The sequence below is a fragment of the Haliotis cracherodii genome, unplaced genomic scaffold (assembly GCF_022045235.1).
Source record: "Haliotis cracherodii isolate W230 unplaced genomic scaffold, xgHalCrac1.p SCAF_6, whole genome shotgun sequence".
NCBI classification, from domain to species: Eukaryota; Metazoa; Mollusca; class Gastropoda; order Lepetellida; family Haliotidae; genus Haliotis; species Haliotis cracherodii.
In genome coordinates this window covers 53,901,021-54,014,324 of record NW_027266319.1, presented here as the reverse complement: position 1 = coordinate 54,014,324, position 113,304 = coordinate 53,901,021, and the positions used below count along the sequence as shown (strand labels likewise).

Genomic DNA, 113,304 nt, shown 5'->3' with positions numbered 1-113,304 from the left:
GTGGTTAAAGCATTGGTTGAGATGCGAATGTCCGGGTTCTACATGAATCAAACGTGTGAATTAAGCCCATTCTTTATGACCCCCGCCGTGATATGGTGGAACTATTGAGGGTGCCATTCCCCTCTTCCCCTGAATCCTCAACAACATCAAATTATCATTGCTCACCCCTGAATCACGAATACTACTTAACACAAATCTCAAAAGCATTAAGAAAAAGGTGCAATTTGAAGTTAAAATAACTGAAAAAAGTATTGAAGAAAAATATTACACACGATACTTGTAAGCAAACTATTGCTTTTAAATGTTGAATCTAAGTAGGAAGTACGATATTATTTGCGTCCAGCGTACCACACTACCGAGTCCCGAATACCACCTGAATAGGACCTGTGAAGATCCGGGGTAGAATAGGTCTTCAGCAGCCCATGCTTGCCGTAAATGGCGACAATGCTTGTCGTAAGAGGCGACTAACGGGATTGGGTGGTCAGGCTCGCTGACTTGGATGATGCACGTCATCGTTTCCCAATTGCGTGGATTGATACTCATGATATCAATCACTGGATTATGTGGTCCCAGACTCGATTATTTATAGACCGCCGTCATATAGCTAGAATATTGCTGAGTGTGGCGTTAAACAACTAACAAAACAAAAACAAAACTCAATAGACCCCAGAATCCCGCGTACCAAAAGAGGGTTGCCTCACTATTGCCACGAGCAACGCAAACCTTATTCACTCACTCGGTGACTTTGGAGTCATGGACGTGCATGGGGGCATTGTGCTTTTCGTGTATTAACAATTTAAACATTCAGAAGGGAGACAAGATCTGGTCAAACTTGCATTCCTTGCAGGTTTTGTTCAAGTATTTCACCAGATTGTTTACTTGATCAAATTTGAATGTAGCCTATATCTATCTAAAAGTTAATGAGTACCATAATTAATACAAGGCTCTAATTACTACGAGGGGGCACGGGTGGCGCCGCGATTCGCTGTGCAGAGTTGCGTCCCTTTGGCACGCCAGAAACCTATGATTGTGGGTTCGAATCCCGGTTCGACCCAATTATGTTTCTAGGTTTGTCAGCACCATACCCGTGCTCGTGGGTTTCATCGAAGTGGTAAACGTCTGAAACCTGAATCACTTCGGGCTCTCCTCCCACATTAAGCTGACACGCCGCGATATGACTGGAATAATGTTAGAAGCGGCGTTAAACCCAACTCACTCACTCACTCTAATTACTACGTCTGTGCCACAAAGAGCAACGGGAGACTACTCTCGATCCTTCAAGTGGGCATGTAACCTACAGTAAGTGAAGTGTCGTAAAATATCCAGTATTCCCACATACGCTTCGTTGCTATGGCTACCCAATATCCAGTATTCCGACATACGCTTCGTTGCTATGGCTCCCCAAGTGTGTATTAGTCTTTGGGTTCAGCTTGTAAAAAACTGGCTAGAAGCCAGCAACACAGTGGGATTGGATAAATGGCCCCTGAATATCTTCATTTGTTCATTAGTTTATTCTGTATAACAACTTCAAGGTATCTTTAGCCCAGACTCGGTTCAGCTGCCTCTCCTGCTGTGTTGCTGTCATCTTGTCGTTATTAGATCCAAGGAAGGAAGGAAAGCAGACTCGTGTGTATACCATTCATCAATATTTATTTAGATGTAATCAAGAAATAGAATGGCGTGTGTCTAAAGAAAGTATCTGAATCAGGGCCAAAAAGAAAGAACAGTCCTCTGATTAGAAGACAAATAAACTAAAACATGTCAGCCAAAGGGTATGCCAAAACATACTTGATCGAAAGAGTGTGTCCAAAAATGAGGCAAAATGATGTAGCCAAAAAGACCAAAAGTGGGAAATGGTTTATCAGACGGACAACGAGGCACATCCTCTCACACATAAAACATTTACACCAAACCACTCAGGCAAAACGCATCCTCTCACACATACACCCAATCACACATACAAAGACGGTCCTGTCATATGTAAAATACTGCCCCTCACACTTACATGCAAAACGCATCCTCTCACATGCACACCTAAGCACATGCACACCCAATAACACATGCAAAACGCATCCTCTCACATGCACACCCAATCACACATGCAAAACGCATCCTCTCACATGCACTTCTAATCACACATGCAAAACGCATTCTCTCACATGCACACCTAATCATATATGCAAAACGCATACTCTCACATGCACACCTAACCACATGCACACCCAATCACACATGTAAAACGCATCCTCTCAAATGCACACCCAATCACACATGCAAAACACATCCTCTCACATACACATCCAATCACACATGCAAAACACATCTTCTCACATGCACATCCAATCACACATGCAAAACACATCCTCTCATATGCACATCCAATCACACATGCAAAACACATCTTCTCACATGCACATCCAATTACACATGCAAAACACATCCTCTCATATGCACATCTAATCACACATGCAAAACACATCCTCTCACATACACATCCAATCACACATGCAAAACACATCTTCTCACATTCACATCCAATCACACATGCAAAACACATCCTCTCACATGTACATCCAATCACACATGCAAAACGCATCCTCTCACATGCAAAACAGATGGCATCTCAAACATATCTCTCTCTCTCTCTCTCTCTCTCTCTCTCTCTCTCTCACACACACACACACACGCACACACACACACACACACACACACTGGATGAGAAATCTACGAGAAGATTCTCCTCCAGAAGGCAGCCACTCTCCTCAGCGCCTTCCTCAGAGGATGAACCTCTCGGTCCTCCACGAAGCTGTCGTCGTCCTCATCCTCATAGACCCAGTAGTCACTGTCGTCGTCACTAGGGGCGGGGTAGTAATCGACGTATGTGATGGTGACTGGGGCCGGGAGAATCTCACCATGGTCAGGGCGGGCCCAGAATGGGGTGAAAACACTCAAGGGGTCAGGAGAGGTGGTCGGGGATGCAGCTTGCGGACGCTACATCGGGTAGTTGGGAGGGGGAGGGAGAAAGGAGGGTCATTTGGCGAGGTTTTATTGGAGGTTTTTAAAGAATAATGCAAAAGAAAGTCCACAGCCACAGATTACACATGCTATGAGACAACTTCACACGACAAACATGCAGATAGACTGTAAGAAAGAAATCTTAGTGTGTAAATGGGAGAGGGGTACCCTGAGACTGATTTTCAGCACACCATAAGTTCCTTACATAATATATAGGCCAATCAAATGTTACTAGTATGCGAAATTGGGAAACAAAACAAACATTTCGGCCGAAGATGAAGGCGTTGTAGATAAAATACATACACAGTTGGATTCCTCATCCAACGACGGCCATAAACTCGCAGCAGGAGTGACATGATACCGGATCATATCTTCCCGTGCTGAAAATAAACAAAACAACACATTTAGGCCAATGCACATAAAATGTTTTAGGTGCCGCCAAAAGGATAGTGAGACAAGCGGACTGCCGATAATATAGACCATAGGGCCAACAGAGGCTTTTTGAGACAAGTGTAGGCCACGAAAATGCGTAAGAGAAGTTTAATTTTAATCGTTGTGCAGATATACAATGGGTCTTTTAGGCTAGTTCTTCATTACAAACCGTACATTTTAAAGAGAAGTTTGCAGATAAAAATACACCAAAGCTTCATCTGATATAACATCTATAATAATTTAACAACCGCGTCCGTCTTATATAAATACCGAAAGCTCTCATTTCACTGGCAGAAAAGACTTTGAATAGATACATATTTCTGAAGGTTTACAAATTGCAAATGGCGGCCAGTGTCACGCCCACCGATGCCGCTCTCAAACTACGGTCAATTTCAGTACTAATCTACATGCTAAACACTTTAAAATACACTAACTGTCTTCTTAAATACCTTGAATATGCAGCCTAGTAAACATCTTGTCAGTAGGAGACCTTGAAACGATGATGTAGTCAACGAAAAGCAGAGTGATAGCGAGCAAGAGCGATAGTGAGTCTGTTAAAAACAGAGGGGGGCGTTGGCAACGACAACGGTAACTATGTTATCGAGACGAAGTCAAAACGAGGCGTCATCGTCCACTTCCGGCAACGTCAAACAGCAGCTCAAATATCATCAATATCAGATCTTAGTGCTCGCTCTCACACTACACCGAGTGGCGGTGGCGATCACAAGAGTAGATCGGACGAGAAACAACGGCAAAGAACGAAGGGAGATCACTCTCGATCATGTGATCTCGTGCATGTTACCCATAGTGAGTGAAGTGGTCGTAAAATATCCAGTGTACCGACAATGCGTCTAGCGGTATCAACATTGGGTGACACATGCTTTCATCATTTATCGAGTTAATCAATGTAATTGTTTTGGCATAATTATCGTAACCTCTGTTAATTAACGATTGTTACATGCTCAACAATATTAATTTATATGGAAAATGTGAAGAACATACGAAATCAACATCAAATGTCATTAGGTGTCTGACAAATGGAGTATGATCGGGACTAATCCATTTTACCACTTGGGTAACTAGGTTTGGGTAGAGGGAGAACAGTGGCTCTTGTGATTTTGAGGTACATGACAAATGGGATGAGACCGAAAAGGCAGCAGCGAATAGGGAGCTATATGCGCGTGGTCAGCTGGTAATATCAAGAGACGGGGCCCAGTTTACAGTGAATAGTAGATATTGTATTGCAGAGAACCAAACCTGTCGAAGTTTTCTAGTTCTCAGCCATTCGTCGATTTCAAAACAATGACTATGTCTCAGTTTAAAAATAAAACGTCTTCATTATTTGTCGGCTAAAAGATACCCATCTTAACAGCAGGGGAATTTCTAGCCTTGCTGCAAAGCCATACTGAAAGATAAGTTCATGGACTTGCAGTAATTCTATCCTTATAATAGGCAAGTTTGGATAAGTGGACAGCACACGCCGGTCTTTCATTGGGACAACTTGATCTTATTAATGATATAGTCTAGAAATTATGATTTAAACTAATAATTATTGCCTTAGAAACCTGTGCAAGTCTAGGGAATTGCGAAAATTAACAATTTATACCGATATAAATTCCTATGCCGAAAGAGATGATATGTGTTTTCAGTCGTTTTCCAACTCCCAAATATGTTTATATTGGCGCCAGACGATGTCACTGATTTCGAATCGTTGTCAACAGTTTTGTTTGTTAATGATTAAATAATTAAGTAACCAGTGAAGTTCTTATTGTTCACTTGGTTTTTTTATAAGACTTCAATATTATTTTTGCTGTTTTTGTTTGTTTTGTTTTTTTGTTTGGGTTTGTTGTTTTCTGGTTTTGGTTTTTTTTCTTGGTGTGTGTGTGTGTGTGGGGGGGGGGGGGGGGGTTGTTTGTTGTAGTTGGGGGGCTTTGGGTTTTTTTTGGGGGAAGGGGCCGTTTATTAGAGGTAAAAACGTAAAATATGGGGTTCACACTTTGCGTAAATCCACTATGCCGATTCATAGTCATTCGCATTTATCGGTAGCAAACAATGTTCTTCATTCGGCTTGTCCCAGAATGTCACGAGTTCGTCAAGGACGTTTCTGCAATGTGCAAGCCTTTTAATACGCAGATTAACACTGGGTTTTACGTTGAAACCTCCGTAAACCCCAATACTGAACCAAATATTGAAAATACTTATGCTTGTAAACAGAGTTGTTTTCGAGACTTTTGATCATTTTGGTCTCTACTTCTACGTATTTGAAATATATAGTATATGAATGATTTCCTTTCGTCCAGGAAAATATTTCTGGTGACAAATTAATTTTGTACTTGACAAGAAAACACATTTAAACAATATTACAAATTGGAAATCATAAACACAATGACATATACACATGTTCTGGAAATAGACATCGTCCTGATCATCAGCTTATGGAAGTTCGTATTCCCAAGACAAGAGTGTCTCCTTGCCTCTATCACACTCTTGCGTCAGTGAGACAACAGGTCTTTGACAAGGGCATCACATAATGCTGACTTTACACTGTATATAAACAAAAATCCCCTCGATATATTACGGCCGCTTCGTTCACCTTTACCAGCATACAGATGATCGTTCTGATGTATATAGAGTGATCGCCCTTTATTCAATTGGTTTCAATATATCTTTAACCTGTATCAGCGTAGTTTATTGCCAATACAATTTCAGTACACACTTAAATGAAAATCAATAAATCATCCTTTTTCACTGTTCGGTAATTTTATAGCGTTCTCCACATGGATCAATGAATATTGATATTCACCAGAGCATGCTAACAAACAGCTGTCACAGTTGCAACACAATCGTCGAAGGTTAAAAAAATGATTTATTTGTTTTCCACCATCGAACATGATGAAATGGATAATTATTTACTGATATGTATTTCCAAACAATGACCAACCCTTTACATTTGCTGTTCGATCAATATTTGCAATTAACAGCCTTTCCAGAATTCCAATTGAATATAAACATATCTCGGTAAATCACAGTCGCAAATGACAAGCCTTTTACGATGTGTGGTTTTTTCTCTCTACAGATAAGAATCAAGACACCTTGTTTTAGATCTATTATTTACTATTTCTTTTTATGTTTTAAAGCAACTGTTATTATTTAGCATTTGTGTGTGTGTGTGTGTGTGTGTGTGTGTGTGTGTGTGTGTGTGGTGTTGTTGTTGTTGTTGTTTATTTATTTGGGTTTTTGGGGGGTTGTGTTTTTGTATTGTTGTTGTTTCTTGTATTTGGAATAGGAATTGATTTAGTTTGCTTTCTTTCTGTCATTTTGTTTGTATTATTATTTTTGTAACAGTTGGGGGGGGGGGGGGGGGGGGGGGGGCGGTGAGGTAGCTTAGTGGTTAAAGCGTTTGCTTGTTACGCTGAAGATTTGTTATCAGGCTTGGATTGTGAGTCATCCTATCAACTACCTGTTTACTATTGTACTTATTTGGATCTGTGAGCAGTTTAAATGCATTTTATATTTATAAGACAAATCATGGCATTTGACACACCGTTCATTGCCCAGTAGGCATTCCGGGTCAGAATATAAGACCCTACTGCCAGTACTTCCAGACTGAAATGGGAATCGGGCGGGACGGTCCTCCAAAGGCGTGATTGTCTGTTTGTTGTTTAACGCCGCACTCGGCAATATCCTAGCTGCATGACGGCGCTCTGTAAATAATCTGTACCACACAATCTAGTGATTGGTATCATGAGTATCGATCCACGCAATTGGGAGACGATGACATGCGTCAATTAATTCTCCGAGTCTGATCACCCGATCCCGTTAGTCGCCTCTTACGACCAGCAAAGGTTGCTCGGGACCTATATTTCTTACCCGGAATCACGACGGGTGCCCACCGCTATAAAATGATTATTTACAATGTGTTTATGTAAATGTTTTCAAATACAAGGTGTGTGTTAGGCCCTGTAAGGCCCGGTTGTTTGTTTTATATTTAGGCAAATAAGCAAGACACTGTAATAAAATGTTGTTGTTGTTGTTATTGTTGTTGTTGTTATTATTATTATTATTATTATTTACAGGACGTCTTGGTACAGCTGGGAAATTGCTAAACGTGGTGTAAAACAAAACAAAACCAAACCCCAAAAGACACGGGTCAACAAAACAAACCGAGATCAACAGAAATAAACAGTTAACAGAATAGAGTGTGTGTATTCAGATGTTGCACATTGGTGTACAGTTAGTTCTGTAATTCATTTGGCGACCTGATGCCTGAAGATAAGCAAATACACATCACAGAGCAATTAACAGGAAAACCTGCAGCCATGAAACTCGCGGATCACAAACCACCGCTAATGGTCTGTCTATGTACACACGTTATTGGTAATAAATCGAATTAGCATTTGGCATATTACCGTTATTGAATATAAGAGAGAATATCAGAAACAGGGCTTGTGGTTGGGATATATGATATTTGAGGCTGGGGGGTGGTGGGTGGTGGGTGGGGGTGGGGTTAGTGAACGACACTAATGTACACTTACTGCTGTACTTTTTCTCACGATACGTATCATCAATGCAGTGTTCTAGTTTCCATATAACAAAAGTTGATTTGTATTCCTTAATTCATATTATATGTCAAATAAGCTCACATTTTCACGTTGTTTGAGACAAGGCCTATATATAAGTACAGACATCCCATGGCATTATAGGCGTTAAAGGATAACTCTAAAATGTCAACAGTTTGATGGTAATTGGGTGGTTAGACATTACATTAAAGTTAAAACGATATGTGTCGATGAAGGTGAAGCGCGTCGTTTATGTTATACTGTGTATCGTCCAGTTTGATACTGTGTCGATGTCGATGCATAGTGTATAGCCAACCCGTGAAGATCCGGGGTAGAATAAGTCTTCAGCAACCCATGCTTGCCGTAAAAGGCGACTAACGGGATCGGCTGGTCAGGCTCGCTGACTTAGTTGATGCATGTCATCGACCCAGATTGCGTTGATCGATGTTCATGATGTAAATCGCTAGATTGTCTGGTCCAGACTCGATTATTTACAGACCGCCGTCATATAGCTGGAATATTGGAATAATAACGCTACTATATTTTTGTGGAACGGACGCCTGAATTCTAAAGGTGGGCCGTTGTATGGTATTAAATTCATAAGTTTCAACTTTTGACGTGTTTGAAGTATTGTTGTGTTAAACTCAATTGGATTATGCTGTGGATCGTGTAGGTGTCAGCCTATTCACACTCAACAGTATAATTCTAAAAACGTTATAAATGGCAAGTAATAAATAAAATACTAAACTCGCTCCCGTGTAAAACCAATTTTATGAAACGAGTGAATATTTGTGGTATGTGACGAGCGAAAGTTCTAAATTGGTATTACACGGGAGCTCGTTTAGTATTCTATATTTCCGACATACGCTTCGTTGCTATGGCTTCCCACGTGTGTATTAAGACTTTGGGTTCAGCTTGTAAAACACTGGCTAGAAGCCAGCAACACAGTGGGATTGGATAAATGGCCCCTGAATATCTTCATTTGTTCATTAGTTTATTCTGTATAACAACTTCAAGATATCTTTAGCCCAGACTCGGTTCAGCTGCCTCTCCTGCTGTGTTGCTGTCATCTTGTCGTTATTAGATCCAAGGAAGGAAGGAAAACAGACTCGTGTGTATACCATTCATTAATATTTATTTGAATGTAATCAAGAAATAGAATGGCGTGTGTCTAAAGAAAGTATCTGAATCAGGGCCAAAAAGAAAGAACAGTCCTCTGATTAGAAGACAAATAAACTAAAACATGTCAGCCAAAAGGTATGCCAAAACATACTTGATCGAAAGAGTGTGTCCAAAAATGAGGCAAAATGATGTAGCCAAAAAGACCAAAAGTGGGAAATGGTTTATCAGACGGACAACGAGGTACATCCTCTCACACATAAAATATTTACACCAAACCACACAGGCAAAACGCATCCTCTCACACATACACCCAATCACACATACAAAGACGGTCCTGTCATATGTAAAATACTGCCCCTCACACTAACATGCTAAACGCATCCTCTCACATGCACACCTAACAACATGCACACCCAATCACACATGCAAAACGCATCCTCTCACATGCACACCTAATAACACATGCAAAACGCATCCTCTCACATGCACTTCCAATCACACATGCAAAACGCATTCTCTCACATGCACTTCCAATCACACATGCAAAACGCATCCTCTCACATGCACACCTAATCACTCATGCAAAAGGCATCCTCTCACATGCACACCCAATCACACATGCAAAACACATCTTCTCACATGCACATCCAATCACACATGCAAAACACATCCTCTCACATACACATCCAATCACACATGCAAAACACATCTTTTCACATGCACATCCAATTACACATGCAAAACGCATCCTCTCAAATGCACATCCAATCACACATGCAAAACACATCTTCTCACATACACATCCAATCACACATGCAAAACGCATCCTCTCATTTGCAAAACAGATTCTCTCTCTCTCTGTCTCTCTCTCACACACACACACACACACACACTGGATGAGAAATCTACGAGAAGATTCTCCTCCAGAAGGCAGCCACTCTCCTCAGCGCCTTCCTCAGAGGATGAACCTCTCGGTCCTCCACGAAGCTGTCGTCGTCCTCGTCCTCGTAGACCCAGTAGTCACTGTCGTCGTCACTAGGGGCGGGGTAGTAATCCACGTATGTGATGGTGACTGGGGCCGGGAGAGTCTCACCATGGTCAGGGCGGGCCCAGAATGGGGTGAAAACACTCAAGGGGTCAGGAGAGGTGGTCGGGGATGCAGCCTGCGGACGCTAAATCGGGTAGTTGGGAGGGGGGAGGGAGAAAGGAGGGTCATTCGGCGAGGTTTTATTGGAGGTTTTTAAAGAATAATGCAAAAGAAAGTCCATAGCCACAGATTACACATGCTATGAGACAGCTTCACACGACAAACATGCTGATAGACTGTTAGAAAGAAATCTTAGTGTGTAAATGGGAGAGGGGTACCCTGAGACTGATTTTCAGCACACCATAAGTTCCTTACATAATATATAGGCCAATCAAATGTTACTAGTATGCGAAATTGGGAAACAAAGCAAGCATTTCAGCCGAAGATGAAGGCGTTGTAGATAAAATACATACACAGTTGGATTCCTCATCCAACGACGGCCATAAACTCGCAGCAGGAGTGACATGATACCGGATCATATCTTCCCGTGCTGAAAATAAACAAAGCAACACATCTAGGCCAATGCACATAAAATGTTTTAGGTGCCGCCAAAAACATAGTGAGACAAGCGGACTGCCGATAATATAGACCACAGGGCCAACAGAGGCTTTTTGAGACAAGTATAGGCCACGAAAATGCGTAAGAGAAGTTTAAATTTAATCGTTGTGCAGATATACAATGTGTCTTTTAGGCTAGTTTTTCATTACAAACCGTACATTTTAAAGAGAAGTTTGCAGATAAAAATACACCAAAGCTTCATCTGATATAACATCTATAATAATTTAACAACCGCGTCCGTCTTATATAAATACCGAAAGCTCTCATTTCACTGGCAGAAAAGACTTTGAATAGATACATATTTCTGAAGGTTTACAAATTGCAAATGGCGGCCAGTGTCACGCCCACCGATGCCGCTCTCAAACTACGGTCAATTTCAGTACTAATCTACATGCTAAACACTTTAAAATACAATAACTGTCTTCTCAAATACCTTGAATATGCAGCCTAGTAAACATCTTGTTAGTAGAAGTCCTCGAAACCATGTTGTAGTCAACGAAAAGCAGAGCGATAGCAAGCAAGAGCCATAGTGAATCTGTTAAAAACAGAGGGGGTCGTTGGCAACGACAACGGTAACTATGTTATCGAGACGAAGTCAAAACGAGGCGTCATCGTCCACTTCCGGCAACGTTAAACAGCAGCTCAAATATCATCAATATCAGATCTTAGTGCTCGCTCACACACTACACCGAGTAGCGGTGGCGATCACAAGGGTAGATCGGACGAGAAACAACGGCAAAGAACGAAGGGAGATCACTCTCGATCATGTGATCTCGTGCATGTTACCCATAGTGAGTGAAGTGGTCGTAAAATATCCAGTGTACCGACAACGCGTGTAGCGGTATCAAGACTGGGTGATTCTACCAAAAGTTGCAATAATGACACATGCTTTCATCATAAATCGAGTTAATCAATGTATTTGTTTGGGCATTATTATCGTAACCTCAGTTAATTAACGATTATAACATGCTCTGCAGCGAAGCTTGCACGATATTTATATATACACGAAATCAACATCAAATGTCATTAGGTGTCTGACAAATGGGGTATGATCGGGACTAATCCATTTTACCACTTGGGTAACAAGGTTTGGGTAGTGGGAGAACAGCGGCTCTTGTGATTTTGAGGTACATGACAAATGGGATGAGACCGAAAAGGCAGCAGCGAATAGGGAGCTATATGCGCGTGGTCAGCTGGTAATATCAAGAGACGGGGCCCAGTTTACAGTGAATAGTAGATATTGTATTGCAGAGGACCAAACCTGTCGAAATTTTCTAGTTCTCAGCCATTCGTCGATTTCAAAACAACGACTATGTCTCAGTTTAAAAATAAATCGTCTTCATTTTTTGTCAGCTAAAAGATAACCCATCTTAACAGAAGGGGAATTGCTAGCCTTGCTACAAAGCCGTACTGAAAGATAAGTTCATGGACGTGTAGTAATTCTATTATTATAATAGGCAAGTTTGGATAAGTGGACCGGAGCACACGCCGGTCTTTCTTTGGGACAACTTGATCTTATTAATGATATAGAAATCATGATTTAAACTAATAATTATTGCCTTAGAAACCTGTGCAAGTCTAGGGAATTGCGAAAATTAACAATACATACCGATATAAATTCCTATGCCGACAGAGATGATGTGTTTTCAGTCGTTTCCAACTGCCCAATATGTTGATGTCACTGATTTCGAATCGTTGTCAACAGTTTTGTGTGTTAATGATTAAATAATTAAGTAACCCGTGAAGTTCTTATTGTTCACTTTTTATTTTTAAGATTTCAATATTATTTTTGCTGTTTTTTGTTTGTTTGTTTTTGTTTGTTTGGGTTTGTTGTTTTTTTATTTTGGGGTTGTTGTTGTTGTTGTTGTTGTTTGGGGTGTGTGTTTGTTTGTTTGTTGTTGTTGGGGGTTTTTTTTGGTGTGTTTTGTTTGTTTGTTTGTTTCTGTTTTTTTTTTGTTGTTATTTGTTTTTTGTTTTGTTTTGTTTTGTTGTTGTTGGTTGTTTTTTTTTGGGGGGGGGGGGGCGTTTAATAGAGGTAAAAACGTAATTATGGGGTGCACACTTTGCGTAAATCCACTATGCCGATTCATAGTCATTCGTCCCAATTCTCATCTATTGGTAGCAAACAATGTTCTTCATTCAGTTTGTCCCAGAATGTCACGAGTTGGTCACGGACGTTTACGCAATGTGCACGCCTTTTAATACGCAGATTAACACAGGGTTTTACGTTGAGACCTCCAAAAAGCCCCTCGATATATTACGGCCGCTTCGTTCACCTTTACCAGCATACAGATGATCATTCTGATGTATATAGAGTGATCGCCCTTTATTCAATTGGTTTCAATATATCTTTAACCTGTATCAGCGTATTTTATTGCCAATACAATTTCAGTACACACTTATATGAAAATCAATAAATCATCCTTTTTCACTGTTCGGTAATTTTATAGCGTTCTCCACATGGATCAATGAATATTGATATTCACCAGAGCATGCTAACAAACAGCTGTCACAGTTGCAACACAATCGTCGAAGGTAAAAAAAATGATTTATTTGTTTTCCACCATCGAACATGATGAAATGGATAATTATTTACTGATATGTATTCTCAAACAATGACCAACCCTTTACATTTGCTGTTCGATCAATATTTGCAATTAACAGCCTTTCCAGAATTCCAATTGAATATTAACATATCTCGGTAAATCACACTCGCAAATGACAAGCCTTTTACAATGTGTGTTTTTTCTCTCTACAGTTAAGAATCAAGACCGATCTTGTTTTAGATCTATAATTTATTTTCTATTAGTTCTTTTTATGTTTTTAAAGCAACTGTTATTATTTAGCATTTTGTGTTTGTGTGTGTTGTTGTTTATTTATTTGTTTTTGGGGGGTTGTGTTTTTGTATTGTTGTTGTTTCTTGTATTTGGAATAGGAATTGAATTAGTTTGCTTTCTTTCTGTCATTTTGTTTGTATTATTATTTCCATAACAGCTCCGGGGGCGGTGAGGTAGCCTAGTGGTTAAAGCGTTTGCTTGTTACGCCGAAGACCCGGGTTCGATTCACCACATGGGAAAAATGTGAGGACCAGATTGTGTTATCTGGCTTGGACTGTGAGTCATCCTATCAACCACCTGTTTACTATTGTAATTATTTGGATCTGTGAGCAGTTTAAATGCGTTTTATATTTATAAGACAAATCATGGCATTTGACACACCGTTCATTGCCCAGTAGGCATTCCGGGTCAGAATATAAGACCCCACTGCCAGTACTTCCAGGCTGAAATAGGAATCGGGCGGGACGGTCCTCCAAAGGCGTGATTGTCTGTTTGTTGTTTAACGCCGCACTCGGCAATATCCGAGCTGCATGACGGCGCTCTGTAAATAATCTGTACCACACAATCTAGTGATTGGTATCATGAGTATCGATCCACGCAATAGGGAGACGATGACATGCGTCAATTAATTCTCCGAGCCTGATCACCCGTTCCCGTTAGTCGCCTCTTACGACCAGCAAAGGTTGCTCGGGACCTATATTTCTTACCCGGAATCACGACGGGTGCCCACCGTTTTAAAACGATCATTTACAATGTGTTTATGTAAATGTTTTCAAATACAAAGTGTCTGTTAGGCCCTGTAAGGCCCGGTTATTTGTTTTATATTTAGGTACATACGCAAGACACTGTAATAAAATGTGGTTGTTGTTGTTGTTATTATTATTGTTGTTGTTGTTGTTGTTATTATTTACAGGACGTCTTGGTACAGCTGGGAAATTGCTAAACGTGGTGTAAAACAAAACAAAACAAAACAAAACAAAACAAAACCAAACCCCAAAAGACACGGGTCAACAAAACAAACCGAGATCATCAGAAATAAACAGTTAACAGAATAGAGTGTGTGTATTCAGATGTTGCACATTGTTGTACAGTTAGTTCTGTAATTCATTTGGCGACCTGATGTCTGAAGATAAGCAATACACATCACAGAGCAATTAACAGGAAAACCTGCAGCCATGAGACTCGCGGATCACAAACCACCGCTAATGGTCTGTCTATGTACACACACGTTATTAGTAATAAATCGAATTTGCATTTGGCATATTACCGGGAGAGGGGGGGGGGGGGGGGGGGGGGGGGGGGCGGGTGTTAGTGAATGACACTAATGTACACTTACTGCTGTACTTTTTCTCACGATACGTATCATCAATACAGTGTTCTAGTTTCCATATAACAAAAGTTGATTTGTATTCCTTAATTCATATTATATGTCAAATAAGCTCACATTTTCATGTTGTTTGAGACAAGGCCTATATAAGTACAGACATCCCATGGCATTATAGGCGTTTAAGGATAACTCTAAAATGTCAACAGTTTGAGGGTAATTGGGTGGTTAGACATTACAATAAAGTTAAAACGATATGTGTCGATGAAGGTGAAGCGCGTCGTTTATGTTATACTGTGTATCGTCCAGTTTCATACTGTGTCGATGTCGATGCATAGTGTATAGCCAACCCGTGAAGATCCGGGGTAGAATAGGTCTTCAGCAACCCATGCTTGCCGTAAAATGCGACTATGCTTGTCGTAAAAGGTGACTAACGGGATCGGGTGGTCAGGCTCGCTGACTTGGTTGATGCATGTCATCGACCCATATTGCGTGGATCGATGTTCATGATGTAAATCGCTAGATTGTCTGGTCCAGACTCGATTATTTACAGACCGCCGTCATATAGCTGGAATATTGCTAAGTGCGACGTTACAGAGCAAACAAACAAATAATTTCAAACATTGGTAGTTGTTTCCCTTTCGCACGGTCGTTTTTATGTCCACATTTGAACGTCTTGGTATATAGGTGTTAGCCCATAGAGTTACGTGGGATATGATTTCAACAAACCAAACCAAACCAGCATAGTGTATAGCCACTGGCACGAAATGTATGAATTTCAACGTCTCAATTCTATACACACGATGTATATAGCCTGTACCCATTGTCCCTACTTCAACTAGACAAGACTTTATTATCTTTTGTTTAACGCCGCAATAGTCCATCTCTATGACGGCGGTCTGTTGAAAACATATCCCTCGTAACTCTATGGGCTAACGCCTATATACCAAGACGTTCAAATGTGGACATAAAAACGACCGTGCGAAAGGAAAACATCTACCAATGTTTGAAATTATTTGTTTGTTTGCTTTTAACGCCGCATTCAGCAATATTCCAGTTATATGACGGCGGGCTGTAAATAATCGAGTCTGGTCCAGACAATCCAGTGATTGACACCATGAGCATCGATCTACACAACTGGGATACGATGACAGGCATCAACCAAGTCAGCGAGCCTGACCATCCGATCCTGTCAGTCGCCTCTAACAACAAGCATAGTCGCCTCTTATGACAAGTATGTTGCTGAAGACCTATTCTACTCCGGATCTTCACAGGTGTGTTTGAAATTAAACAAACAAGAAACGGTTATTCCATGGTGATCAATTTGGTACGGGTATCATAGTTGTGTTTTGCAGTGTTTCGGCGACTATTTTCAGCCTAGTTACGTTTTGATAACTTTTGAAAGTTTTTGGTCAATTGCAATTTTCAAGTGCACTTTATAACCATTGTATTTGAATAAACATATAGAAAGGAAGGGTGGTAAAAACATAGAATTACATTGTTTTAATCAAAACGTCTGATTCTTGTCGTATAAACATCATAAATGGTATATAATTTTGCATAAAGACCTATTTGACTGACACTTTGACTCTGAAAATATATAATACTGATAGAAACAAATAATTTCACTTAAATTGGAAAATAGCGCAAGTGAGATGGAAGAATCGCGACGTGAACCTGAGGGAAATCTAGACTTGCTTCATTTAGAGCTCTTGGATTACAGTAAGGCTGGGCGGAAGGGAAAATATCATGGTTCAGGGACTGTGAGACAGACTAAAAGACTGATGTGTGAATATATTGTAGATAATAATTCATCGTGTTGATATTTTAGCCTTTTTGTTCTCCACATAAACAATTCATGTCGAGAGTACGCGTTGTCACTTTAGACCGCATCATGTATAATTGTTGGAAATGATACACCTGATATTACTGTGACGATATCACCAGCTGCTCAGCCCCACTGGTATCATATGTCTATACACATCTTCATTTATGTATATCTTTTGGCGATATTGTATCGTTAGTCCACATGAACAATTGTTAAGTTTCACATCAGATTCGTCTCAAACCTCCGACGAATTGAGTGTTTTGTATAATTTATTATCCTATATCTGCATCCGAGTTCGTAATGTGATCCTTACATTCTATCATTATCATTGTTCACAAGCATGTGTTGTAGCAAATTTGTAAGTTACATTTCGCCAATGTATGTTAAAGAGCGGTATAAAGGGGAGAGGGGCATTAAACCAGTTACGATGTTTTAATTATCAAAAACATGTGTACCGGGACATTTTTGGGACCTAGGCCCAGTGGCTAGAATTCAGCAATGCATCTTTGTGAACCTTGGCCAAAATGGGTACTTAAAAGAACACAATGTTCCACAGAACAGACCCGTCTCAGATCTTGAACTATAGACCATACGCGGATCCAGATGGGGAGGGGATGGGGTAGGTGGGAGGGGATGGGGGGAGGTGTTGTAGAGGTGCGCACACACTTTTTTCTTCTTTCTTTTTTTCTTTCTGTCAGTCAGTTAGTCTTATTTCTTTTTTCTCTCGTTTATCTGTATCTTGCTATCATTATGGCGATGCCACATTTAGTGGCTTTTATATATTATCAGGGTAACATTTGGCAATATATTTTATTGTATTTTAATATTTTGATGCAATTTGTGTCTCATAGGCCGGGTATTGTACACCACATGCCTACCTTCTGTAATATTTAGTGTACAACACGTGATACTCTTCTTCTTTATTCATACTTATATCTTGACATATAAAAATCGTATAATTACATGTGTTAAATAAGTATAGCAATTATTTGACTGAAGTTTGGCTAACAAACGCAAATGTTCTTTGTTGTTCTAAGTGCACAGCCACTCCCCATCACTCATTTTCTTATCAAAGAGCTGTGCCAGTGTATACTGAGAGGACCTAACACTCGATAGGGATGTGGTCCTGTGGGTAACGCATAGTTGTCTTCATTTTCTTTCTTAAAACAACAATAAATAAGATATAGAATGAGTTTTTCGAAGCTCGACGAAAGATCACACCGTTCATTCAATCGGGAAAGATAATCTGTAATTGGTTATTCTTCTTATCATCATCATCATCATCATCATCATCATCATCAACGTCATCATCACCCGTGGTGATGCGAGTAAGAAGCTAGCTCTATTCCACAAATTATGTGTTATTCTTTTAGAGGAGAGATGTGTATTGCGTAATATAAGGTTTCATGGACAATATGTTTGTCTAGGGGTCGGGTGGTCAGGCTCGCTGACTTGGTTGATGCATATCATCGTATCCCCATTGCGTAGATCATTGCTCATGATATCAATCACTGGATTGTCTGTTCCAGACTCAATTATTTACAGACTGCCGTCATATATATAGCTGGACTGTCGCTGTGTTCGGGGCGTTAAACAACAAACGAACAGTATCGTTATTGTTTGCAATATTGTTGTTGTTGTGTCATCCTGGACAAATCACTGAACATTATCTATATAAACAAAACTACAAAACATCCGCACAAACGAGTTTCCTGATAAACAAGGCAAATATTGAATACAATGAAAGGCGTTTGTTCTTATCTGTATCGCGTGTAATCGCGTTTTCAGCAAAGCGGTAGCGAGAACTAAGATCTGATTTTAATGAGATTGCTTTTTCAGCAACAAAAAGGTTTTCGTTGAATGAGGTTCCACATATACTGCTTATATTATTTTCAACGTAAGTTTATTCATCTAATAAGGATATAGGTGAACGGTCACAAATAAACAGCCGCTGCATGTGTTCTATGAAGCGTGACGCGTGGTTTACATGCCGTGTTGATTGGCCGCGGTACTTATCGCACAGATATCAACATGGTGCTTAATTAGGATATTCTGGCATTTATATGGCAAAATCTACAACATGCACCTGCTCCTCTCAATCTCGATGTAGAGAGCGTGGCTTTAACGTGGATGTGCCGTGGAGGGTTTTGATCAGCTGAAAATCCGAGAAAAAAAGATAATGCTACGGGCTTGTGTGTTTTTGTGGGTGTTAGATAGGATTGCGGTTTGAAGTGTTTATATTTAGAGAAGAGCTCACAGCGTTTACTCATGGTCGTATGAATTATCATGGATGTTTAATTACATATTTTATGGTGAAAAAACCGTATTGGATTATAGTTTTTTGGGGGGTTGGGTTGTTTAACGCCGTACAGCACTATTCCAGCTCCAAATGTATATGACGGCGGTCTGTAAATAATCGAGTCTGGACCAGACAATCCAGTGATTAATATCATGAGTATCGATCCACGCAATTGGGATCGATGACATGCATCAACCAAGTCAGCGAGCCTGACCATGCACCCGATCCCGTTAGTCGCTTTTTACGACAAGCATGGTCGCCATTTACGGCAAGCATTATAGTTATTAATGGTATTAAGTTGACATCATATTTCTTTCACTTGTACAATTCAGTCCAGAATTCAAAACAATAAAACTTGTTATTTTGTGTGTGTTTATGATGGTGATCTGTATGTAATCAGAGACCATATAATATTATTATATGGTCTCTGATGTAATCGAGTCTGAACCAGTGTTTGACATCATGAGCATCGGTCCACGCATTTGGAATACGATGACATGCATCAACCAAGTCAGCGAGCCTGACCACCCGATCCCGTCAGTCGCCTCATACGGCAAGCATAGTTGCCTGTTACCACAAGCATGAGTTGGTGAAGACCTATTCTAACCTGTCTTCACAGGGCAATAACACATGTAAAGTACTTGTTGGCCTATATTAGTTAAATTGTATACATGAACTTGTACATTAAATACTTATTTGTTACATTATCTAAAAATCTTCTACTTAAATGCAATGTGTATCTGTCTGTCTGAGAGAGAGAGAGAGAGAGAGAGAGAGAGAGAGAGAGAGAGAAAATGTGTTTAATATTTGTACGCAACTGCGGAATAGACTATTCGGTAGCTCCGTGCTTGATTCAGTCTTCTTGTTTATGCAGCCTAAAGTAACACATCTTGAAAAAAGAGGCTTTCCGATTAAAACATGTACATTTCACAAACATTAGCGTCACTTTATGAATGCCTGCAGTTCATTCCATTGTTTCGAATTTAATGCATCAATATTGGTCACGTGACCAATGATGGACGAGAGATCTTGTGGCAGAACAATAATGTGATACCATTTACGGGCTCCGTGCTTTCCCTGCCATGTGTTTTTGGCGTCGTGCAATAACTGTGGCGGTCATTGAAGTCATTTAAGTAACCATGAAGAAGAAATGTGGTGATTTTCACTGGTGATCAAAAAAGATCCATTTCTTTGACAAGCTTATTGTTCCAAGATGGCGTCTCGAAACGTCAACCCGATTTCTGGGCTTGATCCTTCAGACAAACTTCAGTCTAATACGTTAAAGGTAGGATATAGAAAGTCTTTCTGCTGTTTTGTTTTATGAATAGACACACACGCTTGCCACTTCAACAATTTTACGTAGTTCCTATACCGTATTGGTTGGAAGTGGAATCGTTGCAGGTGCTGGACCCGAGAGTGAGACGTGAGGTTGGAAGTTCGTCGTTTGACAAAAAAAAATAAAACGCGGATTTACATTTGAGACAGTGACTGGCAATGTTCTAAATGACATTAAAGATGCTCTTTATATTGTAATATGTGAAGTATTATAATCTTCAGTTGATGTTAGACGCCCCTCCTCATCTGTAGATTGAACGTGGTGAAGCATGCATTGTTAAAATTTGTGTGAAGTTGAACTTTCATCATCATCGACAGAAATCAAATGCAGAGCTGTGATGTAAACATATTTGGAAATGGAGAAAAAATCTGTGATATTTTAACTTTTCAAAGTAGATTTCATGTTGTGATCGTTTAGATGATGATAACTGGAGTGATCACTTTCAGGGAATAACAAATGAAATATATCCACAGGAATTGGAAGTTATAAGGGTCCAAATGTTCAGCACACAAGATATTTGAACAGTAGACCCACCCTACTTGCAAAATTGTACCTATAACAACAGCATTAAAAATTGGCACTAGTTCTGTAGTCCTTGCCAAACTACCCAATAGTTAAGGTATCCTGTGGACAAGTAGAAATTTGCCAGTCCCATTACAAGGGATTTTGCTTTTGTTATCATTATAAGGACTAGTTGACTGAACATGGTAGTTTCTTTTGCTGTATAAATACTGTTCACTTTCCTCTGACTTCCACTGGTCACAAATACACAGCTAAGATTCCATCCTCCATTTTAGTAGACACAAATATCAATACAACATTGTCAAAGTCATGATTTAAGAAATTTCTGGTTGAACGTTCTTCTAGATAAGTACCAATATTTAACAATATCTCTGGACATTTTCGATGACAATCTGTCGGTGGCCTAGAAAATGAACTGATATGAAACACTGCATTCCGCCAAAGCAATTTTGCACCAGCCTTGATGAACTCAACAGAGTGCAAATTATGTAGTATAAAGGATTTTGTTTTATTTCCCCTTGTTCCCAAACCATTTACTTTTAAATATAGCCAGAAAAAGAATCCATGATATACTTTGATTTGACAATGCTTGTGAAAGCTGGTGCAAAATCAACTGGAGTCGAATGTTATGAAGGCACAAATCATTGCGATGTATTGCCAACTACTGATGTTGGATGGAAAAAAGTAGAGCAGTATATAGCGATGATTTCAGAGCCTGTATTTAACATAGGAGATGGAAATGTATTGCAATACATATAACAAAACAGACCTAATCATGCTAATTATTGCAATATATTGCACTACAAAATTCCAGGAAATACACAGTCCTCAATGACAACACAGAATTGGAAAAACAAAATGTATTAAATGGAATATTTGGAAACATCTATGCATTCACAAGAGTCTGCTGTGTGTCGTTTCACTATTTTCTTTCATTGCAATCTTTGCTGTAAATTTGTATGATGGCTGTTCCATGAATTTATTATTTGTTTGGCTCTAAGGTTACAAGAGTCTGTGATGTTAGCCATTGTTCAAATGAACAAGTCCAGTAATACCCTGTTCGGTCTTGCAAACTCAGCTAAAAATAGTCCATTTATATGATAAAACGTAACTCTACAGCCAAGTTTAAGTAGAAAATACATTTTGTTACAGACTGTTACTCATTTGCTGTAGTGTTTATGAAACTATGAAAAATTATGATTGTCACATTCTGACGTATTCATAGTAATATAGTATGTAATTGTTTGTTGTTTTCATAGTAAAATAGTTTGTAAATGTTTGTTGTAAACGCCTCACTCAGCAATATTACAGCTATACTAGGGCTGTCTGTAAATAATTGAGTCTGGGCCAGACAATCCATTGATTGACATCAACCAAGTCAGCAAGCCTGACCACCCAAAACCGTTAGTTGCCTCTTACAACATGCATAGTCACTTTTTACTGCAGGTATAGGTTGGTGAGGACCTATTCTAACTCGGATCTTCATGGGTTACCATAAAATATTGATAAAAAGAGACTGAATCCACAGTTTGAAATAGTTCATGAGTGATGTAACAAAACATTAGTCGATGTGAAACAGGAAATAATTCTTGTGAATGTCAGTAATGAGTGCAGTACAGTGGAGTAAATTGTTCTATTTACATGATTTAGACAGTTGTATCTTGCACCAATGTTTTGAATATTTTTATTTAAAGAAAAAGGTTAACTGGACACAAAACGCTTTCAGGAAGACGAACAGATTCATGCTTTATCAAACCAAGATGTCCCTAGTTTTGCTCATGGGGTTCACCAAAGTTGTAAACTTCTGAGACTTGCTTTACTTTGAAATTTCATCCAAAGCATTGCTAACACAATTGTAGTGAGTAAAATACTATTTAAAGCAGTTTTAAACTTAATACCTTACATTTAACAAAGACAGGAACTCTCTCAGAACTCTCCGTTATATTAGGGGGGGTCGGGTAGCCTAGTGGTTAAAACGGGTTATCACGCTGAAGACCTTGTTTGATTCCCGACATGGGTAGAATGTGTGAAGCCCATTTCTGGTTTCCCCCAACCCGATATTGCTGGAATGTTGCTAAAAGCGGCATAAAACCATACTCACTCACTCATTCCTTTGTATTAACAACATTTTGACACATTATTTTATGGCCTTATGATATACAACAACGGCCCATATTTACCATAACTTGCATAACATGCCATAACTGTTATCAATTTGCACATGCTCAACATGATGAATGTCTTGATATGTATAATCAATTATGTTTCTATTAGCGATGTCTTTTTTCTGCTTCCTGAAGTAGACCACAACCCTGGTTTGCGTAGTTTGTCAAAATATGATTTTGAAAGCCTATTCCATCAACATCGATTAGCCTTGGTTAACATCATTTGAAACTTGACCTACTATCATGATTCTAACCAGATCTATGTCATGTGACATTTGCCAGTCATGCATTTCGACTCGGTAAATTATCCCAGAATACGTCATGACAATTAACAATAACTAGAACTTTTTTATATTAAATGATGAAGGCACTAGAAGTAGCCATGAGAATCAGCCATTACAAATAACAAAGAAGTTGTTGTCAGTAAAAGTTTTGTCTTTGTGTTCTTTTAACAATGACTTGATTTTTTATATGCTCAAAGCAGGTCAAGGGGGATGCTGACTTTTACATAGTTTGTATCACTGCTTAAATGTCTGACAGAGCTTGATATGGCTCATTTCATTGTTTTACCCTGTTGATCAATGTTAATCAAAATAATAAAAGTCATTAGCCTGATGGGTAGGAAAAAATGAACTGGTTCTGCAGTCTGTCATTTGAGTGAGTGAGTGAGTATGGTCTTATGCTGCTTTTAGCAATATTCCAGCAATAACACGGTGTGACGAGTGAACGCTTTTACAACTAGGTTACCCCACCGTCCCGTGTCAATAGACTCTGCTAGCTGGGACTTGTCACTTGACATCATTTCCAGTAAATTTTAGGTTATAAATAAATATTTATTTATTAATATATACAAGATATTTATGTATGCACTTTATTAGCTTTCAAGATAATACATTTTGCAAGAGACAAATGGCATTAGGCCATTTTTCATAATTTTATGAACTTAATGGGACATGTAGGCCATTCTTCTAAATGGATATGTTTACGAAATTGTTAGATATCTTCATGAAATTTTGGATGCTAATAAGTCAGTGTCCTAGAAAATGAACCAATCTGTGACCCTGCTACACTGAAAGAATTTTGACAAGACCCGGGCTATGGGTTTGGTGGCTAAAGTCACAGTCAGTATGGCAATAACATTGTACAAAATGTCTTTACTAACTGTTAATATTATGATGGGCAAGCAGGTGGTTGAGAATAAACAATGGTAATGGTGTTCTTGTCCCCTTGTTTATTGACCGAAATGATGCAAGCACATACCCTGCTTGTCACTGTGTATGTGTGGCGGTCGGGTAGCCTAGTGGTTAAAGCGTTCGCTCGTCACGCCGAAGACCCGGGTTCGATTCCCGACATGGGTACAATATGTGAAGCCCATTTCTGGTGTCCCCCGCCGTGATATTGCTGGAATATTGCTAAAAGCGGCGTAAAACCATACTCACTCACTCACTCACTGTGTATGTGCTAAGCAAGCATGCATGAGTGAATATATACGATATGCGGCATCACTAGTTTTGGGGCTATTCTTGTTGAGCTTAATAGAAATTCAAGTGTAAAACATACGAGACATTGACAACAGGGAGCAATGGCATTAACAAAAAAAAGTTGCAATGTGGCCATTATAAGTGATTTTTTTTTTTTTTTTACAAACACCCTGCCTCACATCATGGACATCAGTTTGTTATCCCTATGTGTATAGTGAATATTACCATGTAGCACAGGTGTCAGCTTAGGCAAGTGACTGTTCAAAATGTTACTCTGTTCACCCTGGAGATGGAGCATCGATCCATGCAATTGGGATACGATGACATGCATCAACTAAGTCAGTGAACCTGACCACCCTATGCTGTTAGTTGGTCACCTCTTACGGCAAACATGAAGAAAATCACTGTGTTGCTTTCTTTCTTTTCTTGATGAAGTACACCATAAACAAAATACACAGTCCTACCAAACTTTCATGCTTTATGTGAATCTCATCCGTTGACAGTTAATGTATATACCATATTTGTCGTATTATGCACCCTGCTCCAATAAGCTCTCCCTGACCAATTTTTAGACAAACCTGGGCGTTGGGGTAGTCTAGTGGTAAAGTGTTCTCTCGTGATGCCGAAGCCCTGGGTTCAATTCCCACAAGGGAACAATGTGTGAAGCCTATTTCTGGTGTCCCCTACCAAAATATTGCTGGAATATTGCTTAAAGGCTTAAAACACTCCTTCACTCACTCAGCTAACACATGATAGATGAATCTGAAGATGACAAAATGAACAAACACAAACTTATTTTACATCCAAGTTAATTATCAACATGAACAATATTTCAATATTTTTGTTAATCTTGCCTGAGACATGCTTTGTTGCTCTTGATTTACTTAGAAGGTCGTATTGTCTGACCAACAGCACTTGGCCATGTTGGCAGGAGTGAAAGATTTACTGCCTTCTCATGGATGTCAATAGTAAATATTTACTATCCCTTTCCAGAGACAACCCAATCCTGACTGGAGTAAAAATGATTTGTTGCGGCTATTGAGCTACTTCGAAGGGGAACTTCAGGCTCGAGATGTTACCATTGCAGCTCTGAGGGTAAGTGTTTTTTTTAACCATACCTCCAGAATTCCTCCAGAATTCATCTGAATATCGAAGTTGTTTTTGGGTAGTTTTGCTGTTAGTTGCGTTTCTGTGACTATGAGATAACATAACTATGAGCACACAATGCCATTTAGAAAGTGGTCAGATGTAACAAATGTTATATTTGGGATGACAGTTTCTTAGTAAAGTACAGGTTTTCGTACTTATTGGGTTGAGTCCCATCTGGGATTCGAAGCCATACTGACAGAGGGAGGCACCTAATAGTAAGCACAAAGTCAGTGATCTAACCCACTCAGCCACCAAGGCTTCCACAAAATGAAAGTGACAACTGGCAGTCTAGGTCACGTACTTTGTGTACCCCTCTGACATGTGTAAATTGGCAGGGCTCCCATGGCCGAAAGCTATGAACACATAATGCCATTTTGGGGGTTAGATCGCTGACTTTGTGTGCTGTCGATTAGGTGCCTAACTCTGGCAGTGTGGGTTCGAATCCCGGATGTGACTCCACCCCGAAAGTACGAAAACCTGTACTTAATAAGAGAGTGTCCAGAATGTGTTACCCCAAATGTAACGTTTGTTACAACATAAGTCAAGGATAAAGTACATGATCAGGATGTTGTATGAGTAACCTGAAGTACTGAAGTACTTGAGGGAGGAGCAGGTTGAAATTAATATCTGTAGTGTTTTAGACATGTAAAGTGATCTGCAACTTCTTGATTAGCTGTAATCATGACAGAGGATGGAATAAGTGTTGAAAATTGTGAATACAAATCACAGGGTCTTTGTCACGACCCGATGCAAATTATAAGGAAATTAAGTAAAAGGGAATTATATATAAGAGGTCCTTAATTCAAATACTATAGCAGCAAACTTTCGAGGTCGCATCGGGTGAACTATCTAATCAGCCAATCAGCAAAGCAGCATGGATGCTCCTAAATTTTTGTTACAAGTGAGTGAAGTGTCCTACCATGTGGGTTTTCTTTCTTATGCCGCATTGTCTGTACTGGCACTTAAAAAATTGATGTGTGTATTGTCATTGAAGGGTCTACAGGCAGGCGCTAATTAAAATCATTGGATGAAACTAAAACCTTTTCGATAATATAGTTATGAGCGTCTTCTATGGTGCTCTTTTCTATAAAAAGTAAATCTTGTCATTCGTGCAAGAGAATATGGATTGTCATGCAAATTTTCGGTATAAGTAAGGGATGATTTTAAAGATTGTATACAGATAGGTCTAGAAGTTTGTCAGGGGAGCTTATAGGGACAGGATACTTAACACTTACGGTAGTCAAAATGTCTGAATCAAGGTGAGAGAAATTAAGCCAAATTGTTTTAGAAGGCACCCATCTCGTTGGTTCCAGAACCCATACACATTTCACTGTCTGTGCTAAAATCACAAATCTCAGTCTACGAGCCCAAACTTGGCTCTTACATGTACATTAGCAATAGTAATAATCAAAAGAAACAATATCTGCCAGTCAGTTAATATGGTAAATTTTTTATATGTTTTTCAATTGAAATAATAAGTCAGAGCTACAGATAAGCAGCGTATTTGCATTAAATACCCCCAAAACTATTCAAAACCCATTTACTTTAAATCAACTTGCATAAACATATTTGTCAAAAGACTTCATCCATGGATGTAGTACATGCCGATGACACAGGTATTTCTGATTTGATACGATCAGAATGACAAGGCTTTTTTTTTTATTACGCCAACACTAAACATGGCTTTGACAAAAAAAGCAATTGAACATATTCTTATCTGACTAAACCAAATTTTCAAACGCTACATCGTCATTTGTATTTAATCAATAACATTACGCCTAAGTCCCTATAGTACAGGGCCAGTAACGCTGTAGGCCCATGCAGTTGAGTTACAAACAAACACAACTAAACCAACTCATTACAACAGCTTTCATGATGTATTCTATTTTGTGTTCACTTTTCTATTATGTGGCATGAGATGAAAAGATAAATCCTAATGGCTTGAATGAGAACAGTTGACATATAGAAACATGCTGGACTGGTTGCTCTCAGATTGATGTTAGCAAATCTCCCACAGTCAGTGTTGATCATAATGATGCAACAAAGCCCAACCATCTGTTTGCATTTCCCTCACTTGCCAACAGTTTTTCCAGCCAGGCTCACCAATTATCCCCAATCAATTTCCATCCCGCTGTCAATAGTCTGTTGAGGGTTATAATGACGCATAACTATTCTCCTGCCAGGCTCTGTTTACCCCAGTGCCATTTTGGTATTTCCATAGGCAGAGTTTGTTGTTGGGAAGCATGGTGTCGGAGTCTCCTTGTGGGACTTGTGAACCCTTGCTCTTCATTGCTCCAGGCAGTTGCATGTATTTGCTGATAAAACTCTTCATAGTGTCTGATAATCCTCCTCTAAATACACGCAATATTTTTTTAGGTTTCCAAATGAGTCTTTGAACAGGATATTAGTTTGTTCTGATAGTATATGAGGTTTCCTTTGGTTATTATATAGAACAGAGCACTCTGATGTTCCTTGATAACAGGAAGTTTGTGTTTTGTGTTGAATTCGGCAGGCAAAACTTGGTTTCCAAACTTGAAGCTAATGGACGTAAGATAATTAAATCTGATCTATTTCCAAAACTGATAAAATCGCACGCATATCCTGAACTACTAGCATGGATTTGTACAATGTCCCAAGATGCATGACTCCAGGAGGCAAATGAATATTGATAAAAATGCTCTGGATGTTGCCAGTAATTACAAATATTAAAAACTTTGAAATTGATAACACAAGAATTTTGACATGGATACAAGCTGGTGTTCATGTTCAAGTGGAATTATACATCTTGTTGTGATGCCTAAGGCCCAAAAATGGAAGAAGAAACCTTTCTCAATGACGTGCAGGTCATTTAAACCTAGCAGGCCAATGTTTTTTTTCCCAGTTCCGAATCCAGCCATTCCTAAGTTTACACATTCTTCAGTTAGAGTTATCTTTCCTTTACTGTATGCATCGTGTTGTATACACAGACCAGGGATCATGTAGGTTTTAATGTACTTTTAACACCTTCCTGGTTTGATATAAAAACTCGCGTTTATTTTAGTGTTTCTGGTTGCTGAGCATTTTTTTCCTGTTCGCTAATGAAATCATGTTTTTTCTCGTCAACCCCACCTGATTAATAACAGCCCTTACCCTCCCAAAAATATATATCTTGCATCTCATTACATAAAATGTATTCAGTTAAACTAAAAATGGGGAGACAACTCAGTTTACGCACAGTCAAAGAATAGTCTTTGACAGTCAGTGGGGGCATGGGTTGCCCAGTTGTCTCAAACGCTGCAAGTCACTGTGCAGTACTGTGTCCCTTTGGTGTGCCAGAAACCTTTAATCATATGTTCAAATCCTGGTAGGCCCTGATCATGTTTGTAGGCACCATACTGTATACATGACAGCTACAGTGTTATCTAGCTATTCATAATAGCTATTACCGTATTTGGCGTAATACGCTCTCAAAATTAGAAATAGGGGGCTCTTATTAGAATATTATTCTGGTGAAAAAAACAGAGTTGAAAGATAAATTTTGTGGTTTATGCTGACACACTGAAATGTTTATATGCGACAGATATATATTTCCAGAATTTAATTCCCCATAATTAATAGTGCATATGAGACACGAGTGCAAATTTTACGCGAATAAATAAGTCTTGTGTACATTGATCAGTCTGAAGGGGTGCTAATTGGGATTGTTCACTAGCCAATATATTAGCAAATATCGCCGTGGGCGCTTATTATCATGATTTTGTCGAATATGGTATGTATTGATACATGACCTCACAATTACAACATTTGTATTATTGCATAAAGTATTATGATGCACATGAACATGTGTCGGCCTAATTATTATGCTTAGTGCGTATTGTATTCTTACAGCATTTGGCATGTTTCGGTATACATACTGTGACCTAATAGCTATCGATGATAAATAAACCTATCCCAGTGATAACATTTGGAGCATGACTTAGTACAATGCAGAAAGAAACTCTGAATGTTCAATGAATTACTTATTTTAGAACTGGAATGGACTCATTAATAACACCATATAAAAAACCAAAGGGCTAGACTGGTACTGCCAGATTGAAATATAGGTGTGTACAGAGCTTTTGGTGTTGTGGGTATTTTACCCATGCATTTGAAAATCACTGCGTATCAGCTATTCTATCTGGATATTCAAATTTCTGTTACCCACTAGTTTTTACACATGTGGGTATTTAAGTTAAATATTTAAAAACACTATTCATCTAGTCCCTGCAAACTGGTGTTGTGTTGGTTTGAGAGCTTTATAGGACTCAAAAATACCACGATACTTCCACAAGAAAGTGTGATGGCAAATGATCATGATGTAACTGTCATCGTGGAGTTTGGCAAGGTTGACGGAATGCCCGTTTATAATTTCAAAATAAGTTGCTGATTTGCCAATCGAATACGCAGGGTTACTTCACAATATTTTGAATATACGCACAAGTTTTATTTTTGTAGTGTATCTGTAATGTTCGTTGCGTATTTGATACGCTTGGATATTATTTTACTGCGTATTTCTGCATTTCTGATGCATATTTTATGCAGACACGCAGCTTATCGGGTTCTCTGGTGTAGGACTTATAAACTGTGTGCAATGGGTGCATATACTAAATCAGTGATTGGGAAGGAAATCAAGTCAACAGCTTATTGGAAATTATTTTTACTGGCCATATTTGAAAAATATACTCCATTTGTCTGTGCAAGTGAGTACAAATAACTTTTTTCAGTTTCTGTCTGAATAATACATTTAAATAGATAAGACATGATTGGGTCTTTTTATCTTCTTAAACTCTGCTACTTACCGAGTCACATTTACTGTTTGATACATACATCTGAGTGATGTTTTGTCCTATTGTCTTGCAGGGGTAGAAACTAACATATTTAGTCCACTCGTCCTTATAATGATAACATATAGCAAAACCCTTAAAAATGGCAAATTTCTACAAGTCCTTATGATACCTTAACTATTGGGCAGTTTAGCAAGAACTATAGGACTAGTGCCAATTTCTAACGCTGTTCTTGTGTATAATGCAAGCTTTATTAAAAAAATTCAGCAATGTGCATTTGGTAGGCATAGGTACAGACAATGAGTTTAGATTTTTTGGTCGTCCTCATGTGTGAATGATTAGTTCACGAACAGTTGACAATCATAAAAAATGAGTTTCCTTCTGTAGTCATTGGTGATTTTGATCTGCTCTATATGGTCTGTGTGCCTCATCACACCCTGTAAATTACCATATCACTCACTTCCTGTCAACATGCTCAGCTGACATTTGTAGTTCATAAAAATATTGTTTTGGACAAGTGCTGACTGATATTATCATATGTTGTTGGTTTTGCTCTTGATATTTATAGGTCCTTTAACAGGGGTAGACACCATGCACTACATTGAACTTGTCTTCCATTGTTTTTGGACTTCTTTTTATTTAACAGCAGTCTGTGCCAAAAACCTGGCAACTAGCCCCAACTTGGCTCTTAGTATCAATTTTCGTACTCTTTTCTGTAATGTGGACTATTATTAGCTAAGTTTACTAGACTGAAAAGAATTTTACTAGACTCAGACTTCTGCCCAATGGCTAAAGTAACAGTACTTCATCTTGGGAGAAAAACTAATTGTACTGAAATCCATCATTCACCAACATGTGACTCTGAGATGGAAATGGGGGCAGTTGGGAAGCCTAGCGGTTAAAGCATTTGCTCGTCACGTTGAAGACCCGGGTTCGATTCCCGACATGGGTACAATGTGTTAAGCCCATTTCTGGTGTCCCACACCGTGATTTTGCTGGAATATTGCTCAAAGCGGGGTAAAACCAAATTCACTCACTCACGCATGGAAATGAGTTTTACTTCCAACAACAAGTGTTATTAAATTTGAATGAATTTGTAAATTCTCTTGTCTACAAAATGGATCTACTCCAGAGTTGCCATCTACCTCATCGTAAAAGCAGTAGTCCACAAGGAAATGTTATCAATCAGTCTTTCCTGAATTGTACTAGTCTCAGACTTGCAGACTTATGTTAAGTTTGAACCCAGATGATTTACCATGCGTACAATTTGGAGATATTAGAGGATGTCTATTCAGAAAAGATGTAAATAAGTTGAGTATTGTTTGATAATAGAGAATAAATTTATGAATTGTCTTAAAATTTGATAGTTAACTTTACCTGATTTGTGACCTGTGCACTGTACAAAGGACCATGTGACACCAATTATTTCCTAGAGAATTGTGATAGTAAGATAATGTTTCTCTATGCTTGTCTTCCACCACCTCTGGTAGAGCATCTGCCTGGAGAGCTGAATGTTCGGGGTTCGATCCCCGGCCACGTCATACCAAAAGTCAGTATACTGTGTCTGAGTGGGTTATTCATGTTAAAATATGGCATGGTATCTCAGGGGGCTAGCACTATAAATCAGCATCAGTCAGGACTAGTACAAGCAGCCACACACACACACAGATGTGCATGCACAGCGCTATATAAGCGCAATAATCTTGGACGCAATGTTAAACCCTATTTCACCTCACCTGACCTATGCTTGTCCTTACAGTGACACATCATTACAGGATTTTATTATACATGCCCCTTGCTTGCCATACAGGAAACCTTTAGTCTTTGTCCAACACATGGTGCTCGTACAACAAGAAGCTAATTGTAGATCATGTATTGATTCTCTTTCCTCTGACAGCATAGACGATGTCTTCAAGGTAGGGCGTCCATGACTCATACCACAACATGTCATGCGCTTGTAAAGTCTTTGTGTTCGTACATCACGCTCTTACCACCTCGTTAGGATTATCACAGTGACAGTTGGTTGTCAGTGACGTGCATGCCTCAACTCATTTACTGGGAAAAGTGTTAATGTTTTTCTCATCAGATGTGCTAACATGGTTCTCTTGTAGGTATCAGATGTGTAATTGAAGAGTGATGTAATGTATTGATTGAATGGCCAGTGTATAAGATACCGGTAGCATGAGAGGAGGGAGGGGTGATATATTGCGATTAATTGGCTGTTCTGCTGTTTAATGAACATGATAAATGTATAGTGTTAGACTGGGAACAAATTATTTGTAATTCTCAGGAGATGGTGTGTGAAGCATTGATACAGGTGGCTGAACTGGTTGACCACCTTTTATCCCCCCGGGTTGATATAGCAATCTCCATATCAGTCCATCTGTCTGTCCATCAAGTGTCTGTTTTCCGATTCCGGAAACTCCCAACACGTTGAATATTTGATGAATATATGAGAGAGAGTTGGACTTATGCGGAAAATGAAGTCTATGGGGCAGAGCTCCCAAACAGTTGAATATTTCTGAATGAAACTTGCTATACACTGTGAAAAATACTGAGCAGCATTATTTTTTCTTTTCACTGAATTGATAGGTATCCAATGGCAATGAACTAAAAGTGGGGCATAAGTAGCCAAACTGAATATGTCATCTCACTCTTGTTTCATATTCATGTATATTTTCATTAACTCATGACTTAAAATGTGTCAATCTGATTCATGATATTATCCATGCAAAACAGGAAATAATTCAATGAATGTCAGTCAGAAAATATTATGCCCTGTAGATGCTTTGAATATTTTTGAAATCATTAAAACGGTTATTGGATATGTTATGTTTTCATAAAGAAAATTTTCGCAAGGAACACCATTTTAAGCAGAATTGGTTTTAAGAAACGACTACTGATTGGTTAAGAATACCGAGTGGAATAGATCCATGAGAAGGAACAATTTTGTATACTATAAGCAAGGAAAGGGATCAGTATTCAACTGTGAATGATAAATTGTGAATATACACTCAGTGGCACAAAAAATAATCGCCAGCCCCGAAATACTGTTTAGAAAAGCATCCATATAATCAAACCCATCACTTAATCCTTCACCAAGTCTCAGGATCCTTGATGGCTGCTGCTGTGGTATTGCAGTCTAGTGACCCCTTAAATTTTACAGTTTTTGACAGGAATGTATTTAAGATTCCAAACAAAGTGCCCTTAGCAGGCAAACTGGGAATAAACAGTTTTAGGGAATGTTTTTTTTTTAAAGTTTGATTTTCTTCATTTCACAGATATTTGAACATTGTTATAAAAAAGCTTTCAGTGCAATTTTGTAAAATTAAACCATTAAAGTCTCTTCCTCTTTAGTGGTCCTTTATCGGTGAAATACCAGGCACCTCAGTCACGAACCATCACATTAGATACATGTATAGCTATATTAACATGAATGGGGACATTTTAGACCCCATTTGGGAATTTAATTGACATTTGCTTAACATTGGCCTCTGATCAGGTCTACATACATTCCTGGTTTTGACATTAGGGTGATCAGGTGATGACAATGGCCCTTTGACTTTCATGCTTAAATTTGAACCCTGTTGACCATCGTACTGAATTCATTGTTTTGTAAAGTTTGTGAATCATGTCAAGTTAAAATGTCAGCAATTTTTTTAGTAATAACTGATGGTGTCATTTGGTGTGTCAATGATGAAGACAACACCTACGAACCAAGACAATATTTTTTTATGTCTTTCAAATGACAATTTATTTAGGTATGCTTCAGAATCTGAGCCTATTTTAGACTGTTTGCCATGTTGATCTAAAGTCAAACTTGGGTAATTTAATAAATGTGACACTAATTTGTTTGAGACCAGACTCGCATGTTACATCTACAGAAGTGGTGTGGGGACTGAGGGTCTGTTGCAAACAAGACATGGATAGAAAGCGAAGGTGGCGTTGGTTTCATTGATCTTGTTGAGAATACAATTTCTAGGATATGTCTGAGGGAGACAAGACTTAACCCTGACAGTATCTGAGGCAAGAGGTCATGTTTAGTCCTATTACTTACATCTTTGAGTAATTCAGCATCACGATATCAGTCACTGATCTGCACTACCCTTTTAACCCTCTTGATTACAAAAACAGTTTGTGTACCTGGAGCTCAACACATCAGCAGGTATGATAGTCCGCATATCCATGCAGTTATATACACTTCCTTTTAGACTGCTATGTTTTCTGTAAAAAGTTTGGTAATACACACACACAAATATAGATTGTCATGTAAATTTTAGGCTTGTACAAGAATCTCATAAAAATTACTTACAGATTGATCAAGAAAGTAGTCATTAGGTGCTTACTGGATTGGTGTGCCTAATAGTGTGAATACAGTACATGCACTTCAAATTTGGCATTTGTAAAGTACAAGCAGAAACAAGAGATATGAATATCAAAAGATAATGTTTGAATTTCTTCTGATCCATTAGTAATTATCCTTAAAATGTGAAATGACCGAATAAAGTAGATATTTGCTTCCCAAAGAGCATTATGATATATTGACCAGGGTAGTGTTGAGGAGACTTGATACTGTGCGTGGGTGGTTCACTGATGGTGAAACTGACCACATTTTCTGCTATGTGGTCCCAGGATTCTGCAAGTCTTGGTTGATGGTGTTACTCATCTCAACCAATATTACACACAAGCATCCTACTGACAAACTCCTCCAGGCTTTAATTACCCTGATTGCATGTTGAGCTGTATTAGCAGAATCAATAAGTAATCCCACAAGGATGAAGAGGAGGCCAACAATCCAGTTTTTGTCCTACAGATATACATTGATTATTGAAACATCCCAAAATGTCAGTGCTATGGTTTCATAAGGTGTCAAAGCAAACCATTGATGTTGTAAAATGTGTATGTTCTCCTTCCTGGGATACTGAAACGTTTGTTGTAAGTTGTCATTGAATATGAATCCCGGCTCCCACAGATACCCATTGATCTTACTGGAACGTGTGTAGTAAGTTGTCATTGAATGCGAACCACAGCTGCACCAAATAGCCATTCATCTTGGCTGTATCAGTGTATGAAGATTCTGGTTTTCTACTTGTGATACTCACATCCTGGGCTATAGATAGACATGGTAAGAATTGAGGTCATGTTGGACGATTGAGTTGGTTGATCTGGATCATGAACGTGGTTTGTTTTGGCTTGTTTCCTCATTCGATGCTCCCTGGTGCTGGGAGATAAATGTTGGTTTATCATTGAGGTGCTCATTTTCTTGGTTCAGTGAAGTTCAAGTAGGTATTGATGAGGAGGCGGACTCATCACATTGATAAAAAACCCGAATCCATGAATGACAGTACTGTATGCTGGAACTGCTGATTGATTTTGAACAATCACTGTCTGCCATGATACGTTATTTCTGTCAGGATGATTATGTATCTGTGTCATGGTGTAATAATGTTGAGACACACCTCATCATGATTATGCCAAAAAGAGATGGTGTCCCATATTCATGCTTCCAGTGCCTGATGACATTTTCACCTAGCATAATCACTGACTTATATTTGCTAACGATACAGATCATAGAGATCTATAATTGTTAAATAAATATAGATCAATTATTGATGAATATTGAAAAAGTAGCTTTGGGCAAATATGAAAAAAAAATCTGAAAGAAATCCACACACTTCATGCCACTGGTGACTGGTGACACATGGATTACTCTTTGCCGTCTTCAGACATTTACGTTGTGACAAAAACAGTTGCTTTCTCTCTTTGGCAATTGACATGATTGATAATAAAAAATGTTCTGTAATGATTAAGGGTGTGAGGTATTGCCAGAATATTGGTAAATTAAGGTTCTTTCCTTCCATGATACGTATCACAATATCTTTTTGCATGTTTGATATCTCGGGTGATTTCAAGTTAAGATTTTAGCATGTGTTTAATGTCATATACTTGCCAAATACCTTCGCTGCCCAGTAGCGAGCATCCTTGGCCCCAAGATGGCTTTGTATTTTTTGTGAATGAGTAAACATCATGTTGTACCAGCATCTTGTTTTCTTCCATTTCTGAACATCAGTTCGTACCTTAATGTATCAGATTGCTTCTGAATTAAAATTTTAGAATTATACACTATATCGTGAAATGTATCGCAATACATCCTTGTGTGTTGCAAAATATTGTAATACACTTTAAACCTCCTATACCCATCCCTAGTAATGATCTTAAGTTATCTCAAAATGCTGTTTTCGCTTTGTAGACATCTTCTCTAAAATTTGCCAGGCTGAGGAAGGTGAACTTTGGCTTGTATTGTTTTCTTTTTCATGACATCATATTTTGTTGAAATGATTAGGAATTTACCAGGTTTTCAGTAAAATAATTGCATGCCGTACAGAATTTTTTTTTTTTCCCGTAAGGTTTGAGACTTAGAGATGAAACTTAGTTTGGTTGGGATCCTAATACAAGTCCATGTTCACAGAAATCAATGAACATGATGAAATTGTAGAAATGTTAAAATTGCCCCAAAAGAAAAGAAAATCAATATGATACTTAGTGATAGGAATTAAAAGTTAAACATGGTTTGTATGAAGATTTATTTCAACAATGTTGCATTAGCAAAGAATAAAATGAATCCTATAAAAAACACCTTCACAAGATTGTTGATCTCTCGAACAGGATCTCACAAATATATCCAATTCCTGAGCCCTGTTTTAAAGCAGTTCTTTGAATTCCCTGTCTTTTGAATTTGTTTGAAGTTGACATTTGATGTTTCCTCAAAGTAGAATCACTCCACAAGTCAGCAGTTGTAGATTGCTAACCGTATCAGTAGGAGCAAGATGAGCATCATGAAATGATTATTCCTTCGTCTTTCAGGCTGAGAAGGCTAAAAACCTTCTGTTTCAAGCCAAGTATGGTCGTTTTGGACTGGGTGATCCCTTCATTGCTCTGCAGCGGGACTCGGAGAACATGAAGGACAACAGTTTTGATGAACCAGCAATCAAATCAATGTATGACAATCAACTAGCTCAACTAGAAAACCTCATTGCTACACAACGCAAAGCTCAGCTGAAGATGAGGGAACAACTTGCATCAGCCGAGAAACGCTATCACAAGGTAATGTATTATCTAGGCAATGTTGAGTGTCATTCTTGCTAAAATGTTTTCTGAAAGTTTAAAAGCAATTGAAAAAGATCATATTAGATGAATGGGTCATTAAGCTAGATTGATAGAAATGGTATAGTGTGAATCATTTTGAAAAGAAATATGTTGAAATAAAGAAGTGAAATTAATATACTGCCGAATAGGTAAGGTATCATGGGGCCTTGTAGAAATTTGCCTCCTTTAACTTCAGGGTTTTTCTATGTGTTATCATTATAAGGACTAGTGGACTAAAACCTGTTAGATTCTATTGGTGAACAGTCTTTTGACATGTTGGAGTATGCTGTAGAAAATTTCTTCTGATTTTTATGGATGTTCTTCTTATTTGTCCCGTACCTTGTGTCAAACGCTGGAAAATGTCTGCACATATTGTGTGAACTATTTTGGGGCTTAACAAAACTTCATTACATGCCTATGTAACACATAGATCTATGTTGGACTCTGGTCCTTTTTTCACACGTATCGATGCTCATGATATCAATCACTGGATTGTCTGGCCCAGACTCGATTTTTCACAGACTCCCATCATATAGCTGGAATATTGCTGTGTGCGGTGTAAAACAACCAACCAACTAACCCTGTTTCACACAGCTATCATGACACCAGGACTGTCGTAACCCTATGATGTAAGATAGAATTACGACAGTCATAGCACTACAGTGATCCCTCGCTATAACGCTACTTTCGGGGTCCAAATAATTGATGAGCGTTGTAAATGATCAGCGGTTTAACGAAGGTCGAGTCGTAGGTGGTAGATGACCAACAAAACAGTACATGCTCTGCCTACCTAACATGAACTACTTTGCAGGTTCCAGAGTAGATTAGAATAGAAGAAGTATGAAAAAAGATTTATCGAGTATTAATATGCACTTTCGAAAAGAACATCGTATCCCTTCAGCGAATTCAGGTGAATAAACATTTATAACAAACTTAGTCAATAAAGTATGAAATTTGATATAAAACATCACTAGACATGATAATTTACCATTTAAAATGTATTTCCTGCTACCCAAGGCATTGCAGAGATTAAGATTACCGTGTGTATTTTCTCGTAAACTAAGCTAGAAATAGCAATCAAGTGCGCACACGTTTCCTCCCAATCAACCGGTGATTCAGTTAAAACGTATGCAATGACACAACTTCAAAGAATTTTGATGCAATGGTCGGAAGAAATTGTATTTGAAATTATTTTTTTATCAGGAATAATATATTCCAATATCGTGTTATTTAAGTTGGAGCTTCCACCATATATATACTTAAAATTATGCGAATCATAAGTGTAGCACTTTGGTACAGGTGGTATGCAGGATATTTTTTACGTATGGAACAATTTGACCAGTCACCGTAGGGACTTCCCGTGCCACATGTATTTCGATTGCGAAAACGTTATGTTGACATTTAGTAGTCAAACTGCCTCAAACTGGCATCAATAGCGGTAATCTGACCGTGGTTGCTGTGAATAACAGTGAGTTATGCAATCTACCGATCACTTCGCAGACGATTTCGCCGAAATTATTGTAAACATTATTATAATTATTAATGAAATTTTGAATATTATTAATAAAATATAATGCAAACATTACCCAGGTAAACAATGAACAATTTGTTTATAACCAGATATTATAATAATAGGATTAAATTACGTACTTCAGTTCGGATTTGTTGACTGGTATTTCCGGTGTTACGTTTTGCTGTGATCTGCTGGTAGTGTTTTCTGAGATGGGTGGCAAACATCGTGTCATTGGAAAACTTGAGTTTATGTTAGTAAATTTTGGGAGCCATGCTTTTCCGCGCTATAAACTCGTTAGCGCAATTATAGTGAGGGAACACTGTACAATCGCTTTGTGAAATGGGACCTAGATCTGTTGTAGGTGACAAGCCTATGGAAGGTTTTATAATGGCATTGCCACAATTGTATCAGTAATGAAGTAGTGGTAATGGTGTTATCCCCTTGCATGATGTGTTGTCACAGCGACAGGATGTCATAGTGGTAATGATGTTATCTCATGCATCACGTTTTGTCACAGTGACATGATGTCATGCTGGTAATGATGTTATCTAATGCATGACATGTAACAGCGACATGATGTCATGGCGATAATGATGTTATCTCATGCATCACATGTCACAGCGACATGATGTCATGGTGGTAATGATGTTATCTCATGCATAACGTTTTGTCACAGCGACATGTCATGGTGGTAATGATGTTATCTCATGCATCACATTTTTTTCACAGTGACATGATGTCATGGTGGTAATGATGTTATCTCATGCATGACATATCACAGGAACATTATGTCCTGATGGTAATTATGTTATATCTAGAGCTGTAACATTTCACTGATATCTATGATATCATTGATTTGATACTTAAGTACACATGTTGCTGTAATTGCCAGATTGTGAGATCGCAATGCTCTATAAATAGAACAGGAACTAATAGAGTTACCTTCCATAATGGCATGGGGGCACGGGTGGCCCGGTCGTCTAAGGCGCCGCGATTCGCTGTGCAGAGTTGCGTCCCTTGGGCACGCCAGAAACCTATGATTGTGGGTTCGAATCCAGGTTAGCCCCGATTATGTTTCTAGGTTTGTCAGCACCATACACGTGCTCGTGGGTTTCACCGAAGTGGTAAACGTCTGAGACCTGCATCACTTGGGGCTTTCCTCCCACATAAAGCTGACACGCCGTGATATAACTGAAATACTGTTAAAAGCGGTGTTAACCCCAACTCAGTCAGAAGTCCATAATGGCATAAGTAGCATATCGCCACCTGTAAACGTGGCAGAACACTAGGACGTAGCTGAGGATGCGCCAACAGACTATTACATATAATAACCAACCCTTCATTTAAAACTGTTCTGTTCTTGTGGTCTTGTGAACATTATGTTCATACCCTTTCCCACTGGTTGGAGACACATCATAGTGCTGAGTCCTATACATGTCTCATTGAAATGGAGGTTCCGAATAGAACACATTTGATTCAATATCTACAAAAAGAAGTTGTTTTATTTAGTTTGGTTTGCCATTAGAGGCATAGATTTAGTGAATCTGCTGATCACTTGACCCTGGTCATGTGTTGTGAGAAAGTAGCTTGTTTTGACCTTAAGCTCGACTGACATCCCGTCTCTAAAATGAACTTATCTTACAGAAAAATAAAAGTTGTTGAATTATAATAAAAAGGAGCCCAGACCCTCTCTTCATTTTCAGATACTGCAGTAATCTAGACTTGCCAAACTAGACTTGCATGGGCTGTATTGGATATATTTGTATCTGGGTCTGTGTGACAGACTTACCTTAAGCATAAGGGGTGGTTGGTTGTACATTGGGCTAGTGTAACTGTAGCTCATAGGCATGCTGAGGATTTATGTAAAGAACACATTGTAAGCAATGATATACTAATGTCTCCACTGACAATTCTCTGTGATAGGTTGTGGCTGAGCTTGAAGATGAGAAACGTAAGCATGCTCAAGACACAGCTCAAGGAGACGATGTCACTTACATGTTGGAGAAGGAGAGGGAACGCTTGAAACAGGAGGTGGGGTGACATGTAGTTGTATCTTTGATAACATGTGCTTTGTTACATACTGGAATGTAGGCATCTTGATATATACTCTGCAAAAAAAGGAAACGCAAAAGTGAGTTTAGATGTATATATATCACATAAATAATCAACAGATGGTAATCGATTGTTCAAAATTTCAACACATTCTCATTGAACCAGGTTCCATAAGGAATGCATGGAACAGTAGATTTCCAAGGTGAAGGTCATCTGTGCTCAATATCTTTTATGGCCACCATCGTTCCATGGAAGCAGTCAGTCCCTGAATTGCGGCCTGGTGAATGTTCGTCCACCTTTCATGCAGTGCTTATGCCAACTGTCGGAGGCTATGTGGTTGTTGCCGACATACTTGCAGTCGTTGATCCAGTGCATCCCATATATGTTTGATTGGGTTTAAATTTGGGCCATGGCAGGATCTGGGTGTTGTGATTCCTAAACAAAAGGCTATTGTCAGTCTTGCCGTGTGAGGTCAGGCATAGTCTTGTTAAAAAATAACATTCGCTTGTTGCAAAATGGGAAGGACATATGGCCGTAGATTCTCATCCATGTAACGTGCCGTTGAACTTGCACCAAGTCTGTTCTACCAGTGTAGGAGAAGGCTGCCCACATCATCACACTACCACAGCCAAATCTGTCCACTTCTTGTATGCAGTTTCAGGCATTTGTTCCCCATGAAGCCTGTAAACATGACCTCTCCCATCCGCACGGCGAAGCATGAAATGTGACTCATCACTGAACCAAACTTAGCAGTTTTGGCCATACTCTGTGACCTTGACACCATTGACATCACAGCAGACCATGCAGATCAAAATGACCACTCGAACTGGTCATCTAGCGCTAATACTTTCAGCGCTTAAACAGTTCCTAACTGTCTTGGTTCATTTGCTACGCAATCCATGCTGTAGTTGTATTGCTGTAGTTGTAGAGGTGGCTCTGGTGGTTCTTTCAAGTAAGAGACGTAGTTGTTTGAACCTGTCCTATGTTCTAGTAGTGATACATGGTCAACCGGATCTGGGAAGGTCACGTGCTGTCCTGTGTGTTTCATAACGGTTCCAGCCTTGTAATGGTGCTTGGTGCTACGAGGAAGAACCTGGCTACGGCCGAAGATGATTCGCCTGTATGCAGTCAGCCAATGGTGTGGTTACATTGAGCTTCCGTCAGTCATGGCATGTTTTCGCTGTTTTCTTGCTGTATAATTGTTGTGGCACGCAAATGAAAACACTTGGTTCTTTGGCCCAACAAGTGATGTTGCACGTGCATGTCATGTTGGAGTGTTTCGGCGCCAGGCTCTCACATGGTTTGTCTTTTGTGCCATTTTTCCATCTTTTTACCAAATTTCTGCAGTACCTCATTTTTTCATCACAAATCAATCCAAATCCATGCAGAAAAGACAAATTCATTTTTGGTATTTAATTTTTTTGGATATCGGCAACACTATATATTTACAATATTACTACTTTTGCGTTTCTTTTGTTTGCAGAGTATATATGCTACTCCACTTCTGATAGGGATATTTTTATCTTTCCATGATAAACGAAATTGACAAATTTGATCATCCCTATCAAACGTGGAGTGGTATATATGCATGTCCTCCTCAAACATAAATACAAGTGCAAAGTATGCGTGCAGGAACCCATTTAGTCTTGGACCCTTTCGTATGTAAGCTGTTCCCAGACAAGTACATATACTTTAGTTAACAGGAACTAATTTATAACTATAGTTTTCTTGATGACATGTTATGGTAAAAGACAGTTTCACTGTATGTGGAGGATGGTTACAGTTACTTATCTTCTGTACTGCAAGAAAGATTAGTTTAATACTGCCCCCTGGGGATTTTGGGTTAGACTAGGTCCTCACACATCTATACTGGTCGTAAGAGGTGACCAAAAGGATTGGGTGGTCAGACTCAGTGACCTGGTTGATTACATATCCCCCACAACGTGGGTCACTGCTCACAATATTGTTCAGTTGATTGTCAAGTCCAGACTCAATTATTTACAGGCTGCCATTTATTGTTGGTATACTGCAGAGTGTGGCGTTATACAATAAATGGGGGTTTACTCCTGGCTGTAATAGAACTGCCTATATCTAATTATTTTTTTATTCAACTTGTAGACTAATCCAGGGATAGAAATTAGCACTAGCCTGCTAGCCCTGATCAGTTTGGCTAATGTTCAAAGTATTCTCAGGGCTAGTGAATTCTAAACATTTTGGGGCTGTCATTACAATTCGGGCTAGTAGACTTTCTAGGGTAATTTCTATCCCTGTGTGCTTGTGTTTCCTATGCCTTATACAAGGTCTGATAAAAAGGCAAGAAAGCCAACTTGATACTTCAATAATTTCCCTCATTCTGGAACATTTATTTCAATTGTATTTGCAACTAATACCCATTGATGACAAGACAATACAGATTCTATATTGTTTGCTTAAGGAAAAGTATGTGTAATCTATTATATAACTGACTTCATTTGCAATCAAATCTGTTAACAGGTTGATTTTGAGAAAGGACAGACAAAACGCATGGAGAAAGATCTGAAGAAGACGTTGGCAAGCCTTGAAGAGGAGAGAGCTAACTCTGCCAAGCACAAACAGGTGGCGCTGATGTTGATAAAGGAACGTAAGCGTCTAATGGAGCGTGTGTTCAGTGAAAGGAGCAAGACGAGCCAATTTGAACAGATTCTTGGGGAGGAGAAAGACAGGGTGATGAATATGGCTGAGGGACTTGTGCAGGAGAGCAAGAAGAGTCTGAAGATGGAGGCTGCCATGGAGAAACAGCTCAGTGAGTTTGATGTGGAGAGGGAACAACTTCGCAGCAAGCTTGGGAGAGAGGAAAACCGTAATAAGGAGCTACAGGCCACAATAGACTCTCTCAGCCAGCAGATTGATAGCTCTCAGAAACAGATGCATGTGATGATGGAACGTTCCGCAGCCAGAGACACTGTACAGAGCATCGAGATCAAGTCCAGTGTGACCCCACCTAGTAGGGGAAGTAACTCTGGCACTGCCAGCCCCATTTTTGTGGCATCTCCGGGTCCGAAACCAGTTCCCAAAACTGCCAAAGCGGGGAGCATAGACAGTCGCGGTAATACCAGTTCGCCTGAGAGAGACTTTGTAGCTAGGCCTGATTCTGGTCCACGGAAACCTGTGGCCTATGGGAGCCCGAATGTGTCATCTACCTCTTTGGAGAGAATAGACTCTCGAGGCGAGCAGCGTTTAGCGCCAGTTGGTGCATCTGCAGCAGAAAGGGCAGCTGATGGCAGCCCAGTGCATCGTGTGAATATACCTCCAGGTTCTAGTGCTACAGTAGTGACTCCGTCTGGCGGCAAAATCTCACTCCATGTTGGAGGCGGAGGGTCGCCCAGGAAGGTAATGCCTACTGGCAGAGGTGCTCCTCCCCCCATCCCACCAAATAAACCAATTCTGAACCCGGGCACCCCAGGACCAAAACCTGCTCCCCCTCCCAAAGTGGGCTTATCTATGTCCAAGGACCGTGTTAGTGTTTCAGGGGCCGAAGTGGGAAGTGGGGAACATTCTAGTCGGATTACAGCATCGCAGAAAGCGGTGCAAATTCCAGTGAATGTAGTTGGTGGACAGAACGTGGCCCCTGGGTCTCGTACGACGTCCAGGGACAGCTCTCCCATGAGGAAAACTACCCAGGTTTGTGTCAATGCAAAATGAAGGGAGGGCATGGCAGTCTGTTGAGGGAGCGATCCGGTAGACATGTAATGCAATACAAATTTAGCTTGCAGGCCACCATTGTGAGCATTTGTCCATGTGCTGCCTTGACATTGTTCTGTAATAAAGAACAACCATCTATGTCCAGTCAGTTTAAATATATGTTAACGGAACTTACCCACTGCCCCTGTTGCTAATGTTAATTCAGTTATGCTTAATTCTGCCTTTCTCCCTTCATTTCTGTTTGAAATTTCTGGGTGACGGGTCTTGAAGTTTGTTTTGCTTACCTCAGCTTTGTTTTCTGCCAATTTGCACACATCTCCTTTCCAATATGTATTTTCAAGCATCTTTCAACCACAGTTCTCATCTTCTGTTTCTGCCTATATGGAAGCAGTTTCACTTAACAGTTTCACTCATAACATTGAGGGAAAGCTCAAGGCTATTTGAATGTTAAGAACCGATATAAATGCATAGTTTGTGTTTGTCTGTGTCCACTTGATAAGGATTAGACATTGGTTTCGGATTGTGCAATATGTTATGACTATTAACGGAATCTCATTGTGTTCAGTACATATTTTTAAACCAGCATTTACTCTTTAAAAAACGTATTATATTACTATTAATGATCATTTATTATAAATTTGTTATTGACGTAATGGCATAATATCATTAGTTGTAATGAATTGTGTTAGATGCAGCTCACACATGAGTAGAATTCTATGAATTCCATTACTTGTTTCTTATGTTAGTTTTATATGTTCAACATAAGTGATAGACATTAGAATTCAGTACATCATGACTCTGACAATCATTAGTTGCAGTGCTTTGCATGTGTAGAAGTCACCTGATTCTGTTGTATAGCAAGGCACAGGCTTTGCGTAAGACGTAACTTTGACCAATTTGTACACAAGTAATGAATAAACTAAAGATATCTTTGTATCTCTCTCTTCTTTCAAATCTGTACTGAACTGGAAGCAATCCCCCTTTTTCAATACTGTCCATGTTTCAAGTTGACTGTTCATGCCTGTGCTTGAATGTTCCTTGAGTGTCACAGCCTTTGCAGACACCCATCCATTTCTAGTTTCAGTATGTCTCTTATATTCCTGATTTCAGTTTGAGATATTTTGTTAGGAACATAGTCATGAAATCTGGCATTTCACCATGAACATTCATTGTGAATATGTGACAGTTCATTTGGATGTATCATGCAAATATGTATCATTTATGTTAGGTTCATGATGTATAGTTGCATGATTTCCTATCCTCTGATCAGTGTTGATTAAAATGATAGTACACACAAGCATCAGGTTATTGTCATCTTCATCTTGTCACTACATCACATGTGTCTGTTCAGGTCAACATCAGCATATCAATGCTATGCAAAGCTTTCTCTACCTTGTACATACTCTATATATACCTTGACTTGACCCACTTTCCGCAGGCCTTCACCCTATTTTTTGGTGCAGAAATTGACCTTGGTTTTTGATGTCCTTGACCATGTTGACAGTGACATTCCCGCTCAAAAAGTTACCTTGCTGAAAGTACATAAACCTATGGTCTGTTTGAACAGAAGATTTTTTAGAAATGAAATGGTTACGTAACTTAGCTCACTCATGCGAACTGACCTTTGGTTACATGACCTTGACCCTAATTTTCTCATCACCCTTAACATTTTCACTCACTTCCAGGTGTGAGAATCTTCCAAGGATCTGCAAATGTTAGTGTCCATAAATGTTGACCCCTGACCCCCTATAAACACCCACAATTATGGACCACACTGCATTGAAAAGAAGGTTCAGCTGAAAAGGAAAATATCCACTCTCATCCCTGCACTCCCTCATTTTTGAGTTATTAAAATTCTCAATTAAATTCTGCAATTATTAAACAGTGTGAAATATCAACAAGATCATAAAAAGCAACTGAAGGTTGTCTTGAAAGTTGCCATGACTTTTAGGCAGTTCAACACCAGGCCTGGCAATTCTATGCCATAATGTACCGGTAACTGTTTCCAATAAGACCAAACTTCACTTCGGTTCCATGTGGATGTCCATAGTTAATAGACGTCCTAAGGAACCTGAATCCTAGGAATAGATTCAGAATATGACCATGATTACAGGGACAATTCCACGGGGTTTGCAAGCCAGCCAGGTTGTGTCTGTGAAGTGTATATCCCATGGCCCCACACTGATCAGCAGAAACATCTATTATACCTACGAGTAGATTCAGAATATGACCATGATTACAGGGACAATTCCACGGGTTTGCAAGCCAGCCAGGTTGTGTCTGTGAAGTGTATATCCCATGGCCCCACACTGATCAGCAGAAACATCTATTACATCTATGTATACTGTTATTTATTGGTTGAAAAAAAATCCAATATTGGGCAATAGTCTTTTCCAATTTGCTTCCTATCAATCTTTTTCATTTTTTATGAGTCCTGGTTGTGGTAAATATAGAGTATGAAGACACATTTGGTAGACGGACAGTCACGAGGATCAATAAAAAGTTTCTCAGACACACATGTCAGTGATGCACCTCTCATGCATGTTTCATTTCGATTTCATTATCCACAAAACACATGTCACTTAGGCTATGAAATAGCTACCAGTGATAATGACATCAACTTTAACCTTTTTTCTGTCTTTATACGGCCATGATAAATGTATCACTAGATATTTATTGGATTATTTTTGCAAAAGTGAGTCATTTGGTTTTACATCAGTATTTTTTAAAACAAGTTAACACTCTGAAGAAAAGAGAATTTTTCACAAGGTCATGGTGGGTAACTTTATTGAATTTTTAATTTTTTATTAACATTAATTTTTTCCCATTAAAAAATATAACAAACATTACAGATTTACATGAGGTTGAGAATTCTGAATTGGGTCAGATAAGAATTTAATTGGAATTATTTATTTATTTTGGCCTATGCCTGTTTTGTCCCAAACACTGAATACACCTCAGCCAGTTCTTGGAAAAGTGAACATGGTCAGACAACTCATCCTATTTTGTGATAGATAGAGAGGGGTGGTCGGGTAGCCTAGTGGTTAAAGAGTTCGCTCGTCACGCCGAAGACCCGGGTGAGTTTCCCGACATGGGTACAATGTGTGAAGCCCATTTCTGGTGACCCCTGCCATGATATTGCTGGAATATTGCTAAAAGCGGTGTAAACCCATTTTCACTCACTCACTGTGATCGATAGATAAATGATAAGGGGAAGACACAGATCCGCTAGGTTTAATTTGACAGAGATACACTTCAAGAGTTTCCCTCTTTCTGGCCCGGCATGAGCTGCAATGCTACATGGAGCATGTTGCCTGTTCAATGGTGCAGTTTCATCATGATCAGGTTGCCATGTATGCATGGAATCCGGTCATGCATGATTCAGTAGACATTCTTTCTTGGCAAACATTTTATTGACTAATGGTTAGTGATGTTTTTACGACATAGGACAGCAAATAATAGTTCTTCATAAACATAAATAAATAACTGATTGACAAATAATACTAAGGAAAAGATATAGGGAAAAATGTCTTAAAGTATGATGATAATGATGATGATTGTTACAGGATGTGCATGGACAAGTCCATAAAAATCATAATTTTTGCTCTGAACGATACCTCTCTGTGTGAAGATCCGACTACACCTCAATGAAGGTGATATCAGCTGAGCCCTGAGCAAGCTTTGACCACCCACTCTAATTAAAGGATTGTGATTTCTTTAGCCAACCAGATCTCAGCTTTTTTAAATGATTTGGCTTCTTTTCTTTACCACTTTGATTCAGACATTTCTCCCTTGGCAAAAGAAAACTACCACAAAACACAAATATACCATTGATAGTCACCATTGTGGTGTAGATGCCATGACACTCAGAAAATACATGATGTATAAAATATGCAATGTAATAGTGTGGCTTGGATTTTGCATTCGGAACTGCCTGATTACATTTGTTTTCAATATTCCGAAATCAGATATGTCTGAATGTTTGGTTCCCTTGGATGAGAATTTAGAAGCCTTGATGCTGATTAGAAAGTCTGATGCGACCTACTGGGGTGTCCTCAGATCTTCGGATAGGTGTCACGTTGGAGTAAAAGATTTAAATGTAATGAAATTGTGCATGGACTGAATGAGAAATTTTTCATAGATATAGGAGAAAAGGTACTTGACGATGATGTTTAAATTTAACAATGACTAACTAAATGATCCTAATTATCATGTTTATGACCATGATGATTATTAAACGATATGCATGGGCTAAATAAAGTAGTATAAGACACAGAAAATGGAATGTGATCAATAACCATGTTAAACAGTTTGTTATAAATCATTGTGCACGAATTGTTAGTATTGAGAGCATGAGAATTTGTAGCTATATTTTCTGTTCTGCTTTAATTCTACTAATTTCACTATGGATATTATCATGGTTATAGGGCCTGAGACATTCTAGACGTTATTACAATAGAAGCTCTACAATTAGGCGCTTGGCTGCAGTATTTGAACGGCCATGGGGTTCATCAGGATCGTGGCAGTCGGAAAGGCCCAAGGTACTCGAGAATGCATTTCACGCATGGCCGAATCTCTCAACATTCCATAAGTCATGTATTTCATGTTCTGTAGATCCTTAGTCTGTCAAGGTTTTCAATTTGCAGTGAATGGCAGTTGATTTTTTTGCAGCTATATCCTCTTGATATTTGTCTTGTAGGTGCTTTTTTTTGCATCCCTACTTCTTAAAGTTTGACTGTTTCCAGAAAGAGTTTGATATAGATTGGTTTAGATACCTGTTTCAAGGTAGGTCATGCTTGATTGATAGTGTTCAGCAGTCTGTCGCAGTTGTTTGTTCTGGCTTGACTTCCTAAGTGTGTTCTTGAGGCAAGGGAGTTAACTGACTATGAACGTTCAGTTTCCACCCTTGCCAAACTAGGCTGGAATTTCTGGGCTTGATGGTAGTGCCAGCAGTGGCTATTATGAGTTATGCCCCTTCTAGGCCCCTCCTATTGACCAATCAGATTCTTGCATTTGCTTCAAACAAAATGGCAGCGCCCAGTCATGACCATCTGATCAATAATCAAGATGTGTATTGTAACAAAACGTACCTTACCTAGCAAAGTGCAAGAAATTACTTCAGCACCTTGATTAAAAACTTGAAAAGATTTCTGTTGACTGTACACATGCTTTTCAAGTTTTGCAATTGAACATATGTGCACGTCAGTTTACAAACCGGATGTTGATTTTGTTGCGCGATTTAGATTGGACTATGCATAGACACGTTAGTCCTGCCAAAAGATAACTCCGAAATTTCAGCCTAGTTCGGCAACTGTTGTCAGTCTGTTAACTCCCTTGCTTCAGGAAGATGTGCCCAAGTGGATAGGCTTGGGATGATGTATGTCATATTCACAGTTTGAAATGAAGTGATTTTGTGATTTTGGAAGAACTTGACGTTGTTGATTTTATGCCAAGTATCAATCTTGTAATATTATAGTTTCTGATTAATTATGGTAAACACTGAAAGTAGATGAAAATGTTCAGATGAGGCATGGAATGTTTTTCACACAAAAGTTGAATGTTAACTTTAACAGATTTAATTTCAGTGTTTTGGGGGCTGTTTATGTTTTCGTCTGGTAACCATAGTAATTTTGGTTATTGTTATAAGTTTCTAAACTGTGCTTCATAATCATGATAATATCCTGGTGCTAAATGCATTAAACTTGTTAAATTCATCTTTGAAGACTTATCCATACAGTTATGACATCTTTTCAGTTTGCAAGTTTTTGCATGACTACCTTTGTTGCCACATGCTCTTAGTTCTGCTAATAATTTTGAAAGACTTGATATTCACTGTAGGCAAAATAATTATTCTTGTTCAGGAACCTTAGAGTGTTGAAACTAATAGCTCATTTTCTCAAACTTGGAAGGGGCACGGGTGGACCAGTTGTCTAAGGCGCCGCGATTCGCTGTGCAGAGTTGCGTCCCTTGGACACGCCAGAAACCTATGATTGTGGGTTCGAATCCCGGTTCGCCCAAATTATGTTTCTAGGTTTGTCAGCACCAAACCCGGGCTCGTGGGTTTCACCGAAGTGGTAAACGTCTGAGACCTGCATCACTTCGGGCTTTCGGGCTTTCACATTAAGCTGACACGCCGCGATATAACTGGAATAATGTTAAAAGCGGCATTAAACCCAACTCACTCACTCACTCACTCACTCAAACTTTGATAGAAGTAATCATGAGAATATTAGAATGATGGGAAGGTAACTACAAACTTTGTATGTCTATGTTAACATGGTAAACATACTGAGCCTTATTTTAATATATCTGGCCGACCTGTAGCTCAACATAGATAAAGTTTTACTGGACAGATTTCATTGCACATCACTATACACCAAGACATTTATATGGCAGGGAAGAGCTCATTAAACATGCTTATTTATAGAAGTTAAGAGAAATACCTCCTACAAAAGACATTTTATGAAAACCCCTTTGTATTTAATTGAATCTGAAGTGGTTGTCAAACTCACCAGACCATGGCTAACCACTTGCGAGAAATGGACCATTATCCTCCTGTTAACATACACAAGTGTGTTGGGAAAAGACATACAATGAACTCTCTGTACTCTGGTTAAAAGTGTTCTGTCTCAGTTGGTATCAATAGTCATAGAAGACCGAGAGCCTTTCAATGAGGACATACAAATTTCAGGAGAATGCGCAGCAGATTCTGGGTAGGGTTTTCATGACAACTTAAGTTAGGTCTGAAGTTCGGCCATTTTGATTTCTCAATTTACAGGTTGTTCTTTTCCAAGACAGTTTAGTTTTGAGTCAAAATGAAAATTTAAAGGCTTTTTAAAGACTGCTCTCTTACAAGTACTGTTAGCGGAGTGAGATAAAGGAAAAAGGAAATTGAAGAAAAGGTATGTTAAGAGTTACTTCCCTTCTAGTGACATTGACCTCATAGTTTTTCCATCACTGAAATCAGTTGACTGACTTGTTTTTGACATTTGTAAAATGGTTGATGGATCCATATCTATTTATGAAATGCAGGTTACTGAATACTACTAGGAGATACACCCTTCAACAGAATTCAGTTTGATAAATAATTTGGTTTTATTTAGATCTTGATAAATTCAACATTACAATTCAATAATATATAACGTCCAAAAAAAGAAAGATTTAGGTACTTATATGAGATCTTACTTATTTATCATCCAAAATTGTCTTCCACAAGAGATATCGCTTGGGTGAGACCAAGTGATATCTCCAAGGATATCCTAGGCGATATCGCTCATGATGAAATTGTATCATAATGCATTGTAAACCATTGTCATCAGTTACCATGACATCACAATCAAATGATATCACTCTCTGCTACTGAAGCTGGTTTGCTGTACTTTTTATACTCAAGACATTGGTTATTACTGTTTACAAACTGAAAAAGTTGGAAGCATGAAATTGGATGATAAGGCGACTAACGGAACAGGTGGTCAGGCTCACTGACTTGGTTGATGAATGTCATCGAATTCCAATTGCCTGGATCGATGCTCATGATGTCATTCAGTGAATTTTCTGGTCTAGACTCGATTATTTACAGACCACCATCATATAGCTGTGATATTGCGAAAAAAATACCAAATTACCAAAAAATAAATAAAAACAAATTGGATGTTAAATAGAATCTCACCCTCATGTCTTTTGATATAAAATATATCAACACTCATGACAAAAAGTTTAAAACTCCCCAGCACGTCTCAGAGTTTTAAACTTTTATCAACTTGTAGATTTCATATCAAAAGACACTGATGTAGGTCAATTTCTGTAGTGTGACCGTAATTGCCATCACAACATCATTGACTATGAATAACAGTAAACCAGAGGTATGAGTTTGGTCCTTTGAATTAACATACGATTAATTGAGAACACCTTTATACTAGCGTTACTTCTATCAGGGCATTGATTCAACTTCATCCCAGTGCTGCGTTTAGTGGTTTTGTATCACAATTATAGTGTTGCCCCTTGCACTGACGAATGTCATGCACAATAAATAGATTTCTTAATTGTAATAGGATCATTGTTTAGTTATGGCTTTTAACATTGCCATGGAAACCAAATTTTGTGTAATGGATCAGAACTTGTGGAAAGTTTTGCTTCAAATTTCTTCTAGTCTGAAGTCATTTCACTGAATGGATTCATTTTGTTGAATAGTTAAAACCATACTGATGAATGTTGTAGCTCTCACACTCGTTCATTGATCAGTAGTACTTGAGTTTCATGTGCTTTTGTCTTCTTGTTGCACAAGCATGCTTCGCAGTCATTCACTTAAGTCACCAACTTAGATTTCTCAGATAATTAATTTCATGTGTGCAAATATTGTCACTAACAAAGATATGTTTTCATTAGAAATAGTACTTTTGTTTTTGTATTTGGTGTCTATTTTGATATTTCATGTGCTTGGTTGAAAAGATGTTCATTGTTGGGAAAATATTCAAGGGCCTACTTTCTTGTTTACACTGATGCAGGTTCTGATGAATTCAGATTGGTCTATTTTCTTGGACATTGACTGATTGTCATCCCAAGGTCTTGAAGATGTATTGAAATATGGTAATGACGTACCAGAATATCATTTCAAAAGTTGATCAACCCAGCAGACAGCATTATCTGTTTGGTGAATATTCCATTTTCATCCATGACATTAAGCATGCTTATTTTGACATCTATTGATCATAGAAGCAGAAGAAGTGATATGGCTAAAAAAAGAAAGTTACTTATATATTTGTCTGCGTCAGTGCAGTTTGACCTAGACAACACGTTAGGCCCATAAAATTTACAAACGAAATGGCGAAAGATGTTTTTAGAAGCCTGTCTTACTTCAGATCTGAATTTGATACCGACAAGTAGTTATTTCGAACAACACTTTCAGCCAAGCACATGTTAGTTAATGTTGTGTCTTTTATTTCACCTTTATTTGCATGATTTCAGTTTTGAGTGTGCATGTCTGCATGTGCTTCATTTCTTGCAGTTAATGCCCGGTCAGGCTTTCCAATCAGCCGGAATTGTCTCCCCTCCCACACCCGCGTTGGATTTTCTGGGGCCTGAAATGGCTGACTTGCAGCAATTGCTTGCCACAATGACCAAAGGTAAACGGGGCAACAGACAATATGCAAACAACAAACTAAAGCCTACAGTTAGTGTTCAAGCTCTGGCTGCTTACAAGCTGCATTGCTTTCCATATTAACCTGCGAAATCACATAGGCAAGGGCCAATCTCACACTGTTCCAAGAACCTGTTTGATTCATGCATTCATTAGAGACCGAGCTCAGTGTTGAATCTGGAAACGTGCATTCATACTGCTTTCATATTTCTGTGTGCAAAACACTTGGCAGATAGTGCTTAGCTTTAGTTGTTTGATGGAGTAGAGCTTTAAGTTGTTTTTAAAATATTTAACACTTTTCCAAGTTATGGAAAATCAATTTGAAGTTGTTAGATTATTTGCGCGATTATCGTTTATGAGCTCATTGAACTGCTGGACTTTGCAGTACATGTTCAGTGATTAAGCTGTCAAACTCATTTATTTGGAAGGGTCATATAAGTTAATTAGCCATGTTTTAGAGGATTTATTTGCCTTCCTAGATATAACACACTGTAGCATGATGGCTTCTTGAAAAATCTGCCAATTTGTAAGATGTAATTTTGCAGTAACACACGATAAGACACCTTCGACTCTTCAACATGTGTGATATCATATAATTCACATGAAGACACACGGCCCTTCTTCCAATGCTTAATCACCAATGAACCCAGATCTGATGCTTCTACAGTGGTTTTTGGCTATGCTTATTCCTTGCAGGCACCAGAGTTTGCAAATAACTCAATGCCAGTTGTTTGTGCAAAATTTTGTAGCATTGTGTACCATGGTTTACCTGGGTCTACCTTTCTATACATGGTATTTGATGGCCACGGTGTGTCCTGGTGTACAGTGTTGTATCGAGATGTATTCTGGTGTACAGTGTTGTATCGAGATGTATTCTGGTGTACAGTGTTGTATCGAGATGTATTCAGGTTTACAGTGTTGTATCTAGATGTATTCTGGTGTACAGTGTTGTATCTAGATGTATTCTGGTGTACAGTGTTGTATCAAGATGTATTCTGGTGTACAATGTTGTATTTAGGTGTGCACCATGTATCTAAGTGTAGCAAGGTGAACAATGTTGTATCTAGGTGTATCCTAGTGTACAGTATTGTATTCTGGTGTACAATGTTGTATTTAGGTGTATCCTGGTCTACAGCAGTGTATCTTGTTATTCAATGTTGTATCTAGGTGTATCCTGGTGTACAGTATTATATCCTGGTGTACAATGTTGGATTTAGGTGTATCGTGTTATGCAGTATTGTATCTAGATGTATCCTAGTGTACAGTTTTGTATCCTGGTATACAGTGTGATATTTAGGTGTATCCTGGTGTACAGTGTTGTATTTAGGTGTATCCTGGTATACAATGGTGTATTTAGGTGTATCCTGGTGTACAGTGTTGTATTTAGGTGTATCCTGGTGTACAATGGTGTATTTAGGTGTATCCTGGCATGTGTCATTGTTGTACCATGTAGGGATAGACATAGCATTTAGTTCAACATCACTGAAAGTCCAGACAACCCTTTCTCTAAGAATCGAGTTATTTCACCCATGCAACAAGTCTGAAATGAGCTGCAGACCAGTAGGACTTGACCAATGTCTACCCCTGCCATGGTGTACCTTCTCATGATGTCTGCTACCTTGTTAAAGGCAGATCCTTCTCATTTTCACACTACATGTCTGTGACTATTACTCATACACACCATCCTAAATCAAAACAATTTTCAAGACAACATCCAACCGGCCTCACTCACTAACTCACCCCCCCTATGAAACCACAACAGCCCCCAAGTAACCTCAGTATTCTTCCCCTAAAGAAATATCAATGTTTAAAACATTATGAAGATGACACCATAAAAAAGAAATTACATTGACATCACTGCAAGTCAAGTGTGTTCCAAGACAAGCAGCAATAACATACAAGAGCTACCACCACATTACCATATTGGCACTTTCATTCCTATTACAGCATGCTAAGTTGATGCAATCAATTATTCTGGTATGTGCATTGTTCTGTGTCCATAGCCTCCTGCCTCAGGCTCTGCAACTGACGTAAGCCATGCTTATTGATCACTGGTATATGCCTGAAACAAATATGCCAATCACTGTTAATCAGCCAGAATCATACAATATTCACATTAAGTCACACCATGCTTGTCTTATGGCCAACTGTAAAAAGCTTCTCCAGTGTATTTATAGCTGAAAAAAAGTAATTTGAAATGTAGCATCTTGATATTTAGAGCAGATTTGTGATGACTTGTGACAGGCACCACATCAATCAAAATGCTGCTGAGGCAATTTGATAATTGTACACCCATTACCAGTAATGTTGGTTCTCATTTACATTAATAAATTGCTGAATCTTGCGCACATCGAAGATTCTTTTACAAAATGGAACCTAATATTCCAAGTACAGGATTTGAGTTCAAGGATTTGTATAAATTATATGGATTTTTGGGGTGGGGAGTGTGTCAAAAATAGTATTTGTATCATGCAGAGATGAGAATTTTCTGCCGAATTCCACAAATTTTGTTACATCAAGTGCAGTTTTTGTTATACATGCCATTGCAATATACATAGAAATGATATGGTCCCCCAAAACCCTGTCTAATTTTTAGTGTGTTTTTTTTTAAAAGAAAGAAAAAACAAACACCCATTCTCATCCCAGATTGTCTGTGAAAACATTATCGATTACTAAAAATATAAGTTGAGAGGTTTCAAAAGGGGTGTCGAGGAGGGAAATTTGGCCTTTGTCAAAATGACCCTGTGCAGATGTTGGGGTGTTGAATAAATGAATGAATCAATAAATCATTCAATGAATGAGTAGGAGTAGGCTGGTTCAGATTACTTTCAATGTCTCTCCAACATGTTGACAAAATATTTCCTTTGTCCATATTGCAAAAAGCACAGGCCCTATAAACCTCATGTATCCTAGTGCTGCAGCATCTTTGATCTTCAACCTAAAAAGAAATTGTTTGGGCAAGTACAAAAATGTACAGTTCTCACTAGTTGACAAGCAAGACATTTAGACATGTTCCGGATGTTGTTCCAGCCGTCAAAGTATGTGGTGTCACGATGGCGGAGATGGATCTTGTGTCACATTGCACTGAGAGATTTATACACTTTTAAAAAATGAAACTTGAAAAGCAAGTACTTCAGCTACATTCTTGAAATACAGCATTTTCTGCTGTCAACCCCTTACATCATTCAGTGTACAAGTTTCAGTTTCAGACAAAAATAAAAAAAAGAAATCTAACTGCCACACAGGAAATAAATAGTTGTTGATCTGTAACGGTTTTCAGTTTACTCTTTGAAGTCTGTATCTTGGCCCTAAATTCTGAAAATTATGATATTGAATGTTGGATGAGGGAAAGTACTGTTATGATGGGAAGGTCATAATGCACTTACCGTATTCAACATAATAAGTGCCCAGGGCGCTCTCAAAGTAGAAATTGGGGGCTCTTATTAGAATATCATTTTGGAGAAAAAAAACAATAGTTGAAAAATCGTAAATTTTGTGGTTTATGCTGACAGCCTTAAATGTTTATATACGACAGATATATTTTTTCAGAATTTAATTTCCCGTAATTAAGAATGCATATAACATACGTATTATACACAAATAAATAAGTTCTGTGTACATTGATCAATCGGAAAGGGTGCTAATTGGGATAGCCAATATATTAGCAAATATAGCTGTGTGTTCTTATTAGAGCGGGGCGCTTATTATGTTGAATACGGTAGTCCCATTTGACACTCCTGATGGGCGGGATTGTAACTGGACAATAATCTAGTAATTTCATTCGAAGCTCAGTTTGCCATTGCAGTCTGACATTACAAAAGCAAAAACAGAAGACATACAGGAACTGCAGATGCAGGGATAATTCTAGGGTAGGCCTAAATTTGAAAAAAGGCCCACATTTTAAAATACAGTGGGGTATTTTTCCGTTGTGCTTTACGGGCATACCTCTGGAATATTTGAAAATTTCACATGAAAGGCCCATCTCAGAAAATTGCTAGAGTGAACCCTGCATGTGGTATTGGTTTGCATCATTTTAGGTTACTTGTATAGTATGAAATTGTACTATAGTATATTTTAGTTAGTTAAAACTAGTCACAAAAGTGTCCTGTGGCGTGCAGGAACTTGATACAGCGAAGAACTGTTCACTTGCCCTGGGGACCATGTATAGTAATCTCTGCCTAAACTTTATTCACTATAGAATGCACCTTGGGTCCTAAGAAAATTGGTCTTCTTAGGGGCACTTGTTAGCGATTACTTGTGGGCTCATCAGGGAGTACGAATTGAAGCAGGGTGCTTAAAATGGGAATTATGGTATAACAAGTGATTAATACTACAGTATTAGAAGCTTCTCAAAGCATTAAGCTATTTTGATTCATTATGGAAGAGTGGTTAATATTCTGAACAATGTACTTGGTCCATGTATCTGATTTGAGTAGACCTCGCAACCAGACTCCCAGGTAACATGGCAACATGGCACCATCAAGATCACATCACAGTCACCAGATTCTAGTTTTTTGTTACCAAGATGCTCAAGGATAGTAGCTATAGAATTTAACTGTCCACGACATTCTGACAGTATAAGGGGGCACAAGTGGCCCAGTCGTCTAAGTCGCAGCGATTTGCTGTGGCACGCCAGAAACCTATGATTGTGGGTTCGAATCCCAGTTTGCCCCGATTAAGTTTCTAGGTTTGTCAGCACCATACCCGTGGTCATGGGTTTCACCAAAGTGGAAAACGTCTGAGATCTGCATCACTTCGGGCTTTCCTCCCACATTAAGCTGACACGCTGTGATATAACTGGAATACTGTTAAAAGCGGCGTTACTCACTCACTCACTCTGACAGTATAAAAGCTTACCCATGTAACCCATACTACTGACAGAACGTTAGGAGACAGTCACATTTCACATTAGCTTATCTAGTCTCAGATCGCTGGTGAGATGACATACGATACAGAGGTGCAAGGTGAAGCTCTTGTTTTCAGACACCTGACATGTCAATCTGTCATATGTTTTTGTGACCCAAATTTTTCAAAATCCTGGATCTGCAGAGGTATGTTATGTGAATATTGCGGATGTATTTATTAATATATAATGCAGTGATACTATTGCCGAAATAAGGAATTGTCACCCTTGAATGAGCTTGACCAAAACTTGAGGGTAAGTTGTGGAGCAGAGTTATATTTCTTGGCTGCGCCAGGATCTGCAGATCAGTTCTTAGAATACTAATTTTGTCCCAACATTAATATTCTTGGTCTACTCCATTTGAGCTTCCCTCAGGAATCCAGCTGATATGACTTGATATGACAGAAATTCTGATAAAAACTGTTCTTGTATATCTTTCCATTGTATATTGTTTGACAGACATGACTAAAGGGAAACTGCCAAAGTAGCTCTACCCTGTCACATGATGCAGCCATGGTTGAAACAGATAACAAACCTGTGATATCATGTCACGACCCATATTTGGCAATTGTCTGATGACACATGCATGACACAAATTACCTTGTGATATATCATGAAATACACCACATAATGATATATCATGATATACATTACATTTATCATGAAATACACTGCATATATCATGATATACTTTACATATATCATGCTATACAACATATATATCATGAAATACACTGCATATATCATGATATGCAATACATATATTATGAAGTACACTGCATTTATCATGATATACTTTACATATATCATGATATACATTACATATATCATGAAATACACTAAATATATCATGATATACAATACTTATATCATGAAATTCACTGCATATATCATCATATACAATACATATATCATGAAGCACACTGCATATATTGTGATATACAATACACATATCATGAAGTACACCACATATATCATGATATACAGTACATTTATCATGAAATACACTGCATATATCATGATATACAATACACATATCATGAAATACACTGCATATATCATGATATACACAAAATGAAATTACTTGAAGACACATTTCGCCATCGTCATGCAGATTTCCTCTGAAGGTGACGTTGAATTACCATCACCAGAGAGGGACATTATTAACAGTTTGCAAAAATAGGATAAATTTCACATCAAGAATCACAATTCTTAGTCACTTAAATGAAGAAACTCATTTTAAATGAATGTCATACATTTACTAACAAAAATAATTCTTAAGAAATCCGAATTGATGTATGTAACTCAAGCTGAATGTTCCAAACACTGGTGTCAGTAGCAGTCAATCATGAAGTTCTGTGTTCTGTTCATGAATCCATCCAACATCTGTCGGTGCCCCATTATGCCTGTTCACTCTGCCAACTTGATCTCATACTGCTGAGTTCGGATGCCAGTTTACCCAAATTGTGTTTCTAGGTTTGGCATGAAACTGGCACGCTTCAATAAAAATGAAATACTGTTCATAGTGGCATTAACACAACTCATTCACTCACTCACTCACTCACTCACTCACTCACTCACTCACTCTACCTCCTCTGTGGTCTAGTGGTAGAGTCCGGTTAAAAGATGGTACTTGTTGTTACCCTGTCTGGCGCTCGGCATTAAGGGGCTAAAACAAGGACTGGTCGGCTCGGAGTCAGTATGCTGTATATCTGAGTGGGGTATTCATGTTTAACTGCTGCATGGTATCTCACTGGGCTACCACTTTAAATCGGCATCAGTCTGGACTAGTACAAGCAGCCACAGCCACACACACACGTACATGCACGTCGCCATGTAAGTGCAATAATCTTGGACGCGACGTTAAACCCAATTTCACCTCACTCACGCACTCACTCCCCCCAAATCGGACACGCCGTGAAAAAACTAGTGTTCACTTCAAAGAGTTGTTAAACCCAACTCACTAACTCACTCACTCATATTGTTCACTGTATATGGATATAAAATAGATATTGTAAATCACCAGTTGATCGTAATATCATGGATCGGATTGTCACTCATAGTAAAATCTGTATGTTCAGCCACTGGTCGAGGCACCGATTACCATGTGTAGTTGCATTGTCTTACCCTAGTTGCCTGTATATGTTGTATAAGTCTTAGCTATTTCACCTCATTTCATCAATTGTTTCACATCTTCTCATGCACACTTACCGTATTTGCCGTAAAAAGCACCCTGGATGCTATGGAAATTGACAAGGGGTGCTTATTTAAAACCATACACAACTAGTTCAATTTGTTTTCAGAGATCGAGCGGTTGTGAACAAATTTTGATCAAGGTAAAAGATTTTGATAACAGTTACAATTATGTAAACCATCCGGCTTTTGATTTTTATTGTAAAAATGTGTAATATACACCATAATATATGGACATGTAATGTTTTGGCCTTTTGGGGGGCGCTTATAAAGACCGATTCCAGATTGGTCTAGAAGTTGGTCGGGGCGCTTATTGGAGAAGGGTGCTTAATACAGTGAATACGGTAATCATTTTCACAGTTTGATTTTTGTTCATGTGTGTTATGTTGCACAAACTGTCTGCTTACTTCTTCCTCCTGATAGTAGTGCTTGGATATGCTTCTGCTAAATATGCTGAGAGATGATAACTTGTGCTACAGTGCTTCTGATGAATTATCTCCCTTGTTTGGACGGGCATTGAACTTAGTGTAACTGAATTGTCTTTTTGAAGTTATCCATTTGTTTAATACCAGATTTTATGTAATAAGCGCCCTCAAAACTAGAAGTAGGGGGCTCTTATTAGAATATTTTTTTGGTGAAAAAGTTGAGTTGAAAAATAAATTTCGTGGTTTTTGCTGACAGCATGAAATGTTTATGTATGACAGATATATTTTTCCAGAATTTAATTGCCCATAATTAAGGTTGCATATAACACACGAGTGCGAATTATACACAAATAAATAAGTCTTGTGTACATTGATCAATCGGAAGGGGTGCTAATTGGGATTGTTCATGAGTCAATATATTAGAAATTATCTTATTAGAGCGGGGTGATTATTACGTCGAATACGGTAGTTGAAATGGGCGATAGGGTAGCCTTGTGGTTAAAGCGTTCGCTCACGACGCCAAAGACCCGAGTTAGATTCCCCACATGGGGACAATGTGTGAAGCCCATTTTTGGTGTCCGCGCCGTGATGTTGCTGGAAAATTGCTAAAAGCAGCGTCAAGCCATACTTACTCACTAATAGGTGAAATATCAAGTCAGTAAGTTACCCTCACAGATTTGACAGGGTGGTCGGGTAGCCTCGTGGTTACAGTATTAACTTGTTGTGCCAAAGGCCTGGGTTCGATTCCCGACATGGTTACAATGTGTGAAGCCCATTTCTGTTGTTCCCTAGCTTTGTGGCGTAAAACCATCCTCACTGACTGATCACTGACAGGTCATTGTATCACAAATCATTTTTGTGACATATTTTGAGGGAATGGGAGTTGTGATGGTCATATTTAGCATGAAGAAAGCAGGACCATTCAGCAAAATGAAATGGGTATATAGTACACTACTTTGAAGGAATGAAGTTCCTCCATAGACTTAGAACTAAGAACATTGTCTTTGTAAAAGCTTTGGCGGTATGCCTATGCTCCTGGTAGTGGTGATCGCCAAAGCCCTATGACTATCATAAAGTATTAGAATAATGTTTAAGAATGTGTGTTATGTGTCTTAGAACTATGCCTAGCATAAGTCAATGTTCAAGAATAGGAGTAAGTAACAATCACAAGGAACAGGATGCAGTAATCCATGTTTTGCTTACCATGAACAAAACTTGGCTTTGATTCTTTTTTCGTGTCTCCATTGCTGCGAGATTGCTAAAAATTGTAAAACAGTACTCAATTTAAATACTGTGTTCTGAAGGCACTGAGTAATGTTAATGCTTTGAATATGCTTGCTGGCTGATAGATGTTCAACAGTGTCGTTGTGGTATCTTTCTGTGCTTGATCAGTTGTGTTTTCGGTGTTCAAAATTAAGCGTGTATGTCAAGGGGCCCTTGTCATGACCCTAATGTTAAAACATTTAATGTTGATTGAAAAATTTCAGGGGCAAAACCTCAATGACCCCAGGACCTTCTTAATTTGAACACTGGTTATCATGTTCAGCTTTGTGCCATGGTTGCTGTGTTGCATTCAAATAATCTACCTCTGCAAGTGAAGATAAGTCGATCCTGTCATGTCATCATGAAAGGTATTTCACATGTATCAGGCCTCAATTTGCTCTTCAGAGTTGCGTCCTTTGGGCACGCCAGAAACCTATGATTGTGGGTTTGAATCCCAGTTTGCCCCGATTATGTTTCTAGGTTTGTCAGCACCATACCTATGCTCATGGGTTTCACCGAAGTGGTAAATGTCTGATACCTGCATCACTTCGGGCTTTCCTCCCCCATTAAGCTGACACGCCGTGATATAACTGGAATACTGTTAAGAGCGGCGTTAAACCCAACTCACTCATATGTACCACCTTGAATGTCAAGGTCAAATCCTATCGATACCATAATCAGAAAGGAATTGTGTGGAGCTTTCGCACTGATGCCCATTAGTGACAATGTGTGCCATATCAACAATTTGAACTTCAGATTTGCTTCATCCCTAAAAATATTCTTGAACTACTAGACTTCGTTTGTTAAAAAATAATTATATTTTGCAGGTGAGCTACAGGATAATTTAAATACTTGATTGACCATTTCCAGTTCTAACCCTCTGTTGTCAGTCCTATGTAATGTGCAGTGTGTGTTGTGCAGTCGATGTTGTTGCTATTTCAGTTGTCTCCCCTTGTTTATAAGAGTTGCCTCCCTTTGGTTTACCTCTGTTTGGAAAATAATCATTTCAGTGTTTTCTGTTGTTATATTTTTGTCTCCATAGTGAAATTCTGTTTTTGTAATCTTTCAATGTGGCATGTGTAGATCATGTGGAATTTTATTTTTGCATGGATTAATATGCAAATCTTAGCATATGTGTAGGCATTTAAAACTAAACATTTCAGGTCCTCATTATACAGCCTGGTTATTGCAAACTGGTGTTACACCAGGTTATGAGTTCAGCATTAGAAATCAAGTCCAATACACGAGAAAACTCTTTCTGTACTGCCAAGTTATGGCATTTAAAAATTACACAACGTTATAACTTTGATGACATTTTTATTGATGGATGTCAGAGGCAATGAAATTTGCACCCTGAAAAAATCGTATGTCATGCTCTCTGCTTCAAACAAAGTTTTTAACTGTTTTTTGTTGGTTTGAGAAGAAAGTATGTACCATTATTACGAGTCTCTGAATTATAATAAATTATGTTTCCTCAATATTTATTATAATTCTTGAATTCAAAATTATTAAATTTGGACAAAATATTCTCAAATTACTTAACACTACACTGATGAAATCACATCAAGGCATTTCTTAACCAGTGTACACCTCTATAACCAGGCTTGCTTTGAATCGGCTCTGACCATTGGTCAGTGTCCTTCAGGAGTAAGAAATCGGACCAATCAAATTGCAGGAGAGAGCCAGTCTTGTGTAGCTGATACATGCGAGTATGGATGAGCCAAGGAATGGGTGAAAGGTACATCTTTGAAGCTTTGTTTACGGATAACTTTGATCACTTTTAGCCTTGAATTTCTATTTGGATGCATTATAGTTACTTTGGTTTGATTAATTTCAATAAAAGTTTTTGATCATTTTATTTTTTTAACAAGACTGCACAACACCGTCTGCCAATTAAATTATCTGTCTCTTCCTTTAAATTATTTGTACAAATGACATGTTTTTTGTTTCATGTTCTTAAGAAAAATGTTTATATAATGAGTTTGAATAAGGTGAGCTTCATATACATCTAGCTGCCAGGAGGCACCAGTTGATAAGACAGACATTGAACCATCAATGATTATTTTGGCTTTACACCAGTGATTGAATTGATAGTGTGAATTGAAGGAACTTAATCTTGACCAGTCCAAAAAACATCATCTGTGTTTTTGCCATCTACCTCATGGTGAAAGCGGTACATAAGAAAATGTCATTCCTGAATATTTTTAGTCTTGAACTAGCAGACCTACGTCAGTTTTGAACCCTGCAACCTAAATCAGTAGTGTCAGTTTCTTCTGCTGCCAGCATGAGATGTATCCATGATCCAGGGTCTTAACGTACAGAAGACTAAACTGTCTTTCCAATGCAAGAACCTGTTGATAATTATTGCTTGGAAACAACATTCTGGATCACAGACTGTTTCAAACCGGGTCATTTTTGCAGGACATTGACTATTGTTCCCAAAAAATTCGCAAAAGATATTTTTAAATTTTGGTGATGATATAGAAGACTGTCCTATCGTTATTTGCGAAAATCATTAAAAGTTTTTATGACATTTGTCTCCAGCAAATCCCTGCCAGTGTTCCAGATTTCTGGGTTACATTGTGGCAGACTTGGGAGGGCATGGGTGGCCCATAGGGCTCCACAATTCTCTCTGAGTTGTGTCCCTTGGCCATGCCAGTTGGGGGTTTGCATCCCACATTTACCCTGATTATGATCCTTGGTTTGTTGCAACCTCACCTGCTGGTGGGTCACCAAGGTATTAACTGTCTGTCTCCCCCTCCCCTCCTCCTCTAATCCCCAGAACATGTATGCGACGGCTTAAAGTTGGTTGAAAACATATCTTTATAAGCCAGGAATTGACCCTCACCAAACACAGCCTGATTATTAAAATAATTAATATTTTAACTTTTTCCTGTTAATTGATTTGTAACTTTATACATGTTTTGTTTGGTTACATTTTACAATGATTCACAGTGCAGGCCTCTGATGGCAATAAAGCCCAGCAAACCTTAGTCAATCATGAGATATGGGGAAACAGCATTTTTTCCCAAATGTCTGAATGGAGATTCCAAACAGACCCCCAAAATCCATCACCTGTTCCTGGGTTCAATGGTTGCATTAAGTTGCCATGGGTTGCACTGGGTTGCAGTCCCCAAGTTAGCATATTTATGTGAGCCTAACTTTGACCAGTATGCAAGCCGATTTTAACCAAGGAATTATAAATTAAGATTAAGAAAGTTGTTAATGTATTGTAAACAGGCCTCAAAGTACCGGTAATTTAAAACTGTTCCGCATACAATTAAGTCCATATCTTAGAGCCAAGACACCTATTTACTTGTGTGTGAGTGCAGGGTGATCTTTGGGCAGCTTGCCATGCTGTTATTCGGCTGCAAGTGAGTATGTCAGTAACAGTGGTATAGGGTTGTCAAGGACACTGCTCTCAGCACTGATAGTATAGAATACTGCACTCCATGCAAGTACTGACATCAGTATTTCATGACAGTGAAAATCAGGCCACACCATTACATTTCTTGTTCCAATTGGGCGGTCGGGTAGCCTAGAGGTTAAAGCATTCGCTCGTCACGCCAAAGACCCGGGTTCGATTCCCGACAAGGGTACGATGTGTGAAGCCCATTTCTGGTGTCCCCAGCCATGATATTGCTGAAATATTGCTAAAAGCGGCGTAAAACCATACTCACTCACTCACTCACTCTTGTTTCAGTTTTATCGTTGTCATGATAAAAATATATTATCAAGATGGAGCTGAAGTAGGGCTGAAGAAATTACCATATTTGACATAATCAGAGCCCAGGGCGCTCTCAAAATTTGAAATAGGGGGCTCTTTTTAGAATATTATTTTGGTGAAAAACAACAGAGTTGAAAGATCATAAATTACATGGTTTGTGCTGACAGCCTGAAATGTTTATATACGACAGATATATTTTTCCAGAATTTAATTTCCCATAATTAAGGATGCATATAACACACATATTATATACGAATACATAAGTCTTGTGTACATTGATCAATCGGAAGGGGTTCTAATTGGGATTGTTCACTAGCCAATTTAGCAAATACTGCCATGGGTGCTTATTAGAGCAGGGTGCTTATTATGTCGAATACGGTATGTGTTAAGATTATCTGAAAGTTTTGGATACTGTTTTGAAAATGGCTACTGTGAGGGTATTTCTTACTTTCCTAACTAATGCTAATGAAGTATCGGTATATTTTTCTCACATTATATTTCTTGGTTAACATATTTGTTTTGTCAAAATGAACATTGTCACGATTGACTCTAGATCACTTAGCATGAAGAACCCATGAAAATAAACCTAAGAATGTCGGATATCATTTTGGAAAATTGATCTATTTACCTTAAGAACAATATTAACAAAGATTTCTGAAACCTTAGGCCCTATTTAAGACAGAAGCACAAACACAGTATTTAAGTGTGATTAATACAATTGTTAATACAGTAGATAACCCAAATTTTTTATTCTGTTAATGGTGGTAGGGTAACCCAATGATTACCATATTCGATGTAAGAAGCGTCCAGGGCGCTCTCAAAATTAGAAAGAGGGGGCTCTTATTCGAATATGATTTTGGTGAAAGAGTTGAAAGATCGTAAATTTTGTGGTTTAGGCTGACAGCCTGAAATGATACCAAAGAAAAGTCTGTGTATATTAGACACGCCAGATATATTTTTCCAGAATTTAATTTCCCGTAATTAAGGGTGCATATAACACAAGAAGGGTGCTAATTGGGATTGTACACTAGGCAATATATTAGCAAATATCGCTGTGGGCGCTTATTTGAGCGGGGCGCTTATTACGTCGAATATGGTAAGTTAAAACATGGGCTTGTCACAAAGACCCAATTTGAATACAACAAGGTTCAATGTGTAATTCCATTGTTGATGTGACACTTTGTGAAACTGCTAAATGAGGCATAAAACTCAGTCTGTTGAATAAAACTGATACCAATGAAGTAAATTATATTCCATCTGAAAAGAAAACCCTTTGATATGCCAGCTTAATGAAAATATAAAAGCTTCTATTTCAATGCTCTGTGTAAGCATGTACCGCCAGATAAAAACTACTAAAAATCTTAAACCCAATCCTCGGTACACAATGCTGTGCATGTGAGTTAATCACCCTGTCTAGTGGTTGTGCAATACGACTGTGTCAGGGGCGGCATCAGTGACAGCGTTGGGTTACAACCACTGTGAGGATGTAACCCCCATAGCAAATGATAGCAGTGTCTGCAGCACCCGGGAGCATCAGGTCGCTGTGACCTCATTAGTGTTCATTACTGTAGGAGCATTAGCATCATGTCTGCCATTCAGTGCTGGTGTTGTCAGGGATCCTACACAAAGCCCTCCATGCAGAATAATGTACAGGAACCATTGCTCCAGAGATAGGAAAAGACACAATGTATATGCAAGCTCAGTATTATCCTTCATCACAGCTGTGACTGCCTGGAAACTTTTGATCTCTGAAATATTCACTTTATGTGGATTAAGGCTTCAAGCTATTTTGCGGCCTTCAAAGTACTTTTGAAAACTTCCCTACTTGATTTTGATTTAAATTTAAATTTAAATTTAAATTTAAATTTAAATTATATTATTATTTTATCATAATTTTATTTTGACCTACCTTAACTTATTGGTCATTAAATATCTGTACCCATAACGTAAGAAATATGTAACGGTAACAAACAAAAATCTGTAACCTTTACATAAAAAAACTGTAACTAAATTACATTATAAAAATAAAAAAATCTGTAAGCATATTACATTAAAAATCTGCAACTGAGACAAAAGTCTTCAGTAACCATGTCATAAAAAATCTGTAGCCATAACAAACAATCTGAAACTGTAACAAAAACATGTAACTGACATAAAAACAAATCTGTTAACATAATTTGCAACAAAAACAAAAATGTGTGTCCTATGATACTCCTATACATGGTTGTGCCATGGATGTTGCCATAAACATCAAGATTTGGGATCCTGATACATATGCAGACAGAGTACACGCAAAGATCAGGCAGCAGCAGCCAGAGGAATATATAGCCTGGCCATTTACCCAGAATTTGTGTTCCCCATTTAGTCTCTGCTAGACACATCAGGGCAAGTTCCAACCAGGAGAAGCATGTCCTCGGGGACTGCCAGAGTCGTTGGGTTCACTGGTGTTAGAAGGATGGGATGTACCAAGCGGTGGTTATGGATATTAGGTGGTATTAAACTACATGTTTATACAGTGCAACTCCTGCATGTAGATGCAGACAGGTTTATGTGCAGGCGTGAGCAGGAAGTGTTCATCACAGTCCTCGATGCATTACCATATTTATTTAAAAAGACCAACTTTGATATCAGACTGTTTTGTTTGTTAAACTGCGCTCACCAATATCCCGGCTGTGACAGTGGTCTGAATTCAGTCTGGATCAGACAATCCAATGATTGACTTGAGGATTCATCCTTCATGATGACATGCAATCTGCCAAGTCACCGAGGCTGACATTTATCCTTTTAATCGCCTCTTACGAAATTCTTACACAGAATCCTCACAGGTCCCTTGATATTTCATTAGATTTAAACTTTCATATTTAGTATCTTTTGCTTCAATAGAATCTTTGGTGGAGCAATTGTGAGAGATAAACGGCCATACTGTCAATGTGACTGTAAGCTTTGAGCTAAAGTCTCACTGAATATGATTTATTTCCCTGCAGATCAGTAAAACCGGTAATGGTTTGGCCTTCAATATTGATTTGAAAGATTTAGTAAATTGTTTTGCTTTTCACAAATAAATATGCCCTATCTTGTTGGTAGTGACTAAAATTACAGTTATTTTGAGATCCTTTTTATTCATTTTGATCATGTTGATAACGTGTAAACATAAAGCAAATATATTATTTTCAGTTCAATTTATTAGTAGTATTACAGTATTCATTTGCACTGAGAAACTGAATTGAGTAAAAATAAGATTTAAGTGTGTTAAAATTTTGTGTGATGACCCATACTTAATTATTTGCCAAAAAGATTTTTGAATGAATAAGTTAGGGAAATTGTAATCTAAAATTTAATTGTAAATGGTGCACTTGTAATGATTCCCGAAAAAAGTTTTCATAATGTCTGGGGAAGATGTACTTGCAAACTAATGTTCACTTGTATTAAGGGGGCAGGTAAACGTCTTAGACCTGCATCACTTTGGGCTTTCCTCCAACATTAAGCTGACACCCCCGATATAACTGGAATATTGTTAAAAGCGGCGTAAAACCCAACTCACTCGCTCACTTGTGTTCATTATTGATGGACATGATGAAATAATGTGGGAAATGTTGACAAGTTGGATCATCAAGATATTTCCGTTTGTGGCATTTTATGAATAAATCAGAACTACAGATAAGCAGCGTATTTGCGTAAAATACCCCCCAAAAATATTCAAATCCCAGTTACTTTCAATTAACTTGCGTATATAAACGCATGCATTAAATGAAAAACTCAAATGTATAAAAACAGCACGAGTATACCAGTATACCAAATGAAGATTTTTCAGCATGCATACAAAGGAGCTAATTGCCGAAACACAATTACGAGCTAATTTACTTTCCGAGTCAAGCCTATATATTTAGAACAGTTCTCATCGTTATATACATCTAAAACATAATTTCTTTTTTTTTAAATCTTAAAATGTTCACTCTTTTGGGGAAAAAACCAGAATAGAGTTCTGAATAGATGAGTGAAAAAATATTGTTGGTCTATGATGTTATAACCCAATTAAAATAGAAAACCTAGAGTAAAAACTCAATTGCTCAAAAAGTTATCCGGAGCTCTGTATATGTTTAAGGATTGTCGTCCATATTGCTGGACCCGGCAGAAGATGGGAGTCTTGCTATGCTGTTCGAATGCTAACTCTCTTTATTACTTGTTTCTTTGTTTGTTTACACATTTTGAATTTTGCGAAGTTCTGTTTTACATGTTTTGCATTGTTTTCATGGTTTGAGTTTTTCCATGCTCTTTTTCATGTTTTTTTGGCATAAATGTTAGCTCACCTGAACCCAAGGTTTATGTGTGCTTGTGGCGTTGTCTGTGCATCCATCTGGCTGTAATTTTACTACGAACTGATGGAACTAGGATGCTGAACTTTATATGTAATGGAGAAATCATAGCTGTGTCAGTTTTTCTTGTTAAAATGCACATTCAGAATAGCCAATAAATTCATGGCTTGTAATTAACTGAAACAAAAATATCAAGTCAGCATAATGGTTGAATATTACGATTCAATGTTAAACATGACTGTCATAGCAGCCATTTTGAAAATATCTTTTATTTAGTAAGTACGTCTATATTTTGGAAACATAATATTTTATAGTATATTTTGTGTTTTGACCCTTTCAAGGATTTTTTAATTTGATCTTTAATGATCCGAATATTTAAAGATACAAGTGAGCTACAGAGTCTTATGAATCTGATGTTCCATTTCTTTGAGACGATTTTATGAATATTATGATATATGCATAATATTGAATTAGTTGATAACTTGGAATGATATTTCTGAATTTAAAACAATTGTTTTCCATTCAAGTTATAATGTAAGACTTGATTTTAATTGATGACACAAGTTAATTTTTTTATGTTTACGTGATGACATTTTTTGGTCCTGTTCAAGGTCTAACAATTAAATATGAGAGCTACATACAGCTATGTACTGATAGCCGAGCCACCAGTGATATTTATGTTAGAATCTTGCATGTGTGTCAACCAAATCTCTAAACAAGTCGAGTCCAAGTTTTAATGTCATGTCACTTACTTACATAATTAACTCATGGCCTTTTGAGTAATACAATTATGAATTATATGACATGATACATGACAAATTTAATCTTGTGCATATAATTGTAAGTGGAATCTTATTTTCCCTAGGGGCATGGGTGTCCCAGTCGTCTAAGCCGCCACGATTCTCTGTGCAGAGTTGCGTCCCTTGGGCACGCCAGAAACCTATGATTGTGGGTTCGAATCCCGGTTCGCCCCGATTATGTTTCTAGGTTTGTCAGCACCATACCCGTGCTTGTGGGTTTCACTGAAGTGGTAAACGTCTGAGACCTGCATCACTTCGGGCTTTCCTCCCACATTAAGCTGACACGCCGGGATATAACTGGAATACTGTTAAAAGCGGCGTTAAACCCAACTCACTCACACTCACATATTGTCTCAAAACCTGTGGTACTCAAGGCAGAATAAATCTCCAGTATCCATGCTGTAGTAGTAGCTGAACAAATGGAGATCAGATGGTCACAATGGCTGCTGTCCTCATTCGTAAGTTCCCATGACAACCATAGTGCACTGGAGACTCATTCCTGAAATCCCACCAGGGTTCGAGGGCGGTTGGGTAGCCTAGTGGTTAAAGCGTTCGCTCGTCACGCCGAAGACCCGGGTTCGATTCCCGACATGGGTACAATGTGTGCAGCCCATTACTGGTGCCCCCCGCCGTGATATTGCTGGAATATTGCTTAAAGTGGCGTAAAACCATACTCACTCACTCACTCACTAGGGTTCAATATCCTGAAGCACCTCTCCAGTTTTGTCATCAACTAAGGCACCACAATTTGTCATGCAGAGTTAGGGCAGTAGGGTAGCCTAATGGTTAAAGCGTTCGCTTGTCATGCAGAAGACCTGGATTCTCATACCCACATGGGTACAATATGTAAAGCCATTTCTGTAGTCCCTGCCGTGATATTGCTGGAATATTGCTAAAAGCGGTATAAAATCATACTCAGAGTTGTGTCCCTTGGACATACCAAAAAAACTATGATTGGATGCATATCCCAGATTTTCCTTGATTATGTTTCTAGGTTTGTCAGCACAATGCTTGTGTTCGTAGGTTTCACTGAAGTGGTAAACGTCTTGGGCCTGAGTCACTTTGGGCTTTCCTCCCACATCTACATGCAATGACATAATTGTATATATTCGTGGCGGCAATCAAGTCAATAAATCACTAACGTTGTCCGTAGGATGTTTTGCCAGGATGTCTCATGATCTGTAATGTTTCTGTCTGCAGGTGAAGCAAGTCCGAGTGATTCATTTAGTCTAACGTTGCCAGTATCTGCCCCCTCCCCATCCTCCACCTGTACTGTCGACATCGTTAAAAACTCTCCTGTACACAAACATGCTGCATGTGGTGACCTTGACCTTCTCAAAACGCTTATAGTAGAACGAGATGCTGATGTGAATTTACCGATGAAGGACGGAACTACCCCCATTCACTGCACTGCCGAAGGGGGACATGAACGTAAGTACTTTGGTCATATGTTTTTGTTACCATGACACATTCCTTTTTTATCCGCCTGGTATATAATGCAGGGGCAGTGTTCCCGCTGGCTTTTGAAACTGCCAGTCCACCAGGACTGGCAACTCTAAAAATTACCAGTCCCCCCTAATTTTTGTCAGTCCCAACTTTCAACAAATGAAAATACGAATGAAAATTACCCGGTTTTATTTTTTTCAACTCTCTTTATTGGAATATTTCGAGACTAAATCGCTGCAAATATATATTTAACCTTGAAGCAAAGCGAAATCTTATTTAATAGCACTAAAAATAGACAAGGGGAAACCCAGATGGCAACTGACAAGCTGACTTTGTTCGAAAAATATACTGATATGAATATCGCCAATGTTTTGTTCAGCAACAAAGATTTATAAGGTACTTTATTTGCCGGTCCACAGGGACTGGCAGTAACATGAATTACCGGTCTAAGCCTAATTTTACTGGTAAAAAACTGGTAATTGCCGGTAAGCGGGAACACTGAGGGGTATATAGTCATTGTCTGGTTAGTCTGTCTGTCCGTCCATCCGTATGTCATTTCCGGAGTATGAATTGAAAACCGTGAAAGATTTTGCATCGAAACTTGGTACATGTAAAAACCAAGGCCTGAAGTGATGCCTTCTGCGATTGTGGGGGCCAGAGGGTTTGCACAATGTTCATACAGGAGGGCTCATTTGACGTGGGACCCATGAAGATCCGGGTAGACAATAGGTCTATAGCAACCCATGCTTGCCATAAGAGGCGACTATGTTTGTCGACTTACGGGATCGGTTGGTCAGGCTTGCTGACTTGGTTGATGCATGTCATCATATCCCGGTTGTGTAGATCGAAGCGCATGATGTCAGTCACTGGATTGTTTGGTCCAGACTCAATTACTTACAGACGGACGTCATATAGCTGGAATTTTGGTGAGTGCAGCATTAAACACCAAACAAACAAACATTTGACGACCATGCGTTACGATTTCATAAACATAGTATAAAAAGACACTGTCACTACTACACCAGATAGCAGCCTCATGTAATCCTGTATGGAGGAACATAGTGTATGTAAACCTGTATTTGTTTTGTTTGTTGTTTAACGTTGCACTCAGGAACATTCCATATAAACCTGTGAAGTATTGCCGATTTGTTACCTGATCAATGAGTGCTTATCTGTCAGTTTCAATATAAGAAACTATTGTTCCAGACTGTTTACAGTTTCTGTTGGACAAGGGAGGTAACCCAAACGCTCTCCGGGACGACCTCCTGAGTCCAGTACACCTAGCTGCTGCAAACGGTCATACAAGGTGAGTGGAGATCACCCAGACGGCAGCCTCACGATTCCCCTTACCCTCAACAAATGTGGAAAGATCAAACTTAGGTGTACAATAAGATTAGACTGTAGACATTGTCTGTCTCCCTGACCCGGACTGCTTCCGTGGTCTAGTGATGGAGCATTCTCCTGGAGAGCAGAAGGTCAGGGATTTGATCCCCTGTCGCGTAATGCCAAAAGACGTTAAAAGATGGTACTTGTTGTTATCCTGTCTGGCGCTCGGCATTAAGGGGCTGAAACAAGGACTGGACGGCTTTGAGTCGGTATACCGTGTCTGTGTGGGGTATTCATGTTAAACTGCGGCATGGTACCTAAGCGGGCTAGCACTGTTAAATTGGCATTAGTCCGGACTTGTACGTTTTACTCCATTTCACCTCACCTCCTTGACCAATTAACAAAGAAATGAATCCATCTCAAGTTTAGAATGATTTGGCAAGTCTAGATTGCCTCAGCTCTAACGCATTGTTCTGGGCTCAATTTGGATTTTATTTTGTATGTTGTAGATATCTGATTTAAAAACTGTCTTTCTTGAACTAAATGTTAGTCAGGTTAAAGAATGAGAGGCTTACCTAATGTTGAACTCTTTGGCAATATGTCAAAATGTTCAGCATGCTTGCTGTAAAAGGCGACTACGCTTGTCATAAAAGACGACTAACGGGATCAGGTGGTCAGGCTCGCTGACTTGGTTGATGCATGTCATCGATCCCAATTGCGTGGATCAATGCTCATGATATTAATCGGAGGATTGTCTGGTCCAGACTCAATTATTTACAGACCGCCGTCATATAGCTGGAATATTGTGCTGAGTGTGGCGTAAAACAACAAACCAACCAACCAACCAAATGTTCAGAATAATCTGATATATCCTTTTGTTTTATTTTCTTCCCACCTACCATGTCTACTGACCAGTATTTTGCACAAATATAACAGTAAACCAAGAACTCTGATGATGATGATGATGATGTTTTTTTCAGCTGCCTAAAACTTCTTCTGAACAAAGCTGCAGTGGTGAACATTGGCAATCAGACCAATGAGACACCACTTCACCTTGCTGCCACCAGGGGGCATGATGAATGTTGCCGTCTGCTGCTGGAACATGGAGCCCGGCCATTGGTCACAAACATGGTGGGTACTCAGTGGAGGAGGGCAATCACAAATACTGGTTGAAGTTGGACTGAAAGATGTTTGACATTCTCAGTGAAAAATAACAGCCAATTTCAGGATTTATTTTGGTACTGATTTTGGATGTTAAAAGATACCGTGTTCAACCCATTAAGCGCCCAGGGCGCTTAAAAAAAGACAGAAGGGGTGGGCGCTTATTGGGACCAATTCAGAGTCAAATTGGCGTAAATTCATCTGTAAGCCTTACCATATTTTCTTTAGAATAGTGTGCACTTTTATTTCCAAAAAACACAGCTGTGTAGAAGGGGGTGCGCATTATACACGAATTAATGAGTTTTCTTGATTGATTTCCCCCATGGAAAGACATTGCTGTGAGCACGTAACACCGGAAATACCATGTCAACAAATCCATACTGAAGTTCGCAAGTTATTCATGTAATTACACCGTCTGGCTATAAAAAGTGTTCTTTGTACATCTGGACTTTTGTTTGTAACTTATTTCATTAATTTTATTCAAAATTCCTTTCGGCAAAATCGTGTGTGAAGCGATTGGAAGATCGCACAACTCACCGTTATTAACAGCAACCACGGTAAGATTACCGCTATTGATGCCTTGAAACGAACTTAAGTTGACAGAAAATGGATACATATATCATAAATGCCATACTTTGATTCGTTAAAAGTCATATTTGTTTTTGTTGGACGATTCTATGTCAACACGTAAATCTCGCGATCACACGATCATGTGCACGGGAGCCTTGACGGTGACTGGTCAGACTGGTTCCATGTAAAAAATAATATCAGGCAATAGCGATCAGCTGCTTCGCTTAGGGTTATTATTATTTTAAATATGTTTAGTGAAAGCTGCATCTAAACTAACAAGATATTGGAATATATTATTCCTGAAAATAAAATAGTTTCAGATACAACTTTTGCCGATCCTTGCATTTAAAATCCTCTAAAGTTATATCATTGGGTGTGTCTTGACCGAATCACCGTTAGATTCCAAGAAAATGTGTGTACAGCTGATTGTTGTGTCCGGCTTAGTTTACGAGAAAATGTACAAGGTAATCTTAATCCCTGGATATAAAACAATGCCTAGCTGAACAAAAAATACAGTTTAAACAGTAGATCAACATGTCTGGTGAATTTTTTATCTCAAATTTCGAATTTGTACTGACGAAGTTTCTCATCACCCGTTCATTTGCCGGACTCCGCTGAAGGGGTACGGTGTAATTTTTCCTGCGCATAATATTCAAAGTCACAAATATCTAAAATAAACAGAATACAGTCATGCCTTGCTTATACGGACTTCAAATATCCGGAAACCTCGGTTCCCGGACGATTTTCATTTAAAACGAAATAATTACTATATAATTATTGGGGGAGGGGCGCTTAATGGGTCGAATACGGTATACCCTTTTTCCAATCTCATTAAAAGCAGATCTCAGAGCTCCCTACCACAACACTAATGGGACATTCTGAACTACATTTTTCTTTTTTTCAGTTTCAAATTTTGAATCGAGAACTTAGTCAAAATATTTTTTGAAAGCGTTGTCTGAAATGGAGGTCACCATTTTGATCTTGAGAAAGCTGCTTTCTGATTGGCTAATGTCAACTTCCTGTTCGTCATTTCATTGGTCAAAATTTGCAGTATGTCATTCTGACATGCCCTGACGACCTCAGATGTTTAGTGTAGTGGTGGCGAGCACTAAAATCTGCTTTTTATTGAAATCACTTTTTCACGAGAGAGAAATATATGCTATGGCCTTATCAATAGCTTTCTGCTGTTTAACAACCAGTAGGTTTATTGTTCATCCTTTCTGTAAATATATATTCCAGTTTTAAGAGAATAAACTTCGGTTGTATTGAGGAATTACTTGTAATTTGGCGCATGAACTGTTAGGAATGTAATTATATTTTTCAAAGGACAGCATCGATGATTTGTTATTCAGGATATTTGTTAATATAGCATCTTCCTGGGGCAAGGGAGTTAACTGACCATAAAAGTCCAGTTTTCACCCTTGCTGAACTAGGCTGGAATTATGGAGTTTTGGCTGGACTAACAAGTCATTGTATAGTTCAATCAAAATTGTGTAACAACATAGATTTCTGGTTCGTAAACAACATGGATTTCAACGTGCAGATTTCAGTTGACTGACAGATTTGCAAATGATGTGTACCGTAAATTAGGCATCAACAGATATTTCATGTTTTTGTAGAGGTGCTCAAGTGATTTGAGGCCCCTAACAACGGGTGAGACCCGTTTTATTTCAATATAGATCTTGATTATTGATCAGATCGTCTCGACTGGGCACCACCATTTTGTTTGAAGCAAATGCAAATAATATTATAGGTGAAATCTGATCGGTCAATAGGAGTGTCATAGAAGGGACATAACTCATAATAGCCACTGGTGGTGCTTTGGTCGAGCCTAGAAATTCCAGACTAGTTCGGCAAAGGTGGAAACTGGACTTTTACAGTCAGTTAACTCCCTTGCCTTGGGAAGATGTTGATGTAGATGACTTTCTGGTAACAGTACTATTCAGATGAAGGGGGTGCACTGTCGGTTCAGTTTGTACCCTACTGTTATGGCAAGGTACCCTCCACTATCCTCCTTGATTTGAGGTCTGCACATTGGCCCTGTATATAAATGCAGATATTTATCGTTGATGCGTTTGGTTGTTTGGCAGTCTGGACTGACCCCACTTCACACTGCTGTGATAGGCAGCCATATAGGCTGTCTCAGGCTCATCCTGCAACACAGTATTAAACGTCAGGGCGTCAGGGCCGACTCGGAGGATCAGACAGAATCTCTCCAGCATGTGGTCAGCGTGGCCGACAAGGGTGGCTGGACGCTGGCTCACATGGCGGCCTGTCTGGAGAAAGAGGTCAGTCACATGCTTGTCCACACCAATGTGTAGCGGAATGTGTTGTATTGTGTGTATCATGTATACTTAGGGGTTGGAGTGGGTTGTTTAATATGGTGAAATACCATATCTATCAAGGGAATCAACTCTGTAGCCGTAATTGGGGAATCCTGAAACTTCTGGTACTCTATGTGTGTTCCAGGACTGTCTGCAACTTGTAGGACTGTATGTGTTCTAGGACTGTCTGTGTGTTCAAAACTGCCTGTGTGTTCTAAGACTGTCTGCAACTTGTATGACTGCCTGTGTGTTCTAGGACTGTCTGCAACTTGTATGACTGCCTGTGTGTTCTAGGACTGTCTGCAACTTGTATGACTGTCTGTGTTCTAGGACTGTCTGCAACTTGTATGACTGTCTGTGTTCTAGGACTGTCTGCAACTTGTATGACTGCCTGTGTGTTTTAGGACTGTCTGCAACTTGTATGACTGTCTGTGTTCTAGGACTGTCTGCAACTTGTATGACTGTCTGTGTTCTAGGACTGTCTGCAACTTGTATGACTGCCTGTGTGTTCTAGGACTGTCTGCAACTTGTATGACTGTCTGTGTTCTAGGACTGTCTGCAACCTGTATGACTGTCTGTGTGTTCCAGGACTGTCTGCATTTTGTATGACTGCCTGTTTGTTTTAGGACTGTCTGCAACTTGTATGACTGCCTGTATGTTCTAGGACTGTCTGCAACTTGTATGACTGTCTGTGTGTTCTAGGACTGTCTGCAACTTGTATGACTGTCTGTGTGTTCTAGGACTGTCTGCAACTGCTGATGGAACATACTAACCTGGATCTGGATAAGAAGGACTGGCTCGGGAGGTCGGCCTTCAGTGTAGCCTCAAAGCTGTGCAAAGATTATCTCAACCAAACAGGTACAGTATGCTGGTTTACCTTGAGTCCAGTCCATCCTTGTGTCCTTTAAAGTCTACAATAGCAAGCATACTAGCATTTACTAGTCACGCCAAAGGCCTGGGTTCGATTCCCCACATGGGTACAATGTGTCAGCCCATTTCGGGTGTCCCCGCTGTGAACCTTCTGGGATATTGCAAAACGTGGCATAAAACCATACTTGCTCCTAACTCGCCCCATTTGTTTTGTCGTCCCAGGTTCCAACAACAACCACATAATCTCAGTAATTGTTGAGCTCCATGTCCCCAAGATGGCTCCATCAGTGAATGATCCTGACAGCCATCATCACTACATGATCGGGACAGTGGAGGTGACGCCATTCCTCAACTGGTGCACGCTGGAGGAGAAGTGTTGTAGTCTGCTGGAGTCCTACTATACCACGCTCGACACGGGGCTGCGCACTCGCAAGATTAACCGCCTGGAGCCCGAGTCTCCCACAGACAACTCGGGCTACACGCTGGGACTCGGCACATCCAGTATTAAACATTTCAAAATCAGTAAGTATTAAAGGAGTCGCTGGTGTTGTGTGTGGATGTGCACTGAAACACTAACAGATAATAGGGTCTAAGTGTCAAATCTTACTGTTCAAGTTGCATCCCTCTGCTGTGTCTTGATGTGTTTGAAATAAGTTAGAATTACCCCGATAAATTATTTTGATTTCTCAGTACCAGACTCAAATGTCTACAACCTTCATCTTCCTGAGGTAAGGGAGATAACTGACTACAAAAGTCCAGTCTCCACCCTAGCCGAACTTGGCTGGAATTATGGAGTTACATTTTGGCTGGACAAGCAAGTCAATGCATCGTCCAATCAAAACCCCATTAAGAAAACGACATCCGTTTTAAAAGCAAATTTCAGTCGATTGCAGGATTTACAGAGCTTGTTTACTGTCAACTGGGCGTCAACAGATATTTTCCAAATATTTCCATGTTTATAATCAAGGTGCTCAAGTGATCTGATGCACTTTCGTGAGGTAAATTATTACAATATAGATTTTGATTATCATTTTGTTTGAATCAAATGCAAAGTGATAGGTGGAATCTGATTGGTCAGTAGCGGTGATATAGATATTGCCACTGTTGGCGCTTTGTTCGAGCCCAGAAATTCTAGCCTCGTTTGGCCAACTTTAAAAGTCAGTTAACTCCCTTGCCTCAGGGAGATGACAGCCTTGGTCACTTGGATTGAGGTTGGCAAGTCCTGATTCAACAGAAATACTGATCAGAACGGTTTTAATCCCACCTCACAGTCATCAATGCATGTTAAGAATTAGCTCTTGGACGATCGACTTTGGGGGGGGCACGGGTGGCCCAGTCGTCTAAGGCGCCGCGATTTGCTGTGCAGAGTTGCGTCCCTTGGGAACGCCAGAAACCTATGATTGTGGGTTCGAATCCCGGTTCGCCCTGATTTTGTTTCTAGGTTTGTCAGCACCATACCCATGCTTGTGGGTTTCACCTAAGTGGTAAACGTCTGAGACCTGCATCACTTCGAGCTTTCCTCCCACATTAAGCTGACACGCCGCGATATAACTGGAATAATGTTAAAAGCAGTGTTAAATCTAACTCACTCACTCACTCACTATCAACTTTGGGACTACTCTTTGTAGTACTTATCCTTGTACCTTGGACTGCCCCTGTGGTCTAGTGGATAGAGCGTCTGCGCCGCGATTCGCTGTGCAGAGTTGCGTCCCTTGGGCACGCCAGAAACCTATGATTGTGGGTTCGAATCCCGGTTCGCCCTGATTTTGTTTCTAGGTTTGTCAGCACCATACCCATGCTTGTGGGTTTCACCGAAGTGGTAAACGTCTGAGACCTGCATCACTTCGAGCTTTCCTCCCACATTAAGCTGACACACCGCGATATAACTGGAATAATGTTAAAAGCACTCACTCACTCACTATTGACTTTGACACTACTCTTTGTAGTACTTATCCTTGTACCTTGGACTGCCCCTGTGGTCTAGTGGATAGAGCGTCTGCCAGAGAGTGGAAGGTTGGGGTTCGATCCCCGGCTGAGTCATACAAAAGATGGCACCCTTTGTTACCCTGCCTGGCGCTCGGCATTAATGGGTTAAAACAAGGACTGATTAGCTTGGAGTCAGTATACTGTGTCTTTGTGGGGTATTCATGTTAAACTGTAGCATGGTATCTCACTCGGATAGCATTATAAACTCGACATTTGACTGGACGAGCACACGCACACACGCACGCACTCGTTCCATTTTATGGTGTGGTAATGTAAAAAACAATTCTGCTACCATGGTTACCGACTTGTCCTGTGATGAAGTACATAATGTTTCAGGTTACTATGAGTGGAGTCCGGGCAGCCCCTGTGACAAGCTGCCGTTTGAGATTGTGTGCAACAACACTTCCAACACTCTCAGTATCACACTCAGCAGTAAGTACTCAGGTTCTCACCACTGGATGGCTTTCTGTTAATATACACCAAATTTGGGCACCTGGGAACATCTTCCCTCAGGCATGCCAGGATAAATCACACATTGGTTCAAATCTCAGAAACACTGATATACACAGTCATCAATGCATAAATTGGCGAAGGTTGCAAATTGGGTCAACTGCAGTATTTGGGTCCCCACTTCGGAGGTTTCCGTAAGCTTCGCTTATGTAAAAGCGCGCATGCGGAAGCGTGCCAAAATCCATTAGGAGGCATTTTTTAGCAAGAAGGACCCCCAAAATGAGCTGGACGTGAAAAGTAAGGTAAAAAACTCTGCCCCTGTGGGGGCCGAAAGTTTTACGATAGAAAGTGAAGTCGAATTATCGTTCTGTCGACTTCTTGTTGTTTGTGAGCGGGACATAAATGACGTAAGACCTCACGTGTCTGATTTTGTGACTTTCCTTATATGGACTCGTTACTACGAAAGCAACTTCGCTCTTAACTTAAAATTAATAAACTGTGGCTTGTACAAATAAAACAGAGTCGACTTGGAGTACAGTGAAGACATCTTTGCATAGGTATGGGGCGAATGCGGGAATGTATGACAATTATTTTGTTCAAAACATTATCAGAAAAGAAATATTTCAGTGGTTCAATTGATCAGTTTCTAAGTTCACCAGCCGTAATTACATTTATTAAACTTAGGAAGCAAAATGATCGTTTAAGAAAAAGATGAAAAAGAAGCAGAAAAATAAATTGAACTAGGTCTAGATGGATCCACAGACTTAGGTCCTAGAATCTATATGACAGTCAAAACGAATTCAACGTTTCGAATGATTTGTTTGAATGAGAAAGTATCTATCGATGATCATTTTCCTATGAAAATTCACATGCTTTCATGAATGAAGTTATACCATATTGCGATTTATTTGAAAAAGGGGATCCTCCCCTTCACCCCTCGTATTTTACTGTAAAAATGTCATAAAGGTGGGGTTGTACCTGCCTTGAACCCCGCTGTGTTGTCTGCCCAACAAAATATATTGTTCAAGTAACAGAATGAACTTACCTTCGTGTGATTTATTTATTTACCCCCCATTTTTACTTTAATATTTCGAACTGCAGACAGCGTTCAGTAGAAAAATGGCGGCCAACAAATCCTCTCGCTTCAACCGTAAATAACGAACTGCGCATGCATGGAACGTTTTTCATTCGACAACTTCCGTAAACACGTAAAAACGTTCCTTCCGAATTGGGGACCCAAATACTGCAGTCTACCCTGCAAATTTGCCAAACACAATATAATGCCATCATTCTTGTTTTCATTTTGATGGTGAGATTAAATCAGATTTACCGTATTAGACGTAATAAGCGCCAAGGGTGCTCTCAAAATTAGAAATAGGGGGCTCTTATTAGAATATCATTTTGGTGGAAAAAAAGAGTTGAAAGATATATGTTGTGGTTTATGCTGACAGCCTGAAATGTTTATGTACGACAAATATATATTTCCAGAATTTAATTGCCCATAATTCAGAGTGCATATAACACACAGGTGCATATCATACGCGAATAAATAAATGTTATAGTGTACATTGATCAATCAGAAAGGGTGCGAATGGGGATTGTTCACTTGCCAATATAATAGCAAATATCGCCGTGGGCACTTATTACGTCAAATACGGTAAATTTATATACATAGAAAAGTCTAAGTACTGTGAATAATCCAACTGACATGCATAATGAAGGGACCCAGAATTTAATATTCAGGGATTGGGTAGTATTTTGGGATGTGGGACTTTTGTTATAAGGACAGGATATTTTTTCAGTCCCTGCTTCCGAACAAGTTTTCTCCTCTGAAAGGAGGAGATGAGCAATGATGATGCGGGCAGCACCTGAGAATCAAGACTATTATTTTCTTAGCCCTATTGGTGGTAATGTGTTTGTGTTTGGTTTGACAGGTAGTGAAGACACCTCTGTATCAGTGGCGTTTGACACCCTGTACCCTCTCAGCACCATCAGGAACTATCTCCGACTGGTAAGTTTGTTGGGGTTTTGGTTTTTACGGGGTTTTCCTCAGTGATGTGCATGCATATGTGCATGTCGATTGGTTGACCCAATTTTATTTATTTTGATTGGATATCTGTGAACATGCTAGGTCACACATGAAAGGCCACGCTGGAAGTGTTTTGTTCACAATAACTACTGGACTTGATTCCATTACTAAACTTTAAGAGAGACTATGCTGAGGGGCGGTGGGGTAGCCTAGTGGTTAAAGCGTTCACTCGTCACACCGAAGGCCAGAGTACGATTCCGCACATGGGTGCATTGTATGAAGCCTATTTTTTGTGTTCCCAGCCATGATATTGTTGGAATATTGCTAAAAGTGGTGTAAAACCATGCTGAATCAATAATAGGAAATTGTGTAGAGCATTTTGTTTAAAAAGAACCCAAACATACATAACCATGTATGTCATATTAGAGGTGACACCAAACTTCCAAATAGATATATGAACCCCCCTCCTCCTCCTCTCTCTCTTTCTCTCTCTCTCTCTCTCACACACACACACACACACACACACACACACACACACACACACACACACGAGGGTAGAATAGGTCTTCAGAAACCCATGCTTGCCGTAAAAGCCGACTATACTGTTCGTAAGAGGCGATTAATGGGATCGGGTGGTCAGGCTCGTGGACTTGGTTGATGCATGTCATAGTTTCCCAATTGTGTGGATTGATAATCACTTGATTGTCAGTAATCTCCCCTGTTTCAGCTGGAACAATACAAGAGTGTGGTGTTCTATGGCCCAGCGGGCAGTGGCAAATCCTACCTCACAGAGAGACTGGCACAGTGCATAGCGGTAAGCTTACCCAAACTGACAGCCTTTGTAAGCCAGGGTTCCAATCTATGTGCCCTTGGTAGGTATCTTGAAGGGGGGAGAAAAGAAAAAGTTTTTTTTCAAATTTGAGATTAACTTAACAAATTAATTTACGGGTGGCCCAGTCTTCTGAGGCGCCACGATTCGCTGTGCAGAGTTGCGTCCCTTGGGCATGCCAGAAACCCATGATTTATGAGTTCGAATCCTGGTTCGCCCCGGTAATGTTTCCAGGTTTTGTCAGCACCATGCCCGTGCTTGGGGTTTCACTGAAGTGGTAAACGTCTGAGACCTGCATCACTTCGGGCTTTCCTCCCTCATTAAGCTGACACACAGCAATATAACTGGAATACTGTTAAAAGCAGCGTTAAACCCAACTCACTATAGCATAAGTTGGGATATATTTAGCTCCAATTTGGAACGTGATCTAGACTTCCAGTTGTCGGACTTTCAATTTTGTGGAAGCCTCGGTGGCTGAGTGGTTTAGAACGCTGACTTTGTGTGCTAGCGATTAGGTGCCCAGATGGGTCTCAACCTAAGAAAGTACGAGAATCTGTACTTTCTTAGTAAAGTGTTATCCCAAATATAACATTTGTTTAATCTGACCACTTTCTCAATGGCATTATGTGTTCATACCTCAATTATAACTCCTTGTAGATTCTGAAGGAATTATTTGCATTATTTCAACTAATTGAATCAAGACATGATTCTCTCTTATTTCTTAGCTATTTTGCAATATTTATTATGGGTCTTGTACCTGCCTTGATGGGGTTTTAAATCATTTCACAGTGTTCAAAAGTAAGGGGGGTCCTTGGGCCCTTGGGGCTTTGAGCATTAGGGCTGTGACAAGGAACCCTGGACTTGGAACACTGAGTAATACGTCTTGACTGTTAGACAATAGTCCTGCACCATGACCGTGGAATATATTTATTTTATGAAAAAACAAAATCTAGAAATGCATACAAAAGCAAGTCTAGCCAGCTCAAGCTATCTCTGAAATCAGAATAGGGAATTTTTTTATATTTTTAGAGTCAAGAAGAATATTGTGTAATATAAGATTTCAGAGACTAAATGTTAGTCTAGTTAGACAATTACTATAAAAGGTACATAATTGAATGTAGGGGCACGGGTGGCACAGTCGTCTAAGGTGCAGAGTTGGTTTCGTTTGCCTTGGTTTTCCTTGATGATGTTTCTAGGTTTGTCAGCACCTTACCCGGGCTCGTGGGTTACACCGAAGGGGTAAACGTCTGAGACCTTTAGGCTTTCCTCCCACATTTAGCTGACACACCGTGATATAACTGGAATACTGTTAAAAACAGCGTTAAACCCAACTCACTCATTACTGAATGTACATGTTGACGCATATCTCCGCAGACAAGTGAGCGTGCTGCTGGACGGGAACCACAGATCCTCTCGCTGTCTCTCCAATCTGGATTCTCAAACTTTGACTTCATCTCATTTCTCAAACAGTCAGGTGAGTGAAACACAAAGGCAGGATTCAAGAAACTGGGGACCCATTCCACACGGTGATCTTAGCTCCAGTAGGTAGTTTAACACAACGGTTAATTCATGGAAGGGGCCCAGGGTCATAGTGCTACGCCTATCTAAGGCTTAAAAAATTAATAGTCTTACCGGTGGTTCTCAGGCACCACCCACATCATCATAAAGTCGGCCCACGTTTCCTTTTTATTTCCATTTTTAAAAGAATTTAATAAATCCTAGTACTTAAAAACAGTGGGATCCACTTATTTCCTCTTCAGTTCACACTGCTTTACTGTGCATCTCGTGTTATGGTCATGGCGGCAATAGGAGTTTGTATGCTTGTCTATGTAGGGAGGCCCTTTCCCAGGTTGATGGTACACAGCTGTTTATTTGGTTACATACTAGTTTTAACAAGCTAAAAAAACACTGCCCGCTCTATATTTTTTTCAAAAGTCATTGCCTGAGAACTAATTCTTGTATTATTTTGTTAGCCTTACTGTATTTTAACAGACTTACCACAGTCGTAGCACTACAATTGCTTTGTGCAATGGGCATGAATATCCTTGTCCACCACGTCGGACTTGCATGAACCATTCTCACATGGGAAAGGATTCTGATGTATTGGCACCTTATTTTCGTGAGGCCCATTGGGACATATCTGTTTTATTTTCCCTTTCACTGGCCTACTGCTGGTCTAAGAAATAAATTAAACATAAAATTTTTTTTTTTTAATAATATGTTCAGCTGGTAATATAGACAATATGTTATTTATTAATACCAGGTCTAATTCACTATCAGTGCTTCAAGGTCACCTGCAGTTTTAACTCCACATCAGAATGACACATAAATGAATGATTGACATTTATTAATATTTCAACCGGCCTGTGTGGAAAAGCTGGAATAAATCCGTGAAACATTAAATTAAAAATGTGTGGGCTCCTCTGCAGGTATTTCAGTGGCACTCAAAAGCAATGTCTATGTTTAAGTATGGGATAGTGGTGATTGTTGCACATGTTTGATCATTCACAGGCTGCCTTGATAAAGCTGAATATTTCCGACTTGAATATAAAAATGTGTGGCACTCAAAAGCAATGTCTATGTTTAAGTATGGGATAGTGGTGATTGTTGCACATGTTTGATCATTCACAGGCTGCCTTGATAAAGCTGAATATTTCTGACTTGAATTAAAAAAAACATTCACTCAATCTAAAAACATTGAAATATAGCATTTTACAAATATGAACAAAAATACGTACATGGGAATTATAGGGAATTTTTGAAACTGTTTAGCAGAAACTTGCATATTCAGGATTATTGCTGACCCGTGAAGATCAGGTTTAGAATAGGTCTTCAGCAACCCATGCTTGTCTTAGAGGCGTCTAACGGGATTGGGTGGTCAGGCTCGCTGACCGGATGCATGTAATTGTATCTCATTTGCAGGGATGGATGCTCATGTCAATTACTGAATTGTCTAGTCCTGACTCAATTATTTACAAACCGCCGTCATGGCTGTAAAATTGCTGAGTGTGGTGTTAAACAACGAACAAAACCGAATTGTTTCTACTGATTTCACCCGGCAATGTTTCCTGAGAGTGTCTTATATATTGCAGGCTGTATTGTACCGATCGAGCATTCCACTGAAGGGCAGTCCCCCATCTTGCTGCTGGAGAACATGGAGAAAGTCAACATAGCTCAACTGTTCGGGAAACTCCTTGATCCTATAGAGTACCGAGGGAAGACATACGCATTTAGGCTTAAAGGTAGGTAAACCCAGAAAGCGTGTATGGGGGCGTGAAGATCTGCGCAACTGTTTGCCTCATGAAGACTTTTACATTTCGCCCTAATTATAAGTCAGTGATTGAAATTTACCTTGAAAGTCAACAAAAAATTCTACCATCCCTCATTGGGACTTCTCGTTGGGCAGTTTTGGTAAGGACTAGTGCTGAACATATAAATGATTTAGGGTATTTATTTTTATTCCCACGGTTTGAAAAACGGGGGGACATGGCGATAGCTATTTCTGGAACAGAACTCCCAAACTGTTAAATATTCATAGATGACGGATCTGAAAAGCAAGTTTCTAGTGGTGAACTGGTGTCTTTTGATGATTTGGGATGTTCTTTTTTTGTATTTTTTTATGTTTTCATAACGAGTTGGACTGAAAATGAGGGTAGTGCTCCTTCCTGGAACACAAATTCAAAACGGTTAAATATTTCTTGATGAAACTTGCTATACTGATCAGTCTAGTGGTAAACTGATGCCTATTTATAATTTTGGATTTTGAAAATTGCTAAACAGCATCTTTTTGTTTTTCACTGTAGGTAACCAAAAACTGTATATAAGTAGCCAACTCCATTTCCAAATTGCACCAGACCGGTGGAATATGTCATCTCCTAAAGACTGTTGTTCTTATTTTGTCACACTGTTTTTCTACAGCTGGCTCTGTCAGTGACATTGACGATGACAGTGACAGCTACTACTTGCCAGACAACTTCTACCTCCTTGCCACCATGAACAGAACGAGGTATTACATTTATGTCATCAAAACACAGATTTATCACATACTTATTGTTGGTAGTTGTACCTGAATTTAAAAACCAAATGAATCATAAGGGAGCATTACTCCAAAACTGTTTCATATTTTATTAAGAAACACATGCTGAACTGCTGCTGTTTCCTTTACCGAAATACAAGTTGCTTTCATAAACAGAGGGTAACTAAAACACCAGATAGTGTTCTTTTCACAATGATATATTTATTTGTTTCATATATTTTCCATGAAACTTTATACGCATATTACCCAGAGTACTGAAATTGTCATGCTAATTTGGATGAATACCCCCATCTTCCCGAGGCAAGAGAGTTACGGGTAACTGACTATAAAAGTCCAGTTTCCACCCTTGCCGAACTAGGCTGGAATTACTGGGCTCGATCGTAGGCGCCACCAGTGGCTATTACCAGTTATGTCCCTTCTAAGCCTCTCCTATGGACCAATCTGATTTCACCTCTCGTATCACTTGAGTTTACTTCCCATAAAATGGTGACGCCCGGTCAAGACGATCTGATCGATAATCAAGATCTATTTTGTGATAAAACGGGTTTTACATCGCGAAATGCATCAAATCATGCGAGCACCTTGATAAAAAACATGAAAAGATTTAGAAAATATCTGCTGACAACGAGTTGGCGGTGTACATGCTTTGCAAACCCTGCAATCGTTCGAAATCTGCACAAAAGTTTACAAACCGGATTTCTATTCCGGTGTGCGATTTTGATTGGACTATGCATAGACTCGTTAGTCCAGCCAAAATGTAACTCCATAATACCAGCCTAGTTCGGCAAGGGTGGAAACTGGACTTATATAGTCAGTTAACTCCCTTGCCTCGGGAAGATGGAATACCCCTTGACAAAGGAACTTGTACAAGGTATATGGTGAATGGGAGGGGGGAACAACACAATTTTCAAGTGGCATCTGAACCAGCCTGCTCTTTGCAGTAGGTTTAATAATGTTTTTAGTGCTTGCAATTAGGCCATTTACAAAAACTTCCAGTGAACATAGCTATTGCCTTGCCCCCGTCATTTTGGCAGAGGATATAGGTATTTCATGCTTGTTGATATATAGGACAACTTTACTGACCAACATTAACAAATATTGTCTGCCAAGTTTAGTTCTAAGGCGACCGCCTCCGTGGTCTTGTGGTAGAGCGGAGAGCGGAAGGTCCAGGGTTCGATCCCAGGCCGTGTCATACAAAAAGACGTTAAAAGATTTTACTTGTTGTTACCCTGTCTGGCGCTCGGCATTAAGGGGCTAAAACAAGGACTGGTCGGCTCGGAGTCAGTAAACTGTGTCTGAGTGGGGTATTCATGTTAAACTGCGGCATGGTATCTCAGTGAGCTAGCACTATAAATCGGTATCAGTCCGGACTAGTACAAGCAGCCACACACACACATACACGTGCATGCACGTCGCTATATAAGTGCAATAATCTTGGACGCGACGTTTAACCCAATTTCACCTCACCTCACCTAGTTCTAAGGCTGCAATACCTACAGTGTTGAGGTCTTGAAAACAGATAATTCACGAGAATTTGTGTAAACCGCTAGTGTTCATAGCCAGTCCTGCTTGAAGAAGAAAAAAATGTGTACTATATTATTTTTTATGTCTTATTCTGTTCCAATTTGTAGCATCAAGAACTGGTTATTACAGTCAATGAGGATAATTGGATTTTTAACGACTAGTATGATTTTCAAAAGCTGTGTTGATGACTCCTTATGTCCTTTCGTCCTCAGATCAACTGGCCTTGACCTATGTATTCAGCAACGATTCCGCTGGATTCACTTTCGTCTTGACTCCGAGCCATTCCGCAACCATCTTGCCCGCTACATTCACCGCCGCCTTCTCCATCTGTACGGGGGGCGGTTGCCGTCGCCCGACAAGCCCGTCTTCCGCTGTGCTGAGTGGGTGATCTGCCTGTGGCAGAGACTCAACGACAGCCTCACGAAACTGGGACTGCCGGATCTTGCCTTCGGTCCCTGTCTGTTCTTCCAGTGTCCATTGGAGCAGCTGAGCCAGGAGGCTGTATTGCAGTGAGTTGTTTCTGTCAACTGTTCCTTGTGTGGATTCTGATGAGGTAGAATTCAAATTATTACAACACTCGGTGCTGAGATTACTTTATGGAACAGGGACCCTAAGTCGATCGTAACTACCATTCTTTAACACTGACTTACAAGGGTCTTGAGTGGCCCAGTTGGCTCAGGGGCTGCAGTTTGCTGTGCACAAAAAAACCATGAATGAGGGTTGGCAGATTCACTTGATTATGTTTATAGGTGTGTCAGCACCATACCCATGCACCAAAGTGTTGCAGATCTCAATCACTTCGGGCTTTCCTCTCACATCAAGCTGACATGCTGTGATATAACTGGAATACTGTTCAAAGCTGCGTTAAACCCAACTCACTCACATCTGAAATTGATGATTATGTCCATTTGTTAAGGACTGGTGCCCTTGTCCATGATGCTACGTGCCCCCAGTCACGACTGTCCTATGTTGCAGGTGGGTCAAGGGCATGTGGAATGAGTTGATCGCGCCCCAGGTCCGCGATGCCGTCAAGCGAGGTACAGGCAGTGAGACAGCCTCCGATGGTCAGCAGAAAGTAGCCAACACAGCTCTCTACGTCCTTGTCCAGAGGTCAATCGTCCTTGGGTGCCCCCTGACAGGAAAAGGTTAGAAGCCGAATCCTATATTAATAATAAATAATGTGCATTTTATAAGCACTAAAAGAGCTACATTATTACCCTGGGCCCCGTTCCACAAAGCGATCTTAGGGCTACGTTGATCGTAAGCCTATGATAAAGTATGGGAGTTACGACCAACTTAGGACTAAGATCGCTTTGTGGAACGGGCCCCTGGTCAGCAGATCAGTGTGCACTCGCTTTTCATTCTCAGCTCCCTGGGGAGTATACAACAAAAGCTGCCTGTGAGGCGCCAGAAGGTTGTCACATATCCATCTCATCCTACTAGGTACCCATTCGATGCTGGGTGAAGAGTGGCATATTTCATACAAAGTCACGAGCTAAAGAGACACCACACGTGTTGGTTGGAAAATGTGAATGTTAATCGTCATTAAAGATGAGGGGCGGTGGGGTAGCCTAGTTGTTAAAGTGTTCGTCCTCACCAACATGGGTACAATGTGTGAAACCTGTTTTCCCTGCCGTGATATTGCTGGAATATTGCGGAAAGCGGAGTAAAACCATACTCACTCGTGAGCTTTTTGGCTAAAATGCCAATCTCTAATTGTTCACATTATGAAACTTATGCAGACTGGCCCATTAGTACCTCAAGTTTATCTGAGAACTTATGTCTTTGTGTACTTTGACAGGGATTATCCTGGAAACGTTTGCCTATGAGAGAAAAATCTCCCCTGGTACAAAGCAATGAGATTTTGCTAATAATCAGAGATATATTGTCTTCAAACAGTGGAAATTGTTTGATTTTCGTTACTTGTGACTTGAATGTTACTAGATTATATTGAAATGCCCTTGCCTGTCCTACTTTCAAACACTTGTTATTCCACTGGGAATATTTGAAAATGTGTGGAAAGTGGAAACACAATTTGTCATTCATTGTGTTTTGAATTTATATAAAATACTCCAGTTGATTATTTGAATCTTTTTATGTTTTTTTTTACATTTAAATTTTTTGGGAGATTTTTTCATAAACCATGTTTAAGAAAAAGTTTGGGCTAACAATGTTAAAATTGGGGTTTTAAAATATCTCAGATTTGAACAAAATTATATGTGCAGGTCAAGCATACTTTCTTTTGACTCCAAGATAAATCCCTGGTATAAGGAGTGTTCTGATTGGTACCTTTCTTTCCAGACAAGGAGGATTACATGAGTGGTTTCAGTGGCAGCAATGAACTGGACATTCCTCTCAAGATTGAGAAAAGACGGTCCTTTGGGAGTCCGATGAATGGCAAAGATCAGAAGCAAGGGGCAGACAACTCTACCAATGACAAGGCGTCTCGGGTAGAGATCATCACAAGCTCGGGGGTCCGGCTCCGAAACAAAAACAGGTCTGACATGTTGTATACTGATACTGAGAACCTCATTCTCAGAAAAAGTTGAATGTATTTATATCAGTATTTAAGACTGGGAGACTTTCTGCCCCCTTCACTCCGAAACTTAAGTATTTGTTTCTGTCAGCAAATCTGGAAAAGTTTCTGAAAAAATACTGGGTGATATTAAGTCAATATGTTATATGCTACTCAACATTTGCTTTGGGTCCAAATAGTCATCTTTAGTCAAAGGTGTGGTCCTTAGCAAATGTTGAGTAGTATTTGTTGTATTTGAGTAGTTGGTTTCTTTTTACGCCGCACTCAGCAATAGTCCAGCTGTATGACGGCGGTCTGTAAATAATCGAGTCTTGCCAGACAATCCAGTGATTTAAATCATGAGCATCAATCCATGCAACTGGGATCGATGACATGCATCAACCACGTCAGCGAGCCTGACCACCCGATCCCAACCATCCAATCCCGTTAGTCGCCTATTAACATGATTATGATTATGATTATTTGGTTATTCTGATAAGGAACCAATGGGAATTATGAAAGAGATCAGGTCCCCAGAGGCCCAAGCTTTTCATAAGAGTGAGTGAGTTGGGTTTAACGCCGCTTTTAACAGTATTCCAGTATATCACACGGCGTGTCAGCTTAATGTGGGAGGAAAGCCCGAGATGACGCAGGCCTCAGATGTTTACCATTTCGGGGAGACCAACGAGCACGGGTATGGTGCTGACAAACCCAGATACATAATTGGGGATTCGAACCTACAATCACAGGTTTCAGGTGGGCCCAAGGGACGCAATTCTGCACAGCAAATCGCGGTGCCTTAGACAACTGGGCCACCTGTGCCCCCTTGTCATAAGAGGCAACTTATTTGAGATGACAATGTCCATGTGTGAAGCCTACCTCATTTTGGGGTCAGAATTAACTTAAATCCTCTTTAAATCTACCGAACATGTACATTATGATACAGATGAAATATTGCTGACTGCAGCATTAAATAGACAATGACACATTTTTTCTATTAATCTGAATATATGTTACAAGTAAAACTCTTTCACAGAAATGTTGAGGAATCGTTTGAGACTGGCCTGAGCAACAGCAAGCGCCGAAGTCTGTCAGAATCATGTGTTGACCAAGCCTCACGTCTAGCAGAGGAGAGCCTCGAAGCCGACCCACTTGCCTCGCAACCCAAGATGCCCAAACTGGAGATCCGATCGCCCACACTGATGGCATTATCACAGTCCAGTCCCTCGTCCAGTTTTGACCACTCAGCAAACCATAGCTCTGGCAGAGGTAGCCCCCTTTTCTCCGGGCAAAGGCAGTTAAATTCCCCAATGGCAGCCAAAAAATCAAGATCATCCGAAAACATTTCCTCCAGCACTATTTATAGCTACGCAGCAAAACGACGATCAGCAAGTCCGTTCTCCTTCTCCCTAACAACTCCCACATCAAGTTTGAATTCCTTCAAATTCCTGGAAGTGACAAGTCCCCGGTCTCCATCAAGTCCATCTTTAAACTTGTCTCCAGAACCAGTTGTGTTTACAGCAAGTCCAAGAGAAAAGAGTCCCAGCATCAAAAGTCCAAGTAAAACCAGAGACGGTACCGAAAAGCATCCAGGGAATGGTCATGCACATCTGAAACAGAACAAAAAACGTTCAAGTTGACACTGTGAAAACTTATTACTATTAAAGCTTGTCCAATATGGAGAACAATCATCACAAAATTGTTGACAATGAATGATAATGGCAGTACAAGAATGGAGTGATTTGAAGAATGAGATGTTTTCGAAATTATGAATGCGGAACTGGGTATGTGTTGTAACTTTTCCAACAGGTCAAGGATGTCTGCTAGGCTGTATTAGCGGTTTTTAACTTTTTCTAATATGGAGAAAAGAAAGGTTTAAGAAATACCTAACTGTTCAAATGAAGAGAAGGGGGTTAGTGTTTATTTTGTGGCATATTTGTTAACATGATTTCCTTTAATTTGGTACAGCAGTTTCGCATGAAATATATGCTAGATATTAACGTTTTTAATTATCAATGTGGTATAATGAATCTGTATGTTATTAGTGTCCTATATTTGTTGCAAATCATTATAAATGTGCCCTTTTACAAATTGCACTAAATTCTTATAATGTAGCGACGTCATGAAACGAGATTTAATTCTCCACTTCATTATAGGTTTGTAACTTCAGAAGGGTGGTACATTGACTTACGTTACATTGTAAGAAGACACCCCATCCCCCATTCACAACGATTAGTCGCAGCAGACATCCTTTAGGGTATTTTCTTTGCCAAGATCCTGTCTCCACTCGTTCATGGAAGGCAATTCTCAGGTTTCCGTGAAAATTTTCTCGAGATAATGGGAAGTAATGGTGTTGCCTACAGTGTGCCAATATTTGTATGTACCGTCTTCAAACCATGTGGGAAGTCGTTCCGATTTTCCAGACACCAACATGACTTGTTATACTCAAGACAATTTATTTATTTATTTTCAATGATGCTGGCACACTTAGGAGCTTCTTGTTGATGAGGACCTCACCATTAACTGTGTTCACCAAGTGCACAGATTACCGGTATCTACCATTGGACAGTGAGGTGTTTGTTCTGAAAATAATATAATTGAAATGAAAGTAGTCATCTTGTATCTAGAGAATTTTTCAGCAGTACCACTTGGAAAGTTAACCAGGAATGTCTCGTGTACCATCTTCCTCATCTGTCTTCACATCACACAAAGTTGTTCCTCAAGAATGGAATGAGTTCGGATCAGTTGTAACAATTTTATTCCCATGAGCCTCTAGGGCTGTTGTAGAACCCCGTATTGAAGGCATGGCAGTGTGTGTATGTTTGTTTACTGCAGATCCATTTTTTTCTGACTGCCGCTGTTTGAATGGCCTTGGTTGTTGTCATTTTCACTTTGAGATTCAAGTCATAGTTCTCGCTGAAGTAAGAGAAACCTAAATGGGGGCACTAGTCTAAGACAGTCTCTCTGGTCATCAGGAAGGATTCAGCATTACCCAATGAAATTAGTTATGTTTTAACTTTCCCGAATACGGAATAGTATTTCTGCCTAATATATAGGGTATGTTGTCTCTTTGAGCATATGTGGAAATTGAGACATTTCAGTGGATAAGAATTGGGTATCAAATCAAGTGTCCACACTTAAAATGATGACTCTCCCCTAATGGGTGACCGTCCTGATTTCCTCTGACCCACCCCCCTCCTATAACAAATGACCGGACAGGGGGGCTAGGGAGAAACCACCTCTAGCAGGTCACCATGCTTATGCTTATGATCTCCAAGTGAAAATGAACTGATTGTTGTGAATTTAGTGTATGTTAGTGCTATTATTTTAACTGTCCGATTCCTGTGTGTCTTACTATTGTAGAACATGGGGCCCCAATGTGGTTTAGCTTTTTACACTTGTTTTGTTCCTTTAGTGCTTGACTGTCTGAATCGTGTGCTATGTTACGTGCAGGTATCGCTTTGGGCGACATTTGTTATTTAGGGTTTCTGTTTGGTTAGAGGGACCTACATCTGATTCATAAAATTGGATAATTTTTCCGAGATTCAAATGGTTTGGTGAAGCAAGGAATGGTTTGATTTTTATACCTCTATGACCTAAAAAAGGATCTTCTGACAGTTTTATGTGCAACCACTAGGACTACTGCATAGATTCTTTTCAAATTTAAGGAGCAGCTTCTATACTAATAGGAGAGGTGCAGTGCAAAGTTTGAGTTTGAATTTCGACTATTTATTTTGTAATAAGAGATGAAGAGAAACCTAAAAATAAGAAATGCTGCCCTTTGTCTTTAAACCTGTTGGATTTTTTAATGTTCAATCTAAAATATTACAAGTAAATCTGAAGGCTTATACATGTTTATATTTGATGGTTTGGGTGGGAGTCTTTCTTATTTTAAGTGAATTATTGACAAAAGAATGAATAATTGACAATATGCCTTACTAATATCTTCCAAGTGTTCAGATTATCTTAACTCCAGAACTCAGGAACTACATGCGCTAATAGTTGCAGGTGCCATGTTTTTTCAACTTTTCATGACATTCTAAATGTCATTTTTACCAAAAATAATAATTCTTGATTTATTTTTATACCTCATAGCTTACACTTTTAATGAAATTATCAACTTGTTTTTAGATGCCATTACTGAAGTTTTCTATTCGATATAAGGAAAGGTATTGAAACCTCTAGTTGTGAATATAGCTGACACCGAAAAAAGTGTTTCACTTCTTCACTCATATAACTTGATATCCAAATCTGACATGATTCATAATAACTGCATATAAAAATAACTTTTGTTTTCGTAATGTCTTTAGTTTGATTTACTATGATCTCATGATTCTCACCATAAAAGGCAATCTATCGGAGCCAGTATGACTGAATATTGGACCGAGATAAATTAATTTCTCATTTGATATGCCTTGTCCAAGGCGTCGTCAACCTCAAATGGCCGGTTTGAATACATTGACCATTATTGAGTTGTTCAGACATTGGTTTGTTGACATTCCTATGATGTAGATCTATCCATTTTATCTGAAACTAGTTTATCATAAATTGTTTGATTATTCAAATTAATTTTGAATTTGCACATATTTCATTTCTTTTTAATATACTCAACATTTATGTTTATACCTGAAATGACTTTAAATGAAATGTGTCTGGAGAAACCATGGCAGGTTTCTAATGGCAGTTACTAACAAAGTCAATGAATGTGTCTAAGATTTTTACTGAAGCCACTGTTATTCAAAACAATGTGATGTTTGTTTTTCTAGCTTTGTGTGTACTTTAACCTGGCATACTCTGGTTACTGATACTTTGAACAGTATATCAAACTCACTATTACATACTTTATCATACCTCCATGTCAGAATGATGAGATCTGATTGGTCCATGTGATCTTGATAATACGTATCCACCTTGGACAGGTTGCACTTGGATTCCTGAGTGGCTGTATAAATCCCATGTAACCCACAGGTACAACTTATGTTTCAGGAAGCAATAATCTTGTCTTGACTGTCTGAATACACAAAACCCATCTCTGAAATCAGGAAAACTCTTTCCAAGTCGACTAATTTTTCACAACAGCTGTAAGGTGAATGATGTGCCTAGTGATTTCGTGTATGAATCTTGATATTCGGAGTTAACCAGGGCTTCCAGGTGATGGTCAAAGTGCACATATGGGGGACATTTGAAAATTTGACTTCTCAGTGACACAAAGGGTTTTTCTTTGTGATCAGTGCCATCTTTTCACCCTGTCATGATATAGTCGGAATCACAACAGAGTCTTGTGATCATGGAAAGGGTTTTGTCTATTTTATATTTGAAAGAACAGAATGCCATGTCTGCCGATTCCACTTACTTACACTGGAAATGACATGGTATTTTTCAGATTGTGAAATGAACATTTTTAACCTATTGACAAGATTTCTATGCCCTTGTACTTTAATATTATTTGACAAGACAATTATTACAATATTTATTCCTTATTTTTAAGGTTTGTTTGATGTTCTCTCAGTGTAAAAACAGTTGATGATCATATGAAGTGAAATGCCTGCTGCAGAGGCAACTAGTGAGTGAGTTGGTTAAATGCCGCTGTGAACATTAAGCTGACACGCCGTGATATAACTGGAATAATGTGGGAGGAAAGCCCGAAGTGATGCAGGTCTCGGACGTTTACCACTTCGGTGAAACTCACGAGCACGGGTATGGTGCTGACAAACCTGGATTCAAACCCACAGGTTTCTGGCATGCCCAAGGGAATGCACAGCGAATCTAAGCTGGGCCACCCTTGCCCCCAGTGGCAACCGGGGAGGTCCTGTAACATTGCACTTGATGCTGACCTTTAGGCAGGATGATCTATGTATTTAAAGTACAGCCACATTATTCTCTCAGCTCCATCCTCTACACTGTTGATGTCAGATGTAGACATGTGCCCTGATTATTGTATTTTTTTAATTCAGCTTGTTTAATTTGTTTTTGTGAATTGTTTAAGTCCATCCACCACCACCACCAGCTGTTCAAGGCCTTTTGGAATCCCTGTTTCATGAACAATCTTACCCTGCTTGGAACTTCCCAACCTCAGATCCAAAACTGATGTTATATAGTTCAGAAAGGGGTGTTGTGGAAATACACGTTTTATTCATTCTTACCTCCTCATTTAAGATTCTATTTATTATATACTATTCCTGGATGTTAATCTATGCATGAATCCCATAGTGTGTGTTTGTGATCTGTAAATATGTACATAGTTCAGACATCTCCTCCAGCACAGGAAGCACAGAGAGAGGTCCACAGCAACATTTATGCCATCTTCCCGAGGCAAGGGAGTTTCCACCCTTACCGAACTAGGTGGTCCACTACTTGGTCCATTACTTGCATTTTCTTCAAACGAAATGGTGGCGCCCAGTCAAGATCGATGATCAATATTGTAAAGAAACGGGTCTTACCTCGTGAAGGGCATCAAATCATGTTAGCACCTTGACTGCATCATTTGCAAAGGATAGTTTTCGACTGAAATCCATATTTATGATGTTGATTTCGGCAAGGTTTTACAAAGTAAATATTTTTTTATTGGACCTAGAAAACAATCTATAAGATGTTGCTCTGGGCAGTCTCATCCGCTTCCAATGCTGAGTGTCACTGATGTGTTCGAAGCACCAGAGACAATAGTGCATCTCCCACCTAGGTAGCTGTGATATGAAGTGTATGTAAATATATATATATATACAGAATGGTTAGGAATTTGTTTCTATAAAAAGAATTGGTTGTATTCGATTACAAAGTTGGAAAAGGTAATGTAAATCTGTTGTATGAAAGACACCCAAGGTTTGTGATTGGAGCACAACTTTCATCTAACTGTTAATGGCCAGAACTGTATGTTTCAACATGACACGAGATTGTGAATGATGGTTGTATACTGAATGACAAGTGTTTGTTGACACTGGTGCTGACAAATATGTGATTGGATTTACATTTGTGATCATGTCATTTTCACCCATGGATTAAAAATATTGTAACGAGTAATGCTTCATGAGTTGTCTATGGAAATGAGCCAGGAGAGTTTCATTTATTTTTCTCACCACCAGGTCTGTATTGGACAAGACTTGCCTGGAGAAACCAAAATACATTCAATCACAGCGGCCGTGAAGATCCGGGGAAGAATAGGTATTCAGCGACTACTTGTCGTAAGAGGCGACTAACGGGATCGGGTGGTCAACTCGCTGACTTGGTTGATGCATGTCATCGATCCCAATTGCGTGGATCGATGCTCATGTTGTCAATCAATAGATTGTCTGGTCCAGACTCAATTATTTACAGACCGCCGTCATAAAGCTGGAACATTGCTGGGTGCGGCATAAAACAAGAAACAAAACACATCAGTAGCAGCCAAGAATAGTGTGATCACATGTGGCTTCTCTGTTGTTGACAGCCTCCATCAGTGATTGAAATGTCACCTATGTATGTATTGTGAACAGCCTGCTACGCAACTGTAAAATCAATATGCTGTCAAAGCATATGCCAGAACATGGGCGAATGAAGAGAAATTAACTCTGACAGTCGTATAACAGGTTTACTCAGTGCACGATGAACCCTATTCTGTCCTGCCAGCTGTCATCCAAAGTCTGGCTACCAAACATGTAAAGTTTGTAGCTGTTCCCACCTACAAGACCTCAAATATATATCACTACATCACTACATTTATTGTTATACCAAGGTTGTTGTTGTTTTATATTTCAAAGAGATCAATATTTAAGTGTTAAAACAGTTAAGGACCTTTTTAGCAATGTTATTTCACGTTTACTCATCAACTATTTAAAAAGATAGAGAACTAATTCATATTTTTTAATGTAAAAAGTTGAATCGATAGTGTGTTATTAACAGATTCTTCGCTGCTGTGCCCTCGATGGGGGATGAAGTAGAGTAAACTTATTCCACCTCCTTCCAAGCATATTTATTTCAACTTCTATTTTAACTGGAGACTATTTATTCACTTTAATCTCTGACTAAACTTGCAACAATCGCCAGTAACTAAGGGAAAGGTGTAAATCCTGCTTGGGAACCTAACGACTTGCTTGCTGGAGACTTACAGCCCTATTCTTATATCTAGTATATAATCAGATATTTTTAATGTTCTACAACCTGTTTTAAGTCAATCTGTGATAAATTTGCTAGTTTTTATACTGTCATTCGTCGACAGGTTTGATATATTTGGTATAACTTGTTCAAGTCACATTATGGCAGAAATATTGCCGGCGTGACTTATGATTGAACTCACTTACAAACCCTCTTTCAGGGCGCTTCATCGTCACCTGTTACCAGGTGTGGGTTTTGTCAATGAATTTATTATGATAAAACTATGATCAGACGAATGTCCAGATAATATAAGATTGCAAAATTACGGTGGCCCATAAGGGACATGGAGTCTGTTTTTCAATATTTCACTTACTGTTATCGTACCCTTTGGCAAATTAACACGATTTGTCATACAAATATGGAAATAGTTTTCTGTATTTTCATATGTGCTCGATTATTCACTTTTGTGCAAGTCCCATCCATTTCACTACCAAAGAATGGGTATAAAAACATGTGCGTTAACGGGATTCCATATGCATTGTTTAGCATCGTGCTGACAACAACCACTCAGAAAAACAACAAAATTACACAATTATTCAACATTACGAAAAGCCACGCCTGTCCGAAAATGAGCGTCTACAAGCCATTGGTATGCTTGAAGCAGGATCGAGTCAACGTGATGTCGCAAGACAATTTAACGTCCACAGAAACACCATTTGGTGTTTATGGCAACGTTGGCAACAGACGAATGCAGTCAGAGACCATCCTCGGAGTGGCAGGCCACGTGTAACCAACAAGACAACTGGATTCGAACAACACACCTACGAAATCGATTTCAGCCAGCAACAGTGCCTGCATGAAGCATCCTTGGCCTTCGACGAAAATTTTCACAAACCGTACGTCGTCGCCTCAGATGTGCAGGGATTGTCGCCAGAAGACCCGCCAGACCTCCCATTTTAACAGGAAACCACCGTCAAGCACGTCTAGTGGTGCAGACAACGTCTACGCTGGACGGCCATGCAGTGGGGACAAGTTCTATTCACAAACGAGTCTCGTTTTCACCTCAGCCACAGCGATGGACGGATTCGAGTGTACCGACGTCGAGGTGAACGTTACGTCAATCATTGTGTCATGGAAGAAGATCGGTTCGGGGGCGGCAGCGTTATGGTATGGGGTGGGATTACAGCAAGACAGAGGACCCGTTTGATAGTGGTAGCGGGTAATCTCAATGGACAGCGTTACCGCGACGAGATCATCGGCCCTGTTGTTCTACCGTTTTTGCGTCGTCATGGCCCAGGCATCACTTTTCAACATGATAATGCCTGGCCTCATATTGCTCGACTTGTTCAGGATTCGCTTCAGCAGAACAACGTGAATGTCATCCCCTAAACCGGCTCGCTCCCCTGATCTCTCACCAATCGAGCACAGGTGGGATGAGATTGATCGGCGCCTTCCACGTCAACAATGTATTCCACAGACACTCAAGGAACTTCGAAACATGCTCCAGCAGATATGGACAGATATGCCACAGGACTTTGTGTGACGCCTGGTCAAATCCATGAGACGAAGATGTGTTGCTTGCATCGCAACCAGAGGTGGACACACACGTTATTGATTTGTAAATTGACACGTCACGACTTCAACATAACTTTATCCGAAATTATATGTTCAAGCAACGAGCTCACAAGAGAATTTGTGGATGCCTACTTTGTTATGAGGAACACAACGTTTAGGAGCTTATACATGCTCCATCAGGTGAATGTTTCTAGGACGCAGAGAGCATATGTATATGTACATGTAAAAACAACAAAAGTAATAAGAAAACAAAGTTTGATACTAGGGAAACCAAAACTTAATTACGCAAATTGGTGATTAGCAATAGGCAAATGAAAGTTAGCTGTAGTTCATGTCAAATATAGGAAGATCGTTTCATTTGATGATTTTCTTTTGTAGATCCTTCCTTTGAAGAGGCTTTGATGTCGCCCTTTGAAAACGATTTTGAGGATGATACTGAATAGTTTTCCTCATACGTAAATGATTTCAATAAATCATAGCAATCACCTTTGTCATACTTTGTTCATTAACTTTATAGTAGCAGTCATTGCAGACAGCAGGTGATCCAATACGTAATGCTTGAAACTGAATTCAAGATCTGGGATCGTACAACATTCTCAGCCAAATGTATATATCAATAGGTTTGCTTTCATCATGAAACATTGGTATCTGTTCTGTTGGTTGGTTGGTTTGTTGTTTTACGCCGCACTCAGCAACATTCCAGCTATATGACGGCGGTCTGTAAATAATCGAGTCTGGATAAGACAATCCAGTGATTAATGTCATGAGCATCGATCCACGCAATTGGGATCGATGACATGCATCAACCAAGTCAGCGAGCCTGACCACCCGATCCCGTTAGTCGCCTTTTACGACAAGCATAGTCATCTTTTATGGCAAGCATGGGTTGCTGAAGACCTATTCTACCCCGGAATCTTCACGGGTCGGTATCTGTTCTGTACATAGTACATAGTACAGAGCACAGAGCATTTCGTTCATATTCAGAAAGGAGTATCCCTGGGAATAACCACCTCTTTTTTCAAGTTCGGCAAAGGTGGAAAACTGGACTTCTATTTAACTCCCTTGCTTCAGGAAGATGGCACACTCCGAATATCCCTATCAAACTCTGAGAAAGAAATAATGCCAAAAGTTGGGACTAACCACCTATCAACGCATTATAAGTATAGGTTAGAGGGCGAGGACCTGAGGTCTAATCGTTGAACCTATTTAAACAACGGCCCACATTCATTTAAAGAGCCCAAGCTCCTAAGATGTTGAAACAATATTGATTTGATAAGTGGATCTTAAAAGATATTCAGCCCCGTGAAGGTCCGGGTTAGACTAGGTCTTCAACAACCCATGCTTGCCGTAAGAGGCGACAATACAACAGCGTGAGTGAGTGAGTGACTGAGTGAGTGAGTTGGAATTAACGCCGCTTTTAACAGTATTCCAGTTATATCACGGCTTGGCAGCTTAATGTGGGAGGAAAGCCCGAAGTGATGCAGGTCTTAGATGTTTACCACTTCGGTGAAACCCACGAGCACGGGTATGGTGCTGACAAACCTAGAAACATAATCGGGGTGAACCGGGATACGAACCCACAATCATAGGTTTCTGGCGTGCCTAAGGGACGCAACTCTGCACAGCGAGTCGCGGCGCCTTAGACGACTGGGCCACCCGTGCCCCCCAATACAACAACGAACAAACAAGCAAATAAAAGACATTGAAGAACACTGCGAGATTCGCACCTGCGTGATGCACGTGAAATTTGTTCCTCGAGTCTTTTGCACGTGCACCTCGCTCTATGGTGACTCGGATTATGAAATGCATGTCCCGGGATCAAGTATACAATTTATCTGGACCAACTCGAGCACACTTATCAATCACCAAAATGATATTATTTGTCCATGTTGATGGGCCTATTATGAGCAGACAAAGCCCTGGTCAAGAAAGATTAATATAATTTCTTTCTATCTGTTAGTTTCTTTGAACAAAAAGCTACCATAATCACACTTACAGTCTGTACGTGCAAAGTACAGAACCGTGTTCGAAATAGCTGTCTCCTTAAATTGGGGTGGTACTATTTGCGTATTGCTGGCCACACTGTCTAGTTGAAAATACATATTTATTTATACGAATCATTTAATGCCATTTAGAAAGTGGTCAATTGTAACAATGTTATATTTGGGATAACCCTTTCTTAGACAAGTACACATTGTCGCAATTGTTTGGGTTGAGTCCCATCCGAGAATTTGTACTTTACTAAGAAAGTGTTATCCCAAATATAACATTTTGTTACATTTGACAACTTTCTTAATGGCATTGAGTGTTCATAGCTTTCGGCCATGGGAACCCTGCCAATTTACGCTTGCCAGAGGGGTAAAAGTACGTGATTTAGACTACCAGTTGTCAGACTTTAATTTTAGTGGAAGCCTCTGTGGCTGAGTGGGTTAGATTGCTGACTTAATAGTGCGCTGGCGATTAGGTGCCTAACTTTGGCAGTGTGGGTTCGAATATCGGCTGGGACGCAACCCCCAAAAGTACGCGAATCTGTATTTTACTAAGAAAATGCTATCCCAAATATAACATTTGTTACACGAATGATTTAGTTTGTTCAGGCGTCATTAATGTCAAAGTCTGTTGGTTAGTTTTCTTTTCGTAGTTTATCGTAAACCTATGAGAAGTAGTAACTGGGTTTTTGCTGTTCACTGTTACGTGTCGATTCCCAAATTGAAACAATATGTTAACCCAGAAATATGTACGTAGAGAACAACCAACAAATGGTATACAATCAACAAATGTTTTAAAAAAATCACTCAGCTGACAAATCAATACAAATTACGGCACAGCAATTAAAATGGCAGTACACGATAGAGTGGTAGTACAATATTCAATGGCAATAAATATTAAGGGCGATCCTCACATGAAAGCCCGTTCCAAAGCTATGAAATACATGAGAGATCCCTAAACACGCTCTTGTCCCACTATATAGACGGACTAATAAGTTAACGGAAATGACTATAGTTTCCTCACCAGTATATCGGTACTAGAACATTAAAGGACTTCCCATAACATACTGTCACCGTCCGCGGTATGACGGACAGGAAGTTTACACACCTCACGAGCATCTAAATATAGTAACTGTCTGATGACTGATCACTATTCAAACAATGCAATGAGCGTCTACCGAATCCCAACATAAGCAATGCAACACAGCTACAATCACTGTTAAACAATAAAATACACTGTCTAATAACTTACTATGACTGATATACATGTATCGTTATTAGCTAGTTCGGCAAGGGTGAAATCTGGACTTTCTTGCCTCGGGACGATGTTCGTGTTAAAGTAAGAACCACCACAATCGTCAAAAAGGTGTTTAAGGTAATGGTCTAAAATACATTTAGGTAAGCATAGCAGGGTCAGTAAAATATGAAGAGGGCTTGCAAATTTAATTGTTAAGAAGCCCACCTGGCCAATAAACATTGGAAACTAATTTATACACTGGCCTAGTGCAACGTTCTGCATAAAACACACGTCTCACTCTTCATAAACGGACAGACTGTAAGTCCTTGGCCCACTTGCACAAAGCGATCTTAGCGCTAAGACTATCAGTCAAGTCAAAGACGTTTATTGTATCAAAGGCCATCGGCCCATATACAAGTTCAGATAAATACAGTGGGTGAGAATTTACAGATTGGGAGATACAACAAAAATGATAAAAATATAACATTCATTAAACAATCGGTGATAATCATGAGGACTTTCTAGGGTAAGGTAATTAAAATTCTGAATTTCTACTCAACATGTTATTTCGTAGTTCCATCCCATGTTTTACAAATAAAGACAGTTTAAACATTACGTCGGCATCATTCGGTGACAAAATAGAAACAAACGCTATTCTTCTCGTCTTAGATAAGAAACATTCTGGTATATATTTAGTACGTAGTTCTGCATAATAAGGACATTCAAAGGTAAAATGTATTTCGTCTTCTATAGCAGAGTTACAGAATGAACAAATTCTTCATATTCTTTCAAGTGATATATTCCGTCCATAATTAATCATAAGTTTTGACAAGCCAAGTCTGTATTTAATATATACACTTCTTAGGTGACTATTTGTTAAAACTGATAGATATTTTTCTGGCTCTAACAAAGTCTTAAATGTTCCGTACCAATCATAACGTGAACTGTTTTCCAAGTTGCATTGCCACCTTGATAGAACATATTTATTGCTATTTTACGAAAATCGTTTAGAAATAAATGTTGATCACCAACAGATTGGTTAAGCCATATATACCCATACCCATGTGAGAATAATAGTGTCCTAATATGCGATACCCATGTAACCTTACCGATACTATCTAAATGTAACAGCATGTTATAAGCTTTTTTCGGAAGCCGATGTTCTGGCATACGGATGATATTAAACCAATATTTTAAACACTTTATTGGCGAAATAATGTAAAGTGGGTATCTTCCACATTCTCTATATATGATATTATTTGGTGTTGCTATTCCAACGCGAAGAAACTTTTTACATGCCAGTAGGTGAATTCTTTCTAAACATTCATATCTTCGGTAACCCCACACTTCAGATCAATACAATAGAATTGGCTGTATTTGAGTATCAAATAATTTGAAAAATACTTTTGGTGTAATAACTCCAAGTTTATGTGAAACAGACATATTAGGTAAAGCTCGTTTCCCTCGCTGTGATATGTCAGATACACACTTGTCCATATTCAGTGTTGAATTAAACATTATGCCGAGATACTTATAACCATTAACTACATTAATTTGTTGTCCATTTAAGTACCATCTTTCCTTAAAATGTAAAGGACCCCCTTTTCTGAATACTATAATTTCTGTCTCATCTAAATTTACAGATAAATTCCATTCCTTAGTATATTAATCTAATACATACAACTGATTCTGTAGACCAATAACAGTGTCAGATAGTAAAATAACATCATCGGCAAAAAGGAGCATAAGAAGTTCAAGGATGTCAAGATACATCTGTATACCATGTTTACCGTTACTTGAGATTTCATAATATAATTCGCTAATGAAAAACGAAAATAACAGAGGACTCAATATACATCCCTGACGTAAACCAGATGGGCAATCGATAAAATCAGTAACACCACAATCACTATGTACACATGACTTGATATTTGAATACATTGATTGTAGTATATTAAACATCTTCCCTTGAAGTCCAGCTTTTCTTAAACAACACCATAATTTATAACGATCAACTGTATCAAATGCCTTTTTAAAAATCAATAAAAGCAACTTAAACCTTGTGTTTACGACGTGTTAGACATTGTTAAATTGCAGCATATAATGTAAAAACATGATCTATGGTTGAATATTTTTTTCTAAAACCAGCTTGAACTTCCGGTATCTAAACTCTCATATTCGCCCACTTAGTAAGCCTGTTATTCAAAACAGAGGTAAAATTTTTCCCCAGAACACTCATTAATGAGATCCCCCTGTAGTTGTCAGGGTTTCTCGGATCGCCTTTTTTATGTAGAGGGACTATTTCTGAACACGACCAACTGCTTGGAAATATTTGCTTATCAAAGAGTTTGTGGAGAAATGGCATTATATCCAACTGGGAACATTTAAGCATTTCTATCAGCACTTGATCGGACATGGCAGATTTTCCTTTTTTTAACTTATTTATTGATGATGTAATTTCATGTTCAGTTATCGTAGAATTTAGTATGAATGCATCAATATCTGTAAACTGATTAGAACTGAGTTCATTTTCATCATCTGAGTGAGGAGAAAAAACATTGTCATTTGCAAAAACCTCTGTAAAATGGCAAAGCCATTCTGCTTTCGTTAGATGATTCTTCTGTCTGGGTTTGTTTTGTAATGATTATATCTATTTCCAAAAGCTAGATTGATTATTTATGCTTCTATGCAATCTTTCAACTGATTTCTTACGGGAAATGGATTTAAATTTTCTTCAAAAAAAATTATAATGATTTCTTTGTCTACAGTAAACAATTCTGTTAGCGACTGTTCTTTGTGTTCTAAATCTCCTAAGTGTCCTACGTGTTTTTCGTTTCGCTTGTCTACATTCTAGACTTAGTTGTTTTTGATTGGCAAATTGTGAATTATGTCGTATTGTCTTTTTCATGCAGCTAGCAGAGTTTAATACAATGTCGACAAAGTGGCTAATTGCATTTTCAATAGTATGTCAATTTCTTTGAGGACCATTTCTTTGTTTTCAGTAATATTATATCTCAGGTTATCAAGAAACAGACTGGAGTAATAATCATTCGATACAATGTTCTCTGATGCTTGTGGATCCATACATGAATCACTGTTACATCTATTACCCATATTTGGAAATTTACACATCAAATCTAATGGAAAGTGATCAGAATCAGATCGATCACCGACAGTGAACATATTGATAAACTGAAAAAAATCTGGTGAACTTACAAAATAATCGTTCACACTAGAGCCATGTTGGCTACAATAAGTAAATCCCCCATTAGTATCACTATGTACACGTCCATTTACGATGTAAAGTTTAAAAACATAGCATAAATCCAACAACATTTGACCAGATCTATTTACAACTGTATCCTGTGAAGTACGACCCTCAACATGGTCATCCTCCTCCTCAGGGAAAGGGGAGGTATGATTGAAGCTATCATTATTATTGCTAATATCAGGGTTATTTCTCTCAGGTGAAAGGTGACCCATCCCAACAAGAAGACTATCGCCCTATTACTTTACTTAGCTGTTTGGGAAAATTATTCTTTTCAGTAATAAAAAATAGACACACTAATTTCATCGAAACAAATCAGCTTCTTAGTGAAACACAGACAGGAATCAGAAGAATTACTCAGCCGCAGACAATGTATTCACATTATACGACCTCACTGAATTGGTTGGGGCAATGAATACACAATGCTATTTTTAGAAGTGGTCAAATGTAACAAATGTTACATTTGGGATAACACTTTCTTAGTAAGTACAGATTCTCGTACTTTTTGGGGTTGAGTCCCGTCTGGGATTCGAACCCACACTTGCCAGAGTGAGGCAACCAAATCGCCAGCACACAAAGTCAGCTATCTAACCCACTCAGCCATCGAGGCTTCCACAAAAAGTGGAACTAGTCCGACAACTAGTAGTCTAGATCAAATTCTTCGAGCAGACCTCTGACAAGTGTGAATCGGCATGGCTCTCATGGCCGAAAGCTATGAATATACAATGCAATTTTTAGAAAGTGGTCAAATGTAACAAATGTTATATTTGGGATATAACACTTTCTTAGTAAAGTACAGATTCAAACCCCGGACGGAACTCAACCCAAAAAAGTACAAGAATCTGTACTTTACTAAGCAAGTGTTATCCCAAATATAACAGTTGCTTAGGGTAAGAAAGAAAAAAACTATTCTATGCTTTTATTGATTTTCGCAAAGCGTTTGACGAGTCAGCTTTAACAAAAAAAATGTCCGATAATATTTCTGGAAAGTGTTTCAATGATATTTAAAATATGTTAACAAATATCAAATATGTGTCCGTAGTAAAGTTAATCTTCCCTTGGCTCAACTTGAGTGCGACAAGGCGAATACCTGTCGCCAGTACTATTGACACTTTTTGTAAATGATTTAGAGCAGTACCTCAGATTATAATTGCCATGGTATTTCAATTACTTCCCACTCAAATGATATATGTATGCTTTTAAATGTATTCATTGTTCTGTTGATGTAGATGATACTTTCTTGGAAACCACTAAAGAACTGCACAACACGTTGGATAACTTTCAGGTGTTCTGTAAACACATGACCTGTAAATAGTTATTCGTGGTTCTGAAACAAGTTGAGATTTGTCTTCACTATTCATGATCCAGTTATTGAAAATACTTACGAATTACGTATTTAGCAAGAATACTCTCTAAAAATAACCAATTCGTCTCATGTAATGCAACCTCGTTGATTACACTACAAAAGCCATGTTTTTTTCTACCGAAAAAACGTCATTTACTTAATTTATCATTTCAGTGTCAAATTAGATTTGAATGTATGGTTAAACCAATATTGCTTTACGGTTCTGAAATATGGAGCGTTGGTAACTGTGCCATACTCCAAAATCTGCAATCACGCCTCATCAAAATGTTACTGAAAGTTACAAAAATCCACATCACTTACTATATTATATGGGGAAACAGGAACTTAATTGAAGTGTTCTTTGTTATTGGTCAAAATTAGTGGAGACAAAAATCTGCGAAGTTGTCACATATTGTTTATAAGTTATTACTAATGGTGTGAATTCTGATATCTAAACATAAATGGGCTATTAATCTCCTATTAATAGAAGACCTGGGATTTAGTGATGCCTGTTACTAAGTGGATTCGATACAGATAACCAGAAATCCTTTATGTCCAAAAGACTTAAATACCAATATTTACAAATCCGGACCAATACAATTACAAACTGAAACATCTCATCTTACAAAATGAGGAAGTACTGTTATCATTTGAACAATACCTTAATATGTTTGATGCAATATATGGAATGCCACTATTGTCCCTTAGATTATCAAATCATCGGCTCCCAGTAGAAACTGGCAGATAGGGAAAAACAGTGTATGCAAGAAGACGTCAACTCTAAAGGGAATTGGAGATGAATTCCACAATATGCCTGCCTACACAACCGACAGTATTTTACTTTTTACAGGCGGTGAACTGACAAATGATAGTTGATACTTGCATGAATAAATGTATTTTCTTTCTCCAACTAATGCTTAATCCTTGTGCAATGTAGTTCTATACACATGTTCAGCCGAATGATGGCTTCCTACATACCCGCTGGTAGTATATATTTCACAGCGCAAACATTTCCTTGATACATAACAGTTCACAACTGACAGGGGAAAGTGTCCAATTGACTGCAATACGTTTTTTATTCTAAAATATTATTTTCTTAAATCCAAAGGTTTGTGCTATTTGTGCACACGAGGTGCTACCTACTCCTACACCATACGGAACACACATACATTAACACGATGTATTCTTAACGATTAATCGCCCACTTCCATTAAGTCTGAAAATGGTGCAATGTTAATCACCAGCTGCATGTCACAGCCCTTAACACTAGTACCATTAAGGATGAATGTGGTATATCCTGGTTGATTAATGGATCACAAACCTTAATGCAACCCGACAAACAGAGACAAGTCCCATCCAATAGTGCTCTTGCAACAGATGTAAGCACACTTCAAACAACACTCGCGTAAAAGTATACTTAGGAAGTGCGAACAAACATATTTTATTATCATATTTACATTTGTAGGCTTCTCAATCAAGGACCTGACACTTTGCCCAAACAGAATAAGTTCACGGGATCTATAGGGGTATGCATGTATAAATACCAGGAGTGCTCCATCATTACTACAGTGGTGTGACTTGTCTCCCTCTGGTAAGTATTGCTTCCTACATTATTTATCCTGACTACTTTAATAGTTGGAGTTTTGCACATAACGTCAAGTGCCCTTTTGTAGACAATATATTGTACAGGCAGCTTTGATGTTTTGTAACGATAATCATTTGTCAAGATCTATGAAGTACATATATCAGGTAATGATACCTTTTGGGGGCTCAGTATTGTTTTCCTGCCAACAATATGTAAACATTTCCTGAGTACATTTCGGGTCGATTGTGAGAGAGAGTTTCAGCTCAAACAATTTCATAAGATTTCGATTGAAAGTTTCCACAAGATTTCAACGATTTCAACAATCTAATAACATTTCGGGAACACCTTGTGTCAATTTCCACAGCTATTTGCCCTTTACACCAAGTGGAATCTCTTTCGGCAGAACATCTAGGAAGGTTACTCCCTTGCATTGACAATTTGTGTTATATTCACAATAGAAAACAGCTCAAAATGCGTTTGTGCCTTGTCCTCCTGCTTGTGGCCGCAGCCGTGATCCAGTCAGATGCCTGGCGGCGGAGAATTAGATGGAGAAGAGTTGCCAGAATAGCACTGAGAGTCGCACCAATAGTCCTGGGTAAGCAATGCCTATGAGTGACTTTTAAAGTGCAAGACACACAAACACATTCCATTTTTCAAAACTATGCATTACGTTTTTCAGTCTTCGTGGAATTTAGAATTTAAAAAAATGACCTCACTCCCTTCATGGAAGTATTTGAAAAATGATTACATGTCACGGCATCCCATATGCGTGGATCGATGCTCATCATGTTTGTTTGTTTGTTACGTTTTTCAGTCTTTGTGGTTTTAGAAAGGCGCGTAGGATAAAACATTCACCTCACTTCCTTATTGGAAGTATTTGATTTTTGATTGCATGTCACGGCATGGATCGATGTTCATAATGTAAGTCACTGCATTGTTTGGTCCACACTCAATTATTTAAAGACTACCGTCATATAGCTGGAATAAGGCTGAGAGAAAACACAGACAATCGAACATTGTTTTTCAATGAAAATGGAACAGTCTATTCCAGTAAACAAAGAATGAACATGTGGCCACGTTATAAATCACTACAGAATGAGTCAGAATGTTATTGGCTGCTTGTTTTTAAGTATATCTTAGGCAGTCCCCCGAGGAGCTACATGAGGTGAGGGGATAAAATGGATAGGAGTAATAGAATAGCTTTGTGTCCATTTGATTTCAATATTCATATTCATCGCCTGATTAAAATGACATATTGCTCATCTTCCATAACCCAAAATGCATTCATATTCTTTCATTTTGTATCTTTCCAAACATGACTATTTTCTTTTAAGGCAAACGTAATGTGGATAACCTTGATACAAACAAGGACGGCACAATTGACCAATCAGAAGCTGAGACGCTAATGGACAGACGATCGGCCATGGAGCTCCTTTCTTTCGCTGATGAAAATGGTTAGAGCTTTTGTATACGATTTCATTTATTCAAAGGAAATGTTTATTCCT

At 39.1% G+C, this 113,304-nt stretch overlaps 1 protein-coding gene across 3 annotated transcripts; it reads left to right on the top strand.

Moving 5' to 3' along the window:
- The first annotated feature begins 20,071 nt into the window (after positions 1–20,071).
- LOC139444651 (cortactin-binding protein 2-like) lies at positions 20,072–95,517 on the top strand. Of its 3 annotated transcripts, XR_011651845.1 has the most exons (23): positions 20,072–20,346; positions 25,559–25,660; positions 37,381–37,620; positions 41,099–41,206; positions 43,721–44,887; positions 53,913–54,030; positions 72,869–73,099; positions 74,321–74,420; positions 75,421–75,571; positions 78,262–78,459; positions 79,236–79,353; positions 79,588–79,887; positions 81,688–81,783; positions 83,736–83,812; positions 84,558–84,644; positions 86,034–86,133; positions 87,752–87,901; positions 88,578–88,665; positions 90,432–90,728; positions 91,195–91,364; positions 92,521–92,716; positions 93,771–95,407; positions 95,447–95,517. XR_011651845.1 is itself a non-coding variant. In XM_071225574.1 (22 exons), exons 1-22 carry the CDS (start codon positions 20,275–20,277, stop codon positions 94,372–94,374), a joined length of 4,479 nt encoding a protein of 1,492 aa, XP_071081675.1. In that variant the 5' UTR covers positions 20,072–20,274; the 3' UTR covers positions 94,375–95,511. The 3 variants fall into 3 exon arrangements, 2 of the variants coding, with proteins under 2 accessions (XP_071081675.1, XP_071081674.1); XM_071225574.1 differs by having other exon boundaries at positions 43,721–44,596; positions 93,771–95,511; XM_071225573.1 differs by having other exon boundaries at positions 93,771–95,511.
- Positions 95,518–113,304: the final 17,787 nt, after the last annotated feature.

What these genes read in the sequence shown, in the direction of transcription:
- LOC139444651 (XM_071225573.1), top strand. Translation starts at nt 20,275, where the DNA reads ATGGCGTCTCGAAACGTCAACCCGATTTCTGGGCTTGATCCTTCAGAC. An exon ending in GGCCATTGGTCACAAACATG is followed by an intron (nt 75,572 to 78,261) that starts GTGGGTACTCAG and finishes GTTGTTTGGCAG; the next exon opens with TCTGGACTGACCCCACTTCA. An exon ending in AGCCAGGAGGCTGTATTGCA is followed by an intron (nt 90,729 to 91,194) that starts GTGAGTTGTTTC and finishes CCTATGTTGCAG; the next exon opens with GTGGGTCAAGGGCATGTGGA.